The following is a 144,179-nucleotide window of genomic DNA, read 5'->3' as shown; positions in this document are numbered from 1 at the left end:
TAGTGTACTACTACTACTGCTAGTCAAATAAAATACTTTCTTTCTCTCTCTGATCAGATTGATGGATGGAAGAGATAGATCATAGATATATGCTATCCTACCTTCAAAGCAAAGATAGTTAATATGCCACTAGTATATATACTGGTAGAGTAAAGTAATAAATTGGTGAATATATAATGTGTAACCTTCCATCCTTAGATATGAGTTTTTATGTATAAAATTTATATTTTTCATGTAATTCAGGAGTTATAGGAATTGTAAACTTTAAGATTTTGCTTAAGAATATACGAGAGCAAGTATCCGCGTGTTGCGGCGGTGAGATGGTGGGAGTGATAGGTCATAGAGTGTGATAGCCAAATGCCTTAACCGTACGGGCTCCGCCTTCGGATTTAAAAATTTGTCGAAAGTATATCGAATGACATCTCTAATGAAAGAGCATTAAATTTTAATAACACCCATATAATTTTTATAAATTATCGATGTACGGTTTTTGAGATAAAAATTTTTGAATGAATTGGATGAAGAAATGATTTATGCAGGAGAGAGAAAAAATGATTGGTTGAGATTTAAGGAGAGAGAAATGGTGTTAGGTAAATATAGAATTGATATATGGACATTTTGAGAAAGTAAATGTTAAAACTTAAAATGTAAACAGGGGAGATCTGCTTTATAATATAGTATAGATATAGATATAGATATATATCTTTTTTTTTTTGAAAGGAATCAACGGGATAAATGGCTAACACCCCCCACATGGGTGCGTCCATGCTGGTTCGACTCCTCAAGACCCTAGAGGGTTTGCTCATCACATTTATATGCGGCAAGATTTAAACCTAAGATCCCGAGGAGAAAACGACATTTGTGGAAAACCTTTTGACTATTGGGCTAACTCCCCAATGGCTTTACATTAAAGGTACTTTCAGTAAAAAAAAAATAAAATTTGTAGTTACTCTCTTATTATAATTTGATGACCATCACGGCTGGAGAAGGGGTTGAGATTTATTTTGTTTTGCTTTTCCCTTACTTTATAAATAAAACTGGTCTTCAAGTTCGTCCAATTGACGGATAGTCTCAAAATATATATATCAAAGTTAAATATCAAAATAATAAATAACAAAACAGGTAAAAAAAAAACAAAACATGAACAAAACAAATTTAAAATAATAAACCCTTTCATAGTAGAAGACGAAGTCATAATCAAACTATAATTGACAAAAAAAACTAAATTAAATGAAATGAAAAATAACAATAACATAACAAATATCAAATAATAAACAAACACGAACAAAATATCAAAAATAAAGTTAAAGTGATATAGAAAAAACCGTATGTGTTCTTTTGTTGAAAAATTTACTTAACTTGGTTTGTTTATTAAAGATAGAAATTGGAGGAGAAGAATAATAATATGAATGAGGATAATTAATAATAATTTAGCTTGTATATATAAGGGGCAAGGGTGTAATGCCAATCTTGTGGCTAATTAGAAAGTTTTGGCAACTTTCTAGCCAATCATAACATGACACGCGTCGAAGCCAAACTTTGCCAAAAACTAACCAAAACTTGTGAAAGTACATACTATAGTGTCAATTCTTGCCAATCACTAAAAACAAAAAAAAAACGGTCACTTTCATGCTCCCAACGTTCACTTGTATCGGCAATGTGGCTTACCGATTAAACTTGCCAAAAGAAGCCAAGACATGTTCTATAGGTTTGCCGATTTAGCCGACGTTTTTTGCCGATATTTTTTGCCGACTACACTCTTGCCCCTAATAATTTATTGTGAGAGCTTTAAAAAACATTATATATCTTTAAAATCTAAAAATATTTCATATGTTGAAATTTTTTTAATTAATTAAATGATTAAAATCTAAAAATAAATATAAATTAAATATTTAGGGCTAAAAGTGTCAATTATTGATGAAAAATAAAAAAAATGTAAATTAATGAGACTTTTCCTATAAATATTAATATAAAATTTAGATCGTCAGGAGAAAATAACATTTGTGAAAAACCTTTTGACCATTAGGCTAACATCCCGATGGCTTTATATTGAAAACAGTTTCAGTCAAGAAAAATTGTAGTTATTTTCTTATTATAATTTGATGACCATCACGGCTTAAGAAGGGGTAATAAGATTTATTTTGTTTTGCTTTTCACTTCTTTATAAACAAATAAGGTTTGTAGAAAGAAGGTAATGTGAATATTGTTAATTTATGAAGTGTGATAAGTTAAGAATGATCTCTTTGAAAACATATGATGTATAAGAACGATAATACTATGTATATTTTTGATATCAAACTCTAAAAGTAAATGTATCATCTTTCACACCTTTGACACTTAAATTTCAATTTATGAACCTACATCAAGCACATTCAATATTGTTTTAATTTTTTTTTTTTTAACAACCGTGGTGATTGGACTCTTATTATTAAATGAATAACTGTAGTAAATAATTTATAAAACATTATTATCTTTTTATGTTGATTGTGAGATTGTTCGGTAAAAAGAGATTCCTTATAAAAGATAAATAGATTATATAACATTAAGGATTTATTTTATGCTATCCAAAGTTCCAAACAAGAATATGCTGATATAAAACTTGTACATCTTTCTCTTTGTAAAAGGGAATATTATTCTGTGCAAAAGGGGGTTGTGGTATAAAACAACTTGATGAGAATATGGGATACCCGATACCAAGTGAACAAGAGAATAAATTAATAATGTATAGGTGAAAGATGGTTAAGGATATCCATGATATACATGATACCATAGACGATTAGATGACATTTTTGGTGTATATTACTTGTCTTTAAATAATGATAATAGAAGATACATGACATTTATGATTCATATTTGACGTAACAAGTATATTTTTGGCGCCTGGTATTCCGACTAGACTTTTGGTAATTCAACCTCACTCTTTACAGCGATTATCGCTGTAGATAGTGGTGTTTTTTTCATATCCAACTATTTGCAGCGATTACTGACATGGGACCCGCTATTACTTTGCCAAATTTTCCATTACACACAGGGGGCCCACACTATTTGCAGCGACTATCACTGCAAATAGTAGTTGTGGTCGAGATAAAAAAAAATAATGGTGGGGATAAGGGCTGCGATATTTTTCAACTAATTTTATGGTTTGAAACTTTCTGCTATGTGAACTGATTTAATGTTACTTTGTGTAATGTATTTAAAACGTATTGTTGAATGTGGATACATAACATACATGGCCAACACCCAACAGTAATTCATAAAGTTTATATGATATTTGGCAAGAATGTTTTTCTTGATCTCATTTAAGTTGTACTACTACTAACCTAACAGAGAAGTCATAAATTCAATCCCACATGAAACAAAAAAATGTAATTTTTCATAAAATTTTCTCTCACTTATTATGAATTTCTTTCTGTAATATTGAAATCTAACGGATGATTACCACATGTGACATGATAATACTCTAGTGATCGGTTAGTGATCCAAATTATCCAGTTATAAAAATTGTAACCTATAAATTAGGCTTCCATAACTTGGTTCATAAATCATAATAATATCATACTGGCGGGGAACCAAAAACTTGATTGATTTTTAGGCTAACATGTTGGGCTTTATTCATTACTATAATCATAATCATAAATAACAGTCTATAACATAGCTCATAACATGTTATACAAATTAACACCAACATGAGAATTCTTCAACTCCAGTATGGTCCTATTTATAATATAGAATAGAACTATAGCTATATATGTATATTTTTGTTTCAACAAAAGAAAAAACAAAAGGGATAATGATTTTTTAGATTTCAACAGCCGAAGTCAAAACGTTATTCAACAAATACAAAGATCTCTGACTGATAGCTATAAATATCTAGTTATTATTATACATATACTTGATATGGTTAGAACTTAGAAGCTGTAACCACCGTTGAGGGAGACCCGTGATAACTTGACTTGTGAATCAAACCAACATTTTCCATGAGGCCTTAATGAGAAGGTGGTTCGGGTCATATCATGAGAGCCATGACTCGTATCCAACTCAACCTTCTATAAGTATATTCACCCGTCACCACCTACAAAAGAGAAAAACTATGTACAACTCCTGTTTAATACGAAATACTCGTGGGAAGGAACCCATGTACCCATTTTGAGACCTTCCTGTATAACGTTTGTTGTATGAACACAATATGGTGCAGACTGGAAAGCAAAATCAGAGAGAAAGGTCGGAATTATCTGAATTATAAGTGAAAATATCGAGAGGGGCAGAAGTGCAGTCACTATTAGCATCGTCTTGGAAGTTGTGGTTCCCATTGGGCCATACTTGCTGGTTATCAAGGTATATAACCACCACTGTAATATCATCATGAAAGTGGCGCCTTACACCCTTTTCAATTCTCTTTATATCATCGTATCTCATTTCCCTTTTCCTTGCTGCCACCTCTATTGCAGAGCGTATTAATCTTTTTGCTATTCCCTGAAAGAAATGAAAGTGGTTGTGACGAGTTAATATGACTTGATATCATATGAGGCAACTTTTGCCAATTTACTTATGCATGGGTCGACTTGGGTTTATTTTTATCTTTGCTGGTTTAATTTGGTAAATAATACTAGATCAAAAGGGAATGGGAATGGATCAAGTGGGTCAAAACCAGAAAAACTCACAACGTGTTATTTGTACGCATACATCTTAAAATATCTTGTTCAACTAAGAAAATATCATTGAAATCATGAAATATTTTTTAACTATATATGACACATTCATTATTTACAAATGAAAAGCTGTACAACTTGGTCAACAAGTGTTTCAGGTCTACCCAACCCGGCCCCCTTTGGACCCAAAACAGAAACTAGCATTTTGACTTGAACTAACTTTGACCAATGATCCATGCATTTTGTCAATTCAAAGAATAGCTAAAAGAAAATATCACAAAGAAAGAAATAAGTGCACAGAACATTACATTTCTGGGATTTTTATGGACAATTTCAACAACAGCCTCATCACTGAGTTGTTCCCAAAGGCCATCTGAAGCAAAAATTAAGAACAGGTCTTGGGGCCTCAACTTGTGGGTCAATATTGATGGCTCTGCTGACATCACAGCTCTTTTTATTGGTATAGGGGATGCATATTGTTGGAAAAGAGGGTTTCTGTTGTACTCAGGTTTCTTCAAGTAGACATCTCCAATAGATCTTGACACCTGATCATAGGAGAGTTGTAAGAGATACATAAAATTATCTCACATTAAAATAATACATAAAAGTAACATAACATATATACGAGTCACTAGTACCTGAATAATGCCTTTTAACCGCCAAACACCACGAGTATGCACTACGATATGTGAATCGTCAGGATGAAGGGCTTTGACCTCCTTTCTGATCTCCTCATCCCCAACATTATGGTCGGTCGATAATCGCTCAGCCACAACTGTTGAAGAGCTAACTGTTCTACCACTTGATACTTGTCGACCAAGCACAGCTCTCGAGTCTCCAACATTTGCCACAAATAGAGTGCCATTTGAGATCACCCCAACTAGACAGCATGAACCTACCGATACAATGTGGGGTCTATCCAGCCAGGATTCTTTTACTAAATGTAAGAAATCTGTTTCAGTTGCATCAAATGCCCTCTTTATCACATCTTGTGAAAATCCTCCACGTTCAGCAGCAAATTCTGAAATATTAACATCTACGGTCAATTGCTAGTCATTCTGTAGGTCATATACAGTCATATACAGTACAAGAACTCATTTGAAAACTGAAACGCTTTTCATTGGTTTTTGAAATACTTTCATCTTACTTTATAGACTTGATAATTGACATCTGGTGTTTACTAGTTTGCAAATTCTCAAAGCTTCAACTAGTGACACAAATTTCCTTTCTATTAGCACAATATCTTGAAATTCACAGTCTGTCTAAAGCTACTTTTTGCCATGCTTAAACCACCAACATAACCCAGATGATTATGATTTAAAAAATGAAATCTTGGAGTTTAAGTGCCTCTAACCACAAACCAGATAACCCATCAACTAAAGATCACTTTCTACAACACAAGGAAATAATCACTACTTCATCAAGCCTATAAATATCTTGTCACCTAAAACTGTCACACTGATACTCAATCAAGCCAATGTTGGGAGATTCTTGTAAACAGGCCTAGGATTTCAATGGCTGGATGTTACTTCAATTAGTTAGATCACTTTCCACCAAGAACAACTCGACCCTATACAGCCTGGAATATACTAAATTTGTCTTGGGATATTATGAAGTGTCGTGTTCTTGATTTTCGCAGCCAAGTATTGCTAAGAGAGTGACAATTTGTTTTAAATGATCCCTATATAAAGAAACAGGAGCAGTTACATATCTGGAGTTTCACATTTCAGTATGATCATTGAGCAGCTTAGTTGCTAACAGCTTTATCATTGATCAGTCTGACAACCGCTTAGCCTATCCCTTATTAGATAACTGTTGATCAGACTTAGGTTGTTACTATCTTCCTGACTTTCTGATCAGCTAGGCGGGTTACATTAGGACCCCTTTAGTTGGGTCCGAAATTACATTGACTCGTACACTCCGTACCTCCTTATCATCATCGAGGTACAAGATAAATAATCCCTTCACTACACTAAAATTTCTCGCAATTCGTGAACAACCAAGCTTTATATATACACTTCAGTCAGTACCTAAAAAATTTACACTCAACTTTGGAATATAGAAACCTCCCAATAAGCATCTTAAATCCATTTGAAGTAAGATCAACGCCATACAATTCTGATCACAAGATGGCTCGCCTCTAGCAAAGAGACGAAACCAAACATCATAACTAAAAGTTCAAGAAAAAAATTCGTTCGATTCGGTTGGTTAGTTTAGTTGCCTCCTCCTAATCCGACACACATATGTATCTACAACCAACTACATAGTAGACACCAAAACTAGATTGTTTGTCCAAAATTCCCTATCTTGTTATTTGTGGACCCCCTATACTGTAACAACACTGAATCTTAGTGGATCGTTAAATATTTCTTTTCCCTAAATTAAACCAAGAACATAACTTTACAAGTTCAAGTTTAAAATTCAACAAAGATATAAAAAATTAAAGGTAATAACAATAAAAGGGGTTTAAAATAAATATCAAAAATAAGAGTTGACATGGCATACTTTGGAGATAAAGAAAGAGATGATTAGTGATGAATCTAGAAGCTTCAGGACCACCATGACCATCATAAACACCAACAAAAGTAGCAGAAGGTGAAGTAAAGACTTGAGCTTGATCTTCAAGACAAGAATTGGCTTGAACAACAGCAATGGAATATTGACCACCAGACATGTGTGGTTTTAAATCCATGTTCCATAACAGACCATCAGAACTACCGACACCAAAACATCTTTCTAATGGTTTGTAACATGATTCTAACATCATCATCAAGAGTCTTTTCTGTTTCTCTGAGAGTAGGCGTTTTTTGGGTAAATAAAGAAGAGGATTTTGGTGAATGTCGTTTTAGTAGTTGGTTGGATCGTTTTTGTTTTGCAGTGGGAAAGGAGACCAAGAAATTAAAATAAAACCAACAAACAAAGATGAAAAGTGTGAACTTTGTTTTTGGGAGAGAAAGATTGTGCAACTTCTTTCTTACTTGCTAGTTTTTTTTTTTTTTTTTTAATAATATCATTATTTTCCATAAAGAGCTTGACTTATATACACTCAAAACGTTTTTTTTTTAATAGATATTTTATAAAAAATATATTTTTTATTATGCCAAGATGATAGTTTAATAAAACGATTTTAAAAGTATGGTTAACAGTGACATATTAAGAAAGTATTCTTAAGTTGATTTAGATTTAACTTGTAACAACAATTAAGGGGTCGATCTTGGGTTACAAATAGGTTAAAATGCTTTTGCAATTCTCTTTCGTTAGTCGTGCGGAGCCTACTTACGCTATTGAATTGTGCGATTACACTATTGGATAGTGCGATGTGTATGCATATTAAGTGAGAGTGAGGTACACTGTATTCTCGAGTTTTTATTAATAAAAAAAGGAAAAGATTGGATAGAGGAAGAAATGATTGAAAATTACATAAAAAGATGCATTCTCAAGTTGAAAGAAAAGAAAAGAAAGTTGATAGTTAAATGTATTCTTGAGTTAGAAGGGAAGTAAAAGAAAGGATAAAAAGATACAATTTTACATTTAAAACCTTGTAGTAGTTAAAACCTTTGTATAAGTTTGAGGGGTATAATAATAATTTGACCACTTTTTCTTCCAAATCTTGCCAAAAGTGGCAAGAAAGTTTTGGGATCAAAACATCCTATTTTATCCTTTCTTTCCCTTCCCTTTCTTTTAAAACAAAAACTCAAGAATACAAAAACTAAAAGTTTCTTACCCTTTCTTTTCTTATCTCTTCAAAATAAAACTCAAAAATGCACTCGTAGAATGTTAGACTCAAATATGGTCATAATCGATTTGTACCAATTGATGTACATCTGACCACTACCATCTTGTCCCACCGAACACCGTGCTAGCCACCATAGTTAGGCCTAAGGGTTCAACCCATCATATCGGTGAGCCCAAGATAACAAAGTCATCACATCGATCGAAAAAATCTAGTTAGCAAAATGAAGCGGGTTGTAAATGTATATGACAATATGTGATTATGATTAAGGGATTAGTATCCTGAAATGTAACAAACTTTGAACGAATGTCTATAGTGTGAAATAATTAAAGTCGTGTGTATTGTAGTAAACAACTCGAAATTATGTTTATTGTATGTAAGAAAATATACGTAGCAACCATATATATATAACTGACACTTGTTAATTTTTGATTGGTCGGATACATTTTTTTACATACAATAAACATAATTTTGAGTTGTTTACATACTATACACACGACTTTAGTTATTTCCTACCATAGATATTTATCCAAAGTTTGTTACATTCCATGATATTTATCCCTATGATTAAACTCAACTCAACAATCTACCAAAATGTTTTCGCACATATCCAAAGAGATGATGATGCTCACAATTCTATGTATTCAAAGCTAGTTAAGCAAATCAAAATTACTTGCCTTTAGAAATATTAAGTAAAGTTGCTAGGGTGTTGCTTGAATTGAAGGTCTTAATAAAGTTGCATATTACAGTACAAGATTCTCAATCCCAAAACCTACTCTTTTAAGGTTGATCCATTGGATTTCTACTCGCAAGGTCTAGTGATTAATATACAATGATTAAATTTATTTTTAGTTTGCGACAAAAATTTATTTTTAGTTTGCGACAAAAATTTATTTTCTTTAACTAACAATCCGTCGTTTAAAAATCAAAAGCATTGATAATATTGTTTGAATAAATGAATGAAGTTTCATTTATTAGTGTTTTTATTTTTTTTATTCATACGCAGTATAATCCAAAGTATTTTCCTTATAGCTAACATAACTATATCAATACCGGTCGGTGATCGGGTTAAACAAAAAAATTTCTATATAAATAATGTCTATTTTAAATCATTCAAAACAAAAAAAAAATTAATACTAACAGATATAATTTGTGACATATCGACTTTCTTTGTAGTGATTAATGCAAATAATATTTATGTTTATATTAATGGTATAAATATGTTATACAGTAACATTTGATCCAATGTAAAATACAGTCAAGTTCTAAAACTACTGCAATTGTATTCCAATTAATTTTAATGTTTATCAAACTTTTATATTAGGTAGGTTACGGTAGGTTTGACTTTTAGTTTCAAAGGTTAAGATTTATTTTGTTTATTATTTTGAATGGCCAAGAATAAAACTCTATCAACAATATATATATATATATATATATATAATTTGAATCTGAAAACTTATGTAAAGATTATAAAATATTTTTGAATGTTGTTTAAATAGACAAAGTAAATAATAAGTAAACGTTAAATTGAAGCAAGAAATCTAACAAAGATAATGGGAATTAAAAGGCGTGTTACGCGGGACGGAAGAAAAGAATCCATGGAATGGAATTCAACGCAAAAGCGGTTGAGAGGATGTGGGCCTGGGCCGCCTTTGACGTTAACCCATTTGCAAAAACCGCCCTTTTGTCATCTTCTTTGAATCTAACCTCAATTACACACCATGGAATGGTATTAAATATGTGAATTGATTCCAATCAACTTTTAAGGTTGTTGAAAAATATCGAACGTGTCCCTAAATAATACACTCGTTACTGTTTCACTCACTTTAAAAATCGAAAACTTTTGTGTTGATAGATGAAGAATTATATATAAAGAAAATGTTAAGAAATAAAGGGATATTTCTGTTAGGGTTACGAATTTGGTCTTACTTAAAATATAATATAATACGAAGTATTATGTGTAGACGTAAGTGTTTAGCAAGTTGTAGAATTATGTGAAAAAATTACATAGTACGAGTAATGTGACTATCAAACCAAAGTTTGTGAGTTTTGATATAGGACGATAGAGTTCTAAGGACTTTCTAAGCTTATACTCTAGATATCTAGATTATCGAAAGAAAAAGATGGATATGGAAAAGGTGAAGTTGTAAGAAACCCCTTAAATGACATGACATCTATTGATCATCCATGAAAACAAAAAAAGTTTAAATATATTTAGACTTCGAAAGACATGGGTTTGGTATTCGACATTACAACGAGCAATAATACCGAGTAATTGACGTAATTTAAGTTTACTAGCACGGCGCAATGCGGCGGTATTCGTGACGGCGACGATGTGGTGGTGGGGACAACTGTTGGTGGTGGTAGGGGCGGCGTCGAGTAGTGTAAATAATTGATGTAAAAATAATTGATAAAGGGTTAATATAATCATTAAAGTATTTTATACATTTTATTTCATATAACTTTCAACATGTGACTATTCTTTTTATAATATAGTATAGATAGGTACAAAGACAATAATCGTGTTGTCCATGTTCGTTGGTTTACAAATCAATTAACTAAACAAACGTAGATCTTGTCATATTAATCAAACGAACATAAAAAACTTCCACGTCAAATTATTTTACGAATTATAAGCGAATGTTTTGTTCGTCTACAAATAACAAGAAGCTACTATATGGCAAGTTGGCGTTTTTAATATAATTAGAAGAAATCTACTAAAATGAAAGGGTGGCATATGTAATTTTGGCTTAAAGTCATCCCAGGTCGTTTTTGTAAACCATATCGTATCTTCGTCAATTGAATTGACTTGTTGGGAATTCCTCTCCTTGACCTTATTATAGATTCTCGACAAAGTAACGGCAACGGCAACGGCAAAGTTTAGATATAGTTTTTTAGTCGGCAAAAAATACATATAAAAGAAAAGGAAACCATCTATTGGGGTTACTATAATTTCCCACTTGCCTTTTTCTTTTTTTTTTTCATGTATTTATTTTGTTCGTATGATTCATCACCTTATTACCCTAGCGACTAGCGAGAATGAAATATTTTATAAATTACAATTAGGACATCTCCAATAATACATTGATGAAAGACTTATTTCATCCAAATAATATACAAAACCTATTTGAAGGTTGGAACGTCATAAAAATATCTAAAATCAATCTATCAAAAAATACCGATCTAAATGTGTTTATTAATACCGGATTATAACCATCTTAAAATATGACATGTCATAATTTGATAATTAGCAAGATTATCAACTTATAATGACTTGTGAAATGAATAAAATATTACGATGGTTTGATTGGAATATGATATAAAAAGTAAGCGGCCAAAGAGGAATTGTTGATAATTATTAAGATATCATATTTTCTTCAATTTACAAATATTGATAATGCATTCGTTGTTTAAGGATAAAGAGGAATTAATATTAGATTAATTCTAATTAAAATACCTTTTTAAATACAAACTTTGAGTTAATATTTATTATAATAATTTATATGGCATGAAAAAGTAGCAAATTTTTGAAAAAATAACAACTAAGCAAAAATTCTGATTGTCATTTAAATAAAAGTGTCACATAGAATTTTTCATATCCTCTTTCAGTTATATATAAAGATTACTAATTACTTATGTATGTTATTTTATCAAATGATAAATCAAATTGTATGTAAGACCAAGTAAATACATACGTAATAAAAGATATCATGATTTGACACTTTAAAAAAATTGATTGCATTATTTATCTATAAACTTTATAATAAGACTAAAAGGGTTCCTAATCATATACTTATATGGTGTATGTAAAATCTGAAAAAGAACATAAAATAGATTTTAGGGGGAAAAAAACAAAAGAAGAAGAAGGTATAAATACAAACAGAGAAAAATTAATATAGAAGCAAATGTTAAAATTAAAATGTGTGTGAAATTGATAAAGTAAAATATCTAATTAGACATTGATATTTTACAAAAATAGATTAAAATAAGAAAAAATATAAATCGTTAATATGATATAGTTTAATAATATTATTAAAATTAATTATGTTCCATCGTACAATGATAATTGAATACAAATATAAAAAGAGATGAATTACAAAAATTGACAAATACATTATCGATGTTTTAATATTCATTGAATATCTGCCGTAGTTTGTAAAAAACAAACAAATATTAACTTAAATCAAGTTATTTGTGAATAATGTTATAAGTTAATGATTATGAGTTATAATATTGTATTTGTCTTTTTAATTTGCTATTTAAAATTGATAAAAACATTAATGATGGTGTGGCGAAGAAAATGTCACATGAACACTAAAAGGTATAGATTTAATTGTCATTATATTTGAAAAATATATAAAAAATACCATTGAATGACACATAAGCTAAAAACGGACTTGACAACAAAATAAAGTAATTACATTAGCCTTAATCTATCTTCCGTTAGTTATATAGAGAAAATGAAAAATAAATAATACTCGTAAGGGAATAGTGACGTCAACCTACTTAAATATTTCATATCATTCCTCATTTCAAATGTCCCGCAATGATATTTACACTGTTGATGAAAGTGACGGAATTAGGTTACAATCATGTCGCCAGCAACCAACTCGTTTTTCTAATTTTCAAACCTTTTAAGTAAAAGTGGGAACAAAATATGTGTTGCAAGTCAAACTCTAAAGTTTTTCTAAAATAGATATGACTATTCCATTGTGACCGATTCACCATCAGCACTTTTTTACTTACCCTTTTCAATTTATGTAATAGTTAACATGTTACTGATTTTCAAATTATAGTTTTAAGCTAAGCGATATAAGATATTGAGATGACTTAACGACCAATACGTTGAATTATAAGGATGGATATCTCTCTTTCTCTCTTTATATATATATATATATATATATATATATATATATAGGGGACAATCAAATAAGAACAGTTTTAAAATAAGAACGGTGAGAATAACTTAAAATCATCATTTTGATGCATTAAAAGTTCATAAAATTGACATAGTGCGTAACTAATTATCATTATTTAAGTGTTTAACAACACATTGATTCATCAAAATCGAAAAAATCATGTTTTTTGTTGGATGCATCATTTTGATGAATATGCATCCAAGATGGATGCACAAAACAAAAAATATGATTATTTCGATTTTGACGGATGAATGTGTTGTTAAACATTTAAATAATTATAATTAGTTATGCAATATGTTAGTTTTATGGACTTTTAATGCATCAAAATGATGTTTTTAAGGTATTCTCACCGTTCTTATTTTAAGAGTGTTCTCACCGGAGTGTTACCCATATATAGGGGACAATCAAATAAGAACAGTTTTAAAATAAGAACAGCGTGAACACTTAAAAACATCATTTTGATGCATTAAAAGTCCATAAAGCTAACATAATGCATAATTATTATTTAAGTATATAACAATACATTGGCCTGTCAAAATCAAGAAAATCATGTTTTTTTTTGTGCATCCATCTTGGATGCATATTCTTCAAAATGATGCATCCACCAAAAAACGTGATTTTTTCGATTTTGATGGGTCAATGTGTTGTTAAAAACTTAGATAATGATAATTAGTTATGCACTATGTTAGTTTTATGGACTTTTAATGCATCAAAATGATGTTTTTTAAGTGTTCTCACCGTTCTTATTTTAAGACTGTTCTCACCGGAGTGTTATCTTCTATATATATATATATATATATATATATATATATATAGGGTAGAGATCCTGAAAGAAGGTGTCTTAAGGAGAGAATGGAGAGAAGGTCCTATAGGCCAATTAGAACGCGACATGTGTCAAAATGAAAAAAAATGCGCGGTGGCATTTTTGTAAATAAATCAAACTTTTGTCAGCCTGGTTTTGGGTCAGCTTGGGTCCGGGTCAGCTTGGGTTATGATCAGCTTGGTAGGTCAGCTTGGTTTGGTCAGCTTGGGTTCTGGGTTAGGTTGGGTGGTCAGCTTGGTCTGGGTCAGCTTGGGTTCTGATCAGCTTGGTTGGTCAGCATGATCAGTTTGGTCAGATTTGAGTCACGGTCAGGTTGGGTCAGCTTGGGGTCAGGTTGGGTCAGCTTGGGTCAGTTTGGGTTGGGTTGGGTCAGCTTGGGGTATGAGTCAGGTTGGGTTGAGTCAGCTTGACACAATCTACACAGATATAGATTATGGGTTTTGGGTCAGCTTGGGGTTGGGTTAGGTCAGCTTGGGGTCTGGGTCAAGTTGGGTCAGGTTGGGTGAGCTTGGTTAGCTTGGGTTGGGTCAACTTGACACAATCTACACAAATGTAGATTAATCTACACAAATGTAGATTATAAGTTTTGGGTCAGGTTGGGGTCAGGTTGGGTTGGGTTAGCTTGGGGTCTGGGTCAGGTTGGGTCAGGTTGGTTAGCGTGGGTTGGGTCAGCTTGACACAAAACTACACATAATCTACACAAATGTAGATCCCAAGCTGACCTAGATTCCAGACTGACCAACTTGACCCATAACCCAGGCTAACCAATCTGACCCAACCAAGCTGACCAACCAAGCTGACAGACTAAGTTGGTCATAACTCAAGCTGACCCAGACCCAAGCTGACCCAAAACCAGACTGACAAAAGTTTGATTTATTTACAAAAATGTCACCGCGTTCTTTTTTTTTAAAATCCACATGTCGCGTTCTGATTGGTTCATTAGACCTTCTCTCCCTTCTCTCCTTAAGACACCTTATTTGATCTCTCTCATATATATATATATAGGGGTGGGTTATTTGTAGTACATGTACTTTTTATAGTACATGTGTAACTTAACTTACACACTTCTTCTTCCTTCCTCCTTCCATCTCCGACCACCACCATGATCATCTCCGACCACCACCATGATACTCTGGCGACGACGACCATCTCCGGCGAGAGTTACACATGTGTAACTACAACTTACACATGTGTAAGATTTGTCTTTGAACATTACTTAAAGAAAATACGTGAAATAGTAATAAGGAAAGAGTAGTCTAGGCAGAAGGGTTAATCATCTGAGAAGTAGCATGAGCTAAGTTTTAATTTACAAATGACTAAAGATATATCAAATAGTATGTCGATTTTTTATTTCATGAGCCATTATTAGTCCACATATAATGTACGGGGTTGGGTATATTTATTGATTAATTAGTAAAATATTTTTGAAACACCAATAGGCGTTAAATGAAAGAAGAAAAAAAGAGTTGAATGTTATATTTTACTTTGATGTGAAAACCTAACAAAGTCTTTACTATTATCGTTATTTATTATTTTATTATTATATCTATAAATAGTTTAATCATTTGAGAGGCATCATGGATTATATTTAAGAACAAATTATTTGAGAAGTAGCATAGGTGAGTTTAATTTATAAAGGACTAAAGATATATATAATATAGCATATTAGTATGTAGGTTTTTTTTTGTCGTGAGCCATTTATCAAGGATTAATAACTTATGGAAAATGTTAAATGACTTAAGGCTTCACTTATCGTGTAGAAAAAACAATTTGTACATTTTCCTATCAAAGGTCTACCCTTTAAATTTTATGATAAATATATAACTATTTAATGCATTTTAACAAAAATCTTTAAGGTTTCGTATAGCAAAACTCATGACTTGTTACTTAAAATTTATTAGTCCATATAATGTATGGGGTATATTTAATGATTAATTAGTAAAATAATTTTGGAACACCAATAGGCGTCAAATAAGGAAAAATAATTAAATACTATATTTTACTTTGATGTGAAAACGTAACAAAACCCTTATTATTGTTATTTTCTATTTTATTATTGTATCAACAAGTAATAATAATCTTTATTTTTTTTCTTTATCGTGTTATATATTTTTTATTATAATAATAATATTATTATACTTTATTAAAAACGGGACGAAAGTCTGCGCGATGTCGTGGAAACAATGGTAGCGATAGTGGTGGTAGCGGTGTGGTATTGCCAGCGACGAGTGATGGTGGCGGTGTGGCTATTAATATAAAGGTAATTGATATAAAAACGGTAGTGTAGTTTTTTCAATAGTTGAGTGATAAACTTAGTAAATTATTTAATTAAGGGCATTTTAGATATATAAGTTGATTATGAGAAAAAACTTTTGAAAAAGTAGGGGTATTATGATTTTTTTAAAGGTTTAAAAGTTTACAGGGAACAAAAGGTTGTTTGCTTTATTAAGTACCATGTAAAATGTTATTTTCAAGAAAGTTTTAACCCGTTAATAATTACTTTTATGTTTTTATGTACTTTATGTTTAATTCCAATCATTTTTACAACTTTTTCTTCGCACCAAGTTTAATATCTTCTGTCTTATTAACGTTATTTCTAAAATCTATGTGAAAAACTATATCTCTGTATGTAATTATTCACCTCAAGTTATACGATTGTTAACATTTATTATTGCATATCATTTACGATGAATTATGTAGAAATAAAAATAGATCGGTGCAACGCACGAGTTTCACCTAGTGTGTGTGTATATATATATATTGCGGTGTGAATTAAAAAAAAAACAACAACTCGTGTTTAGGAAAACAAATTATTTTCATATTAGTTTGATGCGTAGTATCTATTAATTTTTTATGAGAGGTAATGTATGCACAACATGTTTCATCCATACGCACAAAGTTAACATGTCGCTTAAATGTGCATGATACACTATGATGAATTAGAATAGCGATAAGTAAACGACTATGGCAATTATATCATTGATCTAAAGAGATTTTAGGATCACTTGACCACTAATCCGAAAACTTAAGGTCAATGATAGGATAGGATAGGATGTATGAGTATTTCTAAAGACTTATCACTTAACAAGTTTCAAATTTGATATGATTAGACATAAATTGAATATTTAATTTAGAGTTTGCTTGTCATTTTCGACTAACCTGAAACTGATGAATCACATCTTATTGGGGAACAAAAGTGGTATGGGTATGCCTCCTACCTTATTGTTAGGACTAAAGTTAACATATGACCATGACTTAAAAATGACTAGACCATCCCATATAAGGTGAACTTGTTTCAGGGACATCCATGTATAATGTTGTATTACATTCATATGTTCATATATCCTAATTATCCGTTTTTTTCTATTGATAGCATTCGAAAGTTGTGATGTTTATAAGCACTTCATCTGTTTTAGCTTTTGAAAGCCCACTATAATTGTAGAACTGGAGGAAAATGTTCAAGCTCTACGGAGAAGATAAGAAACCAAATTAAACTTGTCCAAAAAAATTTTATGTTCTAATACTAAATTTGTGGAAAAAATAAAAGATTGATAACTGGCAGCCCATATCAACTGTCTAGCCATAATGTGACGACATAACTGGCTTACTCAACAATAGTGGCATAGTGATGTCCGGGATCAAACCCAAAATCTTGTGTTATTTATGGCATAGATGACGTCATCTATTACCAACTGAGCTAAACAATATGAACAATATATTGTTGAATGATTAAGACAATTGAATAAATAGCATTTTGAATCAATCCTAATTACCATTTGATTTCTGTCGTCTCGTTTTAGTTAACATTACTGAAAAGTGGTTCGAAACATTTAGAAACTGTCACTAATATATCTTTTCTACACAATATTGTTTAGGTATTGTATGAGTAAAAGTTTTTTATTGCCACTATTATTTTGCCAATACACATTTCAATTGGACGACTTAAAACAACTGGGTGACAAGCCATCCTTTTAAAAATGTATCCGGAAATTGATGGTTGATAATAGATTATCATGTGAATAAACATCTCTAAATGCTTTATTTTTGCCCACATATTTATTGTTGTAGATGTAAACTCGGATTATGGGTACTCTTTTTCATAAAAGGTATACCAACAAAACTTATATATTTTATTCACATTTTTTAAAGGTGTCATTAAAACTCATATATGATGACATTTTTCGTTGAACTATTTTCACTGAACTATAATAGTTTGCTATTCAAAAAATACAACGTTTTATCAGTCCAAAGTTAGAAATTCAACTAGGATGGTCCAAACACGGATGAACCAAAATTTAAGTTGTCAATAACATGGCAATCATGTTAATTGTGTGGTAAAGCAAGGTAGGATTATGATCTTTTTAATTTTGAGGGAAGAAGGTCATTACTCGTTAGCCTTTAATTTCCAATGTAATTGAGCTTCAAAGGATCTTAATCCATCAAAGTGACAATGAAAAACGCTAGTTGGTTATGTATATTTATGTTATAGTTTCTCAACCTCAAGAATTGTGGTCTTTTTTTAACACATTGATAGTCGAATTTTCAGCTAGTCTAGCTTCAAATGACGTGATCATTTCATGCAAGATTTATAGTCGGTTGCAAGGTCATGTCCATCGTCCAATATTCACCAAGCCGTTTTAATTAAATTCACCCCGTTCCCCTTAGTGTGCAAGCTAATAGACTACCCACTCTTACCCTTGGTTATTTTTTTGGGTGGGTGAAGGGGTTTAGGGTTTATATTCTATGAACTTCTCTTACCACTAAGTTTTGACTTTTGACACTTGTGATATGTATCAATATATAGGTTGCAGATTCAAACTAGCTAATTTGTAAATGTGTGAATCTGTTTAGTTGCCTATATTAAAAAAAAACATTGGTTATATAAAAACCAGAGAAGTGACTAAATTATGTAAAAGCCATCAGAATTTGATGTGATCATCATGATCGTTTGGACATTGAAGTAACATTGGTATGCCATGCTAGTAAATGATAAAAACAAACCATGGTTTTGCAATGTCAAAAGGATAATACATAAATACATGGTCTTTCATAAGGTTAATTAATGTAAAAATCTAATGTCATATGTCCAAGGGTTTAGTTTATTGGAACATAAACACGCTAGACGCTAATGATCAATTTGACCAACATAACAATATATCATGCTTTTAATTAGGGAACCTCAGATGAAAAACAAGACAATATAAGTCTTATTTATGTGGCCATTTAAACACAAACAAGGTATCAACGTCGTCAAATAACATGTGCCTTGTTACTGCGTCCGCATCCTGCTATTCTCTGCAGCCCTCACTTGCATGAAATAAGGATGAGCCTATTGCAAAAAGATTAGCCACAATGTCAAAATGCTAGTATTATTTTTAAGCCTAAAACACTAAATGATTTTTGTAAGTCACTAATCAGATGCTTTGAAAACCAGTGAATAGGAGAGTTATGAACAATCTTTACAGCATATGAATTATTGGCCTGTTCTTTTAAGAATCAGATTGAATTAGAGGATGCAATTTACTAACAGGCAGGTTAAGTTAAATATGAAACCTAAAAAGTATAAAGGTCAAACAGTCAAAAAGAAGAGGCTAAAAAGATTTAATAGAAAGGAATTCAAACAGGTCAAGAATTTGAAACCAATGAGGTGAAAGCCGAAGGAATTCAAACAGGTCAAGAATTTGAAACCAATGAGGTGAAAGCCTAGTGGTACCCCCATCATACCACATGGACCCACAGATGAAGGCTAGAGGTCACAGGTTAGCAAGTGGATAAAGTATAAACTACCCCCCGGTTAAGGATTTGAAATTGCAAAAATAAGTGGATACAAATGCATAAACCTCCAAAATCATTTCAGTGAAAGAAGTTACATAATTATCGTAAAATTTTCCAGAATCATATTCAGCAAAACTACTATCTATAAATTAAACAAAAACGGATAAAGGAAGTATTGTGAAGTAACCCAGCCCAATTTAACCCCGCACTTGAGATTACTTTGCACCTCTCACTTGAACAGCCTCACAACCAAATCAGTGGTAGTAGTAACTAGTAAGGCTTCTCAAGAAAGAGGATTTGGGCATGTGTTTTCATATATAGTAGAAATTCAATCGCCTTAACTGGTTAGGCATGACTGGGCCTTTAACTTCCTAATATTCGCAATGATAAAATGTAGCTAAAGTAGATAAATGTTACCATTGCTTCTTTTGCTGTGACTCTATCCTGATGATCATAGCGAAGAAGTTTATCGAGAAAGTCAATGGCCTGTATGTCACATGCAATAAACGTAAGTGTTTTCAAGTAACACACCCATGATCTATATATAAATTTGAAATTATACAAAATTCTTATAATACAATTGGCAAAACTTGAATTTTAAAAAATTATATAATACAAAATGAGTATATTAACATTATAATTGTAATTCTATTCATGGACATTAAGTAGAAAAACTGAAAGTATAAAGTACATTAAAGAAAGTCAAGCAAAAATTTTTAAAAATGAAAATCCAGTTAAATTCACTATAGGTCGCTAAAGATCTGGAAATTCATCAACAAAATTATAACATAAGTAATTGAAAATCTTTAAATAAAAAATATATTAGATAAATGCATAGAATTAATTCTTTATTATCTTTGATAAACTTATCCTGATAGTGTTTTGCAAAAATGGTTTAACAATTACCGTAATAGGCTAACACCAAAATAATAAATAAAACCAATGGGGTGAAACCCCAGTGGTACCGCCACATCCAACAAATGAAGGCTGCGGGTTACAGCTTTAAATCTTGCCAAAGGCAAGAGGGAAACTATATCTTGTGATCCATGTGTGAGGATGGTGAGTCACCGAATGAGTTCTATTCGGTGTGAGCTCTGGGTACCAAGACGGTAGACCAGGGGGTTCCCACCCACTTACTGTTTTTTTAGATAATAAAAAAATAAATAGAAAAAATATATGTTCCAAAAATTGCATATGGTTTTCATTATATTATTATTATAAATAATAGCAATATTGATTTATATTTTTTTATTCACATTGAAAAAAGTTGCTACTCATATTAAAGAGTTGCATTGAGTTCATGTAATCATGTCCTTCAGAAGACAACAGAATGTTCTAAGCTATTACCTCTGGAGATACTAAATGCTGATTATCTGCATTCATAAATTTGGACCATGGTTTCCTACTATGCCTGCATAGAAAGACAATATAATATATTTCAGTAACTAATACTGCGTTTCCAAAATAAATGGGCCCTTTTTGGCGAAGTTTCCACCTAAGATGTTAGCCATTACAAATACTGATGGCAGTGGATTTGGTAAATTATTCCTTCAATTTTTCCTATCAAAGGATGTTTTAGATATTTGCCTAAATAGCTAGAGACTTCTTTTAGGGAAAACATTTCTTCCATCATTTCATAAGCTTTCAGACAGAAGGAGCATTTTATATCAACTAACAATATGAGATCTAATACTACCTCTCAAGGACTTCACTTTAATTAGATATACGGTATATACCTTCCAACAAGAGCTTCAAGCTGAGGCTCAAGCTCTAGCTGATATTTGTTCAAATATGCATTCAACTCGTCGGTCCCAAGTACCTGTAAGATTTTGGATCAGCAAATAAATCTAACATTAAAATCACTCAAAGAGAACCAAAGCCTATGCAGGACATTTTAAATACTAATCATCCAGCTCATCTATTTTATGAACAATGATAGCCGAAGTTTAATAAAGCAGCATACACAGAGATGTTCCAAGATGATATTCAGACTACATTATCTTTCTGGTGCATGATAAGGCCACTAGTGACCCTTCTTAGATATCCTAACTATAACTTATTTCACAGAAGTCCAGAAACAACATTACCCTGGCAATTTTGACAAGTTGATCCTGATTGTCATGGCCATAAAAGAAGGGTTCCTTCCGGAATATCTGCACCAGACATATGTGATGGGTGAGTATTATGATATGTCAGATAAACAAAGCATAAAACTCGAAATATAAACGAAAAATATTGAGATGAAACACTCACCATTCCAGCAAACATGCAACCAAGGCTCCACATGTCCAAAGAATAGTCATAGTCTTGCAGATCAACCAGAAGCTCAGGGCCTTTGAAGTATCTATGAAACAGAAAACAAAAATCTTATTTCCATACTACTCACAGAGTCACAGCTCAAATATATAATGTAAAACATATTGGAAGTTGCGGATTGAGGCATATTCAGGCAAAATCCAAACATATTGGAAATTGCAGATAAAACGTAGAAGTAAACCAAAAGCTAGGGCCCCAGCTTATGATTTGATCTATAAATTGGTCACTTCCATATAAGTAAAGTTTTAAACAAGATATCAGTAGGATAAAAGATAATAACTATTTAATATCTCATTCTGGGAACAGAATTGATACCTCGAAGCTACACGAACATTATATTCTTTTCCAGGGTGGTAAAATTCCGCAAGGCCCCAATCTATGAGTCGCAATTTCCTCAACTCATGGTCTATCATAACATTATGTGGCTTCACATCCCTGTGCATGATTCCTTGTGAGTGACAATAATCCAGCGCCTGCAAACCATACAAGACAAGTACCACCTTCAGGAACTCTACATATTATAGATATATTGTTTCGCATGCAAATTTGGTTAAAACAAACAAGATCAAAACCAGGGACTTCAAAACATAAAATGATTAACTTACAATCTAGAAGAGACGCTAAGATAACTTCTAAAATTACTTTTTAAAAGCCATATTTACCGATGATCACAGACCATAGTTAACAAAATGACTATCTTGAAATAGGTACTTTAAAAACATAAACTTGTCACCATAACTTGAAACAGGTTTTGTTCATTGCCAAGGAAATATTGAATTCTGTTTTCTTCTTTTTGGGACAATCTAGAAATAAACTGCAGGCAATAACAATTGACAAAAAGCCAGCAGAAAATTCTTGCTTTACAAGAAAGCATACAGTCCATTAGCAAAATAACTGGTATATATGTGCATCTCTTCATAGACAGTTTAGAACTAGTGCCAAAGAGATAGAACAACCCAGCAAGAAAATCACCAGATGAACATTGAAACCAATATAGATGGTATATATGTGCATCTCTGATAGATAGTTTAAAACTAGTGCCAAAGAGATAGAACAACCCAGCAAGAAAATCACCAGATAAAACATTAAAACTAATATAGATGACAAGGGCTGCCGAGGTTAAATCAATTGGTTCGGCCCTTGGTTTAATAGCAATGTGCATCACCTCCACTAGGCGTGCATTGTTCACAAGATATTTGCAAAATTACTTCCACACAATATTTTCTACCTTGCCATTGCTTTAGACATCAAAATACTTCACTTAAAAGCCAATTTTACAAGATGTGGTGAAATCCATTATAACCCACTAAGAACCAATTAATACAAGCCTACAAGACTGAAAATACAAGTGCATTCCTTTTTCATCTAATTCATTTTCCAATTAAAAGCCCATTTTACAAGAGGTGGTGAAAGGCCTGAAGTACACCACACTTTATGCCAATACCCCATAGCACTTTATGGGATTGCAACGCCTTGACTAGTCAGATGTGATCAGACCAACACCTCATACGGTTTGGTGGCAAGCTTAAATTTGGTCCAACACATGAAAGATGAAACTAACCAAGGTCTACCAAATCAAGTGCATCGATATGAAAATAGCTAACCCTAAAGCCTCGACCAGCAAAAACACTGAGACTTTAAGAAACCTAGGATATATTTTCCACCAAGTTGAGGTTCCAAATAACTCTAGATAAAAAGAATCACCAGAAAATACACCATAAAATTAAAGAACCTATTTACCTTGAGAAGCTCATATATGTAGTAACGTATATCATAGTCAGTCAATGTTGGATAAAGGATCTTGAAGTCTGTACTGTTCACATACTCAAATATCAAGCTAGGAGTTTTTGAGTGCTGATCCCTGACAATATCTAAAAGTTTAATGACATTTGGACCTCCACAAAGATTCTGAAGAATCTTTATCTCTCTTTTTATCTACACAAAAACCATAGGAATATATAAGATTTTTCCATCATAAATAAGAACTTTCTTCGTGTACCTTATGGTAATATGAAATGAACCCTTACTTTCTTCTTCTTAACAGGCTTCAGAATCTTGATGACACACTTCTCATTGCTGTTCACATTTATACCTTCGAAAACTTCACTGTATTTCCCCCTTCCAACCTTCCGAACAACTTCGTAATCATCCTGGTCACTGAAAATGACGTAAAACTAAGCGTCATAACCTACAGAATATCCATAACCTACAGATGTAATGTTCAGAACCTAAAAGGTAAGTCTCTCCATTAACATTTAATTCAAAAATAGTGGGTTTGAACTAACAGATGTGCTGCTTAGTGATTTTTAAAAAGAAGGTTTTCGACAAGTACATATTTAAAAAAGGTATATTTGTAACATTTTAACCTGCAATGGAATATCCCAATAGAAATTCTCTCACATTCAACCATTTAAAGTAAACTGTTATATCTTATTTCTTTACTACACAATTATCGAATAACATAAAGTAACTGCTCTTCATTGTAGAACTAATTGTTTCAGAAGAACATAATACATTATTTTGAAATACTTCTATGAGCATGCTTGCACTCTACGAAATTTCATGTGGCACAGAATAACACCCAAAATGAAGAGCAAGAAATACTAGCCAAATATAAAATCAAAAAACTTATGTTCACTAGATCAATTACTGACTGGATAAAAAACTTCAATCACTTTTTTTCATTCCAAAACTCTCGGTTCCATAACACCGATCCAAGTTCATGATATATAAAATCCACATTCTTTCTTGCTCTTTTCTTAATCTATTTTAAACTTATTCTACACTAACAATTCTAACACAAGAGATATATAATCTTTTGAGATACAAGCACAATTGTGATACCAAGTTATGTGACTTATGTCAGAGACAAGTGACACTGGAACATCTATACTTTTATTAAAAATCCGATTGGTTCGACTTAGACCTATCTTTCACTTAATTAATTATTTGAATGAAAATCCATATGTAACTATAAGGGGGGAAAGATCAACCAATTCAGCTACTCCTTAAGCAATTCAAGGGAAAAAAATCATTATTAAAATTTAACCAATGCATCAAATTGGCTCTGAAACTTACGTCCTACTATTCCTGAGTATATTACAATGAAAAAAACTAACAAAGGTACCCACACTAGAGAATAGACATAAGTATTTAGAATTGGCTAACTCCTAGTTCGTAGAAACGACAACTACACACCTACACCACATATTTGTTTACTCTTAGCTAAGATTCCTATATCCGAGTACCATATAAAACTCAAAATATATGCAACTCCATACTCTGTAGGTAAACTTAGAAGGCTCTTTCAGTAATGCTTAATTCAACATCCACGTCACATCCTTTTCCTTACGAATACGAGATAAACATAAACGTTTTTCTCTACCTATAATTGGTGAGCTCCTAGACGAGTATAAATATCCAAAAGTTCCTCCCCAGATTAAAACTACATAACTATATTCTATTTCAAATACGTAGCTTCATTGTGTTACATATTCATAGCCTATCCAATTCCGAAATCAATAAGCTAGACCTTTCCTACCTCTTAAACACAAAAAATACTAGCTTTTAATAATGTTCTTGTATATTCCCCTTACACAAATGCACATAAATATTGTAAACAAGTATATATACACTAGTATACACAAGTGAACCTGCAACCACTTAATCAAATCAACTACAAATATATACATATACGTACATATATTAATATATATATATATATATATATATATATATATAAAATTGGATATGAAAAGAAAAGCAATAAACTTTATGAAATAATGGAAAAAAAGAAACTAGGGCTTAAAAAATTGAGCAAAAATATTACCCCCACTGAACAGTAAGTGCTTCATAATCCCAGTATTCTCTAGGGCGAACAACGTTGACGTCAGCATAGACACGTGATTTCGACATGTTTCTTATTACAGTTTTTGAACCGTTGATGATGCAGTATTCGATCTGTTGGAAGGCTAAATCGGCGACGGTGGTCGGGAAGAGTGGTGGACGGTGGTTAGCCGCGACGGATACGGCGATTCCCGGGAGGGGAAGGTGTGATAAAAAGAGAGTTAACAAGAAGGAGAGGGAGAAAAGGGGTGAGTCCAGTGCGCATGTGGTGTGATTATTATTGTGGTGAAATCGTCAAATCGCACCATCAGTTAAACAAGGCTGGTTGGTTGGTTGATCTAGTGGCCACATGACATGACCCATACATACATACCATACAATAAAGGTATCTCTTTAAAATGAACTACTTATGATCACTCACCTTTTAACACTATTTATCACTTTTAGACACATCAAGACACACCCGTTCTTATAACTCCATTTCTACACTATTCATCTATTATTATATTATTTCATTTTTATTTTTATTTTTCACAAAACTAATTAAACACATTTTATTATAATTAAAACACATTACATTATTTAAAAATAAAAGATACTACAATAATAAAAAAGACAGTACTGGGAAAAAACATGAAATAGATAATAGTGATACGATTACTCTTCATCGTCATCGTCATCGTCTTTGATTGACATTTTTTCTAATCCACGGTAAGTCGTTTCATTGGGCCACTATTTGTCGTGTTGTGGGCAATTGACTTCCCATGTTGATTTGTCTTCTCCGTAGTTATCGTGGTACGATTTGGCCCAAGTGCATTGGTCGGTCAACGTGTGACCGGCCTTAAAAACATTATTGATCACCCTCTTGACCCTTTTGCTCTCATCCTGCAGAAAATAAGAATATGACTCTTAGTGTTTCGAGACCCTCCGACCTGGTGCTTCTATTTCCTGGACGTGTTAGTCGCATTGGTGTCTCTTCTTCCGTAGGAAACCCAGAACCCCAGAGAGTTCATTTTGAAGGATGGTGTCCTCTTTGACATCGGCCATGATTCGTGTTTTCATCTCATCTTCGGTGAGACGAGGGCGGTGAACGTTCTTCTTTGATGATGATGAAGCCATTTGGAATAGTGAGTGAGTTAGCAGATGAAACAAGTTTGTAGATTAAACACAAGTGGAATGGTGATGAAACTGGTAAATGCTTTGGGTTGGTATTTATAGATTGATAATGTAGCTAGCCGTTAAGGGACTGTAAATGTAAATTTTTTTGAATTTTTGGCCGTTTGAGGGACTGTAATTGTAAATATTTTGAAGTGAACGTTGGAGGGACTGTAATTGTAAATATTTTGAATTCTGAACGTTGGAGGAGCGTCTTTGACTTCAGTTATAAATACGACCTCCTTACCAGATATTTCATTTCAATACTCAAACTTTTATACATCTGCAATGGCTTCTTCATCAAATGCCTCTTACCAAAAACGACCAATGACTGTCGATCAAGTGAATGACAGTATTATGGCTGATATCCTCGATCACCAAATGTTCAAAGACCAACTTGTTGAAATTGGTCTAAAACTTCAAGCGAAAAAGAAATGGTGTCAAGATCAAATCAATTATATATAAACGGGGTATTGTACTGAGCTTGAGTGTCAATACTTTACTTATTTGCAGGGGAAGTTTGACAAGATTCAAGAAACTGTGGAAGAAATTGCTTGTGCGGTCATCACCTTGAATGAGTTAAAAAAAAAGGGTAAGTTGGTGGCCACCCTCTGGAGCCATGTACCTATTGGTACTCAGCGCGTTTACCGCATATACGCATGCCCGGTGAAAACCCCTGAAGACTTGGTTGGGAACGAGATTCGAACCCAGGACGTGCGCCCCCAAGCCTCCATTGTTAGGGGTACGGTACCACTGGGCATTTAACCCATTGGTATCACCTTGAATGAGTTCATCAACACTGCCAAAGCAGTTTATGCCCAAAAGAAATAAGTAGCCTCTTTTAATATTATGTTGTACGTTTTTCTGTCGTAAGTTTGTAATGTTTTTAAAATTATAAATAAACTTATGTTCTTAAAGTAGACTTATTTTATTAAAATACTTAAAAACATTACAATTGTAAAAGACAACACACAATTCAAATTGCTAAAACACACTTAAAAAAAAACTAAAGCTTACTTAATCAAAGTAGAAAGTCTACTTCATAATCCAGAACAACAAAAAAGGAACAAAGATAAGCTGCCAGAAGCAGTGTTCGTATCTAAAGCCCCTGCAATGCTTCTCCCGATATATCTGATGCGCCGTTGCATAATATTGCTCGTCATCATTGTCAGCCATCTCCTGTGCATTCAACTGCGAGCAAATTGCCTCAAACTGTTTGCATTCCTTCCGAATCCTGGTCCAGTGACCTTGTAGTTGAGCCTTGCTTCATGGTCCTCTAGTGGTCTCCGTGTTGAACATTTCAGTAATGTCGTCCCAAAAGGATACGCCGAGATTATTCATTTCACACCTACCCGTAACCGGACTCCTCATCACCCAACACCTCGACAAACAAAGATCTTCTGATTGAGTCTACACACTTCTAGACATTGTGAATGGAATGGTTTATGAAAAATGGTAAATGGTTTATGGAAGATGAAAAGGAGTAGAAAAAAATAAGTTGTGATTTGAAATGTTATGTAAAGTTGGGAATAAATAGAGGTTTGAAAAAAAAAAGTAGTCGTTAGTTTTAAATTAGAATAAATTAATGTTTTTCTTTTAATTTCGGACCCCACCTAGAGCCTCTTTCTCGCGTCTGAAATCGGAAGTAAACTCCCAGACGCCGCCGGTGCTACTAGCGTCTAGGTCGAAACCTGCGTCGAACGCACGCCGGAAGCGTGGCTGACGCCCTATAAGGAGCAACATGATATGCTTGGAAATTTCCAAATTATTCTTTGGAAGTTTGAAAAGGAAACCTCGTGTTTTATATAAAATCTAAAATACAACTAATACTGTACCCAAACGATGTGATTGTGGTGGCTGTGACGAAGGTCTAGTGGTTTCGGCGACTAGTGGAGATGGTGACGACTATTGGTGGTGGTAGCAGTGGCGGTGTCGAGTGATGTATTTTGATGTAAATGTAGCATACGTAAAGGTGGTGATGGAAATATTTTAGAAAATTATAAATAAGTGGTATAGTTTTGTTTTATTACACTATAAACCGTTTAAAATTTTGAACTATAATAATAATAATAATAATAATAATAATAATAATAATAATAATAATGACTATTCCCCTTTTACCTTATCATTTAAGATTTATATTATTTGTATATTAACTTATAAGGTTGAATAAGTGGTTAAGATCATCGTTTCTGAAGATAGAGCTTAAGGGTTTTATCCTCATGCTTTACAAGGTTGGAGTTTCTTTTATATCTTAAACAAAACCTGGAAGCAACCTCTATATACCTCGTGGTAAGGGTAAGGTTGTCTACATCTTAACCTCCCCATATACGGTCGAGGTATTGAGACCATAAACGCGTGAAAAATAGCATTGGGTGTTTACTTTACTTATTTTATTGTTTATATCTCTACTCCCTAATAAAGCAAACCCCCCCTATTGAATATTTCTGTCTTTGAAATACCTTATTTGCCCTTGGACTCTTTTGTTTTTTTTTCTTTACGTAACTACCAAAAATCCCTAATAAATCAGACCGCCTTCCCCACTACTGCCGCCGCATTGCACGGGTACCATGCTCGTAATAATTTACATATTTAGCTCCACTTTTAAATGCGTCTGTGCTAAACAAATTGCGTTGGCCGCTAGCCATCGTCATCTTTTGATGCATATTGCGAATAAAATTTACGAATTTTATGTAAACTACAATAAATCATCCACCAGATGCAATGATGCATTACGCGTGTGCATTTTTAGTTTTTTTCCCACTCTTTTCGTTGTTCTCCAAGTTTTATAGGGCAGTGTATTCTCTTGTGGTTCAATTTCATGTAAGGTCAATTTTAGGTAGACATACCCACTGAATAGCGTCACTAAGGTTCATATTGAATTTTCCGGATTTAGCATTTCGAGGTGTAAGTAACTTTTACACTTTTCTTACTGCGTAAATAAGTAAATGTAACTTTCATTTGGTTCATTATATGTAATTAACCCGCTAAATTGAATAATTAATATAAAAGTGTATACGTGGTACACCATTTGAGTTGTTACGTAGAAGTTATTGATTGGTCAACATAAAAAATTTACATTAATCTTTCAATTTAGATGGTTAATTATATAGAATGTACCAAATGAAAGTTACATTCGTACAATAAGAAAAATGTAAAAGTTAGTTACCCTATACTTAATCCAAGTTTTCCGTGAAGTTTTAAATGTTGAGTGGTGAAGAATTTACAGAGACAAACAATCATCGGGGCTTTGATCTAACTCAAACTGATTATCAACACCCAATCAACAAACTCTTAACCACCATATGTGCAAACACTTGTGCAGGCATGAAAGTGATAGGAAACAACTTGAACTCGATCTCATGTGAACAAACTAACCCGTGTGTCATATCAGAGCAACCAAGGAAACAGAGCCAGCAATCATAATGCTTACACATACAAGAACCAACTGAAAACCTTACACGGTTGAGACTTGAGTGCCTATCACAACATAGATATGTGATGAACCGTAGAAACACCAATGATGAGATCCAAAACAGATTGCTTATACCTTTTTAACCTTACACTTGCACCCAACATATCTATCAAACAAAGTCATAATGACATACATGAACTATCATCTTTTGATCTACTTAGATTACACAAGTAATCATATTACATTCTTCATCAAATATTTTCCAAACTCTGCTTTTTGCCCTTGCTACGGACCTCAACAACACCTTTTCTTTTCTAATCATACAACTCTATATAATTATTGTCAAACAAAAGAAAGAGATGGTTACATTAATCTACATGCAACAACCCAATATCAAATGCAAGATCTGGTTCATCATATCGATCCAACAGTCATACGGCTTTGGGTTGAGTTTGTTCGAAGTCAAAAACCTCAAACATGAGTCGTCTAACATCCGGTTTGCCATAGACAGTGTATGAAAGTCCGTGAATGGCTTGCTGTACAGAGGTGGTGGCAGGGTTCCTGAGCCTGCGATTGTGCTCATAGGAATCTATTACTTCCTCGCTGTAAATTATGAAACGGTGGAGGTGTTTTTCTCTCAGGTACTTGCCACAAAACTTGTTCAAAAGAATACGTCGGTGTTTCTCCTGCAACCATTTTCCCGGAGCATCTATATGCTTTATAAGCAGCCTCTCTGCCATTACAAGATCCTGCAAAGTTGATTTGCACATGAATGGGGTCATATACTTTTTCATCAAGCAACATACAATGTTTGCCAAAACATCATGGATTAATGCAGGAGAATTACTAATATTCTGTTAGGAGTTCTGTAATAGCCATTTATTTGAGTAGCACTATATTTAGCGGTTAACTTATTACTACCATTACACAGATTTTAAAGCTAATATGGTGCTCAATATTACATCTCAAGGTTTAAAGTTGCTGCAAGAAGGCTTACCTGGATCTTTTGGCCAACGTATTCAAGTCGTTCAAAGCAAAACCGAGGATGCTCAAACTTGTGCTTTGATGGGTGTAAGAATGCAAGCTGCATTTCAAATAAGCATCCCGGGTTACTAATATGAGTGCGTATATTTGTATCAAAAAATGTTTAATACTAAGAAATACAAAAAAGATAAGTTCACCTGTAACCCAAGGCCAAGTTCTATGTTTCTGGCATTGGTAATTTCTGGGATTCTATCTTTCATTGGCAAGGGATATCCTAATGTCTTCATAACTTGAGGTCGAGAGTCATAATCCCATATATTTCCTCGAAACCTATGCATCCCTGGTGGTACGCAAGCACGGAAAAGCCTTGGGTGAGCAAAAAGGGCATCTTCAGGAGGCTGCAAAATGTACATAAGAGAGATATGAGTTGGCAATTCAGGTTCAAATTCATAAATACAAAAAAAAAAAAAAAAACTGTAACAGATTTAATTCCCTCTATTCCAGTATATAGACATGCTCTGACTTCCCAATTTAGATCCCATAGGTTTATTCTTATTACAAACCCTCACCAACACCAACACAGGCAGCAACAACATTTTCTTGAATATGGAGGTGGCAAAAGATGGGTGGGTTTGGTAATAGGTCAAAAGCGGATAGTTTTCAAATGCATTATTTCTAGTGGTACAATCGGATCTTTTTGAATATAATGATATAAGAGGTCATATGCATATAGACTCTGGGCTACTTTCTTCTAGATAAATATTTTGATTGAACTCGTTTGAGATAGTATAAAACCCAACTGACCCAAAGTTAAGAAAATTCGTTGAAATTTCTACATCCAGTAGTTGCCATTAAGCTTTTAGTAACCACTAGTAATTTTGTTCTTTTCTAAGTTTACAGACATCGGGTAGCCATTTGAAGGTGAAACTAATACACTTAGCAGAATAAATCAAAAGGTGAATGCCTTTCTCTTAACCAAAGAAATATGAAACAATCTCATAAAAACAAGAAGGCTGACTAAAAGAAGGTACGCATAAATAGACCTTTGAGATCGAACCAATTACTGTATATATATTCACATAATATGTAACTTTGTACGAGTTACAGGGGTATATTTTATTATAAGTTCTAACACCATAAAAATAGTAATTAACCTGTTAAAGAATTCATATCTTCATGTGAAGGTGGAAAGCCGTCCATTTTAAAAAAAGAAAAAAAAAAAAAAAGAGATCTTCCCTTAGCATATAGTATGAAATCAACATATTTCACTCAACCTCATAAGAACCAGCATTCTACCTCCCTCAGTCTCTCCCAAATATGTAATAACCTTACCTTTAACAAAGTTTTCATGAAGTTACAAATACAAATGGTAATACTTAAGGAAAATCTTGCTGCAATCTTTATTGTGAATCCAAAAAAAAATTACCCATTTGAAGTTACATATCATTAGACAAATATGAAAACATATATATATATATATAGGGGTGGGTTATTTTATATATATATATAGGGGTGAGATATTTTGAGACCACCTCTTATTTTAGGACCAACTAGGACCATTGATTTTTGTACACCATCATCATCTACTACGATATACAAGACTTTTTTGTAAAAACACTAAGACTTACCGGCGACGGGCCCACCAGAAAATCATGTGTAAGTTAACTTACACACTTACACATGATTTTTCTGTGGGCCCGTCGCTGGAAAGTCTTAGTGTTTTTACAAAAAAGTCTTGTATATCGTAGTAGATGATGATGGTGGTGTGTAAGTTACGAAAATCAATGGTCTTTTTTTGGACTTTTTTTAGTTGGTCTCAAATTATCTTTCCCATATATATATATATATATATATCTTTTTCTTTAAACTAGGGGAGTAAATGCCTCATTCATTGAAGATTATAGGTGGCAAGTTCAACCCATTTGGTAGCAAATGGATCAATTCAGGTTCTGTTAATCTCTGCGGGTAAGATAAATTGAAACTAGCTAGATAAGAAATGGAGACTACTTGGCCTTGTAATCAGATTTTTACAACATCGAACACAGCCTGATCCATGATTGAACCCCATAACGGCCTAACCTGCCCATTTGCTATCCAGGCTAAATATAGTATAGCAATGAAGTTTATTAGAGCTTGCCTTGTAAGTAGCAACCTCTTGCCAACCGAGTTTTTTTCCTTCAAATTCAGCAGAGACATAGTCAACATCTTCAAGTTGTCTTCTTAATTTAGGCTGGCACTCTTCATCTTCAGGGTCCATCCCAAATACTTCAAAAAGTACACGGTAAACTTCCGGCATACCAAAACACAAGTAAATCGCTCCAAACAAAGCCCAAACAACGGACCTGCACATAAAAAGTGTAATATTTTCCTTTAGATACAAAACTAGAGCTAGCTTTAGGGCAAATATAGAACAGCATAATGTGATGTTCCAATTATCTCTGTCCTAAGGAAAATACAACTTCTAATCAATTCGGCCGCCATTTTATGATGTCATGATCTTTTTCAAATGGGGCCTTAATTTTTCCAAAAGCATTACTGTTAATTGTAAAAGTTTGCTTATATTCGAAACAAGATTAAATCAGTCATTGACTTAGATTTGATATGATCAAGATCTCAAGTCTTAGACACAAATTTTTTAGATTGAGGATGAAAATCCCAGATTTCATCTCAAAAGGGCCAGAGTCAAACATTTTAACTCGGGTAATATTCAAAGCTAGGTTTTACAAAGGTTGTCGATAATACACGCAAAGTATGATAATACATACAACTTCTTAGACATTGTTACTCATAACTAGATTTCATCTTCCAAGCTATCTTATAAGGTAGTGGATTTCAATACATTAGGCCAAATCTTAAAATTGGTTCATAGCTAGACACGCCAAAATTAGAAACTTCTTATACATAGAGCCCATCATATGTCTACGAAAGTATATTGATTTATAATGCATTTTCCAATCATTGTGTATCTTTATATATCATTTGCTTAAATGCATTTAGTGTCTTTCTGTTATGTATCATTTTCCTAACTTAAAGTCTTAATGGTCACATATAGCTTCATAACCATGGAAGATAAAATTATATATATGATGGAGATTTTATGAAAGTACTTACTTCACCGGCGGTTCTCGTTCTTTTCTAACAAGCCTATCCATATCATCATACTGAAAAATCAAGTTATGCAAGCTAGCAGCTTTAACCCATTTTGGCAAAAACTTTTTTCCAATCAAAGCATACACTCTTTCCCTCATCGGCCCGGGAGACTCCCTCGGATACCTCTGCAAGAAAAACTCAGCCATAGCCAATTCAAGCACATACTGACCCAAAAAACCTAACCTCGAATGCCCAGACCGCACATGTCTCGCATTCGTTCTCTCACAATGTGGATGCCCAAATGCCAAATACAACAATGTATCAAATTGTTTAGCTGGGTTATCATCCCCGTAACTTTCGGACGATTCTAACGGATACCCGAGTGCCTGTTTTGCTTCAAGTAAATACTCATCTATCCAAATTTTATCAGCATTGTTTAATTTCATTGATGGCAAACAAGAACTTAATAAAGGAAACTGCTTTAATGATAATTGTGGGCTGTTAAGAAATCTTTGGGCCAATTTAGCATCATCTAAAGGTGGTTTTAATATAAATCTTTTTGGGGGTATTCTTTTATTTGGGGAAATGAATTTTTGTCTTTGAGATAATTCTTTAAGTAATCTTTGTGGGCTATTTTGGGGAAGTTTTTCTTGCTCTTGGGAATCAATTGCAGAGAGTATTTTAGGGTTTAATGAAAAGGGCTTTCTAAAGTTTGGATTTTGAAACTGGGTTTTGATTGGGAAAGGTGAAAGTGAAGATGAGAAAGAAAAGTGGTCATGGGTTTTGTGAAAGATTGGTGAATTTGTGGGTTTTAATGGTGAAGAAAGCTCCATCTGGGTCAGGGTCAGGGTCAGGGTCAGGTTTAGATATTGGGCAATCAAGAGTGTTGAGATATTGAATAGTGAAGGTGGGGAAACATGGAGGTTTTCTTGGGGTTTTGCGGGTGGATAAGGTTTAGTGTGTTTGTGTGTGTGCCGGGAAGATGGTGACTTGGTTAGTACTGACTACCGAATATGATGATTAAAAGATCATTTGGGCTGGGTTATTGTTGAAGGGGCGGGCTATTCTTTAAGATGATGATAATGGTTTGAAGATATTTGGGCTGAGCTCATTAATCATATTCATATGAACATGTTTGTTTTAGGCTAAAAGAAGTAAGAACCTAAGATGACATGTAATTTCTTTCATTTACTTTTAAAGGATTTGATATTGAGAGTTATCAATATGTTATTACAAACTAAGTTTTGTATTCAAACATTTCATATTAATATTAAAGTCTCATTTTTGAACTTCCTTCGATAAAAATATTGGGGTGATAAGGAAAAATATTCGATAATCCATTGGTAAGGTCTTTGATTTTGGGAAGATCTACCTGGGTTCGAGTCTCACTTCTCAGGGTTTTTCGAGAGTCCTGGTTTTCAGGCATACGTGTAATTTAGGAGTAGAAGTAGAATAGAATGCCATTAAAAAAAAATCCATTCAAATTTATCAATATATATATAAGAAAAATGCTATAGATTCTCTTGTATATAATTTTCTTTTTCTTCCAAGTGATAATGATAAGTTTGGAAGAAAATGTTGAAATGGTCTCCATGACAAGCATGGACCAAGTTTCCCTGTCACCTTTTTATTACATTCCAAATCTCATATCACCTTTTTTGAGCCATTAGTGTGGCCAAGAATCATCATCATCAACAACAGAGTTTAGTTAACCATAATCTCGATTTCGACGCCTTCACAGGCTTAGTTAACCAGGTTAAGGATGATGTGATTGTAAGTTCATTTATTTCACTGTCTAAAAGATGAGCATTATGTGGTTGATAAAATGCACCTTACTAAGAAACTGCCAAACTTCCAATCTTTAGCCAAAGTCTCCCACAGGCCAAAACCATAAAATCCACCACCACACACTCACAAATACCACTATCCTAATCTTGAAAAACTTGATAAGACTCATTCATCCCTATATGTCACATTATTTGGCTAAATTTTGATGCCCGCTGTCGGTATTTTACAATATACATTGGTCATTTCAAATCAAAAACATAAGCGAATGGACCACACGCTAATGTACATAATTTTGAAAAGTTGAGAATGATTGTTTCTTCTTTCTATATTTATGCTATATGTAGTAAAGTGTAGGACATGATTAATCTTGAGATTGCAAAAGTATCACCATGTTGGAAGTTCATCAAGAAAAACTTGAGCTGCCCACAACACTTGAACTTGCTACTACGAAAAAAGAGCTTAATTCTGATGCCATGAAGAGAATTAGTGATTGGTTTGCATTCACTCTTATTCGCCTTTTTACTGATTTACTAGTTTGCTCATGTTTAATGAGTATGCTAATCATGATAACTAAAAAGTATTGTAAGTTTCTAGTAACGAACATATATAAATGTAGGGAAACTGCACTTTTTTTTTGAACAGCACGGGAACTGCACTTAAACGACTTAAGTACTATGGTTTTCTTTTGTATCATATATTTATATCCCTGAAGTATTTTCCTAATTTTTGAAAGACATAATCTAAGATCGTTAGGTTGACATATCTTATATATTTTCCTAATTTGGCAGGATTGTCTCACAAGAGGTTCCAAGTGATGTTACAGTTTGTGTAGGAAGTGCTTCGTTTTCAATACACAAGGTACACTTTCTTTTCTATACTTTAGCTATGTGCTATAAATCATATTTTGAGATAAATTCCCAACTTTTTGTTAATCTTGAAGAGTTTTATCTTGTTACAAAGATTTTAACTTGATTTCAGCTTTTGGAATAACAATCTACTTATGGTTAAAGATATAAAACGCCGATAAAACGTTAACATTCTTGTTTTGTTAGTCCAGTTTATATAGTCCTAAACTTGATTCTTCACTGCTGCAGTTTCCTTTAGTCTCAAAGTGTGGGTACATAAAGAAACTATTGTTAGACTCCGAATATGCGGATCTCTCTGTAGTATCAATCCCTGAAATCCCAGGAGGGCCTGCAGGGTTTGAACTTGCTGCAAAGTTTTGTTATGACACAGATGTGGAGTTATGTACAGAAAACATTGCAATGGCTAGATGTGTGGCAGAATATCTTGAAATGACAGAAGAATATGCAAGTGGAAATCTTGTATCAATAACCGAGGCGTATTTAGATGATATGGGGCTTAGGAACTTATCTTGTGCAATTTCCATCCTGCAATCATCAGTAAATCTCTTACCAATATCTGAAAAGGTAAAACTGATTGATCGATGTGTAGACATTATAGCGTTCATGGTCACCGAAAAAAGTCAAGTTTCTGTTGTCGACTGGTGGGCTGAAGACTTGATTGCTCTTAGAATTGATATCTTCCAAAGGGTTCTCCTTGCATTGGTTTCTAGGGGTTTCAAGCAATTTGCACTTGGTCCAGTTCTAATGCTATATGCACAAAAATCTCTTCGCGGTTTGGTAAGATTCTTGCTCACATCAGAGGTGGTAGAACGGCTGAGTCACGTTGGGTTGACCCACAAACATTTGTTACATGTTTCCTTGAACTCGACAAATAGTTGTTAAAATATAGATTTACAAGAAAAGACTTTGCAACCGGGTCACTTGTAACCAATTTGACCCATTCAACCCCTAATATAGTTTGTTCACACACTATAATGTTTTTTTCCATGATTTTCAATCATGCTGCTCAAAAATAGTCGGTCTGCAGTCTCCGGACAAGTTTTCTGCAGTTAAAATCTGAAGTTCATATTACTACTATAAGTCACACTTTTCAAATGGTTTAGACCATTCACTTTGGATGGTTGCAGCTGAAAACTGTAGTGATTCATGTAACATTTCTTTGTTAGTATATATAGTTAACATCCAATATTCGGTATATTCCTATTAAACAAGCAGGAAATCTTTGGAAAATCCAAGAAAAATCTTGATCCAGGACAAGAACATGAGAAGAGGGTTGTTTTAGAAACAATAGTTGGCCTCTTACCAAGGGAAAGGAATGCAATATCAATAAGCTTTCTCTCAATGTTGCTTCGAGCTGCCAAATGCTTAGACACAACTGTGGCATGCAGGATAGATTTAGAGAAAAGAATGGCCTCACAACTCTCGCAGGCGGTTTTAGACGATATATTGATTCCTTCCTTTTGCTTTGATGGTGATACATTGTTTGATGTTGATACAGTGCAACAAATCATGTCAAATTACATTGAAGATAATTCTATGGAGTCGTGTGGTGAAGACAGTGTTTCTCCTATGGAGAGAGACAAGGAGAATATTGGGATGCTAATGGAAAGCTTTCTTGCTAAAATAGCTTCAGACCGAAATTTAATGGTTTCAAGATTTATAAGTTTTGCTGAATGTATTCCTGCGGATTTACGTGTGACAGATGATGGAATGTACAGAGCCATTGATATTTACTTGAAGGTATGGTAATTGGTATCTATTCGGTATTTAATTGACATTATGATAGGCTATTGCATTTCATGGTTGTGGTTTATATAACTCAAAGATAATGAAGATATGGGTATGGGTTTTGATGCACTGCAAGAGACTAAAGAATGATCCTACGTAAATTGGCTTACCCCCCTTAGTCAGTGTTGACTATGATTGGCAAAATGGGTGGGTCAAGCAGGTAGAGTTATGGATAAAAAGGGGCAGTTTTTTGGTGTGGGTAAATACTCTGTTGCTCAAGAATACAGATCTTAGTAAACAATTAGTGCAAAATGTGATTAAGAAAACTATACTACTTCAATATAAACTTAGTTTTTTGAATAAAATGATTAACAAAAATACTAAATTTTATGTTACTTTCGACCAGATTGTCCCGTCCATTCCATTTGGCCCGTTTCTTGTTAAGATAATATTTTTTGGTTTTATACGTTAACGTAGAGATGAAACAGACCGAATTAACCTTTTGATAGAAAATGGTCACGGGTGATGGAAATACACGCCTTCCCTGGTAACCTTTATACCATACTATTGTATACAAAACTTAGCATATAAATTTTGATCTAACAATGCCATATAGTGTTATATCATCCAAACAGATTGTGTGTTTTAAAAATCTAAGATTGCACATTGACCAAATCTTACATTCAAATTTTTTAGGCACATTCAACTATAAGTGACATGGATCGAAAGAAAGTCTGCAGTTTAATGGACTGTCAAAAGCTATCCCGTGAAGCCCGTGCCCATGCATCCCAGAACGAAAGACTTCCCGTTCAAACTGTGGTTCAGGTTCTTTACTACGAACAGAAACGGTTACAAGAAAGTGAGTCCCCTAACCATATGATCTCAAATGGCACCCCAAAATCTCAAAACTCATTATCAGATGAAATCACAAGTTTAAGAAAGGAAAATCAGGAGCTCAAATTCGAGCTTCTGAAGATGAAAACACGGTTAAAAGAGATCGAGACATCTACTACAGCTAATAAGCCTGCACGGGTCAACAATGCAAGCAGAACAACCACTTCTGCTACTAAGCCACCATTGCCTGGTAAACCACCATTGCCTAAAAAATCATTGATAAGCACGGTGACGAAAAAACTTGGGAAAATCACACCATTTCTTCATGCTGATGGATTTTTGCCTTCAAGTACAAGAGGCAGGAACAAACCCGATAAAGATAGAAGGCATTCAGTATCTTGATATGCAGGTTTTGATGGTTTTGGTATTAGCAAGTAATCAATGCATAAATTCCTATTCGTAAATACTTATTGTCATGTTGCAAAATACATTTTTACATGATATAGATATATGCATATATAGCTATAGTATATGTATATATATATATGGTATATATGGGATTTGAACTACTGCTAATATATATGAATAAAATGATGTTGGTACTTGGTAGTATATATACAGAGTCCATTATACAGTATATGTTTTTGAAACTGTTCGTAGTGTTAAAATGGTGTTCAAAATAAACAACGATAAGTCCTAATCAATTTCTCATATAATATATACATTTACCACATAACTTGATACATTTAACACACTGTACATATTTCATGGCATACTGTACAACTGTACAAGTCGATAAAACATTATCTTAGTAATGCTCATGAATTATAGGTGTGTTAAATACTACTTAAATTCATGATCACTCATATATGGAGCAATAATAATAGTAATGCAACTGTCCTAATAATATACCGATAACAATAATACTCCTCCCTCACTACTGAACTTACAAAACATTTATTTATGTTCATATATATCTCTTTTATTTCTGTTGAACTTTCCACTCTGATTCTAAGAAAAGATCTAACAAACTATGCACACACATTATTTAATGAACATGAATGGACAAACTTGTGGGTCCAGATAGAATATAATGCATGAACATGTCTCTTTAAACATGGGTGTTGACCTGCTAACTTAATTAGATAGGTTGAATGGATTTATGTCCGATCTAAATCTACTTGGTCCATGGATCTTAATTAGAGCGTTTGTTTGAAATGGTTTGTATGGTGCTGCCTTGCACGCTGGGTGGCTTCTTGCTTGGCATTGTCCACTTCCGCTCATGGCGTGATGGACGGATAGTGTGGGCTCTAGTTGGATAGTCAGATGTGGTGTTGATGTGACAGTTATTTTTTTGTCTGATTGACTGGTTACAAATGGTTTTATGTTCAAATCTAACACTCATATATATCTTTCATATCATATCAAACACTGGCAATAATGAAAAAAATGTAACACAAACAAGTGATAACTAACTAGGAGAAGCACACACACACACACACAAAAAAACCCAAGTTTCACACAAAAAATTAACTAACTAGCTAGGAACTAATTAAGTTCTAATCTGTTTATGATCACACCTTTTATTATCGATCAGATTAAAACTCTACGCAACCAATGGGGCTGGTTCAATGATCTATCAAAATTTTCTCTCGTTTTGTGACTCAAACCCGTTGAAGATGTTGAAAAACTTGGCATAGAATCCAAATTTAGGTGTCTAGTTAACGCGGATTTGTTCTTCCTACGGGTATAACTGCTTGTGGGGCCTAACGTGAGCTCGATATCACACTCATTTTCGATCTCTGTGCTTCCAATTCCATCAATGTGGTACTCATTATTATTACTTGCAAGATTATCTTGTTTTTGAGGCTTGTTGAAGTCGTTTTGATACTCGAAGCATACATATGGATTATTTCTCAAACTCTGAGTTTCTTGATTCTGCAGCATGCTTATTTGCAAGTTCTTCATCAATATCCTTTGGGTTTGATATAGCCTATGAAGTTCATATACCTTAGAAATCAAATAGTTAATTAATTACATTTGGTTGATCATATACGTACATATAATTGTCAAAAAAAAAAAAAAAAGACTCAATAATTTTGCTCTGAGATGTTTTCTTCAAAAAAATATATATAGTACCTGTTGTTTGAATGTTTCTTCATGCTTTAACATGGCCATCTTCATGCATTCCATATCATGAGGTAGAATCATTTTCTCCGTTGATTTTGAAGAGATAAATTAAGCACCAATATATTATTTATCCGATCCAAATAAATATATCAATGCATGATTCTAAATATGTTCATCCAATAAATAATGCTCCAAGCTAGACATGTACTATTAACAATTCCTGCAAATATTGGATGTTACTTAGAGACATATGGATGTTACTTAGATCGATGTTCAATTCATTGCAATTATATTTGCAACATTAAAGTATGTATGTAACCTTTTTGTTGAAACAAATCATGCCCCGATCGAAAATTAATATCTACAAATTAGTTAAAAAACTATGAAACTTTGTGCTAAGTGTATATAGTTAATTAGATCATGACATGATGAGTTTGAAAGTTATTCTTGAAATGTCCAACAAGTCATCAAGCATGAATGATTGAGAAAAAGAGAATACGAAATATTGAGCAATATATATATGAAGAAAATATAAATATAAACAAGCTAGCTAGGCATATCTCTAAAACTAGCAAGTTATATAACATTAATTTGCATATCAAATTAACAAAAGAATGCAGGAACATATAGGGACTTCCCAAACAAATAAAGCAAGACATAATTAATCATGTTATGATCATGCATATATATATATATATCATATGTTGATACAAATTGAACTAATTAGTATATATAACAAATTAAAACGTAGCCAGCCCAGAAAATCTAGCTAGCTAGAAATACTTGGTTAATTTGATCAAACAAATTAAAATGCACCATATAATTAAGTATTGCTTTTGTTGTTGCGCCATAATATGAAAAAGATAAACATTAAGCACAAAAGGAAGATTTTTTAATTAAGCGCAAAATATATATACACGAATGAAAACCTTTTACGTACAAATATCAAAAGATGAGAAAAGAATGAAGAAGATCGACTGTTTATAGATGAACAATTAAGTACTGTTGATATATCTATATATATGCAAACTCTAATTAAGGAATCCACAAAAAAAAAGGCTATATATATTTTTTAACTTTGAGTTTCTGAGATCAAAAGTATGAGTTTGTTTGTTTCTTGTTTAAGTATGAGTAGTAGGAAGATAAGCTTTTTTTTTTTCTTTCTAACCTGTTATAGAAGTCTTCTTTTGTGAAGTCAAGTGGAGATATGATCATGAAGATAGAAAAAGCATACAGCTGAAACTCGTGTATATATATGTGTGTTTTATACGTACACAATAGAATCTATCAATGTCTCACACTATAAATTAATTTAAGGGCATTTTTATCTTATAAAAAAAAAATTTCTTTTAGGGTTTTGTGTGGTGGTTAACCATATTTCCATATATACGTATTTACATTAACAAGTACATGTATATTATAATTGAGAAATTTTAAAATGTCTTGGGCAGAGCGGATCAAAAATCCCGTTTAATTTCTTATGTTGTAATTTATTTTTTGTTTTACTCAGTCGATTGCTTTTAACCGATTAATTTCATTGATAAAATAGTCGTTCTCCTATCCTATGTAGTATGTATATTTATGGATAAATACCAAAAGATAATAATAACTAGTAAGTAGTAGTTGCAACCACTTAATTATACACACACCAAGAATATATAGGTTCCTATTTTAGTCAAAAGTTCGATTAACCACTTGATTTATAGGTGTTTTTTTAAACATAAGTCGATCAAGAGTAAATATAGCAGGAGAAAAGTCTCATTTATATGTATAGAGACGAACATATGTCGACTTGAGGTTTTTTTTTTTATTATTAAAAACCAAACCAAAAAATCAATTAAGAAAATATAAAACATCTGGTATGTATACGACATTAATATCATGCATGTTCGAAAACTAATGATGGAATTGTCACTCGTCTTGCTCTCTACTATACTGCTGGTTTCATGGTTCGTTTGATTTATAAGGTTGATTTTAAGGATATTACATCGATATATTGAGTTGATTTTCTTTTTTAATTTTTCTTTTTTAGGTTTTCATTGATTTTTTTTTATCACACCTAAAGTAGATGAAAATTTATGAAAGATATAAGAATATAAGTGACACTTTTGTATAGGACGCATTTCTTATATATTAATCCTTTTGACATTTTTATATGCATCAATGTTTTCAAATAAAAATGAATCGAAACAGGGAAAAACAAAGATAACTATTCCTTTTAAAATCACAATCAATTTGACATGTGAATTTTATTATAAATGTTTTCTAATATTATATTTGTTAAATAATATATGGGAGCAATGGAGTAGATTTGAGATTCTGTAAATAGTTTTGTATAGTCTTAACTTTGATTAACCATTGGATTGATAGCCCAGTGGCCAGCCGCCCCCTGCGAAGCTGGGTCCCACCATGTTTATCCCTTACTAATATGGGGTGCAGGTTCGAATCTCGCAGCCTGCAGGCATGAGGATTTTTCCGTTATGATAGTATTTGGTGGAGGGGCCAAGCCAGGATACGAGTTGTGCGGCCCTCACGTATCGAAACCAATGCGGTTCCAGGGATCGGAGTGTTCCTTCCAATCTACACCTAACACACCAACTTTGATTGTGAAATTAGTTTACCCCTTACCAATATGGGGTGCAGATTCGAATCTCGCAGCATGCATGAGGATTTTTCCGTTATGATAGTATTTGGTGGAGGGACCGAACCAGGATACGAGTTGTACGACCCTCACGTATCGGAACCAATATAGTTCCAAAGATCGGGGTGTTCCTTCCAATCTACACCTTTACCCGTTACCAACTTTGATTGCGAAATTGTTAGTAGAAGTAACTTTTCAAGAAATATATATCAAATTTATAAAATGACCCTTAAAAAAAGAATGTAAGATGACAATATATATACTGTATTTTAATAAACCACAGATATCTAGGAATTCTGAAGTTGTTTTTTGGTGGCATACCGAAGACATCTTTGTTCTTTTCTGGCCAATCATGTTGAAGTTTTGTGCAAGAAATTCCCCCACATACTTCCATCATTACATTATTTTTTTTTTTTCTGTAAAATAAGTAAATAACCACTTGATATGTGGTGCTATGTGGAGACACCTTTTCATAGTTTAGCTCTTAAAGTATACATTAAAAAGCTTTCTAGCTAATTAGTATCACAAATCCACAATCACACTTTCATGCGACACAAATCAATAGTACAATTGTACAAATATATGAATTTTAATACTAGCACAATAGTTTGCTTATTATCGTTAATTTTAAACTATACTTGTATTTCATATTTAATGAATGAGTCTGTCATTGTTTTATGTAATATTATATTTCCTTTTTAATGGCATATTATTACAACCCTATTTCTATATTATACTCATGTCTAAAATGAGATTCAAAACTCTTAAAATCATTTTATATAACATCTCAATAGATGTAGAAAGTGATAGTGGGACTCGAACTCACGTGTAGTGGTGGAATCAGAATTTTAAGTGACCTATTGCACAAATTTTGAATCATTAATCTTGTATCGGCGTATAGTAATAATAACTACTAAGATTGTTACGATTTTTGACTATTTTTAACGGATTTTTAATGTTTTTTACACTTTTGATAATTTTCATTACTCATTTAGTTGCACACATATTCTTATAAGTTTTATTGATATGATAATCTTTCAAAAGCTTATAGTTAGTTATATTGATTGGTATCTCATATTTATTTGACCCGTAGTACTAATAGAAAACATATAATTTTTCAAAAGAATTACACAATGTGAGTTTAATAGACCTGTACCCGAGCTACCCCTAACTTATATGTAGTGTCGACCCTGCTCACGTGGATCATCTTAAGGTGACCTTACAAATGGGTCACTAACCACATTGGTTATGTGATGTGTGTGTGTATTTTTATTTTTTTTTTTATTTTTGAAAAGTATTGGTTAGGTAACATTTTTTTTTTGAAAAGTATTGACTAAGTAACATAGTATTAAATTTTTAACTATTTGTATAGATCAAAATAATGACAGTATGATAGTGTTAAAATATGATCGGGAGATATCACTGATTATACAATAACATACTCCAATTGTCCGTCAATAATCTCAATTAACCGTTAAAAAAATTGCCCTGACAATTGCGCTTAAAATGAAAAGGGCAATAAACGTATACAAGTTCATTCTTTGATATTTAATCATATCAAATTTCCAAAAGACCTGTTAATTATAAACGAGCATAGTGTCCGTGCGTTACGGCGGCTATAAGGTGATGACAATATAAAAGGGAGGCTGTGGTGGAGATTGAGGGAGGCGGTGGAGAAGGAGGGCGGCGGCGGAAGGTGATAGATGTCGATGAAAGTGTGTAATGATTAAAGAGAATGGGGGAAAGAGGGTATATAAGGGTTTTATGTTTAAGTAGGGGTATTTTGGGAAGAAAAAAAAGTGCTGAATTTTAAGAAATTCAATACTCTTTATAAGAAAGTATTTAATTATAAATATGTGTATAAAGTTTTTAAAAATATATATATAAATATATATATAAATCTACGACAGTTATTAATATACTTATCATAATCATACATTATTGATTCATATTGGAGTACAATTTACTATAAATTTCTTTTTACCATATATAAATTGTAACATCCCAAAATTAAAGGTAAATAAATTAACTCTTTTTTATATATAGTTTTAACGTTAAAACAATTTCCTAGTATTTTATTTTTAGACATGAGATTAATTTAATTGGAACTTTAGTGGCGGGTAAAATTTACCCACAAAAGAGAAGAGGGGTGTGGCATCTCAGGAGAGTGTCAGCCACCCTTTCCCTCTCTTACACATCCTTCCACTTCTTCTTCTTCTTCCTTCTCATACTTCTTCATTCTTCTCATCTCCAACAAATTCATCATTCAATCTAAATCAAAGAATCTCTCAATACTAATAAGCATAATAATTCTCCATTATCATCTAAAAAATTGAAAGTGAGGGTTTGAGTGTGGTGGTGGTGGCTGAATTTTGAAAAGGGGGGGAAGAAATTGTGACTTAAATCCTTAGTTTCATTCTTCTATTCCTTGAGGTAATAAAACTCCTAACCTAGTTTTGAGAAATAATTAAGGTTCTTGAGATATCCAAATTTAGAGATTTTGCTAGAGATTGAATTGTATATAGTTTTTCCCCAAATTCTTGTATAACCTAGTTTGTTATTGAGTTGCAAGATGAGTTTAACTAAGAATATATGTGTTGGTTTGTAAATTTGATTTTTTTTAAGAATGATGATTTTCACTAGTTGAATAATATGATGATGAAAAAAAAAGAATGGAATTATCAAATGAACCTTTAAAGGAGGAAAGCAACTCAATGACAAGATGTGATGGTTATGTGTTAGGAATGCTAATGAAATTTTTAGCCAAGGGAGTGAATGTTACCTTATGTGCATATTGTGTTGATATGATAGGTTGAAAGCTTGATTTATTGCATTTGAGATTATTTTGAGTTGTTGATTGTGTCACGAAGGAGGTGAGTACTCTTGCATATCCTTGTATATATGTCGGGTCGATTACCATATGATGGTGGATTCCGTGTATGGTAATCAATTTGGCGTTAAGCCTAAGTAGGGACTCTATTTGATTACGGGCCTAAGTAGTAGTCATAACCCATGTAGGGCAGTGTTTATGTTTATATTTGATTGAGATTGTAATGATTTGCTTATATGGACCCATGAAATGCGTTAAATACAAAGGTGAACATGTAGATATGGCATGACAGTGCCATAAGCTACATGTGATAGTCTTTTGTACATTGGCCCTCCTTCGTATATATGATGATATGCAAGTTTATTCACTAAACATTCGATTATATTTTAGATGTTTACCCTTTTCATAGGTGGTTTCGGAAGAAGGAGCTAAGTTCTTGTTGAATTATAGTTGAATAGAAGGAAGTTGCATCTAGAAGTTTTGAAGGCATTGTCGTTCATAGAAGAATGGTGCTTTTGTGTAAACACTTAGTCATCTCACCTCTTACATGGCTCATGATCCATTTGGTCACTTTGGTAAAGTTTGGCTTAGTACATTTATGCAACAATATGTTTTGTAAAGGTCTTTTGGCTTAGTACATGACTTACTTGACTTTAAAGGACAACATGGGTAAATGACCCATTCGGCTGTGTAAATAGTTGTATGGTCAAATGGATACTTGAATTATGCTTGTAATTGTGTTAAATACTTGTTTGAATCAGTTTAGTTGTAAATTGAAGCATGGAAATGAGTCTGTAAGATTGCAAGTAACAATTTAGAATTTTTTTTCTAGTTTACCAGTTAGTGCTGCCCACCACAATCTGGTGAGACTCACTAACTGATGGATTAAGGACATGGGGGTTCTAGTGCTGCCCACCACATACGAGGTGAGGCTCACTAGTTGTAATTCTGATCAGAAGTTATTTTTAGTGTTGCCCACCACATATGAGGTGAGGCCCACTAATTATTTGTATCGGCTAGTTTTAGCTATATATATGGGCATGTTTTGGCCGATCCTTGTGAACTTTGGGAGCGAGTACTTTGTGACCGTTTATTTTTGTTCTCGTGCCACTCGCCGAAAACCCTAAAAAATAATTTGGGGGTTTTCGACTTTGAGGCTTGATCTACGTTTTTCTTGGCTTCTATTGCCAGAATACGTGCTGATAAAACTTGCCGATGCTCCTAACGTGATATATCACTCTTTCCGGTGAGATCTGAAACCCCTTTTTGGGGTTTCCGGTCGTTGCCGGCAAAAAACGTTTACTTTTTACGGCCAAAACTTTGTTTGGCTTGTGTAAGGGTGTAGTTGGCTATGTTTACTACTTGTTGATTCAATTTTCCGGCGATCCCTTTTATGGGGTTTCCGGTTTAATCGATATGGTTCCTATTGCTTTGGTTGGTTCGGTTTTCTGGCGAGCCCTTTCTTGGGTTCCCAGTGAACTGCTGGTGCTCCTGCATGTTGCATCGGTTTTCCGGCGAGCCCTTTCTTGAGTTTTCCGATGAGACTGCTGCTACTGTTGCTACGGAGGTTGTGGCTATCCGGCGAGCCCTTTCTTGGGTTTATGGTTAACTGCTGCTGCTACTACTTACGGCGGTTTGTTTTCCGGCGAACCTGTTCTTGGGTTTCCGGTTATACTGTTGCTGTTTATACGTATATTTATGTATATTTATCTTTTTATATTGTCGTTAATTGCTTGTTTGTAATTAGTTTGGTAGTGTTAACTTAGCGGTAGCGCTGTCGGATTTTTCCTTGGTAGCGTTGCCGGATTTTGTTCCATTAAAGAAATAGGTAGCCGGAAAAAGTAGTTCATAGCCGATGATGATATCGTTGAACAGTTTTTTAGCTTGCCGATCAAATGGGCAATGATGATACAAATGTTCATAAAAATGGGACTCGGATGATTCGATGCGTATCTTGGCGGAGTAAACCTTCGGGTTAGCAGCCATGGTGTCCCCGACTTCCGAAATTCCCGACCCCCAAATTCTGAGCCCAATTTTATTTTTATACAAAAAAACGGTCATTTTTTTAGTTTTTCCGACAAGTTCGATTTAATTCCGTTTACCTTTGCTTTGTGATGAAATTGACAAGTTTTGGCTAGTTTTGGTTGCTATACCACCTCTTTTGGCTAGTTTTGGCAACGCCACGTGTTGATTTCTTATTCGTCGAAACTTGCCAAAACTTATCAATTTGCCAAAAAATTGGCACTACACCTTTGCCCCTAATAATCGGAAAAGTTTTATACCATGGATGAGGGTCCCTGCAGAGAGGACAATGGACAGGCATCGAAACAACAGCTTAGCCTGCCATATTCTCACATGCATCCAAGATTTGTTTATCCTTCAGAATTTTAACATTTGTTGCCTTGCACTTTCAAGATACCCAATATTTCTTTCCAATAAAAGTATAAAAATTAACTTTTCTTTATTTTTGTTATAAAGGATATACTCATCAGTCATCACTCCGTATGTTAGTTGTACGTATAAAGTCGTGGAAAAATTTTCTTTCCAAGATATCATTCTAAATTGGCTTCAGTTACGTTAACCAGCTAGAAAATCATATAAGCAAATTAGACTAACACACGGTTTGGGTCCCTTTTACATTTTCCAATTTAGGAGTACGTATTAATAAGAATATCATTCTTATAGACGTATAGTTCAATTCGTATGGTACATAAAGCTATCAAAATTTATGAAAATTCTATTTTAAATTTATTTAGAGACGATAACCCTCGTATGTTTTACTTTTTAAGATAGACCTGCTATTCTGCCACCTTAATTACTATTGTTTAGTTTAAAAAGTGACACTTATGCTTTTAAGGCTCATGCAAAAACACATGAAAATTTTGACAAGATGCATCTTTTCTTTAAGTAAGCAGGAAAAATATTAGTATATCCCATTGAAAGTCCCACCATGAAATTTATTTTAATTAAATTTATGACACACACATATATATAGTCTAGCCAGCTACTTATATATATATATATATATATATATATATATATATATATGGAAAATGATAAATTCCCCTAATCAATCCTCCTAAAAATACTCCTAATATATCCATTTGTTAACACATGTAATCCACTAATTCTCTTTCCTAATTTCACCCGCTGATTTACCACATGTCACGATCCTATTAATTAGGAGGATTTTTAGGGTAAAAAATTAGAAAGATTGATCATTACCCTATATAATATATATATATATATATATAGGGGATGAGAATATAAGGCTGTCGGGTATCTAAGCTTAGGTGTGGAACACTCAAATATTGTTTTTTTAATCCATAAAAATCAGGGGACCCATGTATTTATTCATTAAACAAGAAATAACAAAATATTAGTATGTGAGGGGTTCTACACCTAAACTTAGGTGCCGAACAACCTTATATTCCCTTTTCCCATATATATATATATATATACACACACACACACACACAAATGAGATACCCGTGCAATGGGGCGACAGTGGCGGTGAAGGGTGGTGGTGGCTGCGGTGGCGGTAACAAAGTGGTTATTAATGTAACGACAATGGATGTAAAAGAATATTGTGTAGTTAATTTTAAAGGTTAAATGATGTATGTTGTAAACAAATTTCATTAAAAGTATTATAGTAATATTTAAATTTGTGAAAAAGGGAGAGAAATAGTTTGGATATATAGGGTTGAAAAATATTTTAAGAATATTTTTGGTAGATGTAAGTTGAAAATTAAGGATAATTTGGGTATTTTAAAGGTAGAAAGTTAAAAATGGCGGAGGGGAAGTTTGTTTTAAAAAGAAGTATATATATATATATATCTAATACTATCTTATAAAGCATTTTGCCCTTTTTTTTTAGAAAAAATGATTTGAACAACCCAAAATATCCTTATTTCTTATTTATTAATTTAAACATCCTTACCTAATATACCTATAATAACTTTGAATCTTAACCACTTATTTTTTCTCTCTCCTCCATAAATCATTTTATTCATCTAATTCATTCAAATCTTTTATCTCAAAAACCGTATATTGATAAATTATAAAATGTGTATGGGTGTTCTTAAAATTTCTTGCTCTTTCATTAGAGATGTCATTCGAGATACTTTCGACGAATTTTTAAATTCGATGGCGGAGCCCGTACGGCTAAAGCATTTCGCTATTACACTCCATGACTTATCACCTCCTATAACCTATCACTCCGCCATCTCACCTCCGCAACACGCGGACACTATCTCTCGTATATATATATATATATATATGGAACATGATTAATCGTCTTAGAATTAACCTAAAAATCCTTTTAAAAACTTTAAAACATGACAAGTGTTAAATCTAATTGTCTTTCCTAATCTCACCCCCTGATTTTGCCACATGTCTTAATGTAATAGTTAGTTGAATTTTTAGGCTATTGTTTTATAAGGTTTGATCATTTCCTTATATATATATATATACTAGCTAAGCAATCCGGGATTTCAATAAAACTTTTGTTAATAATTTCTTGATTCGTTCGTGTAATCCAAATAGACCTAATATTGAGTAAATCGGTTGCCGATGACACCTCTAAGAGATTAACCATCTTTTCTAATAATTTTAAAAGAAAGTTATATGAAAATGTTATAAACACTTTTGAAGGATAAACATTCAAATCTAGCAAGTTAAATGAGAAAGATAAACCTTATAGCAAGTGAGTCTTAGAAATATTAAATCAAATTAAAATTACACAAAACCCAAATGAAAATTTTAATGTTTAGAATAAGTAAACAAACGCAGGAAAAAATAAACTACTTCGAATAGAACATTTATAGCCAATTAAAAACAACATAACTTTTTTTTTATATGAGAAAGATAAACCTTATAGCAAGTGAGTCTTAGAATTATTAAATCAAATTAAAATTACACAAAACTCAAATGAAAATTTTAATGTTTAAAATAAGTAAACAAACCCAAAAATAAAAATAAACTACTTCGAATAGAACATTTATAGCCAATTAAAAACAACATAATTTTTTTTCTTATTATTTATAACAATGAACCGAGTTTGTATATGAATGAAATCTATTATAAATATAAATGAAGGTAACATGAAACAAATATTAAAAAAACCTTACCAATTTTTAATCAATAGATTTCTATGAATAAAAAAATTATAGATACATTTGAAATATGAAAAGATAAGTAGAATATTAAAAAAGAAAAAAAGAAAAAGAAAAAGAAAAAGAAAAATTAAAACACATGATGTCATAATTTTTTAAAAGGTAACTTAAAAATAGGATGTTAGCTTGCCACGTAAGTTTTTTTCTAAAAATATCTTCTAAAAACAATTTTGTTTTATTAATATAAGAGATATACTAGTCATATGTCTGTAGGATCTGGCAGTGTAGTTAAGACGATAGTGGTGGCGGCGACGGGTGACGGTAACAGTGTGGTTATTAATTTAAAAGGTAATTAATATAAAAAAGACCGTAATGTATTTATTGAAGATTTAAAGATAAATATTGTAAATAAAGTTTATTAAGAGTATTATAAATATTTCAAATAGAATGTGAAGATTTTTAAAAAAGTGAATAAAAATAAAGGACATTTTGAGTTTATCGATAATTTAGTTAAAATATAGAGAAGAAACTAGATATGAGTGAATAAAAATAAAGGACATTTTGAGTTTATCAATAATCTAGGTAAAATATAGAGAAGAAACTGGATATGACCTCACTAGCTAGCTAGTAGTGGTTTAAGTTGCACATGTAGACTTAGGAAGAAAGGCATTTTTGGAATATAAGAGCATTAGGTATAGTCCAGGTATGCAGAACTATCCAGAACGCTAACTCAATGCCACATCAGATTTTATCACTTCATTACTTTTAAGCTGTTATGGTTGCAGAACCATCCAGAACGCAGAACACTATTTTTTTTCTTTTATTTACTTATATAAGTTATCCAAACTAGTTTTATTATTATTAGTTTGTATATTTATCTGGTAATATATTAATAAAAATTAGAATAAGATAAGCCGTCAAAAAAAACATATACTTCACTTTTTTAAACCAAAACATACTTTTGTAAAAGAATATATTAAAAGTTCTCAATTACATATACATCTAAATTTGCTGTCAAAAGATCTCTATGCCACCTAGTAAATAACTATATACTTCAACAGTTCAACCTTTAAAGTCATATTTAGTAACTTAGCTTTAAATATATTAGATGACCCACATTCATATACAAAAGCAAAGAGTGGAATGGATGTCGTGTATCGGCAAATATATCAAGAATTTTGATGAATTCTTGATGAATGGGTCTGCAAAGAACATGGAGGAATGGATCAAGAACGACGCCGATGTCCAAGTAAGCATCCGGGGTTCGGCGTTGGGGTTCCATACCCAATGCTCTAAGGTCAAGACTCAAGAGAAGATACCCACTTGTTCCATGTTTTATGGTAAGATCTTGCTAATATAAGTAGGGATTGAGTATTTTAAAACATGTATTAAAATAAAATAAATAATATAAGATCTTGACTTTTATATCATGATTAAATTGATGCACAAAAATTTACGTAGCAATTGATGCACGATGATTTTCATTGAAAATGAACCTATTGTTTTATTTTTTTTACTTTAATATTTTACTTAAAACCTATATAAGTATATAATAAATATATAATTAACATGAAATGATAATAACTTATGATAAATCTGCAAAACATTTTTATCATATATGATAATTATTGTTTCGATAGTTTTATCTAATGGAGTTTTGTATTTGTTGCATATGACACAAATTTATAGTTTATTTTATATCGATATATACATGCGATTATATATATAGAGTAAGGTTATTATGAGAACAAAATATTTGTTGAAAACTATGTTATCTTTTTTACACGAGGGTAGTTTTGTTATTTTGATATATGTAATTCTAATTAAATAGTAAAATCCTACAAATATCTCTTTTAATCACATGTATGACCACTCAACATCATAAAATCAAGGAAAAAAGTCGGATGGATCAAAATTGATAAAATCATATCATTCATTTACTTGCTCATTAGTGGTATTTGTTGTCTTCGTATATTTTTCTTACTTTTAATTTTAATTATATTAAATTATTTATCATTTTATTATTTTATCACATCAAATTAGATGTTCCCTTTATATTACATTTTTAATACATTTTATTTTCATTTTAACTATTCATTCATTTTACATTTGCACATATTTTCTATGAATTTGTAATTATCAGATGTTTCGTCTTCACATATAAATTGGTGATTTTATCATGTATACATGCGACGACTTTATTACATTTTTGAGGTACACATGTCCACATAAAAATTAATAGTGTCGTCACATGTGTACATGATTATATCATAACAGTTCATATGTGTACGAATTGGAAGCTTTAAAATGAGTTAAAACTTGTACGATTTTATATATTTTGTACATAGTTGGACACGTTATAATTATTGGTAAATAAATCCTTATACAAAATTAATGATTCATTGTTGCAATATATGTAAATGTTAAGAAAAAAATTAATGCAAACTTCTTTAATGAAAAAGCTCGTATTTTTCCATCTATTGCACGTATTACCTTACAATTTGCTAAACAAATAAACAAATAATCCAAATTTCATAATTTATAATTTGTTTTGAGGTTTAAAGAAAAAAAAAGTCCACCCGTAACTTTGAAATTTAAAATTCCATGATTCAGGCAAACGGTTTTGTTCCGTAATTTTTTTAAATAAATTCTTATTCCTCTTATGCCCTTTTATCAAATATAGATTAGTTTTTGTTTAAAATAATTACATAAATGCTATTGGTTAATCTCAACCTTTGATCTAATTAATCAAAAGTTCTTAACATTAAATTGGTTTTCTTTTTATATTTTTTACTCTATATATATATATATATTCTGTTTCAATTTAAATTTCTTATTTTAACTTTCAAAGTCACATTTTAATAACTTTTTTTTTTATCGTTTTATGACATTTTGATGAAATTATATATATCAATGTAACATACATTTAAAGCTCGACAATAACAACCGAATTCCAGCAAATAGGGTATGAGGATGTGAGATGTCGACAACCTTTACTTTACCCGGAGGTACAAAGACTTTTTCTATAAAGATCTCCGACCAAGTGAAGGTATCGCATGTACATTTAAAACTCAATTTATTTCTGTTAAAAAAAAAAACTCAATTCTTACATATATATATTATACAAAAGAAAATATCTATGATTAAAATTATAAAAGAAATATTTAAAAAGTGAACTTTGAACTATTAAATTGAGATGTATGAAGTCACTAATATACCGACTATGCAATAGCTACCATGCTTGTGTCTTAGACCATTCTCATCGGCAATCGTTTGCTAAAGTTGGTCACCACTTATAATTGTAAACCTAGCTAATCAACCCGGATAATTATCCAGGTATACTAAACAAATATATATAATGTAAGTCCAAACTATTACTAGATGGGTGCTGAAGACACCTCTATGTCAATGGTGAATGTACTTTGCAACACAATCACTTAATCTGGACGTGACCAGTTTAGAGTGGTTGTGTACCAAGTAATCTGGAGGTTTACTTATTAAGGTGACAATGTAAATAAGTAAATACAATGCAATAGATATAAGTGATAAGTATTTATATTGATGAGACAATATGTATTTTTCAAATGTATTTTATTTATTGATTGTTAAATAAAATACAAGGTTGTTGCGGAACCAAGATAATACAAAGATGTAAATATCCTAACAACCTATGAAATACAATTGATCTATACTTGGAAATTCTCCTAACAATCGAAACACTTAAAGTTGTGAAATGTTCATTTTTGCGATTGAGAGAATATTGCACAAGTTCACCAATATTGCAAAATGTATGTGTTTGCAAAGTTGTTGAAATGCTTGGGCAAGGACCTCTATTTATAGTCGAAGTATGAGCATTGGGATCTCAATTTCGAAGTACAAATATGGTTGACAGCACACAAAAGTATTAGTAAATAATCCTTTGTGTGTGCTAAATAAAGTAAGACAAAAGGTTACTTTATTCAACCACTTTACATCTTTGCACTTTTATCCACAGACAAGATTATTGTCCGGTTAAAAGGATGTAGTGTAAAAGGTCTTCCTCGTGATCAGTGTAAAGCTTTGTAAAGGCATTTACACTGAAGGATCTCCAGTTGATTGATCTGGTGAAATGTCAACTGGGCTTCGCTGCCATTGCCATTTCCTTTCTTCCACTTGTTGTCTTCGACTTCAACTGGAAGGTCTTCAGATTTAAGTCTTTAGATCTCAACTGGAGGAAGTCATCAGTTGCTTAAACTGTACAATGCAACTTGACTTCTAATATTTCGGACAATTCTTCATGCTCTCCAGATGCAGCTGGAGAGCTCCAGTTTATAGCCTAAACTGGACCTAACATATAAAATATTCGATCTAAATCAATTACAATTTTCATGCGACACCTCTTCATACTCGTGCAAATCTATCCAAGAAATACATAGTCACTCCTCTTAAATCATTAAACCGTGGAAACAAAATATATTCCTAAGACTATCTCCAATGGGTATGTTTTTTGGCGTCCTTGGGTGCCCTTGGATATCCTTTGCGGTTGAAGCTTGTCCAAAACTAAAGATTTTTTGATGCATGCCCTTACCCTTAGGTGCCCTTATATTTTTTAATTTTTTTTAGTAGAGTTAAAGGATATGTAAGGATGTTTGTATGGTTGGAGATAAAGTTATAAGATTTTAAGGATTTATAAGGATGTGTAAGGATTTGTAAGGATATCATGTGGCAGCTTAAGGGCGTCCTTAGCATTAGAGATAGCCTAACTACTAACTTGCTTACGTTGGCACCAAGATAGCATGTGTCCCCAAAGAATATCCGAAAGGGGCAATGCAGGAAGAGATGGCTGGCTGCTTCTTCGTGAGAGTTGCAGAGGTTGGAGGTTGATGTTGAGATTGAGATTTGTGTCTTCATAATCTGGTCTTTTGTTGCGATCCGGATCTAGTCAGCCCTATAACCGAAGATATTAACTTTTAGGGGTGCCAAGTTGTTCCATGGAAAGGTCCAGTACTTAGGCCCGTACGTTGATTTTTGCAGCAATATTCTGACGGATTTAGCAGAGAAGTTGTGAGATGGATCTGGTTTCCATTGTCATGAGTTACTGCGATTTGAGAGTGTGAGGCTCGATAGCTAAAAGAGCAAGTTCAGAAGCTCTTGCACCTCGGTTGCACTTCTATAGGTTGATTTAAGTTGTTTTAGTTTCAATTAGGTCGAGTACATGAAACTATAATAAAAAAGGGGGGAATGGGTCAAACAGGCTGAAACATTAAGGCATTACACCTATAATGACCTGGAGTATCAAAGAATATAAGTGGATGTTATGACCCAATTGCTTATAAATAAGTCAGTTTGGGTTGCATTTTTATTTCAAATGTGTAACAGGATGAAACCAGCGCAAAGTCTTTTTAATGCATATAATCTCTAAAAGTGGTTTTTTCAAAAGATTAGTTAATGGACTGAAAACTTTTATAAAATTAAAAAAAAAAAGGACAAGAGACGTATGCAGTAAACCAAACTCGACCACTTCTAAAAACTGACCAATTTTTACCCGAAGTGATATGGACCCGTAACTTACCACCCGACCAGCCCATCTTGCCACCTCTGATGGAATGTCAAATAACTTCAAGGAGCACTTGAAACTACCTTCAAGTGTCTCTACTTTTACAACACATGAAAGCTCTCGTGCATTTCAGTTGTGAAAATTTCCAGCCCAACCTTTTCATTCCTGATTCAAATGAAATTCTAGTCCTGGTTGAAGGCTCGTATAAGATTGTAGCCATTATATAACATTTCAAAAGCTGGTTTAACGTGACTTCCCAATCGCTTCAATTTCACATGCCAGCTCAAATATAGCACACAAAATCTCCCTATTCAACTATTGAGCTCGTCTTCAGAGGGAACACATTCTAGATGAAACCGTCAAATACAAAAGTAAGTGAAATTATTCAACTAATGGTTTTGAGCGAACACACATTCTTAGATGAAATTATTACCAAAGATCACACAATTTTAAAGCTCGACAATAACAACTGAATCCCAGCAAATAGGGTATGAGGATGTGAGATGTCGACAACCTTTACTCTACCCGGAGGTACAAAGACTTTTTCTATAAAGATCTCCAACCAAGTGAAGGTATCGCATGTACATTTAAAACTCAATTTATTTCTGTTAAAAAAAAATTCAATTCATACATATATATATATATTATACAAAAGAAAATATCTATGATTAAAATTATAAAAGAAAGATTTAAAAAGTGAAATTTGAACTATTAAATTGAGGTGTATGAAGTCACTAATATACCGACTATGCAATAGCTACCATGCTTGTGTCTTAGACCATTCTCATCGGCAGTCGTTTGCTAAAGTTGGTCACCACTTATAATATTAAAATATGACAAAACTTCAAAAAGCTCACCGAATAGTTCGGCTAGTCAAACACTAGTCGGATGATATTCTAATATATTTTTATCAACTTGTCAAATAAAAAGTAGTGTAGTACTATATGTTTTTTTAAACTTTGCAATATAAATTTACAATTTAATTTATATGTAAATATTTATTGGGGAACAGATTAAGAAGTTGCACGTTCCACTCACATTTTATATATGCATTTTTTTTTTATACTTTACATTTATAATTTAAGTTACATGTAATATAATATATAAAATTTATTATTATTTTATTTATATAAAATATAAACTAGCATTTCTAGTTTTTTTTACTAAACTTTAAATAATAAAAACATTATTAAATATTAAAAAAAAAATTCGTTGGGTTGTTAATTGGAGTATAAAAGTTGAGTTTAGTTTGGTTAGATAAGTATAACAGAGAGGAAATACTTATTTATTGAATAGTATTGTTGAGTTGGGTTGTGAATTAAGATGGTCTTACAATTATGTAGTAAATGGTGAGGAGAACTCTATTTATAATTAGTTCATTCATTGTATGATGTACTACGTACTCTTTTATCTTTTATGATGATAATAATGTGTAAGACTTTTCAAAAGATTAAAAGTAGTTTTGAAGTTAAAATGCCAGCAACAGCAAGTAGTAGTTGTACTTACATGCTAAAATACAAATAAATACGTACAAGGTAAGTATGAAAACAAATGTGATAGAATGTGATGTACGAGTATTTAAGTAGAAAATTATTATGTGAATCAGGGGACATAGAAAGCACGCTTTGCCGGTTAAACAATATATAGGATGGCAGGCGGGTGGGTTTGAGGGGTTTGGGACTCGAGTCCCTGTGGGGTTCTACTGAAAAAGGCCTGAGCCACGCCGCTCGGACCATGTTGGTCCCACCCTCGATCAGGTTTAATTCTCTTCTTCCAAAGTTTTTATTTGACCAGTCTTCAGTACTTATTTTTTTATTTTTTTATTTTTTTTAATAAATCCGATCCAAACCCTTTAAAGTTAACTGCCCTTTCTTTTTCTCTAGCTCTCAAGTTTAAAAGTTTCAGTGTCGTTGTTCAAAAAGAAATAAATTTCAATTTTAATTTCATTTTCATACTAAAGGCTTTATTTATGTATTTATTAAGTTAGACGGTTAGAAATCAAAAATAACTTGTGAAAAAAGGTTTTGATTAACATCACGAAATAAATCAAGGCCCATACATGATATGGAGACTAGAATTGAACATACGCAATACATTATTTTAAAAGAATATCAAGAAATAGAATATTGATCATTTATAGCATCATCATAAAAAAAAAAAAAGATTTATCCATAATTGTCATTTTGCTCTTGACTCATCCATCCATGTGCATTTCATCATTTTATTCTTCAATGTCACTTTTCAAAACAATAAAAACAAAATGGAGATCACTATCCACTTGGTAATAATTAACTTATAAATTTAAAACTTATATATTGCTTTATTATTCAGTTTTAAGTTCGTTGGATCAAGATATAGGGTTTTTTTTTTTTTTTTTTTTTTTTCCGTTTTTGTGGTGACCCGTAAAGGGTTTACGGAAATCATGCGATATTCTCCTTTTTCCTTTTCATTTCCTGAAATCAATTATGCAGTTTATATTCATTATCTTAAAATTAGTGCTTGTTGTTAATAGTGCTATTTACAATTTATGCTCATAAACGTGCCTAAAATACTAGTATTTATTTCAAATATCGAGTCAAATGTTCTATTTCATCCATATTTGGTATGGCGTTATCAAAGTACTTCAATAAAGTTATGACATCAAGAACGTCTCATCTTATCCGTTATTCCGTTTAGTAGAAAATCTTTGATTTATGTATTAGTAAAAACGGTTCGGTAGAGACACATTTTAACATTTTAATGACCTAAAAAAAGATGTTCGGATGGATTGGAACTACTATGTGTCTAAGTATAATATATGCTAAAGTGTTGTCGAGTAAAGCCCTTTGAAACATGGGAGTTTAGCCTATATACGGATTAAATGATTGTTAACTTTGTTATGAAAATCTTTGCATATGACGTGTACAAGTTCCGACCAAAAGGACTGGGAAGGTATATCTGATGAAATATCATATATTAGAGTCTTAAGAGTTTGTGACTTCATCTTTCACATTATTCTTGAGTATGAACTATGAAGTATCGGACTCACCATATATTATGTTAGAGCATCAGGGGAGGGAAAGAAAAACATTGGCTCGGGGATCATTCCACGGTCATCAAAATTGTATAAGACGTGGTAGCTAATAATATGTTCTTCATTTTACAATGAGCAACTATCATTAAGGTTCCTTAAACTTAGTTTGAGTTTCATATTGCTAATCTATATCTATACTACTATACAAAGCAAACTCCTCTTCCCCTTTAAGTAATTAAGAACTTGAAATGACCATATTACCCTTCTTATTTATTCACTAATTTAAACATTTTTACCTATATACCTATAATACCCTTAATAAAATAAACTACAACATAGATTCTCCAATCCTTAAATAACCATATTAACCCTTACCGCCGCACATCATCGCCACAATTGCCGCAGCCACACCTTTGTCGTTACCACCATCACCGCTGCATCGCGCGGGCACCCCGTCTCGTTTTAATAAACAAAACAACTAATTAAGAATTATGGGCGAAGAAAGAAAATATAATTCAAACCCAATAACCCATATGTCCTGTTTGTTGGGCTAAAATGGACTCTTAAATAGCAGTTATAGGGGACCATTAAATAGCAAATAAAAACCTCTTCAGTTTTAAGTCTTTAACAAATCAAATGCCCCTTAAATCTTTTGGGCTAAAACCAGGACAAATAGACTAATTAAAAATTTTCAAGCCAAATTAATTGAGAACATAATTATGTTACCAATAAAGTTGCATAAAGAACGACTACACCAAAATCATGTTCATGACAAGGTATGCAGAATATGGAAAGTCATAGACCCCATGGGTGTATATGGCCTCTAAAATCTCGACCAAATCAGTAACCATGGTTTTGAAATATATAAACCAAACCGAACTATGCATGTTTTGTCCCTGCCAAACCGTTTATAACCAGTCCGCTTTGGCAACCTTTGTTTTATGTTTTGTCTTCTTTTCTTTTTGTCAAACTTCGTAGATATATAAACAATAATTGAAAGTATACCATTATTAGTATTTGAAACGAAAGTCAACATAAGAATAAGAAGGTTGCACGGCTCATTGGTCTGGTTTAGTTGAAAGATTTCAGGGAATCTGGACATTCACTATGGCCCGCTAAAGCATCCATGGCTAGATCTTTGACTCACATTATTCCAGTTTTGCCAAGAGAGCAACCTCATTTTCGCATTTAATTGGTCACGACTGATATTCGACTAGGTTTCTAATTTTTCAAGGGGCCAACTGTCTTAAGTGGCCAGCTTCACCCGCTTTGGTCAGTTTGGCCCAATTGATGCACTCCTAGGAAAAATCTACATAATATTGATGATTATATCCATCTCTATGATAACTATTCGATAACTAATCTTGAACTAAGATATTAGGAGAAAAAATACCTTATCTAATGCCTCAGTTTGTATCCTTCTAATCAGTTCTAATTTCTAACACTATAAGCGTTGGCGAAAGACTTGATTATAGTTGATGGAACTGATTAAATGGTCAATATCTAATTGATAAGAAGCTGACAAGTTAACCATAATAGATCAATATCGAAAGACTAGCTTGAAACCGGAAGTCCCAGGTTCAAGGTTGGCATCTTTAAAAAAAACTATAACAATGATAATAGGTCCATCAACCAAGCAACGATCCACACTTGCTTCATATTTACTTTAGTAGCACTCACACTCAAAGGTTTTGCTAAAGATGGTTATATAGACAAACAATTGGTGTATTATCTTATTTTGAAGCCACATCGTAACCAGGACTTCGTGTACATTGACTATCAAATCAAATATAGATTCAGCAGAGTATGCGATCATAGAATTCATTCTTAAGATATGTTTCATAAAATTGATAAACAGAGAAATGTCTATGCTTTCATGTAGCCCAGTTCTTGAAAAGTTGGCTCTTGTTATGTCTAAGCATGCAGAACTACTATTCATTTATGATCTTTCTAAAGATTGCTTAATACAGCATAAGGGTTTCTCAAGCATGCCTGAAAATCTGCAACTACTGCACTAAAATGATAAATTATCTTCAAACAAGCAAAACTACTTCCTTCCTCTGTTGAGCCTCTGCAAGTGATAATTGAGGGTTCCCCATGGTTTTCTTTTCTTACCAGTCTGCAAAACAACAATTAAGGATTAAGAGTGCCATCACAGAAGATAACAAATAGCAAAAGAAAGAGCCTTAAATTGTCTTTCCAGGTTCAACTTCTCAAAGATAATAAAGCGTTCAGATATTGATATATGGATAATTGGATATTGCAATTTTTTAAGGTGTTCCATGGCGAATGTTACATTCTTACACGGTCCTTGAGGGAAATGGCAAGACCAGATAGTTCATACGTCACTGATCTAACATAACGACTTATCAAGGAGGCTCTGTTTCACTTCCCTCCAAAGATCTTCATTCTTGTGGGTTTCTAAACGGTTGAAGTTACTAACTCAAGATTGGGCGTCTTGTATTTCCAGCTGTTGTTTTGTATTCATCTTGTTCAGTTTAGTGGAGGGCCTACACGTTGGAGACATCTCACCTCTATTCTGTATGTATTTGGGTTCCCTATTTGGGATTTTCTAGTGCTAAAATCCTTTTCATTCCCTAAAAAGGTTTTCACTAAATTATTGCTCTAAGTATTCTCACCTTGACCCATAGGAAATGAACTATCTTTCCTGAATATAACTAGAGGTGCCAATTCGACCAACTTACTTAAAAATGGGACAATTGAGGTGATGCTTTATCTATAACGAGTCAAATGGGTAGAAAAGCAATGGGCCAAATGGGTAAAAAGTTGCCCCAAGCGTATCTTAAATAATGAAACTTGCTAAATCGATTAATTCAAAAAGTAAAATTGTTATTCTAATAAAGTAGTTTTTCTTAGTCACATTTGCATCGATTATTAACAAATTTCAGAATAGATTTGGAGAAAATGATACAACTTTACCCAAAACTTTTTGATCCATTACTAGAATCACCCATGGTGTCAACTGTTAAATCTAAGAATGACCCACAATTAATGCCTTGATGATGTATGAACCATAGAGTTTATATAAGTTAATTACCTGACTCCCCAAGCAGGTATCTAGTTGCTGGCGTTGACGAGCACACTTTTCATCATTGTTATGATTAAGGGATAAACAGCCAAGAAACTGAACCATATCCTTCATACAAGGTTTTGAAAGACCACCAAACTTCTTTGCGTTTATAGTTAGCTCACCAACTTTTTTGCCCATGGTTCACAAGTACTATACCTACAACACAGACCAATAATAAGACTGTAGGTATTCGAATATCATAGAATCCAAATACATAAGTTGGACAAATAGTCTAAAAGCAAAGCTCAGAACCTAGGCAAATAGGTCGGTAAGCATAGGTAATGTATTGAGACCGTAGGTCTCAAGGTTGCAACTTAGTACCCATAAAGAATAGCATCGGTTGTTTTCTTAATTAGTCAAATACCACAAAGAGAAATATAGAGGGTGTATTTGTATCAAATGTCCAATGATGCAGAGTTTGCATATTGCACAGAGTCGAGAAGAGTGAAAAAATATGATAATGGCCATATACAAAATCTTATGGCACAACAAAGCACGCACGAACAAGTTAGCAAGGCAACGGTTTCCCCTGTCATTGTAGAATGGAACAAAAAGCCAGCACTTTATAACTCATCCTGTATGTATGGTATATTGTTAATATGACAAAGTACAACACGGACTACATAAAATCATGGTCAATGGAGTAGCTTAAGAAAACTATAACTTATCTACACTTCTCAACAATAAAATTATATAGGCTAATTGCAAATACCTAGCTAATGTTATTTCTGGTGGTATACATCAGGGAGTAATATAACCCTTTTTCCTTCTTCTCAAATAACCATCACGTGACCACAAAAAAAGAAAAATATATTCCTCTACAAGAATAAAAATTGTGAATTTCCTCGAATTATCTAAGATCTTATATTCAATGGGGCTGAGCCGCTGAGCCCCATAAATATAATGTTTCTAATCTTGAAAAGATAAAGCAGCAAGATTTTAATGTCATTCTCATACATTTAGCGATCGATAAATTGGAGGTAAATCAACTACTGTATATAAATATCATGTTTCTGTCTTCACATATCTCACTTGCGATTTATGTCAAACTATTGATGATTTCAAGCAACCTCCTTGATGCAAATCCTAGCATATATATCATAATGCAGACACACACAGAGTGACATACAGACGTATATATCAACTAAACTAACCAGAGCCGAAAACTAGGAAGACGAAACTGTGTATGTATATGCATAGGATTTTAAAGTGCTTAAATGAATAAATCAATAGATAACTTTAATTTTACCGTATATCTAATAAATCATCCTTAATATCAACATCGCGGAGACAAGCTAATCTAAGATGATCCCCACACCGGCTAAAATTAGTTTACTTTATCTCATTTTGGTATTGCACTTTCATTTTAACACGAGAGATGTATAACGTTTTCCGGTTCTTTAGTACGGGCTAACGGAAAATATATAAATAAGATCAAACTAGGGAATTTTTTCAACCTAACTTTTTCATAACTAAACAATTTTCTATAAATTCAACTACTATAAAAACCCTAGTACTCTTATTATAACCGAATTTGATATAAACGAAATATATATATAAAAAAACAAAACTATAATGAAATAATGTGACATTGATATTTTTATACATTTACGAGTAAATAATTTGAATCGAAATGATTATAAATCGAAAAATAAAAATGATAAAAAAAAAGTAGTAGTTAATAGGAATTACTTGCAACTGCTGTAAAACAGCTAGTGGAGTGTGTCGGAAAATGACGCGGCGGCGGTAGTGAGGTAAAGACGCAGAGGCAGATGTATCAAATGGAGAAGAAAACCTTTGTGAGTAAAAATAAAAATCAAATTAAATGTTTCAAACTGGGACCTTCAACTTTAGAGAAAATGCAAAGACTAGTACTTCGCAGAGTCTAGTCATTCGTAGTCGTAGGCTTCGTAAAACTATGTTGAAAAGTGAAAATTACTATCTATATCCCATTTTAATTTTCCTATTTTAACTGTCTTCTTCCTATTTTAACTGTCTTCTAGCTTTGACCGTAAATATTTTATTTTGTTATATCAATGAAAGTTATATTATATAACACCAACAAAAATATTTACGGTCAAAGTTAAAAGAAAAATACTCATAAAATTAAATAAAAAATACTCATAAAGTCAAACTAGGACACTTAATGAGACAGAGGAAGTATAGATAAGCCTTTTCTTACTAAAAATTTATTGTATTAGGATGGATGTACACGAGGTGTTTAGTGCATATTTTGTGGACAATGTGATGGAAGTTTTCAATTTAGTTTTTGTAGTATGTTTGTGGAATGAGTGATTGTCTCTTGATATATTTTGGTTAGTGTTGAGGCTTTATGAAAGAAAGTTTTTTTAAAATAAACCTCGAAGGGCTTTGATTCATCAATATAATAGCTATGGTAATATGCAATGCAAGGTTTCATGAGTCATTTTAATATAGATTTTTGTAATAAATTTGACTTTAATAAGTTTGTTTTCTTAAGTTCATTTTTAAGATAGAAAAGAAAAAATAAAATTTAAAATAAAGTTTTAGTTATTTTTCTTTAAATAATTGTCTCACCATATTTTGGGTGATTTGAAAGGAAAGAATTTTTACTTTCAATCTTTTCTAGGTAGAGATCCCCTCAATCTTGACCCTTGAATTAAAATCAAGGGTTAAGATACAAGATTGGTTATCAAATCTTAACCATTGATTTTTAATCAAGGGTTGAGATTTTTCTAACTGACCTCTCAAGTTAAAACTAACTTGAGGTAATCCCCACCCTTCTTTTTTCTCTTTTTTATGAAACAATCTTGAGTACATAGTGTAAGGGTGCATTTGATTTGCAGAAATTTTTTGCAATGAATAGAATATACCAAAGGAATTAGAATATGAAAAAAAAATACAATTTTATGGAATGTTTTTACTTTTTATCTATTAAGATTCAAGTGACAGAAAGATTGAATTTTTTGTCCCGAATGTAAATTGTATCAATGAATGTTTACATTTTAACGGACTAAAATTCTTTCTTCTTTAAGCAACTTCAGTTTCGATTTTATCAGATTCTATTAAAAATCGCCTAGTGTATCTCGACCATCATTTTTGGTATCTCGACCATATCGCTCCAAAATAGTGTGCCCCCTGTCTGTAATGGTAAATCTGGTAGAGTAAAAACGGCCCTCCTGTCATTAATAGTCTGGTCGGGTTACCAAAAATATGATCGGGATACCAGGCACCTTAAAAATCTGTAGATCAAATATGACCTCTAAGTAATAGTTATGTAAGTCTGACTGTCTGAGTAAAAGTTAAAACATGTATCAATGTATGCATTTCATTTAATTGACTCTATAAAAAATGACAAGATTTTGTAAAGTGAAACCCAAAACCATCATTTTTTAAGGTGCATGGCCCGTCTTGGACCGGCCCATTATGTGAGCACTACTTAAATGGTTAATGTCATTTATAAGCTATAAATTTATAATCTTGGAATTAGATATTTAAATTTTCAACATCAAAAATAAAAACTTATACAGGAGTAACTCGCAAGAGAAAATGCTCTGATCGTGTATTGTCAATGACAGAATTAAAAGGAAAAAAAACCTTTAGCCCACACGCCACAACTATATATTATTGAAATGAAATAATCGATCAATTCATCTATAAACCCTTATAAAGGGTATTGGTTAAAGAAAATAAGCAACTTTTTTATTCCCATAATACCCTTCTTACTTTTATTGTTTTTTACACCTCCTCAAGTATCTACCGAAAGTACCATTATCAAAAATTTAAACCCACAAAACACACAACATCCTTCTCCTTCGCATTCTTCGATCACCACCACCGCCTTCATTTTATATTGTCCTCATCTTCTAGCCGCTGCAACGCGCGGGTACTATGCTCGTTATCCATTACAATTATTGTTTTCGAACAAAAATATATATTCAAAGTTAAATTCAGAAATACAAATATCTAACACCACTAACAAAAGGAAAATTCTAAAGTACACCACGACGATATCTTTAATATGATTATTGCTATTACTATTTTCGAAAATATTATTCAAATTCAGAAAAATGCTATAAAATACAAATATCTTGCACAACAAACAGCGAACAATTTAACAACACAGAAATCGAAGGATCATGCGGTAAAGATCTCTCTGCTAAATGCTAATAAAATCTTTTGCTAGAAATTGATGTATGATTATTAAACCTTTTTACACTTTTCAGTTTTTTTCGTTTGGGTGCAGGTTTTTATGGAAGCAGTATCTCTATTTCCCAGATAGAGGCACATCTCACCCCCAAATCCCGATTACAGGGATTGGATTTTGTGGTTGTTCTATAGTATATATAGGAAAAATGAACATCAAAGATCCCCAAAGTCATGCGTCCAAATGAAAACGTGCTGCCCACTTTCGGTGTCTCAATCCATAATCCCTTAATTGATACATCAAAGTATTATAAACTTTTGAATACATATAAACGAACAATAATGATTGGGAGGTGGCGGTTCCTAGACTAAGAAAATACTGTACATCACATATGACCATAACTTGAATGCATTTGGTAGGAGAAAATCATAAAAAATAAAAATATAATAAAGAAAGGAAATATTATGAAAGAAAATGAGTATTTAAAAAGAAAATACTTATATTGTTTGGTAACAAAAGAAAATAAACCTAAATAAAATATATAAAAATAAACAAATTAATATGAAAAAACAAGTTTTAACAAAAATTAATTATAATATCATGATATAAATAATTAAAATTAATAGTCAAATACATGAGAAATAAAAAGAAAAAAGAAAAAAAGGTAACTTGATTCTATTCTCACCATTCATCACCATTTTGGAAAGAATCATGAAAATGGATATGATTCTTTATTTCCAGAAATCATTTCCATTCACTTGGGGGGTGTTTGGTAGGAGGGAATTATAAAGAATAGAAATACTGAGAAAGAGAATGAGTATTTGAAAAGAGAATAGATTCCGTTGTTTGGTACCCACAGAGAATGAATATATTTAAAAAATAAAATTTTAAATAATAATACATTTATTACATATAACATCTTCAAAAAAAAAAAAAAATTTTTTTTTTCCATTTTCACCCATTCTCCACAATTTTTAGAGAATTGAGAAAATGAAATTGATTCCCCTTTCTCCATTCTCATTCCCTTTCTTCGTCGCAAACAAACAAGGAAAGTCTTTCACATTTCCTTTCTCCCCTTTCCATTCCATCACACCAAAAACCCCTTATGTAACCAAACAAGGGACGTAATTCTCATTCCATTTTTATCATTTTCATTCCATCCTACCAAACAACCCATAGTTTCATGTATGAATTATTTATAAGTGTTTGATTTCCTGGTTGAGTATTACTAGATTTTTTGTAGTAAGAGGTTCTTAACCGACAATTCAAACCGGCACACAATCGGTTAAAGAAATTGCTAGTGCCGTCTTTTGTGGGTTTTGAGCCCCAATATTTCTACGGTGTATGGGGAGGTTAAGATGTGAGAGGTGATATTCGTACCACAAATGTTGATATATTTACTACACATGTGTTATACTGACTTGTACTGGATGTTATAAAAGTTTTACAACTTGGTGAATAAATCTAAATTTATGGTTCGAATATCACCTTCCTTAAGATGTAGGCAGACTTTACCTCTACCTAAGTAAAGAGACTACTTTCATTTTTCTACCTTAATGGCAGAAAAGACTCTTCAACCTTTGCATGGAATGAGGATCAAACTCATAATCTCTGTCTGCATAAGTCAAGGTTTTTACCACTTATCCATACATGATTCATTATGGGACATACATGATTTATTAATCCTGAGAGTGTTCAAACTTGAACTCAAGACCTTTTGTTATATGTGTCAAAAATGTAATCCTTCGTTACTAATTATACGTCGTTGGAGGTTCTGTATTTGATAAACTTTTATTAAGTTGTTAAACATGTAAATTTCGTTCATACAATATAAGATATAAAAATTGAAGAATAACTAATTACTGTATTAAATACTATCGGTTGTTAAACCAATAATAATAATGTGGTATTGACATAGTTACCATTTAATCAAGTAGACCAATTAAAGATGAAGTGAACTATTTTTTGATACGAATTTCACATCAAGTAAAAGCTAATGTATCCCAAAATGACTAAACCTGACCCTTTTATTTCTCCAATCATATAGTCCATAAATTGATATATAAATATTCATATAACTTTAGAAACTGAATTATTAAACTTTGAATCTAAAGTTTAGTTAGTGGCAAAAGCTTGAATTCTGAGAGATCTGACCAAGTAAGGTTAACCCTGTCGTGACTTCGAACGAATTAATAGAGGGTTTTCCTCCTACTAGTATTGGGTGACGAAGCTCTTTAGCGTGAGCCCACTAAGACAACATAGTCTAGACCCTCGTTGTGATATTCGATTCGCATATGTCAAAAAATTTTGCCCAAAGTTGTGTCGTATTTATTTATGAAATTTCTGTTTTTGGATATTGGTTTTTCTTAATCCGATCATTCCTCTTACATATTAATGAATTGCGATAAAATACAATGGCTTAACACTAGTAACCATTTATATGCGAAACTACATGAGATTGTGCTCTCTTTTTTATGAAATATACAACTATATAGTTCCACAGAGAGTCCTCACATATTTATAAACTGTTCATTGTAATACTAGAACTCACAACCTATAACTTAATGACTTAGCACATAGTATAAGTTTTAGTTCAACTTGGAAACAAGAAAAGTAAAACCGGCAAAGGGAGGGCCGGCGTTGACTGTATAATGAGATGGACATATGTGTGTCTGATTCCAAAACGACATGATCTCAAACAACAAACGAAGTTTCTCATATTTATATATTTTATATAATTTAATTTAAATATATAAGAGCCAATGATCATTTGAGTGCTAGCCCACAACTTTGATACGTCTCCTTTTCTTTCTTTCATTTTTCGAGATAGTCAAACATTTATCTTAAAGTTGTAAATCATTTGTTCGCAACAGGGGATTTAGCTTACGTTGTTTTAAAAGGGTCTACGCTAAAACCCTCACCCTCAATACCTATTAAGAAGAAGATAGTCAACATTTATCTATCGAGTAGATTGTCATCAAACACTATTACGGAGTATTTATATGCGCAGACACATAAAATTGAATATCATTAATTATTCATTAGAAACTATTCGTCATCGTCACTGGTAAATGCTATATTATTGAAGTGAAGAACATAGATTGCTAGTATAATGAAATGAACACAAGATGCAACCACAACTCTATTTAAAGTGATACAAATTGAAGTCAACTAGACCCTAGAAACAGTAGTAATCATTGAATTATGCCCTTGACGATGTTGTATACAAAGAAATCGCGAACAAATGAACATGTCCTAAAACAAACTTTACATACAATTAACCTCGTCAAGTCATAATCCTGTGTGATAAAAAAAAAATGTTGATACCCTCCAAATTTACAAAATACCATCGACTCCAAACAACGTACAATCATCCATTGTTTATATCAATCTTCTTCTTTGATACATTTCTAACATTTCAATCAACAACTTGAACATTTTTAAATATACAAAATATGTAGATATAACATGTTTTCATTGGACTTCAGCTGATTAAAAATACACTTGACAATCTAACTATTGACATTTTTAAAACACCAAATTTGACTATATATATATTTTGTTACCAATATACGATAGATATAAGAAAAGGCAAACAAGATGCTAAACGAAAATTCTTCCTATAAAAACAAAATATTACAAAGCCAAACAGCTGGCTTAGTGAATGTAGACAACTTCCATTTGCCTTAGCCTCAACTTCTGCCATGTATATTTAAGAAAGGTCACTACTATTATTATCTTAAAGCACATACACTTAACTTTGATCATGGGTCGGGTCATGATTATTCAAGTACTAGCTCTCTGCTCGCTTCTTGTCTTTCCAAATTTAGCTGTTGCTCAACTCAAACAGAATTACTACGCAAACGTATGCCCAAATGTAGAAACAATTGTACGTAAGGCAGTAACAACCAAATTTCGCCAAACCTTTGTCACTGTCCCAGGAACTCTTCGGTTGTTCTTTCATGATTGCTTTGTTCAGGTTCATTGTTTTTGTCTGATGTTGATTTAGAATGGCTAAATAGCGCTTGAAGGTTATTGATTACAATGTGTTGTTTTGTTGGTTAAAAATGTAGGGGTGTGATGCTTCGGTTATGGTAGCATCCAGTGGATCAAACACTGCAGAAAAAGACCACCCGGATAACTTGTCATTGGCTGGAGATGGATTTGATACAGTTATAAAAGCGAAAGCTGCAGTTGATGCTGTTGCAAGTTGTAGAAATAAGGTGTCTTGTGCTGATATTCTCACCATGGCTACACGAGATGTCATTGTGCTGGTATTAACAACGTTTACTTTATGGATTAGATTGACATGCAATGATTAGAAGCATATAAATATATATATATATATGATTGATGGTGTTTGCAGGCAGGTGGGCCATCATACCCAGTGGAGCTGGGGAGATTGGATGGACTGAGTTCGACGTCAGCTAGTGTAGGTGGGAAGCTGCCCAAACCAAACATGAATTTGGACCAGCTCAATGCCATGTTTGCTGCCAATGGCTTAACTCAAGCTGATATGATTGCCCTCTCAGGTAAGCAGTTCCTGCAAAAATGAAAAGACTTGAGCTCAAATGGTACACAGACTACAGATGTCAATTCGCACCAATTTACTAATTAATGGGTTGACTCAACTACTCAAGTTACCTTTTATCTTCAAAGGGTACAAGTAAAACCAGAAAAATGGAAACATGCCATTTTAAACAGGTGATCAGTTTTGACACATTAATTATCTTTAAAACATTATAATAGATGAGGAAAGTAATAGGACCAACCCAAGCAGAGCTGTTTTGACTCGTTATCCTTCTTTCCCAACCCACCCATTTTGCCAAGCTTATGTTTTTACCCTGGGGAAAAAAATTATATTGCTGGAATTCAACTTACTTAAAATATATATATGTTTTCTTGAGAGGTTCTAAGTTAATTATCACGTCCAGGTGCACACACCCTTGGGTTCTCCCATTGCGACCAGTTTGCGAACAGGATATACAATTTCAGCAAGCAGAATCCGGTGGATCCAACTCTAGACCCGAGTTACGCTAATCAACTGAAACAACAGTGTCCAAAGAATGTTGACCCAAACATAGCTATAAATTTAGATCCCAGCACACCTAGAATTTTTGACAACGTGTATTACAAGAATCTGCAGCAAGGAAAAGGACTTCTAACTTCTGACCAGGTTCTCTTCACTGACTCAAGATCAAAACAGACGGTCATCTCATGGGCATCCAATGCTCAAGCTTTTAACAATGCATTCATCGCGGCTATGACTAAACTAGGTCGGGTTGGTGTCAAGACGGGCCAAAATGGGAATATCAGGAGAGATTGTGCTGCATTTAATTGAGATTAAATAAAACTCAATGTAACAGAACTAATTGCATAAATACAATGATAAGAGTTAAAACAATACATATGCCTTTTTGACATTTTCCCTTTATTTCTCTCTTTTTTCCCGGAGTTTGTTTCTTCTTTTTTTGCAAAGGCAAGTTTCCACATGCGTTGGTAGTTGGTACATACTAAAAATATGTTCACCATGGGACTATAACCCAAAACCACTTGGTTAATGGGTCACTTCAGATAGGGAAATATCATATAATTATCTCAGAAAACTAAAATTGTCAACACATTTGCCTATATCATCGTAACACGGCAAAACTACCCTACAAAGATAATATGAACAACGACATAACAACAACACGTCAACACCACTTAAAGAGTTTAATGGTTTGCAAGAATTAAGCATACTTGCATGCAAACTTGTAAACTCGGATTTGAACATCCACTTTCTGCATGCTCAAACTACGGGTCATAGTCATATCAGAGCATAGATGAGCCAAGTCCATTACGGGTTCTTCATTAATTGTTTTATATATGTATAAACAATACCTTTACGAGAAGTTCATTATCTTACAAAATACATATATAGTATAGTAATCTAGTGAAAATGCAGATACGGACAGTATAATCAGCAGAAATACGTTGAAACTACATGAATTTCAGTTGATGTAAATGAATGAACCGATAGCTGCATTTGATGTTGTTGTTTTGTGGGTAACCAGGGGTGTGATGCTTTGATTATGATAGCATCTAATGGATTAAACAGGTCAGAGATAGACCACTAAGATAACATGGTATTGTCAGTGGCTAGAGAATAGAGAAGTGGTCATCGAAGCAAAACTTGCGGTTGATGCTATTGCAAGTTGCAGAAACAAGGTTCACGTTCTGATATTATTGCCATAGCTGCCCGAGATGTCGTTGTGCTGGTAATAACAATAATACTTTCACGAATTTATGGTTGTATTGTATAAACATTAAAAATAGCTGAGATAGTTAGATTAACATCTAATGAATTAGCAAAAGTTGATGATTGGTGTTTGTGGGGCCATAGTACCCAGTGGAAGTACCAGCAGCTAGTGTTGATGTGAAGCTGCCAAACCGAACATGAATTTGGATCATCCTAATGCCATCTTTGCTGCTAATGCCTTAACCCAACCTTATATGATTATGATCGCCCTCTCAGGTACGAAGTTCCTAAGAAAAAGAGCTCAAAGAGAGGAGGTGCGCTTTCGACCAGTTTAGTTCTCAATGTGTTGGTTCAAATTCCATTTAATCTCTACTGTCAAATGCGCAGAAGTAAAAGCCGGAAAAAAAGCCAAGATTAGCAAGCTCCATAAATCTTTACTATACTAAAAAATTATACAACCAGTATTTTTAAAACATTATGACACATGAAGAATAGTATTTTGGGCCAATCCAACCCGATTCGGTTTGATTCGTTATCCAGGAGTCCAGGACCACACACCCTTGGATTCTCCCACTATGACCAGTTCATTAACGGGCTATAAAACTTCAGCAAGCATAATCGTGTGGATCCAACTATAAACTCAAGCTATGCATCTTATTTGAAACAAGTGTGTTCACGCCTTCACGGGACATTCCCTTCGTGGAAAATGTGGATTCCGGCTCATCATTAACGTTTGACAACATGTACTGCAAGAATCTGCTGCAAGGAAAAGGATTTCTAACTTATGACTAGGTGCCCTTTGCTTACTTGAGATCAAAACAGAACATGATCTCATGGACATCCAACCCCCAAGCTTTCAATAATGCATTCATCATGGCTATGACTAAACTAGGTCGAGACGGGGTCAAGACCAACAAATAGGAATATCAAGCGAGATTGTACAACATTTAACTGAGATTTAACTCAAATTAGTAGCACCGAAATAGTTAGATTAATAAATGAGAAGAGTTATAAGTAAACTCACAAAGCTAATATTTACAGATGATGTGTAATGTGTTTCTGTTTGCTTGGTTATAATATATGTTTTTTTTTTTTTATATCCCTCTTTTTGACTGGAGTATTAACCTTGATAATAGCACATGATAATCTTAAGAAGCTAAAGAACTTGTTAACCAACTTGCCCATATCACCGTTAAGAAAAAAAAACTCGCCCATATCGTTCTAACATCAAAAACCATACAGCAAAGAGATAAAACGGAAAACTGACATAGCTACAACCTTAGTTAATGAATAAAAAATTCAATAGTTTGCAGCAATTAAGCATATTCACATGTGAACTTGTAAAAGCTCATAACAAGGCAACAAGACATACTCACATGTAAACTTGTATACTATAAACACAAAATGCATATTAAAGAAAGTTATTATAAGGGGAAGGATTTTGAGACTAATGAATCTTGCCTGTTGAACTTCATGCGTTATGCCTGTGCAAGCCCCTGGTATGAACCCTTTTCTCAATTCACACTTCACAGTCTTGAAAAGCTGCAATCTGTAAAATCTTGCCAATAATGAAACGAATATTTATTGGTTTTTCAATTCTCCTGTGATTACAAGGCAAAACCATTGGAAGCCTTTCTATCTTAACAATATCCATATTAAAGTAAGAAGACGAGAAACATAGCAATTAAGTTTAACAAGAGTAGTATTACTAAGAGTCTAAGATTGCTTTACCATTTGTATTCATGCTAGAATTAAACAGCGAAAGAGATAATTGCCCCAAAGGTACATATTTCTCACTATTCGAGTGTTGATCAATATAAACTAACAAATTGACTATTATTTATTAATAGCTTTCTCAACTCAAGAATACAATGTTTAACAATATCTAGTAAACAAGAAAGTTGAGTAAGCTATTGATAATAATTAGAGTAAGGCCACTAAAGTATTTGAAGTGGCCAGAACTTTTACTATGTATGCATAATATTAGACTTCAATGGACAGCGGCCATGTCCCAGATAATCAGCCCTGAGATGTATATACAACCTAATTACTTTTAACCCAAAACTTCTGTTGTTTCCTACTCTTCTTCCACACACAATTTGCAGATTGTCTTTAGAATTCAACTACGTGTTACTGTGACATTAACTAATGAGAATCACAAAAAATCTGTTCACTGTCCAAGAGCATACAAAGAGATCTTCTCGAGTTGCGTGGGCCAATCTTCTCCAAGAATTATGGGGTTGGTCTCTATTGCCACCCAGAAATCTGTAATTGATGTAGTGAATCTGCTTCCTTGTGAGTGTAAAGATCTTGAGCCAGCTAATTCTAGACTTGGTTTTATTACCCTTTTCAAATACGACTCCAAACCATCACTCAGTATACTGACACAATCTGGAGAGACATCCAATCCCTCCGTTTTCAACCTCTCCTTCAACCTATTCTCCAAAGAACTTGGAGGTAGAACTTGACCAGTGTAATGACATGTGTTGGTATAATTAGTAAAACCAGAACCACTATGTACAAATTTTCGTTTTTCTTTCAAATGTATATTAACCCCAAATGGAGCAGTAACTGGTATTCTTCTACACGTAACAGTATTCAACGCACTTTCCTCAACTTCTTTCCCAACTTCCACATGTTCAACTTTCTTTGTCCCCAAATCCTGACCCGTATGAGTCTTCTCATTAACTCCAAGAGAACTATGTCTATCCTTAAACTTCCTCTCTCGAAGATTTGGAGTCCTTCCTTTTCTGGGTGACTGAGGAAACACATCTCTGCATAAAGCCTGAAGCCCATTTCTTGGATCAACCCCATTAGAATCTTTCAAAGCCAACAAACCGTCACGTTTCACTTGCTTTGGAGGCGGCGTTTTGGAAACAACCGCATTTTTCAAAATCGCCTTAAGAAGCTGATTATGATGATAAACATTCTCTCTACCAATCAAACTAAGGCATACTTTATCAAATTCCAATTTGCCAACCTTAAGACTCAAAAACCTAGTCAACAGATTAAAATACTTTTCGGCCTTTTGTGAACCAAGCTTCTTTTCCATCTGTAGCTTCAGCTCAAAAGTATCTATTCTAGAAGAATGCCGAACCGCTGGCATTTTTCGTTTTTTTTTTTTTAATATCTTACTATCATCACTTTGACTTCAGTCTAGCAAAAGTCAACTGTACTAAAAGAGAATCTAACATACAAAATTCTGCAAAAAAATAAATATTAAAAAAAAAAAATCAAAATCAAATCAAACAAGAATTATAATACATATATACAATACATACATATATATACATACACACACAAATTCATCTATATCACCACAATATATATCATGTGTATATAACTATATATATATATACACAAACATATATATAATATAAAATAATATAAAACATGATAATTAATTGCAAGCAATAAAGCTACTGATAGAATGGCATTATATAGATTAATAAATAATATAATAATAATGGGGGAATAAAACAGAGCTTAATAATGAATTAAAATTAATAATAAATGAAGAATTAAGATGAAAAAATGACCTGAATAAGGAAGTTTGACTTTTAGGGAGTTGAATTAGAAGAGGGGATCATTGTGAGTAGTAGATGAGAAAGACGTGATTGATCGAATGATATATATTTTAGGGCTTTACATAAGTGAGTGTGTGTGTGTGTTTGGAAGGTTCTAAAAGGAGAATAGTAAACAAAGACACGTGTGGGTTTATTACAAGTTGTGAAGTTTGTGATTGGGGGCTGGCTGAGATGGGTATGGGTTTGGTTAAAAACATAAGTATATTTGTACCTATCAAACCTGGTCAGAAGGACTAGCAGGGTTTCACTTGCACACTTGTTTTGGTTTTTTTCTTTTGTCATCTATTTTAGCATCTTCAATATTGTGAAATTTATCCAGTTAGCAAGTACCAACAATGTCATGTTAGATCATATCATGGAATGAAGTTACATGGCGAGAGGCTAGGCAGCCTGTATGTATGAGGTCGTCTTTCGTCATTGGGTTACCGTGATAACCAAACTTTATTCATTGGCTGTAAAAAAAAATGTTATATCATATTCGACTTTTTGTAAATAATGGTAAAATTACCTTTTCAACTTTTGTAAACTTACGCAAATTCATGAAACTTTTGTCTTTAATCAATTTCTATAGCAAGTTCGTGTGATTGAACTTTTCATTTTCTTTCCTTATAAACTTGTTATGAATTTCCTACTCTAATGTATGTACAAATTTTACTATTTGAGCTAAGATATTTGTTGAAGATGTTTTTATATTTGTAATTGGTTATATGGTTAAAAAAGAAAAATTAATGTGTACAATATTTTTGAGTTGTAATCTTTGGGTGAGGATTCCTTAAAGTTACTATTAATTTGAGGGTAAAGTTAAAAAGATCCCAACCTTTGATTTAACATTAAAGGTCAAAATTCAATAATCAATTTTGAATCAATTTTTAACAATATTATAATTTTATTTTTAACTATAAAGTAACTTTTAAATCTTTATTTATTTTCTTTTCTTATGATTTGCATCTCAAACCATTTATCAAAATTCATACTATATATTCACTTTATGTATTACCAATTCATTATTTTATTTTATTTTTGCAATAAATAAATAATATTATAATATAACTTAATTTTTGAAAGATGAATAGTGATCCCATTTACTTTTATATTTATATAAATAGAAAATTCTTTTGCAAGCTCCACTAAAATAGCATTATCTTAACCTTTCTATAATTTATAGAAGACGACATTGAATGCAACTAACTATTGCTTGCATATAAAAGAGAACTAACTAATACAAAAAACATACCATCCAATCCAGAATACATAACTAGTCATCAGGCATCCACTTCTTGATAAGGTTTTAAACATTTTACACAATGTCTTATTTTTGTTGTATATATAATATTAGAATTAGAATAATAGTGTCCATATATACTAGTAGATTTTAGGCATTCATAAAAGTAGGTAAACAATTTAAGATAAAGATTATATATATTTGATGAGGTCAATAATACTCTCGATACTTTAACATGTCAATGATATTACATGTTTTCAACATGAAAAATGATATGCCTAGAAATCCAGAATAATAGTCCATATATATACTAGTAGATTTTAGGCATTCATAAAAGTAGGTAAACAATTTAAATTAAAGATTATATATATTTGATGACGTCAAAAATACTCTCATCTATACTATATAATAAAGAAAATAACCCTTATGTTGAAAGTTACATAGGAAAAATGACTAAAATACCCTTAATGGGTATATAACACTATCAACCATTTTTCTTTTAAAATATCCACATTAACCCTTTAAATCAATTACTTTTACATCAATTATCTAACATCACTCGACGCCGTCACTACCACCAACGACCGTTCCCCACTATCACACCGTCATCACCACGAAAACGGTGGGTAACGTGCTAGTTACTTTAACAAATGCCAATGATATGTATTACATGTTTTCAACATGAAAAATGAATGCGTATAAAGTATAAATTGCCAGGAAATACATAATTGAGTTTCGTTAATATGTAGCCCATAGGACGGTTCAATGGGCCTGAAGACTCCTTAACGTCTAGTTTCTAATTTAAGCCTTACCATATGTCCATATTGAATTATTGACCCAAATGAAATTATTTTTCTTACATATATATTTTTTATTAACTTCCCTAAATCTAAAAGTATACACTTGTAAGATTTAGTCTATTATTAAAATAGGATACTGATGCAGTTAGAAATGCAATTAAATGGCTCAAGAACAAAAGATCAATCAAAGACCGAAATTATTGACAAAACGTCAATTTTCTTATAAACTCAATAATAATCAACCCTAGTTTACAATAACCAGGACCCCTATGTATATTAAGTTATTAACCCTAACATAATTAAACTAGAAAACAAATTAACCTATAATTATCTAATAAAATAAAGAGATAACTTATAAAAACAAAATATAACAATATAATTTATGAAAATAAAAAATAACTTAAATTCAACCCAATACGAGTCTTCTGCATCTGATACACTTGTAAGATATACGAGTAGTTTATTGGTGATGAAAAAAAGGAGATATCAGTTTGTATCTTTAGAAAATAACGTGCATGTTAGATTAAAGATTTATATCTCTTAATTTGATGTCTATGGCTAAAGTCTATTGCGTATGCTCTATATGTATATATCATCTCAGTTTTATAATGATTTGTTTTCCATTTAATATAAGAGAAAGGGAATAAAGAAATAAAGAGGTGTGCACCAAGAAGCTTGGAAACTGTCGTATTTGGCTTTATCCCAATAATAATAACACAAATTATATAGAAGTACATTTTTATTTAGTTGAAAGTGAACGTGGGTGTATTCCTAGTCACTCTTTCTCTTTATTCCTCCATTATTATCAACGTCATTGAATATTTTAACAATATATGGCCCATTCGACTCTATAGTCCACGTCAAACCTATGTGTCATTGTATTTTATCCATAGCAAAATTGCCAACCCAAAGATTCCTTCTCCGTATATATAAAGTTGGCAAAATTGGTTAATTGGTAAAAGGAAAAAAAACACGAATGCAAATGTAGACTGTGTAGTACGTATATATTTTCCCAGTATTTCTTGTTCAAGTTATTTGGCTAGATAAATTTTTGATTTTGAGATAGATAAATTTTTGATTTTAAGATAGGAAAATGATTAATCTTTTGAAAAAACTTTTAAAAAATTCTCTTAAAACCATCAAAACGGGTGAACTTCATTAACTTTCGTCCCTGATCACATCTCTAGATTTTGACACATGTCATGATTTATAGTTAGGAGTAATTTTAGAAAAATTAGTTTGGCTAGCTTATATATCATTTTCTTTAAATATATTTATCTTAACAAGGATATTTATCTGAGTGTTTGAATCATTTCATTGGCTATTTAAAGATGCTAATCTAGAGAGTTATTAAACTTGATATTTTTTTATGAGAACATCATAGCAGGCTGCACGTTGGTAATAGTTAGACTATATGTTTTAAATTTTAAAGACATCAGATTAAAATAGATATCGAACATAACCCAAAGTAAATGTGTTTTTAACTAATTTGATGTGAAGAGAATTCAATGAAATAATTATTTTCTTAACCTGATAGATGGCTAAGCAAGGTTGTTTAGTGAATAAGAATAATATATTTTGTTGTATGCTATGTTGATATATTAAATATAATGAAAGTAAGTACCCGCGTGTTGCGGCGGTGAGATGGTTGGAAGATAGGTCATAAAGTGTGATAGTCAAAGGCATTAACCGTACGGGTGCTGCCCTCTTAATCTAATGAAATAACATTAAATTTTAAGAACACCCATATAATTTTTATAATTTATCGATGTACGGTTTGTGAGATAAAAGAGTTTGAATGAATTGGAAGAGTAAATGATTTATGGATGAGAGAGAAAAAAGATGATTGGTTGAGATTTGAGGAGAGAGAAAAGATGTTTGGTAAAATAGCATTGATAGAAAGGGCATTTTGGGAAAGTAAATATTGAAAATTAAAATTTTAGATTAAGAGATCTGCTTTATAATATAGTATAAATATAGATATAGATAAAACATTGTACTATTTTTATTAATGTGTCGTCGTTTATGATAATGTGACTATTAATTTAGGTTTTGTGCTTGAGAAAAGTTTCTCACGACAGATATTTTTATTTATTTATTTATTTTTGAACAACAGTGGTTGTTGGATTAAATGGCATTGTCTTTTTATCGTCCGCTAAAGATCGATTATGTCACATTTTCAAATAAAGACATAGGAATGGTGGACAAAACCAATTAGACATTGGCCAGTTATGTGAAATTGTGAAGGCAGACTCTCGGAAAATATATACGAGTACTATTTATTATGAAATAATGATATAATCTATCAATAGCTTATACATTTTTAATACCAGTTGTCTAAAGTTAAAAAAAGATCAAGTGGGTGGGTGAAAGACATACCCAAGCCATACAAATCTTGGATTTAAAACAAGTTCTATGGTGTGTGGAACCCATGGACCATATTCCAAATGCGGCGAGTGGTTCCCATTCCTTCACTTGCATTTTTAAATATAAAATAATAAATTCTTTTAACCAAATAGCCTAATAATTCTCCTAATATATTAAAAAGATGACATATGGTATCCACTAATTTTCTTACTTAATCTTGCCTCTTGATTTTTTTATGTGTCATGATCTTATAGTTAGGAGGATTATTAGGTTATTTGGTTAGAATGATTGATCATTTCCTTTTGTAAATTATTCCATTACATCATGATACATATTGTATCTTTAACTTATACCAATTTCTTTTTCTTACTATAAAAACTTATTTATTTCTATTTCATCCAAAAACTCTTAAAAGAAAAAATGTTGTACATTATTGTCTCATAACTCAAATTAATCTGTTGGTACTTTTCAATTGTTGATAGCCGAACACGTCCCCAAATGATATAATTAATAGTATGTATAAAAATATAAAAAAATAAATAAAACGAAAAAATAATGATCTGTCAAGTACAAAAGTTTTAACCACGAAACGTGGTCTATGTTGATGCGGAACAATCGACTATAGATGTGCACATGCCAAACAGTAATATATATGTTCCCACTGTTCGTAAGCAAATATTCTTATGTTTTATGTGTGATGAGTATTGATATTGGTACCGGCATTTTTTTTATATATTTATCAAAAGGTGTCGTAATTTATGTATACAGTAGTACGAGTATTGTATAATTATTTATTGCATAATACTGGTGAGTATTTTAATTAGTTTCGTATCAATATCGCTACCTTTTATGTTTAATTTGTTACTGTACATGTTAAGTAAATATCCGTCAGGGGCAATTAAATTTTCGTCCGAGAAAATCATCGGGACCATCTATTTTATTAGAAGTGTTTGATATTTTATTCTAGTCATATATGAATGTATCAATATAATCTGTTGACATGTGACTTATTTGTAACTTATGAGTGATTTTTTCTTAGATGGTCTCTTTACTACTCACTCGCAATCCATGTACTCAAACAGTCAAATTGCACAATCTATACACCATCCAAGCCCGCCAATAATCGTACCATTTGTTTTGATGTTTTTACTACAAACACTGTATTACTGACTTGTACAGTCTGATATATATATATATACCTTTTGGTAGATTAATTGAAAAAATGGTACTAATATCATATCTCGACAAAGATATTATCACTATGCATCATGCCAACTACTCATCGGCGACCATTTATCACCCACTTACCCCATCTGCGACACATCTAACCACCCGTGACCATGTAACCAGAACACGAAATGATCGCCATCAAACATGTATTTAAAATTATATTAATTTCAAAATGGAATAGTGATATGCTTATGTTCCACATCAAAACTCAAAGTTTGAATTTGAGGTTGTAATGGCAAGTCCATGCATGCTAAATTGTTAAGTAATTGTTTATCATATGGAAAAAGTAACATGGTTGGCAATGTACTTGTTTACAGACTTGTAATATACAATGTATTTGCGCTACTTAAGTGAAGTATTGGTACTAGAAAATTCTTGGAGTACTGCATTTTCTTCGAAACATAAGTACATGCATAACTACTCGAGTTTACTCAAAATAGATCACTAATTCTGATTTCTTAACACAAACATACCAAAGTTGATCCGAATATAAAAGACCTTGAAGTTGTTGTGGAAAAGTCTCGTGCATCTGGCTTTAAACTTGTAGTAGATATAAACCTGGCTCTTACAACCCACGAATAGCCGTATTCTCTCTGGCCCTAACCTAATATCCGACTAAAAGAGAGAAAAAAGTTAGAAGTATAAATGATTTTAATTTTTCTAAAGCTATTTAAGCATGTATTTTATATAATATTTTTTTTTTGGATAGTTCTCATTAACTTATATTCTTAAATTTTTAAACTATTTGCTTAGTCAAATGTCTAATATTAAATCATTAATAATGGATGCAGGATGTATTGAAATAATGAATTTAAATCCCAACGTTTTTAATTATATGCTTATTTTCTTCGTGTTTATTGTGTCCATTATTTACGTTCTTCCATGTTCGTTCATAAACACAAACATGAAATTAGCGAACATAATCTAATTTTATTAACGACCCATCATGAACATAAGTTTTTGTTAGCTTATCAATTTGAAAACCATTCGTTAAACTAAACGAATGAATATGAATAATACCTCGTTTTAATTTAAAAAGATGGCCTAGCTTTCCTTTCAACCCAGCCTAGGATTGGTTAGGAGAATTTATCATTTTTTTTTGTACTTGTATGCCAAATTGAGTTACATACTGAGCAATACACAAATCAACTTAGGCCGCGTTTGTTTCACAGAATTTGATGTAATCTGATGGAATTGGAATTGAATTTCATTCCTTAGTTTGTTTGGTTGTTCAAAGAAGGGGGAATCTCATTCCTTGGAAATGTAAACATTTCATCATTTGATGGAATTTCCATTCCATGAGGATGGAGGGAGAAATTTCATTCCTTCCGTTACTTGAATTCTCAAAATATCAAAAACATTCCATCAAATTTTATTCCTTTAGATTCCAATTCCTTCGAAAAATTTCATTCCTTCCAAAAACATTATGTGAACCAAACGCGCTCTTAGAGATCATCAACTCTACACACGACATTTGTTTAGTGGTATGTAATCAATAATCATAAAAGGTGATGACCATTTTCACAATCTTGGTTAGAAATCCAAGGCCCAAGCTACCCTTTTCATTTAACACAATACTCACTTTAGACCATCCACATTCACATCATAAATTACTTTTTACATGATGATGCATATCTTTATATGAATGAATTATAGGGTGCAAAGTTTGTCTTGAGAAATAGCATATAGGAGGATACTTTGATTGTGACCCATAAACTACCCTCTTTTTACTGTGGTTAAACATATACTCGTACAATAGAATTTTTTTGTAAACTTTGGGTGGAAATAAAAACCAAAGAAATCCTCCACCGTCATGGTTTTGCACAAATTTTATGCTAGTCGACTTGTCATTTTACAAGAATTCTATGCTCTAGTCTTTATGCTAGTCGAGTCATCAAATTGCTAGTCCGTAGTCCTTTTTCACGAGTTCTATAATAGTTACTTAGTACAACACAAATCACATTTGATTATAGATTCTAAACAATAAAAAGAAAATCAGTAACCAAAATTTATTTCCGGTACAAAACTCCTAATAAAAAAAACAAACCGAAAATCAGTAGTAACATCACCGGCGCACTTTCATTTTCCCCTCCTTTACATAACAGCCCAAAATATCACCCGGAGTGAAATCCGGTGCCGGTGGTTTACAAAATTTCACCGGAATCTAATAAATCCGGCCTAACATATTACATATATGTTTCCTTCATACATATATATATATATATAATTAATATATCAAAATTGATAGCCAAACAAAACCTCACATCACTTAAACAAATTCAGCAGATGCACTTCTCTTCCTTCACCATAATCACACTCACCAAATCCACCATCCAAAGTCACCGACGACTCATCGGAATTCAACGACGGACTTCCATGCCGCCGTTTCTCCGGCACGCCTTTACTCGCCGGAAGAAACTGATTCAGATCGAGATCCTGAGACTCTCGCCGGCGTTTTTGCACCTTCTGATGTGTGATCGGATCTGATGAGCCTCCTAGTATCGGCATCGCCGGAAATCCGTCGATTTGGTCGGAAATCGGCCGTAATGTACCGCCGCGAAGAACAGTTTCCACCGCCGCCTGACACACGTGCCAGTTTCCGGTCCATAATAGTCCAACTGCACCGTTGACTGGATTCACTGTCCGGCCGGCTGCTTCAAATAGTAGTGATTGAAATAAAGCTGTAGATACATACATAAATATCATAAGATTATTATTTTATTTTATATACATATAAAAAAATGTATATAAACATTACATATAAATATTAATTAAATTAATTTGTTATAATTGTCATTCAATTAATTTGTTTATGTGTTGTATAAATTCAAGAAACTAAGTTAAATTATCTATAGTTGCCTAGTGGTTTATATCTGACTTGTCTTAATTAACAACCTCAACAAAAAAATCTAAAAAAAAAAAAAAAGTGATAGAGAGAAGAGAGTGAATTACATGGACGTTGATTATCGGGAACGGCGGAGATGAAAGACATGAGACCGGCGCGGCCAAAGAATTTGGCAACGAAAACAGTAGCGTGGCCTTGAGATTCAGGAGTATCGATCCATTGCAAACAAGGGCGGAGAATACAAGTATCACTACACCCTTTTCGAAGGACTCTACATCCATTGCAACTCATATTTTCCCAAACCCACCTTTCTTACAAAATATATAAAAAAAGTATATTTATATTTATATAAGTATATATTTCTCTTTTTTTTTGGATGAGAGTATTTGGATTAGAAGTGGAGAAATGAAACCGTAGAGAAGGAAAAAGAGAGAGAGAAATATGAGGAAAATTGAGGGGAGAAAGGGGGATTAAATGGTGTGAGTAGGGTTGGGTTAAAGCGGTTAACTATGGTTAGGATAAGAGTTAAAAGATAGATAGTGGGGAGTGGTTGTGGATTCCAAAGTATTGGGCGAGAGCGGCTGCGTGTTTTCGCGGTTTTTACCTGGTCTTTTCTTGCTTTATTTTTTTTGTTATTGGATAGCGGATAATATTTGTTGATGATGCTCTTTCACTTTCATATCACCATATGCTCTCCAATCAAATTGCTTTGTACTCGTATTTCATTTTTTTTATTCTAATTCTAATATCTGGAATATATTCTCATGTCCGGCATATATACTAACATCAGTGATACATTCATAATTTAAAATACTTGCAACATATTTTTTTTTTAATATTAATCTTGTATTCAGGTAAAGTTACAATACTTACTATTTTTCAACGAAGTTTAGCCATTTATACAGAATGAGTGAGAAACACAATAATGTTGAACATCTTACAACTTAAGTGTAAATTCATACTAAGAGGTGCCCTTACTTTAAGTTTATTGGATATATGATTTATTTTATATTATGGTCCATCTCATAATATTAAATATGGATTATGTGTGATATAGGAATGTACAAATGAGTCGAAAATCCGTGACCTATTTTTTTATCTGCCCGAACTGATCCGCCTAAGAGGATAACGGGACAAGTCACGGTTTTCTTTTTTGTGTACTTCTGGGTTTCGACCTGGAACGAGCCTGTCGGTTTTTTGACCCTTACACATCCCTAGTGTGACATACTTAATGGAAGATCAATTTTACATTACGTATACTTAATACAGTGTAATTTATTTTTCTGTAAGTTTTTTAAAAAATTTCTTTTAATGTCATAATTATATGCTAAGTATAATTCCTTAATTATAAGTCTTTAGTCTCACGCTTTAATAATTTTACCAAATATAACAAACAAATAATTAAAAAATATTAAAATCATTTCCCAATATATATTGTTTGGGGAATCGAATATGCATTTGACGTATTGCAAAGTTTATAGACGCAGTCACACACACATATCATATAGATGATTGATATATTACAAAAATGTCCCTACTAATTTTCAAAGTAACTTCATCGAAAAATGATGCATCCAAGCTAATCCCGTATTCTTTTTCATATAATCCATATACTTGTGTAAAACATTATTCATATGTTGATACATAATTACATATAGTGTATGAAGCAATATATCTCGTGTAAAGATCATTTCTAGGTTTATCTTTACACGTAGTCGACTAACTTCTATTATATGGATCTTGTGCCACTTCATTGGTTTATGGTTTTCTATAAAGCTTAAAAGAGTAAAAAATTTACTTTTTACAAATATTTTGTTGATGTTTAATTCGTTCAATTAGACCTTTACAGTTCATGCATCTAATTAAAACTTAATTTGAAAACCAATGAAGTGTATGAAGCAATAATAAAAACTTAATTGATCTTCCATAAGATACACCTAAGGTCTCCATAACTATGTGGATTAATAATAAAAGCTATATATTGTTTATTATGTTACGTTATTTATGTGCATAACTAAGAACAAAAATAAGTATTTTTACAACAAAATATTCTGTTATCGAATAGGTTAAAAACGAATTGGCCTACCAAGAAAGGGGTGCATAAAGTCGTATCAAAAATATAGTGTATTTGTATAATAACATGTCAAGTTGCAGATAAAAAACATAAAAGTTGCATATGTCACTTAGATGTTGAGTCATTAAAGTCAAAGAAAATGCATGGATCCCATTTAAGGACTCCACCACCTCCAGCGAGCCAGGCACATATATGAATATTTTATAATCTCATTCAAGAATAATAATAACATCTTAATTAATATATGACTATATGAGAATTTATAAAATTTGTTTAAGTTATTAAATATTTAACGTATACTTTAGCAGGGCCGGCTCTGAGGGTGTGCAAGGGGTGCCATTGAGCCGGTCCACAAGCAAAAGTTTGAAAAAAAAATATCTATAGATAAAGTAGCAGCTTTAATGGAGGATTTTGGAGGTTACCCTGTAGTTTCAAAACAAAGAAGACGATTCATGTTTTACTTCTTCTATCACCAGTTGTATTTTTGTACAGATAACCCCTTGTACTTTTACGTAGTTACAACTTAAACCTCTAACAATATCTATTTTTTTTGTTTAGTATCTATTTTTGTTAACACACGAATAAACTATCTGAAAGTTTATGTCATGAAACTGTTTTTTAAGTTCTTTATAATTCTATTGTATATCACTTTCTTTTTAAAGTCTGATGTGTGAGTTTACAAATGTCGTACTTCGTTTGAATGACGCAAATACTAATTATCGTAGTATAATGGGTTTTTTTTAATTTTTCACTTACTCTATTATTTTAAGGGCCTAATATTTATTCTTGAGCTAGACCCCGATTGTTTTTACATTCTCGGAAACGACACTGTACTTTAGTGTATATCATAAATCATTGGTCAATTAATCATGACAATATGATGTCTTGTTAGCAAACAAAGACATTTCCAATATACATTTTTATGACAAAGAAACCATATTATGAGTTTGTTTATAGGAAGTAATTAGAATTTCAATGACCAAATAGTGGAGAATGATTAATCTTTTTAAAAAATTTCTTAAAATCATGAAAATGCATATTTTTTAATTGTTAAAAAGATTTTCAAGGGATGAACTAAGATGATATATCAACATTTCTATAAAAAAAAAAAAAACTTTGACAAGAACTTTTCTATGCTTTTAAGTCCTGATAATTAACATTTCGCAACCATTGGAATGCCCAGAGATTTATTTTAAATCCACTATGTGAGTCCCAAAGGTGAATTTTTCCTTTAGGTATTGGGTTCGAGTTTGAGATTTCTCATCTCAAGATATTATTCATGGGGAGGAGTTGGAGGTCCAACAATTGCTAATTAAAATTGGATATGTTTGGTAAAAATAACTGGTAGGTGGTAGCGGTTAGCTGTTATTTTAATTTTTCACTTACTCTATTATTTTAAGGGCCTAATATTTATTCTTGAGCTAGACCCCGATTGTTTTTACATTCTCAGAAACGGCACTGTACTTTAGTGTATATCATAAATCATTGGTCAATTAATCATGACAATATGATGTCTTGTTAGCAAACAAAGACATTTCCAATATACATTTTTATGACAAAGAAACCATATTATGAGTTTGTTTATAGGAAGCAATTAGAATTTCAATGACCAAATAGTGGAGAATGATTAATCTTTTTAAAAAATTTCTTAAAATCATGAAAATGCGTATTTTTTAATTGTTAAAAAGATTTTAAAGGGATGAACTAAGATGATATATCAACATTGCTATAAAAAAAAAAAAAAACTTTGACAATAACTTTTCTATGCTTTTAAGTCCTGATAATTAACATTTTGCAACCATTGGAATGCCTAGAGATTTATTTTAAATCCACTATGTGAGCCTCAAAGGTGAATTTTTCCTTTAGGTATTGGGTTCAAGTTTGAGATTTCTCATCTCAAGATAATATTCATGGGGAGGAGTTGGAGGTCCAACAATTGCTAATTAAAATTGGATATGTTTGGTAAAAATAACTGGTAGCTGGTAGCGGTTAGCTGTTAGCTGTAGTTGAAAGCTGATAGCTGCTACCTAGTAGCTGTAGCTGAAAGCTTTTTAGATATATATATTTAAGTGGTTTGCAAAGTAGCTGAAGCTTTTAATAAAATGTATAAAATGACAAAAATAGACATAATTAAAAAAGGTTACGTAATACTAAACAATAATGTGGTATCATGTAGGGGTTTCATGTTCGAAACCTGCCACATGCAAATGAGAGAGCCTTAGCAACACTATACCCATCTAACACATTGGTAGAAAACCCTTTAAGGCGTTGTCAGGATTCGAATTAGCGTGAGCACATTCGCTTAAGGTGTTACGCATTTATCCGTTGCTTTTTATATAAAAAAAAATACTAAATAGAATGACATATGTTATTCATTTTATTTTATGTTTGTTCATTCAAAACCAAAACTATATATATTTTATTTAAGTTTTATTCCTTAATAATATGTTCATCAAATTACATTACAAGTGGTATGATATACAATTTTTTATACCATATCATACGGAATTACGAGAATTATTCCATATGCATATAAGTTGATAATAATGATAGAGACAAAGGTTTAGAAAATTTCGCTTAGAACCTCGTTCACTAAAAATCCATCTCGAACGTACTTTGCTAATTAAATCATGGGGTTATTTAAGTAAATATAAATCCCAAAGCTAGCAGCGTTTCACAAACGTTACTCATACAAACTTTTGAAATAGGAGTTTTTCATTGGACCTAAAAGCTTGAAACTCTTTAATTTAACTAAACGAAACTTTTTATTAAGTATCAGCTTTTACTTAAAAGCTTAAAGCTTGAAGCTCTTAAAAACTCTTTGTCAAACATACCCATTGTCCCCAACACACTAATTAACTTTAAAAAAAAATGTAATAATAACATTTCGCATTAGCTTCTTAGTTTGAAATTTGTCATCAATTCAAATAAAATATCTCTTGTTCGATCATTTGGATGTATGTTTTCTTTGTTTAAATTCATAATAGAGTTTAGTTTGATTTTTGATAAGAAACAATAACGGTGTCGAAAATGGCTAAGTTATCACACACACGTGTAGGAACGACGAGAAGATATATCATATCCTTGCCTCTAATGGGTCGTAATTCGATCGAGTAGAGTCACAGGGTTTGTGAGTACCCACACGTACATCAAGCTTTCGATGGGTACGTTGGATGAAGACTCAATTTTCTTCATGTTATGACTTCGACGGCTACTCGTATTATTAATTTATTTTAGCTCGTTGTACGTTTAAATTTTGAAATATAGATAAACTTCGATCAATTCATTATATATAACGTATGGCCGTATGGGCTAACAATATGTTAACATACATGAAACAAATGTGAACATCTAAACCTTGTAATTGATATATTTACACTAAGTTTATTAGATTGAGATTTTTTAAAGTTATATATTAGCTTTAATATAATGATCAAGATCGATGTCTTTAAAAACTTTATTGATTAAATTAAAAGCAACTTTAAAAGATTATACTAACCAATCAATCCGGATATTTTTTAAAAAGCCTTTAAAACCAAAAAATATGTTAAAGTTAATTATATGTATTATATGTAATATTTGTTATTAATTCATCATAACTTGCTATGAAAATAGTTAATAAACCAACATATATAATAATTATAAAATAAGAATAAATACTGAATTAAAAAAATACATATTCATTATTAGCTACTTTCCTTTAAAAACATTACAAAATTTATGACATTATAATTAAAGAGTAAAACATTTAGGTAAATATTTAAGCTTGCCACATTAGATTTTTTTCAAAAATATTTTTGAAATACAATTCTTTTTTATTTATTATAAATATAAAGATAAAGATTAAGATTATTGATGCTAATAATCAAAGATTTACCTATATCGTCGTATATATACAAGCGTATAAACATGAACTGTTCAAATTGCACAAGAATGCTCTGTTTAATAAAAAGAAAATGAAGATCATCAATTTAATAATTTTGGCGTTCTGCTTGACGATTTGAAAAATAAAGAACGATTGCAGGTTCTCAAATAAGTCACCTCCACTTCGGTCGTGATCCAAGAAATCAAGTCACTTAGTTTCTTCTGGATGACCAATCGATCGTTTTAGCCCAACATTGATTGGTTTCTATTGCAAATTTTCATTTTCTGATTTCTATTTCTAATTTGTAGTTGTACTTTTTATATGACTCTCATTGTACTTCTAGCTTCTTTTTAACTTCATGATAAATAAAAGTTTGAATGTTTAAAAAAGAAATAACTAAAGAGAAATTATTTATATTCGCCAAGTTGGCATCCTTGTCCATCCTTTGTCAATCGGCATGGGCTAAATTCCATGTCACCACAACACCAATTTTTTCATTGGTTCCGTCAGCACCCCCAGGCTTCCCATGTGTTTCTATTGGTGACTATTATCATTGAAACTAAACAAAGTTATTCTTTATGAAAGTAAAGCTTGAATGGCCATATCTACTACTCGTATTATACACGAATCGAATCAAGTTCCAACCTGTTTAGATAAAGCTCTAAGTTTGATCATAATCAGCTGCTGGTGTATTTGGAAAGCAATAAACGAGTTGAAATTTGAGAACATTAGAGTGAACACCATGAAAATCATTTAAAATATTAGATCACTCAGTTTTTTTTGGTTTAGAAGTAGAACAAAATATAGAGGTATTTCTTGGAATAATTGGTGTAACTTTGTACTCATGTAAATTGTTGTATATTATCCGCCGGTGTTGTGTCGGAGTGAGTGTGAATAAAATATTTACTTTTCAAAAAAAAAAGATAAAGCTCAAGTTCGACTAGTTTCAACTCTTGAAAGTGTATTTTTCAAATATTTAATTAACTTACAATAACTTGTTTTAAATAATTCCAATTATATGATCGAGTATAAATATATATCAAATTTTGAGTTATAGCACATGCATATATAAAATATAATAATAATATTATATTACTATCGGTCTATCAATATTTTATTGACTTTATAATTTTAAAGTGCACGTATTTACACATATCAAGGGTTTAAGTCTTGAAAAAGCCCAAAGTACTTTTATGGATGTAGATAATTACATATATGCATATTATACTTTCAAAAAAATTAAAGATTTAAAGAAAGTGACGTTAATTCACTACTAGAAAACTGGGTATCACCGACGAAATTTTCAACGAATTTTTTTGGTTCGAAATTTTACTTGGATTTACCGACGAATTTCAAACAAAAAAAACATGAATTGAAAATTGTCTCATTTGTAACAAATTTCCTACGAATTTACAACAAACTAATTTTTGTCGGAAATTCGACACTAAAAATATAGAAAAAGATTTGTCGGAAATATGTATATTCCAGAAATTAAAAATAGAAAAAGATTTGTCGGAAATATGTTGAAACCAAAATAAATTTTATAACGAATTTTCGGCAAAATGTGTTTTTTTTAAAAGAAAACAATTAAAATCTAGTATGTGATATAAGTTTCAATGGAAATTCGTGGAAAAATATAATTATTTCCAACCAATTTATGACGAAAAATTTGTGTTTATAAAAAGGTAAAATAATTTCTAAGGTATTCGTCGGAAACATTGACAGCTTCCTACGAATTTCCTACAAAAACTATAAAAAGTTAACTTATCTCACATAGTTTTAAGCAATTACATTACTATATGCTTACTAGATGATAAAAATGGTAATACAAATAATCATATGTGTGTACATATTTTTATTCTTGTACATGTACGTTGATATGTTTGTGTATAATTTGAGTATCTATAGGTATAGTTATGCATATGTTATTGATGCAATATTTTATATCCATCAAATGAATATGTGCAAATGTTATTATAACTATTATTATTATTATATTATATAGATAGAGAGATATATGTGATCATTAATGTATCCATGAATGTTATAGGTCCGTATGAATGTTAGAATTCAATGAAAGTGTGTATATCAACTTAATATATGTAAATGTAACTATTTTTACATGTATTGTGGTGTTTATATATATAATTTAATCATTATTGTGATGATATATACATATATGGTTCCATATGTATATAAAAGCATTTAAAACAAGAAAATTTTCATTTTATATAAATATTTCGTTGGAAGTTCGTAGGAAAATATAATTATTTCTGATAAATTTCCGACAAAAAATTTCATTTCTCAAAAATTAAAAGCATGTCCTTAGAAAATCGTTGAAAATAAAGATTATTTCCTACGGATTTTTGACCAATATAAAATATATATAACATATTAAAACATTATAAAGTTGATGATTCCCACCAAGAATTTGATCGTCGGGTCGTGCTACTTTCATACGAGTGTAATAAAAATAAATATATTGATTGTGATCAATGTTGTGATTATAAAAGATTCTACTAGCTTTTTGATAGTAAAAGATATACATTACAAAATTCACAATTATTATTATTTATAACTATATATCGATTATAGCAAATATTTTAGCATTAAGTTAAATATGATATAGTGAATTTTTTTTTTTTTTCATCTTTGGATTTTAAAAGATTTTATTTCCCTTTTAATTATTAAATAAACATTCAATTTTTCACTCAGTTTTGATAAATTATTCGTCTCTTGAAATTTAACATTTTAAATTTATGTTTCATGCATTAAATTGAACTTATTAAATTGAACTTATGTTCATGGCTTACTTATGAAGTATATTTTATATACTATATTATTTAATTTAATTTGTTGTTATATAGTTGTAAGATTTAGATATTATTAAAAAAAAAGTCTAACGCTTAACATTAAAATATATTAAATATGATATAACTAACTTTAATAAATGAAGTTTACATTTGAATACGTTGTTGTTATAATGTTTTAGTCTTACATTTCAATTTTGGAATATTTATTTATTTTTAACAAATTATTACGGCAATAATTATCCACCATACAACATATGAGTTTAATCCTATCAATTTTATAATTAAAGATGATTAAAAATGTTTTGTTAATCTATACTAATATTCTACTATTTCTATTTTTACCTTCAAAAACAAAAACTCCACAAGTTATATCAATAACAATTAATGAGTGTAATTAATTTACTTCACTGTTTACTAGCATGGTGCCCGCGCAAATGCGACGGCGGTGACGATAATGTGGTGGTGACGGGTGACAGTGAGTGGATGGCGGTGACGACAAATAGTGTAGGCTATTAGGTTAGTGTAGTTATTTTAAGACTTGAGGGACTGGTGGTGTAATTTATTTCATTAAAAGTATCTTAGATATATTAGTAGAGATAATTAAATTAGTAAATAAAATAAAGAAGATGGGTAAGAAAAGAGTAAGGGTATTATAGTCATATTACATAGAGTAGTTTCAACATTTCCATAAATAAAGGGGGCTATTTTTTTTATATATAAGTATGGATATGTCATCCAACGAAAAAGTATTAACTTATTACGAGTAGTATTGAAAATAATTTAAACTATAATTATCCATGTGTATTTATAAATCTCGAAAACGTAAAATGTATCCAAGATAAACCATTCCTCAACTTTAATCTACTAACCAATGAATATGATCCTTTATTCATCACATCGATCACCATCGCACGGCTCTAACTTGACAAAAAGCCATATCCCCACTAATCCTACGGTGAATAAAACATCTTAGAAAACACAAACTTTCACACCCTTAGATATTTTTATGGAAAATGATAAATCATTCTAAATATTAGCATAAAAATCCTTTTAAAACTTTAAAAAGGTGACATGTGGTATCTACTAATTTTCTTTTATAATTTGGCCCCCCGACTTTTCCACATATTATCATCAAATAATTAAGAGGATTTTTAGTCTATTTTATTAAAAAAATTAATCATTTCTATATTTGTATATATGAACCTCTCTCACCTACAATCTAGTGCAAACACATGCTTACCAGAGAAAATAATTGAAACAACATATTTACTTCTACATTACAACTACATCCACGACATCATTGTCTATTTATGAGGAAACACAACATATGTTAACGATATTTTTAGATAACGTGATTCTCGATGTCGCGATTTACAGGAAGCACGCTAGAAGGAAGACAAAAATACATCGCTAAATAACCAACTTTTGAACATTTTGTTAGTTATTTTAGATGTATATAGTGAGGAATTTCCGACGAAATAAATCGTCGGAAAATAAAATATTCGTCGGAAAGCTTGGTCGGTAATTGTTTTCGAGGTCGGGTTTTCCGACGAACCATTTTGGTCGGAAATTGCTCGGTAAAGCCGTTTCCCTGTGAATTTCTTACGAATTTTTTCGTCCCTAAAAGTCAGTTTTTTAGTAGTGATTATTAACTAGGTCGCATGAGGTTCCTATAATGTCATTTTTTAAATATCGACCTACTCTGACCCTCTATATGTATGTCGTTTGGTATTTCTTTTCCCCTATTAATTATTTCTTATTTAGGTTATTATTTTATTTGTTGATATACTTCGGTTTTGTAATGCCCTCAAACTATAGCATATGTTATTGAACATATTCATTAAGGTATGAGGTTTTACACAAAGGTTGTGAGTTTAACTCCTTAAAGTGGTACAACTTGTGAGGATTTTTCCGTGGATGCTACTCAGGGATAGACTGGGCATGTTCAAGACATTTACATCTACCTCGTAGTAATTTCCGTGGTTAAGGCAACGTATGTTAGACCTCTCGCTGTCGAATCGTGACACGAAGTTTTCAGCGAAATTCACATTTCAAAAAAAAAAAGACATTTTCGTCAATTAAGTTTTTCCAATTTGTTTGTAATACCATTAATCATATCATTCAAAAAATTTACTTTCCTTACTTAAAGAAGCTTCAACTAAAAAGGTGAGATCAAATCATATACGATCTAATAAAGGGTTTTAGCTAAGGATAAATGTAGAAAGATGCATGATCAACACAGCGTGCTCTGTAATAGTGAATGTCACATCTTAGTGTATTTAAATTTATCTAGAAAAAACTCATTATACAATATCGATTGTCATGTTGTATTTGTAGTTGTTAAATATTGTCGCATCAAAATCCATTTCACTGTTGAAATGCAAATATGCAATACATATGATACTCTAATTTTGTGCATTATTCTTTCAACTTTAAATGATCAAATACCTAATGCTAGTAATCGCTAAAAAGTAAGCCGTATTAACCACTGGGTTAAACCCCAGTGGCCAGGGGTGTTTCATTAAACCTGTTATGCGAGGCCCCGGGGGAGTTTACTACAAGGTCTCGAGTTTGAGCCTTGGTAGGTTCTCCTCGACGGTATTTTCCATTCAAGGAGGTGGTATGGTGAGAAAAACTATTTAAGATCCGCTTAGTGCGGGACTCTTTCGTTGTGCGATTAACACACATCATACGCGTCTAAAATTCACTTGTTAAAAAAAAAAAAACCGTGTTGTAAGTAAAAATAAGGTTATTATTTCAATTAATGTTTGCATATAAAGATATCTCATAGCTGTGACTATATGAGGTCACAAATCATTTCCTTCACCACCAATACAGAAAGTAAAAAAGTAAAGTAACTCCCAATGTCGTTTTTCATGGGTTTTGGGTCTCAATACCGTCTTCGACGGTGTATGGAGGAGGTTGATACGTAGACAACCTTACCCCTACTAAAGGTAGAGAGGCTGCTTCCAGGTTCTACCATAGGTAGAAAAGGACCTCCAGCCTTACTGGGCATGAGGATTGAACCCATGACCTCTGTTTCTAGAGGCATGAGCTCCAACCACTTATCCAACCCAGTTGGTTTTTTCCTTGACCACCAATACATTTTCCTTAAACAATATCTTGGCATAGATCACCACATGTAAATTAAAAAAATATTTATATATGTGTATGTATAATAGTTTTTTTATTAGGGTAATGTTCAATCCTCTTAAATTATTAGTTTAAAATTTCTCCTAATTAATAAGATTGTGACATGTGAAAAATCAGGGGGTAAAATTAGGAAAGAGAATTAGTGAATTCCATGTGTTAACAAGTGGATATATTAGGAGGATTTTTAGGAGGATTGGTTGGGAAGATTTATCAAATTTTTTTATTAATAATAATACGAAGAAGAAGAATTAATAACGTGAGGTAGAAAGAAAAAGGACTATGAGACAAATACAAAGAATCGTGGTAGAGATCTAGCAAATATCCTGGAGATTCCGATTTATGGGTAGGGATTTTTATGCTCCCCTCCCTAATTTCCAATCCCCTACCCTACCATGGACTATATATTACGAGTAGCTTCCAACCATTTTTGATAGCTATTTTTCATAAAATCTTACATATAAAGATTTTGGGACACTTGTTTTTAGCTCATTTGTTATTAACGTTTTGCTTTATCCTTTAGTAAATAGTGGTTGTAGCTCTTCATCAGTTCATCAACTCCATTTTTGTCTTTTTGTTACAATTTACAAGCAGTGGCTGATGTCGAAAATTTTAACGGTGGGGTCAAAAAAATTTTCTTTTACCATCGCTATGTTCCACGGATTATATTATGGTAATGAAATACACTTAATCGGGTCGGGTCAAACAAAAATAACATTAATAATCTAAGTTTTCCATTCAAATTACTAATACATAGTTTCTAACCAACAAAAAACTGCAAAGACTTATGACCAAGAGAAAAGACGTTGGATTGTGGATTGTGGGAGAAATATCTTGTTACGTGGATTGTGGATTGTTGGCTAAAACATAGAATTATGAATGGACTAAGTGATTTGTGGGTTGTAAAAACTAAAAAGGTAAATTTAATTTTTCCCTGGAGCCTAAAACTCAAAAAAGGAAGGAAGACCTTGTTACGTGGATTGTGAATTGTAGGCTAAAACATAGAATTTTGAATGGACTAAGTTAATTGTGGGTTATAAAAACCAAAAAAAGTAAATTTTGTTGGACTATTAAATTTATTAAACGTATCAAAAATAATCTTTGGGGCCGACTTGATAGATATAAATTATTTTGGACGAAATACGAGCATATTAGTACTACTAAATGAAAAAACGGCAATGATCTAAGCCCCACGGGCTCATAAAGAGAACCGCCTCTGTTTACAAGTAAAACTGTCCTTTTTTTGTTGTTACAAAAGAGCTAGTGGGCGATTACAATGTTTTCTTTTGTCACAATCAACTATAGGAGAACCACAATAATATAGCTAAATTATTTGGACCAACTATTCATAGATTGTGAAGTTATAGTAATTTCAAACACAACTTTTAAAACTATGATACCCTCGTGGCAGATGAACATGCGAATCATGGTAGAAGTTTTTCAAGAGAGAACATAAGTGAGCTCTTCATTTTTTCGGCTAATCTTTTCATTTAATTATCAGAAAACGTATAACAAGACTTATCATATTTAACATGAGAAATGAACATAATAAGAACTTGATCCGAGTTTTTATCATTCTATTTAGCGAACTACTTATTTTTGACAAATGATAGTACACCATGTCAAGCTCATGATATATACTTAATTAATTAATAGACTACGTGAAGAAATCAATATTAGATTTGTTGTTCTTATCATTGAAACTCGCATAACATTCAACTGATTAATTGTGTGTCTGATGCAAGATTAACGATTGTATGTAAGTATACATTTTTTCTTTGGCAAAAAACAAAAAACCTATTGCATATATACATTATATTATAATATTAATAGGAAGTGAATCATGCACGTAGGCGATCTGCTATTCGTTCACAGTACACCCTTATCTATTATTTAAATTTTGCCATATCGCATTCCGTTTGGATTTTCAACTAATATATTGCAACTTTTTTGTGTCCATGTTTTGTTGACTATTCAGATTTTTATCATATCACACCATTTTCAGATTTTTCAACTAAACGTTAATTATTGGTTTTCTACACAATTTTTTCTTTGGGATTCTAACAAATATACACTTCTCTCCTTTTACAACTAATATATTGAAACCAAAGTTTTTAGCTAACATATAAAGTGACATATCATCAGTAACAAAAAAAATATAACACAACAACAACAACAGGACCCAATCCCTGCGCGGGGTATGGGGGAGGTAAGCTGTAGACAGTCTTACCTCTACACAAAGGTAGAGAGACTGCTTCCATAGGGACCTCCGACCACAAAGAAGTGCAAGGCGGAAAATGAGAAATGTTCAAAAAATCATACCTGTCTGCCGAGAATCTGAAAAGAAGAAATACCTATCTGCTGGGTCCGACTACTATGCGGGTCGAACGTTTATCAATCATGCGTCCTACCGATATCTTAATTGGAGAATCACTTTGATCACAAGGCAAGATTTGAAACCCGCAAAATAAATTCAAGAAAAAGAACTTGAAGAATGTTCAATGAATCTTGAGATGGGTCTAATGGCCAAGGAACGTATATGTATATAAATATATCAGTAACAAAAAAAATAATCACAATATTTAAAATCTCGTAACGTTCAGAATGAAGCTAATGTAATTTTGACTTTTAATAAATATAAACCTATTAGTGACTTATACTTTTTATTTAACTTGTTGAAGGCTCAACAAAATATAGCAAAATACACTAAAATAAGTAACTGTTATAACACGAAAACTAATCCCCGCAGACCACATTTTGCTAGTTTATACTTTTAGGTATTGCTTATCGTAATCTCATTAAAGGAGACGTCTCGCCTGTATCCCGTGTTTTTCCCAGATTTTGCCATATCGGATTCCGTTAAGGTTATTTTTTGTTCGGTTTTTCTTGGTTTCCTACATAGTTTTTTTTGCTTTTGTGTTTTCTTTCTATTGGTCCACCTATACCCCGCGTATTTTTAGATTTTGCTATATCGGATCACGTTAAGGTTATTTTTCTTTACGTTTTTGTTGGTTTATTACATAGTTTTTTTGCTTTTGTGTTTTATTTCTATTGGTTCATCGTATACCCCCATCACTATTTAGATTTTGTCATTTTGGATCCCGTTTGGGTTTTTTCTTGGTGTTCATGGTAGTTTTTTGGCTTTTGTGTTCTGAATTAATATATTGGAAACTTTTACACAATATCTAATTTTTCCTTTGTTATTTCTATTTTCGTTAAGGTTATTTATCTTTTGGTTTCTCTTGGTTTTTTGATACATTTTTTTTGCTTATATAATCTCTTTTATTGGTTCATCATATATCCCGCATCACTATTTAGATTCTGACATTACGGATCCCATTTTGAGTTTTTTCTTTTGTTTTTTTTGGCATGGTTATCAATAGTCACCATGTTTATTAAAACTTGACACGTCGCATCGGTTATAAAGTGTCACATCGCACGTTTCCTATAGTTTGGATTTTGCCACATTGCATCCTGTTCGGATTTTGTCACGTTTTTTTCTTTTTTAGTTTTGTTTTTACTTTTCGGATTTTTTTATTACGGGTTACTTCTTTTGTTTTTTTCACACTTTTTAATTGTCATTCAACCTTATTGTGATACACCCCGTACTACTACTTGCATTTTGTTATATCGCATCCACCTGATATCTGAATTAATATATTAATATTTTTGTCATATCACATTCCGTTCAGGTTTCTAATACGGGTTACGTTTTGTTTTCTTGCGTACTTTTAAACAAACATATTAATGACAAAATTATTTTTATTAAACTGTCGAAAATTCACGACATATATACTAAAATAACGAACCGTTTCAACAAAGGAGTTGAAACCGTGCAAAAATTTTCTAGTTACCTATGCAGTGAAAACCAATATGCTTTTTAGAATATCTTATGTCTAAGGTACAACCTTTTCATTTATGTCAGTTTTATTACGTGTCATACAACTCTATCAACTTAAGAATTCTCCAGATTCCTTCACCGACTTGCTTCAATAATTTTGTACACATAACACCAAACATCTAAATTGTATCCTCTTCTCTTGCACTTCGAGGTAATTGCTTTATCATTGTTCTTGTGATCTTCCATGGGTTTAGACTACATTAATATTCTGGGCTTTTTTCATCATCATTATTAAATATGTAAGAGTAATCTGCTTATATTTCAGGTGGATAAATGAGATTTTTAGTCCCTGTCAATTTGTTAAACTTTGGCCTTGCATATTATTTGTTTTCTCTGTTAGTTTGAGACAAAGTATCTGCGTGTTGCGCGGCGGTGAGACGGTAAGAGTGATAGGTCATAGGAGGTGATAGGTCATAGAGTGTCATAGCTAAATGCCTTAGCCGTACGGGCTCCGCCCTCGGATTTGAAAATTTATCAAAAGTATATCGAATGACATCTCTAATGAAAGAACATGAAATTTTAAGAACACCACATATAATTTTAATAATTTATCGATGTACGTTTTTTGAGATAAATTTTTTTGAATAAATTAGAAGAATAAAATGATTTATGAAGGAGAGAGAAAAATAAATGGTTGAGATTTAAGAAGAGAAAAAAAAATGAGTGGTTAAAATTTCTTATAAGAGTATTCTGAAAAAGTATCAGGGTATATTTGGGTTTTCATTTATTTAAAGTTGAAGTTGAAAAAATGAAATGAACAAATGCTTTAAGAGAAATGGTTGAGTGAGGATTTGTGTTGTAAGACTATAATTAATATTTAATAAATTAATGATGGACGATATATTACTCTTAATTTGTTAAAACATATGTCATATGAATCATCCAACAAACAAAATAAGGAAATACTTCTATCCTTTGGAAACATATTCAGGGGTGTATGAAAATGAACTTCAGGTTTATTTACTATTATTAAGTAGTAAATACTATTTTTATACATTACGAGTATTAGATAGATGGTCCATCTCCATCAAGTCTCGTTGTTTTTCCACAATACAATGAATTGATAGGTGGTGACATGGGAGATAATGGCAGACAGTAGTTTTCCTAAGTGAAAATGAAGGCTAAAAAAAATATCAACTCCTATATGTTTTTTTTTCTTCTTTTCTCTCAAGTAAGTTTTGGTCAAAAAAACATTGCATAACCATATTAGAGGCTTTATCATCAGATGGCTCAACATGGTCCAAGACTAGTGGTGCCAATAGATGTGACCAAGAAACCAAGGCAACAGAAGCTCCCCCTTCACAACCGATGGCACCCTGAAATACCACCGGTTGCTGAGGTTACTGTCGGGGAGCTTTTTCGGGTTGAGATGGTCGATTTTTCTGGAGGTGGTATTACTAAAGAATATACTGCTGAAGACATCAAGTATGCTGAGCAGTCTGTTGTAAGTCTATTTCCATATGTAATTTTGGATTTTGTACTATTCTTTCAAGTTTTGAGTTCAATTCATGTGCAGCATGGAAGGAAAGAATAAAGATGCATTATATAAGTTTGGTCTTTATCTATATATCAAAATCTATAACAAAAAATGGGCGGTTAAAATGGCTTGGATAAAGGGTCGGGTCAGGTAGGACCAGCGCCGACCCGCAAACACCTTTTTGTCTTCATGAAATCATTCATAAAATCATGCTATAAATAACATTATTAAAACTATGCTATTTAAATGATACTAATCATTTAGTTTATCTAACTACACGATTGAGATTAAAGCATTTTGCATACATGCATTTTGGTTATCTTCGGCCTCAACCTGTTCCCATTTTAACTATTCTTTTGCATGTTACCATTTGACATTGACCTGTTTAAAATATGACCCAAATCGACCCATTTATACATATATGGGTCAAGTTTGACACCTCATAATATTAATATTAGGCCCAAGTTATAAGAACCCAAACACATAAAAAGGGTTGAAGACCAACAAATCTAATGCATACAATTTAGCCCAAATGATAAGAATCTTATTGCATATGAATACAACACTTATACTCAGCCAAGATACTTATATTCTATAAGATTCCTACATCCATCTTTCTTAATCTTTCTGTCACAAACACACTAACAGTTCACAGATGGCTCCCTCAACACCAAAACTGGTAGTACCTATAGACCTTAAAAAGAAGCCAGGGGAACAACAACTCCCCTTACATAACCGTTGGCACCCCGAGATACCATCCGTTGCAACGGTTAAAACTGGCCAACTTTTCAGGATAGAGATGGTTGACTGGACTGGTGGTGCTATCAAAGATGAGAATTCTGCTAGTGATGTTAAGTATCTTGACCTTTCAACTGTAAGTGCTAGAGAACTTGTTGAAAAGTTTTAGATAATAAGTCAACTAATGAAAACTATGTGAATAACACTTGTCTAGTATCAAAAGTTTATAGCCATAGGTGAATATGAATATATGATGCATATGTTGTTGTTTGGTTTTATGAAATGAAAATAGTACGAAAGAAAGCTAATGACTTTGTGTGAAAACTGAATCTTAGGTGCATTATCTGAGTGGGCCGATTAGAGTTATTGATGAGGAGGGAATAGCAGCTAAACCGGGCGATCTTCTTGTAGTTGAAATATGCAACTTGGGTCCTCTACCTGGCGACGAATGGGGTTTTACAGCAATCTTTGATAGAGAAAATGGTGGTGGTTTTCTCACTGATCATTTCCCTTGTGCCACCAAAGCAATTTGGTATTTTGAAGGAATATATGCTTACTCTCCCCATATACCAGGTGAGCTAGTCATTTTTTTTTTTAATTAAGAATAGATAAATTGCAAAAATTACTAGAAGAAAATGATTGATGTATAATTATTTAGGTGTACGGTTTCCTGGTATAACACACCCGGGAATAATTGGAACCGCACCTTCAATGGAACTCCTTAACATATGGAATGAAAGGGAAAGAGAACTTGAAGAAAATGGATTAAAATCATTGAAGTTATGTGAAGTTTTGCATTCGAGGCCATTAGCAAACTTGCCATCAACAAAAGGCTGCGTTCTTGGCAAGGTAAACTAGTAATATACTAGTCTAAAAATTGTAACACAAAATGTTCTGATGTGTTTTATAGTTAATCTTTCAACAAAAACTGCTAAATGCTATTTGATTATAATTATTCTTGATAGAATTTTTAATGTCCACCCATTCACTTATAAATGGGCTGTTTTGGGTTGTGTTTTATCAAACGAGTCAAATAAGTTGCCCAAAGTCTACCTATAATGCGTACAAACTCCAGAATCATTCAATTACTTTAATTTAGTGTTGTAAAATTGATTTTGTGAGTATATTAATTAACTAAATTTTGAAGCTTGAGAAAACGAGTTTGCTGGTTAACCTAACTCGTGACATGTTTCAACCTGGACACGTTTTGACCCGTTACCCAACCTTCTTGACCTCCAATTTTCCACCTCTAGTTACATATATAAAAAAACTTGTACTAAAACAGGTCTTAATGTTGTAGATTCCTGAAGGGACTAAAGAATGGGAGAAGATTGCTAATGAGGCTGCGAGGACCATTCCAGGAAGGGAAAATGGAGGGAACTGTGACATCAAGAATTTAAGTAGGGGTTCCAAGATATACCTTCCGGTATTTGTGGAAGGCGCTAACTTTAGTACAGGGGATATGCATTTCTCACAAGGTGATGGTGAAGTTTCGTTTTGTGGGGCGATTGAGATGAGTGGCTTCCTTGAACTCAAGTACGACTTTCCATCTTCTCAGAGTCTTTTCTTGAACTTTGCATGAAAAATAGTTTAGTAACAAATACATTGATAATGTTATACTTTACAAATGTTATTAGGTGTGAAATCATACGAGGGGGAATGAAAGAATATCTTACTCCAATGGGACCTACTCCTCTTCACGTTAATCCTATATTTGAGATAGGCCCAGTAGAGCCACGATTCTCGGAATGGCTGGTGTTTGAGGGAATCAGTGTTGATGAGAGTGGAAGACAACATTACCTTGACGCTAGTGTTGCTTACAAGCGTGCAGTTCTAAATGCAATCGACTACTTGTCCAAATTTGGATACACTAAGGAACAGGTCGAAAAGTTATGTTTAAAATCAATGAAAAATGTTTTATTGAGGTGTGATGAACTTCTGACATTTTAAAAGCTCATGGTGACTCTTAGGTCTATCTTTTACTGTCGTGCTGCCCCTGCGAAGGTAGGATTTCAGGCATAGTTGACGCTCCTAATGCCGTCGCCACACTTGCAATTCCAACTTCTATATTTGATCAGGTACTTGCCAGAATATAATATTAGTAATGCAAATGCATAGCAACAATTCTTGCATTCCAATATTTGTGCGTATTTTACCTTTTGAAACGGCAAATAGTAGAATCCTTGCTCAAAACAAAAGCCATAAGTGAAATCATACATTGAATTTATTGTAAAAGATCTGCCCTCAATTCTTTATTATTCTCGACTGAAAAATAAAATAAATTTGTTACAGGATATTCGTCCAAAGCGTAACAAGGTGCCCATAGGACCGCGGGTTGTAAGAAATCCAGATATTCCAAGATGCAGTTATGATGGAAATTTACCCATCACAAAGAACCCCGGTGCAACAGGAAGTTAGTAGTATCGAAGGATCTGAATACATGACATATTCTCTTATGGTGTCAATTATAATAAATAAATAGATGGCCACTTATACTGTCTTTTATTCCACAAGAGATATCTTAAAGTATTCACGTTCTGTTGTGATCTAGTTTCGTAAGGAAAGTGTTCAATTACAAGATCAACAAGAAAAAGGAGACATGATCAACTTCTTTTTGTTTATAACGATGCCAGCGCGTTGTGGCGACTGGGTGATGATTGCGACGACGAATTGACTACATAATTGTGAAAGCAAAGCATATTTTCTAAGTGACAAAGCAAACGGATTCCAATAATAATGTGTGAAAAATAAAATATTTCATATTAAAAATGCATAAACTAACTGATTAAATTTTCGTTATAGAGAGACACTGTTTAAATTTTAATAATTTACATTAGTGCACTTTTGTCAAATAATAATGTTATGTAATATTAAATGAGTTGAGGTATAGCTACACATGGTACTTAAATAAAGATTATTTACCTAAAAAAATACAAGTAAGCAAAAGTCATATTTACTTTGTAAGCTAAATGCCATCATCACTTAGGTAGGGTGATAGAGGCTGTGGCCTTTTGGGAAGAAGACCAAGGTATCCTTCAAACTTTGATAATGATATCTATTTGGTATATTTAAATAGTTGAGTAGTAATTTAGAATTTGTTATTAAAAACCAAAATTTGTAAGCTAAATGAAGATGCTATAAAAAAAAAAGGATTGAGATTCTCTAAAGTTCAAAGTAACTTCATAGGTGAAGTTGAGAGATTGTTGACCTTTAGATTAAATTCAAGGGTCAAGATTATCAACTTCATCTATGAAGTTACTTTGAACTTTAGAGTCATCCTTAGTTATCATCTCTTATTCTCTTAGGTATATATATAATGGTCTTAATACACAATCAAAAACCAAAAAACCCGAGGGCCCGTTATAATGTTTGAGACGTAGGCTGCCTAAATTTAGAAGATCACCCAAACCTTGTTTCCAACTTTCCAATAATGCTTTATAGGTTTTAGGTAAAATAAAACAAGTATTAAGGTAAAACAAATAAAACAATAGAATTCTCTTCACTGAAAATCATCGTGCATCATGAAAATCATCGTGCATCAATTTAATCATGATCTAAAGGTCGAAATCTTGTCTTATTTATTTTACTTTAATACTTGTTTTACAATAACCAACTCTATGCTTTATATATATTTTACACCCACGCACCTAGCTAAACCGTACAGGTACGTATAACAACTTAACTAAATCTCGATTGTCCCGTGGTCATCATCTTCCTTCTTCCACGTAAGGTATAATTAATAACTTGGTGTCCAAGTTTACTCTTCTTTATTAGTAATAATTTTTTATTCTTATTCCATTAAAAATCAACTTTCAGTTCAACAATTTGGATGCAAAAAAGAAAATAAAGGAAAAAAAAAGGGTAAGGAAACCTACATATTTATTGTTACTAGACTATTAATATAACTATAATTAGGTTAGGAGTAGGGTTCTTAAGTGAAACTTGGACACCAAGTTATTAAACTCGATCGGTTGACTAGTCAATGATAATTGTTTGATTATCTTTACTTGATTCTATGGTGTTGCATATTAAATACTGTAACAAAGAATTAAGAAGCAGCGTTCGATTAGTTTCTAATAAGGTGTTTAGTTTCTTATTTATATATCTTTTTTTTTTGAAAGGTGAATTTCGGCTAGAGAACTTCGTGTCGGTCTAACATACGTTTTCTTATTTATATTTATATTCGAATAGCAACTACTATATTGATTAAGGGTTGTTGGTTTTTCGAATTAATAAGGTTTCGATCAACAGCTATATATAATAATAATAATGTTCAGTTCAACTTCTTCAATACAACCTCTGGCCGAGGATCCTTTTAAGGAGACATATATATCAAGATCCTTCCACGAGTGGGAATTCTATCCGTAAACGATTTCTTGAATTTTATGTGGCCACAAAAACCTTCCGAGTTCTTCTCTTAATTGTGCCTAATGATGATGATCCTAGTGTTCTACTGACTATTGCCGGCATGCTTCAGTTCAAGCCTATATATTTTTCTTGGAAAGGTATATATTTAATTGACACGCTTTATTTCTTCTCCATCACCATACTAAGATTCATCAACTAGCTAGTAGTTTATTGTTTACATCGTCAAAAAATATATGTGTTCAGGTGCCAAGACAAGTACCACGTGTTCAAAGGTGTATACGAAACAATGATATTGAGAATGTTGGAAATACGTCTCGACACCAAACATTCTTTGAGATGCTCAGGAATTTTAGCTTTGGTGATTACTTTAAGAAAGAAGCCATCAAGTGGGCTTGGGAACTCTCAACCTTAGAGTATGCATTTTTGTTCTCAATACTTTCATGCATTCACGCCTAATATGTTGGAAATTCGTCTAAAATTCTCCATATCTTGTTTACATCTGTGTTTTTCTTTCAGATATGGATTGTCTACAGAAAATTTATGGGTTAGTGTTTACGAAAATGACGAAGAAACATATGCAATATGGCATGATGAGGTGATAAATCTAGCTCTTTCTTTGGTTTTCGGTTGTTTCTTACTGAACTAGTGATTATATATGCTTGTTCGTTTGCCTATATATTTATGTTACTGTTGTCCCATTTGCTTCAGATAGGTGTGTCTGCAGATCGTATAAAGAAGATGGGTGAAGAAGACAACTTCTGGAAAAGTGGCAAGACGGGTCCATGTGGTCCGTGTTCAGAGATCTATTACGATTTCCATCCAGACAGGGGAAACTCAAATGTCGTAAGTCTTAATCTCGTGTGTATGGTACGTTCTTTTGTGTTATATTTACCCTATTTATATTCTGTATCTTACTGGTTGCTTATAAATATTATACATAGGATTTGAATGATGATAGGTTTTTAGAGTTCTACAATCTTGTGTTCATGGAATTCAACAAAAAAGCTGATGGTTTATTAGAACCTTTAGAACAGAAGAATATAGATACGGGCCTGGGCCTAGAACGTTTGGCTCGCATCTTACAAAAGGTACTAAAAAGAAGACTTTCTTTTCAGGTTCTCAAATGATGAGTAGAATTTGGGGATCCAGTTGATGATTTCTGTTTTGTAACATTTCTACAGGTTCCCAACAATTACGAAACTGATTTGATTTTCCCAATTATTGAAACGGTGTCAGAATTGGCAAATGTCTCGTATGCCCGTGCAGATGATTCTAAGAAAACCAAACTAAAAGTATGCTTCAAGATTCTCTGATATATCTATATATACACTAGTAGTATTTCTTAAAAAATTAAGATTGTTTGGTAAATATTGTACTAACTTTCTGCAGGTTATTGCTGATCACATGAGGGCGGTCGTTTACCTAATATCAGATGGGGTTATGCCAGGAAATAGAGGTAGAGATTACACCCTGCGAAGGCTCATTAGGAGGGCAGTATGTATGGGATGGTTACTTGGTATAAAACAAAACGAAAAGGGTAAACTCAAAGAGGCATTTTTGACAAAAGTTGCTGAAAAAGTGATAGCGCTAAAGTACCGAAATTGACTCTGAGGTCAAAAAAAGAACATCCGATATTCTTGGAAGGCTGAAAAAAGAAGAGTTGCGTTTTTTTAAGACATTAGAAAGTGGAGAAAAGCATTTTGAAGAAAAATTGGGTAATGCTTTAGCAAATGCAAATATAAACAAGACTGAACCCTGTTTGTCAGGTGAAGATGCCTTTCTTTTATTCGACAGATATGGATTTCCGGTTGAAATAACTAAGGAACTAGCAGGTGAACATGGTGTTTCTGTGGACATGTGTGGTTTTGAAAGAGAAATGGAAAATCAAAGACAGCAAAGTCAGCAATCACGACCTGCCCGCCCAAAAGTATATTTGTAACAAGTTGATTAATCTTTAATATGCATGTTTATATATTCTTCATAGAGGCTTATAGTAAGTTTGGGTTTGTTTTGAAATATTGTAGTTCAAATAAAGGTTTCTCTTCCAACTTGAACACGACTGTAAAAACATTAGATGTTTATGACTCAATCTTAGCTTAGGTTATTTGAAAGTGTGATCTACTTGGCTGTTATTGGTTATGTTCAAGCAGAAGGGCAGAAGTGTGTATATATATATTCAAAAATAATTAAAGGGTTAGAAATCTTGAACTTATGACTGCAGATTGAAAAGATGGAAGTCTTGAGGGACTAAATACAAGGCTGATACAAGATTAGAAAAAGTGAACACATTCATTAATTTAAGAAAATTGGTCTCAATATTTTCTGTCAGAGTCTCTATGTCTTGATTCTGTACTGACCAACTTCAAAGCAGCCGAACAATTATTAAGTCCCACCTACCAATTTTTTACTTCTTCTCCCTCACATTCATTCACCATCACCTATCACACATTTTCATCTTAAAAATATCTACCACATTCTTTCATCTTAAAATTACTTATCACATTCTTTTCTTGTGGTCTCACTATCATCCACATTAATCCACTCTTTCTTAATTCAACCGATGGTAAAACTAGTTGTTTTATTGAGACATAAAAACAACATGATTTTGGACATTTTCTTTTTGTAAATACTTACATGCGATATCTAATTTCTATGTTTATTTTTACCATCCAACATTTATTTCAAATTCACAGCAAATATATCTCCCACATCAATTTCTTGTTATGAGTTGGTTAATTTGAAGTTTTGTTTTGGATCTGAATATGCTAATCTCTAGCAAGTGAAATATGACTTTTGATATTGGATCTTTTCTAAAAAATGTCCAAGACGTGTTTTTAAGTTTCAGGATTGTTAAGGTAACTTACATATTCATATCTTATTTTAATTTTACTGGAATTGAATACAAAATTTATTTATCAATATGTTTTGCACTCAATAAACGGTATTTGACTGCAAGGGTACCATGTAAGGATACTGTCATTTGGTAGTATCGAGAAAGAAGTGCTTGAAGTCAATCCGAGTGAAAAGAAGTATTATAAAGGTATGTAGCAGATTTAGTTATTTCATTGGTTGAAACTGTATATCTCTCTTTACTTGTTCGACTCATGAAGATATTAAAAAAATAAAATTAATTGTAATTAGTAAGCTCCAAGTTTTGGAATAAAAAGCAATGGAATGGATTTAGTAAACTTCAAATTAATTATACTCCACTTAGTGAGCTCCATGTTAATTGTATTTACCAACTTCACATTGTTTTGATGGAAGAATGTGAACCATCTTTTGTGTCACTTAATTTGTAATCGTCATTTACCTTATGCAGACATTTATTTGAGTTTCTACTTAGAAGGTGGTAACAATGTTCATTACAACGTGGCATTTTTAAACACAGGTATGCAAAACTTCAAAATCTTTTAATACAAAAAAACATGGTTATTGATATTTAAGAATTTCTCACCGAAATGCCTATTGTGGATCATGTTGAGTCATCCCCATCAGATCATCGTTCAAGCTTGGGGTGTTTCCATTCATATAAAAACAATATAAGGTTGCGCGTTTCCAATATACATGATGAAGACAAGCAGTTACTAGAAAAATTTGCAAAACACGAAATTATGTTAGAAGCAAGAATCTTCTATAGGAAAGATGAAATGTTATTAGAAAACGTGAACACATTCACTCATAGAATAAAACTAGTCATTTAGTCTCAATATTTTTCTCTCAATTCTCTGTGTATTGATCATTCTGGTCACGTCTGTCTATTCATATTATATTTCTTTTTGTATAATAATCTAAACACATTGTTTTGTTTAGATTAAGTGTAAAAATTGGTATTCATACACATTGAAGTTAAATAAAGTAATTGGGCCGACTTGAATTGTTTTAATTCTTAATGTTATATAATGTGAATCATAAATCTTTGACAAACTCTATCATCGATCGTTTGACATGTTGGAAAATGATAATTGGTATGATTGTTTGTGGTTATGCCGCATGTTTGACATTCTCATTTTCATTTATTGTAACAGATACAAGAATACGGGTCGGGTTATAATTGTGGTTTCTATGGGGATAAATGATGTTATGTGATGTTGAGTCCCCCAAAACTTAATTGGTTAATTAGTTAGATGCTTTAATGATATTGCAGGAGGATACAATTATCATCAAACCCCTATTTCTAACAGAGCCGGTTTGATGTTATGAAATTTGATCACTCGAGTGGTAAGAATTAGGGAAATGACTAAAAAAGTAGATATACCTTATGTGAAAATGATCTCATATTCTCATGTTCTTTTCAACATCACAGTTGATATACAACTATGTAAATACTACAGAGGAAGTTCAATCTCTACCAGAGCCAATCTCTAGCGGAGCCAGGGAAGAACCTGGAAAATTTCCAGGTGAAGTTGCAATGTTGCATCATTAAGTTGGCCCACAATATACATGTACCGGGCCGTAACTGAAAAACAAACCAAATTCATGCCACTTTTTTATTTCTCGATATCACTAGTATGAAAAATAATTTTATATATAGGAGCTTTTTTCAAAGTGTGATATTCTTTAGATTATAGTTCTCAGGTAGATGATATTTGATGCCCTCGAGTGTAATATATTAATTTAAATTAAAAGTTGGATATCAATTTTGACAAATTAGATGGCAAATGACTTAAGTTTATTGGGTCATTCAATTTGATATGTGATCAAAAAGTTATGTTTCGAAGATTCATGCATATCTTCTAAACATAATATTTAATAAAATCATTTATATAGTCTTAGCAACACAAGAGAGCTCAGTAGCTCCATTTGAACGCACAAAGAAGCGCAAGGGCAAAGGTTTGCGATGAACGCAATTAAAAACCCGCCCTTTTAGAAGGCTAGCGCACTCCGACTTATACCTCTCTTAGAGTTTGTTCAAATGGGTGAGCCGGTGTATCTCAAGGTTGTAAGACTCCAATTTTATTAAAAAATCTCTATTTCGATATTGCTTAGTCAAGTTTATATTTTCTCAAAACAATTTTACATCACAATTTATATCACAATAAATATGTAAAATCATAAACTATAACTTTTAAGCATGCAACGAGTTATGGTAGGCCACCTAAACATGTCACTATGGTTTATTCATGTCTAATTCGGCTCCCCCTTCAATGAAGAGGACCACATACATCAAGTCACCTTGATTGCGTAAGCCTTAAACATATACAACACAAACAATTATCATATAATCACATAGTTGCTCACTGGAAATTTCAGTAGCTTCACGACCTGTTTAGACCTGTTTCTGGTCCGATTCAGATTTCGACCAGAACTACAAAGTTTTAGCCCTATGTGTTGAGCATCTACAGTTCAAAGCACGACCTGTAACTCATTACGGATTAAAAGATATGAATTTTTTAGTAAACTGTCGCAAAACAGAAAGTTTATACGAAAAATTCACATTGTCACACAATTAATTATACAATTATCTAGCATAATTAACCCTAATAATCAAGATTTCATATCAATATATCTAATTAAGAATCATGAATGATTTGCATGAAAAATTCATGATTTTTACTTCTTTTTAACAATTAAAATTAAAGGTACAACACATAATTACATACAATTTATCATATAAACAAAACTTGGAAAATCTCGAACCATATATATATATATATATATATATTAAATAAAACTTTTTTCATATTTAAATAATGTAATTAAATTACAAAATTAATTTAAATATATACATAAATATATATAGCCGAAAAATTCAATAATCAAGAACCCTAACCCCCCTTCAAGTTTTGATCTTTTGGTAATCAAAAAACATACATAGTAGGCTCGTGATACCACTGTTGGGTTATATAACTATTTATCACAACAAATCACAAAGCACGCAACGGAAGACAAGATCTATGCAGTTTAATTAATTAACCAAAGTATAGAATTTGTACCTTATAATGGAGAGATTGAAAATAAGAACAAGGTTTAAATTAACCTCTCTACGATTGCACACTCAACGTTGGAACGTATGTATGCCAGTACTTGATCACGAACCGAACAACCCTTTGTTTCTAGCTATAATATTCGACCCAAACAAAAACCAAAAACCCTTTTTTTTCTTGTGGAGATCGAACAAACCAAGAGGGAGGGAGAGAGAAGAGATTTTTAGGGTTTTAGAAAACCTAATTAATTGTGTGTGAAAAACAATTAATCTAGGCCTCTATTTATTGTGTTTAGGAAACTTAATGACCAAGTCTTGAGGGTTTTGAGGCCCTAGTCGACCGTCCCCTACCCCTAGAACATTCTAGAGGGGTTTCCTAATTGTTTTCTAATTCCAACTCTTCTCCGTTAAGTCCGTTAGTTAAGTACCGTTAACTTTTAACTCTTTTAACGAACCTCCGTTAGTTTTTCGTGATCAAATTAATTAATAAATTACACTTAATATATTAATCAATTTATAGTTACATTTACGTTGAGGTGTGACCCCGTAGGCTTAAATACTTTTCGGACATACGTTCATTTTACGTGATCATATTATAACAGTACCAAATAGTCCATGTCCCAGTTTCAAACCCACTGTATAATGATCTTTCAAATACCCAGTTTTCGTTTTCTAAGACTTTATCAACTAAAAGAAGTTTATGGGTTTATATGATTTGAATTTGAAAAGACCGGGTTCAAGCTTAATTTGATGCATGCGTCCACAAAGCGACACTTGTGAGGGTTTGGCCGAACCCGGTATTTCAAAAACCGGGTTCAAGCTTTGATGCATGCGTCCACTATTCCAGTCAAGATTCGTCTGTGTGCTGTCAGATTAGCCTGAAACCGGTAATGTAATTACCGGGTTCAATCTCCTTTTTTTGAGAAATACCATTTTCGAGCCAAAAAAACGAAACCGGTATTTGAAATACCGGTTTACTTGGTTGTTCAATTTTTTTTTTTGCGAAAACTTGTTTGACAAGAAAAACTACTGTTTCAAATATTTTTTCCCTATAACAAACCTTAATTAGTTTAAAAGTTGACTAGTACTTGTTAAGCTTGAAAACCTCAACAAATCGCACAAGTACACAACTAAGTTAAACCAAAAAACTTAACACCAGACTTGAGCTGCTTTTATTCGACCAATGTGAACACAATAATTGATGATCGACCACAATAAACAATTCCTACTAGTTGGTCTAGCTTTTATTCGATCGAAAAAAAAAAAAAAAAAACCAACAAAAACATGTTGTTTTTGTTCGACTAAGAAGATACTTGTAATTAACCAAGACAAGATATTTGCTTTCACAATGGGCTGTATCAATCGGCTTCCCCCTCCTTTATTTATAGACTTCCTAGTTACTTCTAGTCCAATCTTATTTCCTAATTAGAGTTTACCGGTTTTGAGCTTAAAACTTAGACTCCAAGTATTCTTCAAAAACCTTATAATTTACAATGTTTCGTAAAACACTACATGCATAATAATTTTGATTACATTTTGAGTTTTAACGTTAAAAAAGATATATAGCTTTTGACTTTCTTCACTCATTTGTATCATAATGAGTTGCACACGAGTAAGCCTTTATAGGTTTATGGCGTTGAATTGTGGTTGCTTCTTTGATGAGCCTATGATAAGCAGTTAAGCACTCGTAGGGGCATATATAATGAGTTCATGACCACTCTTAACATTTATTTAGTAACTAAATGAGTCTCCAATCCATGTACTCAAAACTTTTTTTTTTTTATCTTAATATCGACGGTAGATTTGTCATTTTGTCCATTCTCAATAGTTCTTACGTCCAAAATTTTATCTTCTATCTTTTTATATTAAAACATAAAGCTTTCCGAGCCAAGACTTCGAATGTGACTTAAGATACCGTTGGTTATTGTCACAATATTTACTCGAAACTTATCAATCCCAATTTCAAACATTATTATTGAATAAACCCTTATCGATTTTTTAAACCAAATCTTGATATATATTAACTTTCAAAAAAAATTTGTTCTACTTTCTTGCACAACTTAAACTTTACTATGCTACTAGATTTTAGACCCGTATCCAACACTAGATACAAGGTTTACGATATTATCAATATTAAAATCTTCATACATTTAATTCATAAAATCTTATAATTTTGAAGACATATGATTATCAGTGTTATACTTTGCAAGTAGTAATACAATAATCACATGTTCGTCACTGTCATTGTTAGCTAAGACATATTGATGAAATTGTTTGTCGTAGTCATTTTAGAATGCACGTGTTACAATAATAACTCTATTATAGGATTTTTTTTTAAAACCAATTGTACTCATAATGTGATTTTGTTATAAAAGATGATTAAAAACTAAAATATAAACATACTTGTGATGTTGTACTTGACATTCAAGATTTCAAATATATGTATTTGATCATGATGCGGGTCCATAACACGAATAGGTTTATTTTCAATCACTTGTCCTATGATAATTAGATAATAGTTATGATTGTTTTCATATTCTTTGATAACAATTATAACTCTTGATTTGAGTGACAATTACAACTTTAAGAAATTAAATAAAAATACTTTTTAATTTCTTTTTAAAAGAGTCTTCTCAAGTTGATGGCTGATATGTCGTATTTTATACCCATTTCCCCGGGCCGTTTGGATGAAGTTTGGTGAAAGTCAACAAAAGTCAAACTTGAATCAAGTCAAGCTGAGCAGCAGCTTATAAGCTGCCACGCAACTGTGAAACAGAAGATTGTGTCCCAGGTGAAGTCAAGGAAAGTCAAATAGTCAACGGCGGTCGAAGGAAGCTGTGCCGCAGCTTATAAGCTGCCACGCAGCTTAAGGTCGAATCTGGGAAAAAATTTAGGAAACATATAAATAGCTTGTTTATTCATTCCAGAACCCTAACTTAGTTACTCCAGCCGATTTTTGCATCATTCAAGGAGGTTTTTCATCAGTTTATTCATCTTTGAAGATCAATATTACGATTGGATTATTCTCATCATTCCGTATTAGATTTTTAGTCATTCTTGGAAGGATTTCTACATTCGGTACATTATGTTTTCATATACTATTGTTTGTTTTCATCTTTTCATTATGAGAGGCTAAATCTCTTTTCACCCGCTTAGGTAGTAAACATGTCATAGGGTCGTTTTGAATGTTACTTGCAATAGTTGGACAAGATTTTCATGTTTAATCGAAGATTCATATTTATTTGAGTTTAAATATTGTTTTTATCTTTTATATTGATTGATTGATAATTGTAATTAGAAGTTTGGAAGAAATCTATGTCATTGTCAATTGATTTATGAAAAGGTTGATCGGTCCATAATTAACCTAAAGTCGTTGGAGTTCGGAAGAAACTAACGATAAAGATTTTTAAACAATTAAATTCATTTTGAATGTGTAAACACTTATGATAGAGGAATCTGATTAGGTGAATAAGCAGTTCGGAAGAAAGCTTTTATAGGTTAAATCGTGAAAATAAACTCAGGAACTTAATGCTTAATTGTTTTGGATAGAAATTAAACGCGAAAGCGATAATTATATTTTGAGCAATTAAAGTGTCAACTATAACGGAAGTTCGTCTTGTCTATCTTTTGAGTTGTTCAACAAATGCAAGTAATGTTTAGACCCGATGATTGGCATGTGAGCTGATCCGAGTGAGTGTCCTTTTTAATTATTGTTTGAAATTCAACAACAAAATATTCTCTTGCGATTAATCCTACGGGATTACTGACTTTTCAAACTAACTACTTGCAACGTGGCAACTCGGCCACAAAACCCCCATTTTTACTTGAATCATTTAACGTTTTACAAATGCTTGTTTAAGTCCTTGCGAACGATCTCGGCTTACCAGTTTTCACTATACTGCATGCGATCAGGTACACTGCCTGTGAGTGTGTAGTAATCAGTATTTTCGGTAAATCGCGTTTATAAATTTAAAGCTAGATTTCGCACATCAATGGCTATAAATAAATATAAATTAAGTATTTAAGGCTAAAAAATGTAATTTATCGATGGAAACAAAATAGTGTAAATTAATGAGACTTTTTTACCAATTAATATTAATATAATAATATAACTGGATAATAATTATTAGGATTTTTAATTTATAGGTAATCTAAATGATGACATACACGATAGTTAATTTGATAAAATTGAACAATTTGGTTAGTTAATAACTCATTAGTTTAAATTTAATTAAAGAAAAGATAAAATGTTAAATATGCAAATTTAAATGTAAAAAATATAAATAAAATTTAATTAAAAAAATATAAATTTAAAACATTGAAGGCATGTATAGTATTTTACTTGATTTAGACCCGTATCAAATATAATTAATAATATATGACAGATAAAATAAAATATATGTAATCCAAGAAATTATAAAATTTATCTTTCATATTTGTGATTGCTCAATTATAATGGTAAAACAAATAATAATAATAATAATAGAAAATAAATATGATAAAGAATAGAGTATCATATCGTAACAAAAATATTAGATGTCGTTAATAACAATATTTAATATTATATTTGTGATTGCTCAATTATAATGGTATAACAGAAATTAATAAAAAATAAATATTAATTAATATGATTAAAAAAATGGAGTATTCCTTATCTTAAGTAAAATATTAGATGTCGTTGATAAAAATATTTACTATTATGGAATTTGAAACTAATTAGGATTCACATTAGACACTAACCTATTAAAAAAAAAACAAAGATTGACATTCGAATATTTACATAATTAGGCTATAATATTTAATTTTTTTAACTAATTAATAGACTATAACATCATCAAAGGCTAACTTAAGTAAATAGAGCCAATTAAGGTCAGTCCAACTGGTCAGAGGCATTTTCGGTTTTACCCAAGGTTTTGAGTTCGATCCTTAGGGATGACAAAACCTTGAGATTTTTCCCTCTGAATACTTGTAATGGCTCATGGTCAACATCTCGTTGTCTAGGATACATGCAAGGCTTCACCATTATACTGTGAGGTTTTCCCGATGTCGTATGCCGACTGAATATTCGAAAAAAATTTAAGTAAATAGAAATTTATTTGTTGATCAATAAGCTATTAGGTCAATTGTTTTTTAATATATATAAAGATAAAGATTAAGATTAAGATATATGATAGTTCATATTGTTGGATATATATTAGTTATTATTTAATTGGATAGATATTAGTCATTATTTTATCGGATATATATTAGTTATTATTATTTATTTATTATATTAAAATTATTAGGTAAAAAGTGTAAATTTGTGATGGAAAACAAAAAAAAGTGTAAATTAAAGTCAAAATTGGAAACAAAAGTCAACATTAAGAAATCAAGAACTGTGATTGGTTAATAAGTTATTAAAGCAACTGTGCTTTAGTATAATAAAAGAAAATTAATATTATTCTTATCTCTATCTACCCAATTAATGTTTTAAATGATATCTTTTCAATTTTGGGCAAGTCAATATCCAATTCAATACCTTATTACACCTTAAAAGTGAGTTAAGCTAATAATAATTTATTTATTTTTTAAAATTTGATTTATACTTATTAGTAACAATCTTAATCTTAATATATACTATAAGACAGTTGAACTAATGACTAATTAACCAATTAAATCGTTCGATTTTATCAAATTAACTATCGCTTATGTCATCATGTAGATAAACTATAAATTAAAAATATAATAATCATTATCCAAATATATTATTTTATTAGTATTTATATTAATTTGTAAAAAAAGTCTCATTAATTTAAACCTTTTTTGTTTTCCATCAATAATTTACACTTTTTAGCCCTGAATACTTAATTTATATTTAATTTTAGCCATAATCTTGAGGGAATATTTTAAAATTTACAATCATTTAAATTATTAAAAAAACGTCAACATAATCTATCAAATAAAAAAGGTACATAATTTTTTTTTATATATATTAGCTTTGTGTATTAATGTTTAAAGTTACAATTGTCACTCAAATCAAAAGTCCTAATTGTTATCAAATAATATGAAAACAATCATAATTGTTATCTAATTATCATATAACAGATTATTGGATCGTGTTATAGACCCGCATCATGATCAAATATATATACTTGAATGTCGACTACAGGATCACAAGTATGTTTACATTTTAAAATTATCTTTCATAATAATATCACATTATGAGTAAAACTGGTTTCAAAAAATTATATGATAGGGAAATTATTATAATATGTTTCTTGTGGAATGATTACGACAAATAATTCCATCAATATGTCTCAATTAATAATGAAAGTGACGAACGTGTGATTATGGTACTAATACTTGCAAAGTATAACACTTGGAAACCATATATTTTCCAAATTATAAGCTTTTATGACTTAAATGTATGAAAATCTAATATTGATAATATCGTAAACCACGTGTTTAGTGTTGGACACGGTCGTTTAAACCTAAATATTTCATGCTTTAAAAATGTATATTTTGATAACCTAAAATAACATTATAGAAGATCGAACACTATATTTCTATATTTTAATCCGACAAATATTTTAAAACTATATCACTCAGCTTGATTAGCTGGTTTATAATCTAACAAAATCCAAATTTAAAACAAATAAATCCAATTCAAAATACAATGGAAAGTCAAAAGAAGATATAAATTATAAAACAAAAAATAAAGAGAAAAGAAAAAGGGGAGCATGGATACCTTTTACCGATCTGGAATGTCTTTGTTCCATTTTAGATTACAATAATAATAACAAATAATATAGCCCTTGTTCCTTCGTTTGATGGCCGTAAGGCCTCCTCCTTCCTCTACTTTACAATTCATATTCTCTCATTCTTTCAAATTCCCCAAATTTCCGTCAACCCTAATTCCCTTACGTCACATCTCTTCCGCCGCCGCCGTACCACCACACCACCACCGTAAACAAAAACAAAAACACAAATACCCTCTTCATCAAAACCTCCGTCAACCACAGCCACCTACCTCACCACCACTCCGCAGCCTCCGGCAGTCTGTTTCCTTACAAGAAACCCTGGCTCAAAAGATCGGTAAAGCTGTTCGCCGCCCCGGCGCTCCTTCCAAAGCTAGGGTTTATGCCGATGTTAATGTTATTCGCCCTAAGGAATATTGGGATTATGAATCGTTGACTGTTCAATGGGGGTCAGCCTTCTTTTATTCTCACTTTTTTTTTAAGAATCTATATCTATAGATTCTATACATATATATATATATTATTGATTTTTGATTTCATTGATGGATTAACAGGGAACAGGATAACTATGAGGTGGTGAGGAAAGTTGGGAGAGGAAAATACAGTGAGGTTTTTGAAGGATTTCATTGTACAACTGATGATAAGTGTATTATTAAAATACTTAAGCCTGTTAAGAAGAAAAAGGTTTGTACTTTGTATTACTCTCTCTCTCTATATATTGTTTTATCTATTGATTGTGTTTTGACTTACTGCATGGTTAGTTTACACTAGGTTTGTATTAGGCTGTTGTAATGAAATGAGGTGAAAATGTTTTCAGTTTTTTTTGACCTAACATTGGAATTATTTGAGAGACTGATTGTTATAATGAATACTTTGTCACTAGAATGTTTGTAGTCGTTTCGGTTTTTCGTTAAAGTGAGTTTTTCAGGGTTTACAACTTGTAATGGCAAACCGAATGTGAATAGACTTACTTGTACATTGTGTTAACTGTTAAAAGCTAAAAGCTTTTTTATGTTCCCATTCAGATGTAAGCCATGTCACAACACTAACAAAAACCCATTTGGCAGACCTTTTGTTTGAAGCCTTGCTGCCAGAATTTCTTTGTAGTTCTAAGAAATTACTATGATTATCGTGCATATAAGTTTATTTGGTCAGTTAATTCAGTTGGTCAATTGCACATGGATTCTTTTTAAGATGTCCCTTTTACTTTTTCTCTCTATTCGTTACGCAGTGCTAAACAAACATACATTATGACATTATGTTACGTCATTTGCTTGATGAATCGTATATTGTTTGATACAGATCAAGAGAGAGATCAAAATTTTACAAAACCTTTGTGGCGGGCCAAATATTGTGAAGTTGCTGGATATTGTGAGAGATCAGCAATCGAAGACACCAAGTCTAATATTTGAGTATGTTAACAACACCGATTTTAAAGTGCTCTATCCAACACTTTCAGATGTTGATATTCGCTATTATATATATGAACTTTTAAAGGTAATGATCTCAAGAACCTTGCTACTTTGCTAGTTATATATTAACTGGGATGCATATTATCTCTGATTTTGTACTTGTGATAATTGTATTATGCCTCACGTTGCACCTGCCTTAAGCATGTAATTGTTGGCTGCTTGCTTGCTTTAAAAATTGGCAGCATTAGAATCTGATAATGCTGTGATCTAGATATGCATCCAGATGGTATTCTTTTATAGTGTGATGTTGTAGCATTTTTTTCTTTGAAAGTTTAAAGTGAATTTGCCCAATAAGTGAGTTACTTAGTCCTCATTCCCATCCTCTTGCATCCAATGAATCAATGATTAAGTATTTTAGTGACAGCATACATGGCTAGTTGCTCCTCATGGCTCATTTTTTGCACCCAAAGAATTAATGACATTATACATGGCAAGTTGGCCACCATGGTAAATTGGTAATAATGAGGTAAAAGGAAGTTTTTAGCTTATCTTGTTTTGGCAATTTTGGATGAACACCTGCCTCTATGAATATGGGTAGTCGAAGGTTGACTTGTTAGCAGAATAGCAATATTATGATTAGTGGATTTAGTATATGTTTCTGGACAATGGTATGTTTGGCATGATGAGTTGATGACAAGACCCAAGTTATTTATGAAGCAAATTGATACGGGATTGTATATTCTCATATTAGGGATTTCCGTTAGACTCTTTAACTCAACGATTTTGCTATTCTCTCCATAGTCACATAAAACGCGGTACGCTTCGGTACGGGTACGCGGTTTGGGTACGTAATTCGCTAGGTGTGACGAATTCGGTACGGAGGGGGTAGGATCATTTCGGTACGAGGCAGTACGAAGTGGTACAATGTACCATGTATTTGTTACGATGTACCATAAACATAAGTAAACAAAACTTATAAATTTTATAAGATAAAGATTAAATAACATGATAAAATCCAACAAAATAACAAAACAACCATGAAGTTTCTATTCTACTCGTTTCCTTCATCCTTTGTCATTGAAGATAATTGATAGTGGATGGAGAAATTGTAGTAGAAGATTAGAAGTTGGTGTCTTGGTGATATAAAACTCTGTAAAGGTTAGTATATATAGAAGAAACATATACATGTAAATTTAATTTTGTAATTAATATTAATTAAATAAGTTATTTTGTTTACAAGATAGTATTAATTACAAAATATTTTGGAAACTTAGAAGATACACTCTTTTTGTCGCTCAAATAAGTCCTGGAATCTTACTTTGGTAGTTGGGATGTCAAAACGGTACTGGTACGCGTACCAGTACATTTGAGTCGTTTATATTTTCGATTTGGTTTGACGAACCAATGGGAATGGATCGTGTTTATTTTACTTTTTGGTTCGTCGTACCACCCGATTTGGTTCATCGTACCACTAGTGATCGGAACGCTAGCGATTTCCGTTTCGTTACGCTTCGTACCAATACGAGATACGCGGGTCTATGAGCGTTTTTATGTGACTATGATCCTCTCATGCCAAATACTAGAGGATTTGTATAGACATTATTTAAAAAACTTTATTGGAATTCATTTATTTTTCAAAGTTATTTCCATTTTTTTTTTCCAAAGCAGGCTTAAGTTTGTATTATAGTTTTGGTTTTAAATGTAGGCATATATAATCTGTTCATATTACCTAGTCTAATTTGGAGACACAACATGAATTTGAAGTATGAAAAAAGTCAAGCTAAGATAGCTTTTGATATCTACATGCTCTCTTTTTCTTTTTGGGTGATTGGATAGGCAAAGCAAACAAGTTTAGTACTTATTATCTTGAGTTAAAGATGGTTGGTTGTTATAAATATGTTTTGTCTTGCTAAGTTTTTCTAATATAAAAAACTGTTCATCGTAGTAATCATTTAATTGTTTGTGGTTCTTCATAACATTCTGTTTCTGTGAGTTAAAATGCATGAACTTGAATGCTTGACTATTACACGTTACAATTTTGGAGCACTAGTAACTAGAATCTGTCATGGACTTATCACTGATTTACTCAGCGTTTGATGTATTACTTTTTATTGTCTTGTCCCTCGAGTCATCTAATGCTCTTGAGTTTAGTTTTTCGCTAGGCCTTTAATTTTCTGCTTTTTTTTATTTCAATGTCTATACAAGGCTCAGTTTCTTTTTTTACCCCCTTCCCGAAATAAGTGTCCACTAGACAATGATGCACACCACTTTTGGAATGTGTAATATTCACACATTTAAATATATAGTCAAATGTCTATTTACCTTCATAGGCACACACTTTTAAGCGTGCATCTTTGTAAAATCTTAGGTTGGAGTAAATGGTTACCCCAATGAGTAATCTTTGTAAAAAGTTGTAAGTAGGATAGGAAACTTTGTGTTTTATTCCGGAAGTGGATTTTATTTTTGCATCTTTGTTAAATACAAACTTCGATATGTTTCTGATGTAACATGTTGATTGTGATTAGGCTTTAGATTATTGCCACTCTCAAGGAATAATGCATCGAGATGTGAAACCTCACAATGTGATGATTGATCATGAAAAACGCAAGCTTCGTCTTATAGATTGGGGTCTTGCAGAGTTTTATCATCCTGGGAAAGAATATAATGTCCGTGTAGCATCGAGGTGTGTTCATTTTCTTTGGTTTTTCAAATTGTATTTTCTGTTGCTGTATGAAGTCGAGGGTTGAAATGATTTTCGTTAAATGTCTCATTTTTTTAGTTCCTTTCTTAGTTGATTAATTCATATTTTTTTTTACAACTTTTGACTTATAAATATATTTATCTCGAAATATATCATGCTTTGTATTTGCTTGCTAGGATTGCTTGTTGGCGTATATTCTGTGTACTCATTTTGATTATCTGAATGCAGATATTTTAAAGGTCCGGAACTCCTTGTTGATTTGCAAGATTATGATTACTCATTAGACTTGTGGAGCCTTGGTTGCATGTTTGCTGGAATGGTAATTATATGTTCTCAATCTTTATCTTTCCTATAATGGTCTATCTTTCTTGCATTCTTAATGAATTTTTTAATTCATTGCATACGATATAGCTCTGTATGTACCCCAACCCCAACGTTATAAATGTTAATGTGAAATGGTTGTGTTTTACAGATATTCCGCAAGGAACCATTTTTCTATGGACATGATAATTATGATCAGCTGGTCAAAATTGCCAAGGTATGTGTACTCTTTCAGATGATATGTGCTTTAAGCGTTACATAGTGTGGATCTTCAGAAAAGTGAGAGAAACGTGCGGAGAATGTTAGTACTTAATATGAATCTGGCGTATTTTATATTTTTATTCGTTATTATATATAGGTGTTGGGGACAGACGAGTTAAATACTTATCTTCAGAGATATCGCCTGGAGCTAGACCCACATCTTGCTTGTCTTGTTGGGAGGTTGGTAACATATGTTCATCTTTGCTAAAAGCTTATAGTGTCATTTCTTGATGGTTTTATTTTTTGATATTGGTACAGACATAGCAGGAAACAATGGACAAAGTTCATTAATTCTGATAATCAACATTTAGCTGTTCCTGAGGTAAAAATACACTTTGTGAATGACATACTGTTTTAGCTATTATAGTATCATCTGTTCTGTGCTTGTGGTTAACAAGTGTAGTTGTTTGTTGAGTAGGCAATTGACTTCCTTGACAAGTTGCTTCGGTATGATCATCAAGAAAGGCCCACTGCTAAAGAAGCAATGGTAATTATCTCTTTTTCCTTTTTCACTTTTCTAAACCATGTAACTATTTGGCTATTAAAAAAATGGACGGTACATTTGTGTATAAAAATAAGCATTGAGGAAGTTCATTAATCAATGGACCGTTGTTATGTTTCTTTAGGTATATTGTATATATATACTTATTATTCTTCTATTAAACGCTAATAGTACATAAATTGGGAAGTATAGCAAATGGGATTTTAATATGGAGAACAATCTGGTTAGTTATATATGTGAATACAAAAAAAAAGTGAGATTGTTGTGTTTGGTAACTGCAGGCCCATCCATATTTTTACCCCATAAGAAACGCAGAAAGCAGCAGGACCCGTGCGTAATGAGGAAGAATCAAAAGATTTGGTCTTTCTATGTTATACCTCACTATTGTTGATTATACTATTTTTTTCAATCTTGTACGTTGTTCTTTATGCATTTACTTTTATGTAAAAACATGTTCGTGTGTTTGGCTGTAAAATTGTATTTTTATTTCCCCCCAAAAGTCAAGTCTAAAGATGATTGGTTCATGTTTTAGAGCTGTTTTATTACTATCAGGATTGCGATTGCTAAGTAATCATTTTCATTTAAGATTTCAGCAATCTATTTCTTTTAAATTTTTATTGGTATTTTGTTGAGTGCTTTCTTCAGTTTATTGCTTGTATTATTTTTTGAAACCATGAAAAAAGTTTATGATAGGAAGTTAAGTTTATTTTCTCTTTTTTGTGGTGTCTATCTGGATTCATGCAAAGTGGTGCTTATAAACTAGACAAATGTTTTTTTTTTTTTTTTTTTTGAATGATGGCCGGCACTAGAATCGCAACAGCTGAGTTGAGCTAGACAAATACTTTTGCTTGCTCAATGATCTTTAATAATGCAAGCTCAATGATTATGGCAACTTGCCACTGGGACAGTGGAAACCGGAAACTTCAAGCGATTCTAGACTGATTTATCTCTAGTTTCCAGTGTCCACATCGGAGCTTGAATAAATCGAGTTTTAGCTGATTATATGCCTGTGTTCAAGTTTGAATACGCCACAATCACATCATGAGAGTTGAGGTTGGGTTTTGAACTCGAGTTTGTATTATTGAAACTTGTGTGTGTTTGTGTGTGTGAGTTATTTTAGGATTAAGATCAGATAAAAGCTTGTCTTTTTGAATGATATTATTAATTTTGTACTTTTGTTCATTGCTTCTGGCATCGTCTATAAAAACATTATATTGACAGAAGTTTTTAATTCTATCATATCGTCTAGTTTGAGCTCAAGCTTGGCTCAGCTGCACTAGCAGACTCGTTTGTAACATTGTCACTTCTAAAGGTAGTTCGTTATGAGCGTGTGTTCTTCAGCTTTCCTTGGTGGAATTTTACGTGAACTGTGAACTATCTTGTTAGTTTTATTTTTTTATAATAAGAAAAATAGCATGGTCCAGATATCTTAATCGAATACTCGTTACGTTTATAAGAGCACAATAGTTTAAATTCTGGACCTACATCTATTAGATGATCATTCATCATAATATAACATGATCTACTTTCTGTAACACTGATTAGTGAAAGATCGACAACAAGTCAATTATTCATTAAATCCATCATCACAGTCTAAGCTTAGAATCCATGAATAATATAGATTTAAGTATATAATGTATAACTACAACCTCTCTTTCATATATCACATAATGAATTATACATCAATAGATGTAGGGAACTGATACTCATACCATCATTTTTTGATGCATGTACCACAATGTACAAATTGTATAGCTAACTGTAAAAATCAGTAATGCACAGTTGTGGTACAACAATCAAATGAAATGATACGAATAACATTTCCCATAGATGTATAGCGAAATGATTACCCAGTCAATCAGACGAGATAAACAACTTTGAGCATTTTATAGTATTATCTATATTATATTATAAAGCAAATTTACTTTGATTTTCAACATTGAACTTAAAATTTCAATATTGATTTTAAGTTTCAACAATATACACATTAGATTGCATGATGTACCATAAACCATTGCCACGTTACATCAATAACTTCCCGTACTCACCAGCGTCACCACCACCACCACCAATCTCCGCCGCGACCACCGCCGCCACCGCCTATCACCGCCATCACAAGTCACCGTTGCCATTACATCACTGCTACCGCCACCACATCCATCAACGCTGGAACACGCGGGTACCGTTCTCGTATACCTTTAAAAATGAACATTTATCTTTAATCGAATAAATAAAATAATGTTACAAAGTGTTCGTACCAACTTCATCAATTTTTGTTATATAACAATGCGTCACACCCCCACTAGCTCGGTCCTTTTGCGACCTTACATAAACTATGATGCACCGAAACTTCAAACAGGTCGACGTACCCGTTTCGGAAACTCCTTGGGAACCGAAACTCGTACGAAACACGTACGAAACGTTTCCTTGAAGTTTCCATATATACCGAAACGTTTCTATGAAACTTTGATGCCGTATCTAATTAATATTGAGGTTTTAATGAGCTTTTTCTATTCCAAAAATGATTGTCATCTTGCAACTATGCATACCCCCAAACACAAACCCCCTACATTATACAATTGAGATTACCATCAAACCTTTTCTATTCCAAAATTGATTGGTAAAAATTTAATCCGTTATCACAGATCACCATCATGCGTATATTATAAAACTATACATATATAATTATACATAATTTCACAAGTCTCAAGTCTCTCTCTATATAAAATCAATATATTTTTATATTTTTAAAATTTTTCATTGCCGTATCCATATCCTAAATTTTTTAGTTTTGCCGTTCCCCGTTCTCGTATCGTTCTCGTGCCCATTTGCCTTATCCGTTTGTGCTACAAAGTACATAAATATGTAATACGATTACCAAACTCTTTATTTTTTCCCTTCCTATATGGTGTATATCAAATTTTAAAACCTCTAAATTCTGTGTAGCTGATTCTTATTTATTTTTTATTTACGATTGATGTACTTAGTGGTCATGCTTTAAAAAGCACAATGATAATTTTGACAAAGTTAGATACATACAAATATACAATACTAAAATAGAAAAGTTCAAGATGTAAATTGGAGGGAACACCCGATCCTAGTATTGCAAATACCGATTTTACTGGCCGCTCAACACATATCATTGTGAATCACCCCACACATGAACCTAAAGGTTATTGGATTGATCCGTATGGGACTAAGATCGAACACGTGCCTCTTATCAATTTGGATCCCCTAATGCACCATGTGTACAATGGTGACGGTTGACCATTGGGTTATGCCCAACTGGTTTAAAATAAGTAAGTTTAATACATATAATAACAAAATCGTTCATAGCTTTTACTAGATCAACTACATTTGATCATAACTCGCTCCACATTGATCAAATGTTTATTTGTTTTAACAGATCGATCATTTACTTCGATTGAGGGGGAAAGAAAAAAAGAAGAAAGAAGAGTTTAATACCATATAATAAAGATTGTCTATTTTAGCCAATTAGCCCAGGTACAATTTGCTATATCTAAAATAAATAATTTCATTGTTTAAGATCAATCATTAATTTGTTAGAGGAAATGACATCACGTATATAGTTATTATATGAAGGAGTAGTTGATGGTGCCAAAAATGGCATGCACACAGCATCACAAAGATTGGTTCATATTGATTGTTAAATTTTATAGGGTAGATCTCTTCCACCTTCAATTTATTTAATTACTATTTCTTTCGCTTCAAGAAAAACGTCATTATGCTTTTAAAATCTTCCAATTGTTGATACAATAAGATGTGCATCTCATTTTTATAACTTCAATAATTTGGTTTGTTCGATAAGTTCTTTTATTTGATAGAACATTCAAGATGTGTTGACAAATAAATTTTTTACTTAAATAAATATATAATAATAACATATAATGAGAATAGTCTAGTTAGAGTTAGTAGTCAATCAATATGTATGCAACTTCATGACGAGCTTAATTAGTGAACTACACATTCTATTACGATTTAGTTTTGAAATGAAACCATGTGTGACCTTATATGTTGAAATAAGATCAATTAGGGGTGCTAACAAGTGTGATCAAAGCTACGATTTAACTCGAGTGTGATATGGATGGATATTCTCTCGAATAAACTCAAGTTAATTTGTCGATAATAGAGATGACAAACATTAGAAATATATAGAATTTTAAAGCTTATAAGTTATAACGAACCCCATTTGGGCTTCAAGGCCGGATTTAGGGGTGACCGCTCGCATCATTATCCTAGGGACATAAGGTCAAGATTTGTAAAATTAAAATTTTTACTTCCGATAGCAATCCTAAACATACTACATAAGTTATATTCGTGTAATTATTAACATTAACAATAACAATAGAGTATAATATAAACACATTATTGAAAAGTTAACGCAAATAATGTATACTTAACATTTTAAATACTTGTGACCATCCACTAGAGCTTTTTGGTTATTCATTAATAACCAGTTATATAATAAGGTCCTACATAACAACATTCTTTTAGGAATAACTTAGAAGTTTGTAGTTTCAGTGTCACTATAAATATTTTATAAAGAATTATTGACCTATTTTAACAAATGGGCCATCAAAGATGCTATCATATGATCAGAAAAATGGGGTTTAATAGCTCCATTGACGAGAATAGTATCTTTCGGGTCGTATATATTTCTTATCCAGGGAACGAAAGCAGGAACAGAATATGCGTTAATAGTTTATTTTTTATATAATAAATAGATTTTAGACTCGTTTTAACAGTCTTTTCATACGTACTCGTTTGTTATATTGCATTATCTACTTTTAGTCAGGTACGATCGTGAGATGGCACAGTAAACGATCGCTCATGCCAGTAAATAATTATAAATTTAGTGGCATCATTTAGATCCATCAACCCGGATTTGAGTGTTCAATTTAATGGTGATTAATACAATGAAAGTGTCAAATATTTTAGGACCATAAGTCTCTTTTACATCTTTATTTTTTTAATTTGCATCATGTTGTATACTTGTATCACACCAACAAAAAAGAAAAAGTTGAATAACAATTAATTGCAAATATATAAGTAAATAACCATATGGGGACTTTACAAGATTATGACAAGATAATACTGAACAAGTACTCAAAGTCTCAAACTAAAAAGAATCCGAATTTTTGGAAATGCATATACCTAGTCCAATAATTTTGAGAACATAACAACGTTCAATTTTGGATCCGACCCTAGTAGATGTAGCACTTTGGCCCATGCATGTTTTATATGTCTCCACCCCCTTATTATGGACGAAGAAAGAATTCTTTTTTATTTTAACTTGTCCATCGGAAGTTAAAATCAGTTGCATATATTTTATTATAAAAAAATTACTCTATAAGTATATTTTATTCAAAACCTCGATATTTTTGGTGAAGTCAGTCAACTCGATTATCATATGCTATATCTGTCCTTGTCATCTCTCCAGGTGATATTTTAAACATCGCATTAGCTAGGCATTTTAATATATGTAAAAAAAAAACATTAGTTATGATTATGAAAGGTTTTAACCTTTATATTATTGCAATCACTTTCTATCTTTCGTTTTTTAATATAGTATCATAACTTTCTTTCATTATTTCGTTTTTTAATATAGTATCATAACTTTCTTTCATTATTTGGTTATGTACTATGTTGCTATTAAATATGATAGATTTGTCCTGTTTAGATGTATCATGAACGCAAATGCTAGAATTTTTTAGCATAAAATTAATTATCAGATATTATAATAGTTGTAAATCAATACGTACGTGTCAATCTTTTGTGGAAGCATTTAACCCATTGATATTCTAACCAATTATCAAGAAAGACATCACAATTAATAAAACCTTATTACCAGAATAAATTCTTTTACCTAAAAAAAACATCACTATATTGATTTTAGTTACTGATTAAAAAATGTATGATATTTGCTCGTTAATTTCTTAATGATGGCTTTACATCCAGATGCTTTATTAAGCCAAATAATTTAATAAAATATAATGATTAAATTATAGAACCAATAAGCACTTATCTTTTTCATTTACAAACATTTTATCAGTTGGTGGTAATGGACAATAATTTCCGGACACTTAAAAGTAAAAAGAAGACAAATATTACAAGACCATGGATATGGGAGGGATTTGGGGTCGAAGTTTACATGGTGGTCCGGAGCCCAAACCCCGTGTCATTCCATTTCGGTAGTAGCACCCTTATATGTGTGTGTTATAAAAATAAAAAAAAGTTTTCTACGTTTTATCTCGTCCTGCAATGATAACATAAAGTTTTGTGTAATTTTGTCTTTTTGTGACCATATCACATGCTCTAAATATGAGATAAAAGGAGTACAATATTGATATTATTTTTAGGTCTTACCCATCCCCTCGTCGACACTCTCAATTAAGTGCTCATCGATAAGGAAGGGGTTGGCAGCATGCTTATGGAAGAGCTTTTCGTCGGTCCCCATCGCTGGGAGCCTGGGACGAAGAGTGAAGACGATTTTGTTTGATTTTTTTAGTTAAACTAACGGTTGGTATAAAAATAATATTGGGGAAAAGGTAAGATGAGGAATAAGTGTGATTGGTGGTGCCGTGGTGAATGGGGAAAGGTAAGATGAGGAATAAGTGAAGGAGAAGTTCAAGGTTGGGAAAGGTGTTATAAACCTATCATATATATGAAAACTTGTTAGCTGGCCATTATAAGGCTTTGGTCTTTGGTAAAAAAATCGAGGTTCAAAGCTTGACAAGTTAATTTTTGATATATTAAAGTAGGATATGAATAGAATAGAATTTGTTGCAAGAAATAAAAAAAACCTTTTCAACTGACTCATTCATAACATACTACTTTTTCATCATAAATTAATTTTTGGTTCGTCACAAAATAAGTATTCACTTTAAAAAGTAATATAATAACTTTATCTTTGTCTTTAAAAGGTTTGTGTAAATTTTTTTTATCAATGATTACTTCTCTTTTAAAACTGTGTTAATTTTTAACAAGCCACTTATTTTTGGATGACATGATATTTAATATAATTAAATATAGTAAAACAAATTATTAGTTACCTGTATGGTCAATGAAAATATAAAGTATAAGTTAGTGGATAAAAAGATATCGAATTATGGGGGATCAATGTGAGGGGCTCGATAAAGACCTCACGCTTCAATGCATATAGCCTTAAACTCGTGCTGCCGTGAGCACCCTTGTTTCCTTCCACCACTAGCAACTAATTATATATGATGTTTCTAATATCTTTATTTCCACGATAATTACGTCTATACTTTATACTTTATCCTTAAATTCGGTTTCACGAAGATTATTCTACCCTAATTCCAGTTCAAGTATGGGTTTCTTTTAATCAGAATAACAAGGTGTACGTGTGTTCGTTTTTGCTGCAATAGATCATATAAAATCCATATATTTTTAAATCTATTATCATAATCTTATCTTTATATATATATACTAGGTCTTTTACTCGCACGATGTGCGGCTATTTAAAATAACCTATGTTAAAAAAAATGAACATGAACTAATATATAATAATGCATTCAAGAAGTAATGCATAAAATCTGTAGAAGCACATATATAAATCTTATTCCAAAGTCTAATGTTCATAAACTTAACAGAATGTAAAAATGTAGAATAGACTTCAATCGTATCGTCAAGTCTTTAAAAGTCAAAATCAAATATCTAAAATCAAAATTATCATCGTTTTTTCCTTTAAATTTTAATGAATAACCATGTCAAAATCAAAACAAAAAACAAAAAAATAAAGCAGATTAATGCAAAAAATATAAACTTAGCATCTAATCCTCATTCACTTAGATATAGAATTGAAGAAATAAAAAATAGTTGGATGAGAAAAATGATGATAAGAATCATAAATGTCAAAATCAACTCAATATAAACAATAATCGTCTAATCAAATTAATAAAAAAAAAGAAAAAGTTTAGTTGTCCGTAACTAATCAACTAATAAAGTTTTAAAGATAGATGTATAAAACCCATAAACATTAACAGAAGGTTGAAAGAAATTTCGAAGATAAAATCAAAACCAACTTAAAAGAAAATATGATGGTATTGGTGTCGACATAATTGTAATCTACTTACTAAAACTAATGTTGGTTTCAAATTCTTATTTTGTTACATACCAATATATTTAATATTTTTCGTTTCTTAAATAAATAAATATTGTGGAATTTTTTTGAAGATGACACATAGTATAAAGATCTATGTTGCAAATTTTAAAAATAGCTTTAAATTGAAGAGGTTTTAAAAAGCTAGGATTCTTACTGTTTTAATAATTATAGGTTCTGCACCCGCGCGATGTCTAAAAAACTATATAATAACCTTTATACATGAAGAAGCGGTAGCGAGCATATTTCATTACTATTACATAATGTGAACTATATAAATAGTTTAGTAACATGCAAACATATAGATACAACTAAAAGTTTGACAAAAGTATGAACTAAATAAGATAGGAGGACTTGCCTATACTTTAAAGTATCGTTATAGCTGATAAAGGACTTGGTAATATGCTTTTTCCAATAATAATTTGCTCGGTTTTTTTTTTGATGGATTAACAATGACACCAAACATTAAAAAAGAAAAAATTAATTGCATGAAATGGAAGTAACACACTTGTTAACCCATTTCCAATCGCATATTGTATCATATAAACAACAAATATAAAAAATGAAAGGCATATAGATGTACGATCAAATTAAACTGCATAGTACATTTATCAAAATATATAAAACCTTAAAAATATATATTTATGTCAACAGGAAAATATTATCAAACTATGAACTGGTATATATTTGCACTCAATCTCTAACTACAAACTTTACATAACCGAAATCGAATGAACTTGAATCCAACAAACGTCAAAAAAGTTAATAATGCAAAAACAAATGAATACATCTAAAGATTCAACGCAAAAAACATTAAAAACCCTAAGAAAAATAAATAATGAAAAAAATTATACAAACGCCTATCGTGATTGTTGGTTGTTCTATTTTTCAGGGCTTGATGACACAATGGTGGTTTTAATTTTTGTTTAATCTAATTCAAAAGATGTAAAATGAATGTAGATTTACAATTACTTCAATTTGTGTGCATTAAAATTATCCTATGTGGCAATATTATAATATAGTTTGAGTTTTTAGAGGCTTTATAATTATTCGGACTGTTTTACTAATTATATAGATATATATATATATTATAAAACAGTTGAACTAATGACTTATTAACTAATCAGATCACTCAATTTCATCAAATTGACTCTTGTTTATGTCATTATTTAGATTAACTATAAATTAAAAAACTTAATAATCATTATCCAAATATAATATTATATTAGTATTAATTTGTACAAAATGTCTCATTAACTTACACGTTTTTGTTTTCCATCAATAATTTATACTTTTTACCCCTGAATACTTAATTTATATTTATTTTTAGCATCAACTTAAAGAGATTTTTTTACAATTTTTTAAAAAAGATACAAAAGGTATTTATATTTAATTTTTTAAAGTTAACAATTGTCATTCAAATTAAGAGTCCTAATTGTTATTAAATAATATGAAAACAATCCTAATTGTTATCAAATTATCATAGCACAAATACTTATTCGTGTTATGCACATCATGATTAAATACATATACTTGAATGTTAAGTACAAGATCACAAATATGTTTATATTTTATTTTTAATTATCTTTTATAATAATATCAAAATACGAGTACAGTTGTTTCAAAAAAATTCTATAATAGAGAAATTATTGTATCATGTGTCTTGTGGAATGACTACGACCAACAATTCCATCAATATGTCTCAACTAATAATGGCAGTGACGAACCTGTTATTATTGTACTATAACTTGTGAAGTATAACACTTAGAACCGTACATATTAAAATTATGAACTAAATATAAGAAGATCTAGTATTGATAATATCGTAAACCCTGTGTCTAGTGTTGGACACGGGTCTAAATTATGGGTGATGATTAATTCTCCTAAATTATTAACCTAAAAATCTTCCTAATTAATAGGATTGTGACATATGAAAAATCAGGGGGTGAGATTAAGATTGAAAATTAGTGGATTCTATGTGTTAACAAGTGGATGTATCAGAAGTATTGGTTAAGAAGATTTATCATTTTCCCTAAAATATAGTTGAACGTTTATAACAAAGTGTAGGTTATAATATAGTATCATACGATATCAGAAAACAACAATGAGAAACGGAAGAAAGTACGATTAAAGTCCAACTTACAAACTAAATTAAAACTCTTAAATAACAGTTGGTCATTCTCACTAGTGATGGGCAATTGAACTATATGTGCATTAGTTAGAATTAATTATTATTTAATATAAATTATTAATGTTAATGCGGCCAGTAATATGAATGGAAGAATCTATTTTATACAAAAAGTGACGTGTCGACTTCTTTTTATTTTCGTTGGTACCAATTATTGCCAAAGTAGTTTTATATATTTTAAAAGTGAATTAAATACTCATACATATTAATGACCTTGCTTCTTTTAAGAGGCAAAGAGTTACGATATTGAAAAAAAATTATTAAATATACACTGTATACACGCAATACAATGATGGTTATGACAATGATGTAAAAATGTAGTGGTGGCGGCGATTGTTAGTAATGGAGGTCGCGTCGAGTAGTGTATATAATTGATGCAAAAAATAATGGATATATTTTAAAAGATAAAACATTGGTAGTTTAAATTAATCATAAATGCTAAAGGGAATGTCGTAATGCATGTGAAAATATTTTAAAAGATAGTAAGTATTATTTTTTTTATAATATATTATAGATAGTTGATAAAGTAGTTCAAGTTGTTGCATGCGATAGTAAATGAGAAAACTATTTGAATATCTACTAGAAAGGTACCTGCGTATTGCATTGATATTCGTAGCGGCGACGGTGTGGTGGTGGGGGTCGACTGTTGAAGGTAGAGGCAACGTCGAGTGATGTAAATAATTGATGTAAAGAGTTAATGAAGATATTTAAAAAGATATATGATTGATAGTGTAATATATTCTCATTCAAGGTATTTTAGACATTTTTTTCCACATAACTTTCAACATAAAAACTATTCTTTTTATAATATACTACTAGTCCTAATATCCGTACGATGTACGATAACTATATAGATTGTATAATAAACAAATTCGCATTGACACCTACATTATTCATGAGTATGAAATAAATTATGGTTAAAATGAACCGATGATCAAACCTAAAGTATAATAAACACTAATGATAAATATTATATATCTTTAGTTACAATTTTAGATTTATCTTAAATTTTTACAATTACATTAAAATCGAAATTTGCAAACATATATAATATAAAAAACAAGGGAAATGCTAAATACAACCCTAAGGGCTGTATTTAACGTGCATAAAAATACGTGTACCTTCCATATTAAAAGCCCACCCCTGATTTTCATGGTAAAGGTACAAATAATTTATGCACCTTAAATACAGCCCTAGCAAATCCCAAAAAACAAAAAAACTCTTTTTATCTGTCCATGGTATTAGACGGCTCCAAAAAATTGAAAGAAAAAAAAAAGAAGACACAGAAACCTTTGGTCGACGACAAAAGGCTTTCAATTAAAGCCATTTTTCTTTAATTAGTTTACAAATTGAATCAAATTAAAGTTAAAGATCTAACATATATGTAGATAGAAATTAACTATTGTTATTATCATTATCCGATTAGGATTAGATTATAGATGGTATATTAAAATAAGTAATTTATTAGTTTAAAGAATTCTTAAATTTATATTTTTAATTAATATCACACGTGTTGATTTAATAAAGTGCCGCATGTTGATCAATAAAGGCTTTAATTCTGTTTTAGCTTATTGATAGATACAAGTATAGATCAATAGTTGTTTTTCAAGTCGTAGCCTATGAAAATGTCAATTTGACCCTATAGTTTACCTTTCTTTAAGATTGATCCTTCTAGTTTTTTTTTTTCTTTTCTTTTTTATTTTTATAGCGCTTATTCCAGTACCTTTTATTTAGCATCACCGTTTGTCCTTCTCTTTGATAGATTTTAAGCTTCTTTCGTTAGCCCAGTTAATTGGTCTTTGTCCGATCCCCTCTCTCCATACATAACCAGCACAATTCACAAATCGTTCATGTAGCTCGTCATTTTCTCACAAATCATCCCATGATAAAATAGTTTTTAAACTATTTTCCTTTTTATATTTTTAGTTTTTCTTCCCTCACAAATACCATTTTTAACATATTTATTTTTTTAGCCATTGTATTTTATCATCAATATTTATAAATACTTTTTTATCAATAAATTAATATACATATGGAAATTTTGGGATATTTTGAAATATATGTATGAGCTTTCTGTTCTACTTTGGAATTTGGATGTAGAAATTTGTGTTTGTTTTGTTCATTTGTTTAAATAAAATTTTCCGTTTAATGAAAATGAAAACAAATAATAAACTAATGACAACCTTTCAACTTTCGTTGATGAGTTAGACATTCTTGACTTATTATGATGTTATTGTTAGACTACAAACTAACTAAATAAGTCGGATTAGACAATAATAAACTGTACAATATATCGGTCGCTATTCCCATCCATCTGTTAAGTTTTTCCGAACTTCGCTTTAAAGGTTAAACTAAACACAACATTTAGTAAGAGTATTACACATTGTAATCAGTGGTTAAGTAGCAAGGTTAGATCAAGTGGTTAATACCCTTGTTTCTGGAGTCAGATGTCATGGGTTCTATCCTCATTCCTTACAAGGTTGGGGGTTCTTTTCTATCTTAAGATTGAACTTGGAAACAGTCTCTCTACACCATCGTGATAGGGGTAAGACTGTCTACATCTTAACCTCCCCCATATACCGTCGAATCCTCATCCCTTACAAGGCCGGGGGTCATTTTCTATCTTTAGATAGAACTTGGAAGCAGTCTCTCTACACCGTCGTGGTAGGGGTAAGACTGTCTACATCTTAACCTCCCCCATATACCGTCGAGGTATTGGGACCCAAAACCCGTAAAAGACGTCATTGGCGTTACTTACTTACTTACTATTATACATTGTAATCGGTACAAATTAAAATACTCATCTATTATGTTTACAAAGATACACTGTATTTGAAGTGCAAAAGCATATTCGTAAACATTAAGATTTTTCATTCGCACATATACACGTTTCAAAAGAAGGATAGAAAATTATAGCTATAATATGGAATTTTGGATCACAAATTTGCTTTATTAGATTTGTTGTTCTATTCAATCCAATTAAAAATAGTCTTTGAGGTGGATGCTAATAATAATTTCATCATTATATTCATTTTATAATTTTCAAACTTACACTTTTTTTTTTATATATAAACTGTTAAAGAATTTATAAAGGTACTTGAAAAGGATAGCCACAAAATCATGTATATAAAGGCATCCATGATTGAACAATAAACTCACCAGTCACCAATCATCACCCTCTCGTTTTCCCACTAAATTCTTTCTCAAAATTTTGTCACTAAATTGAACTTGGAAATATTAAACGAACACACCATGGTTAGTGACGATACGATTGTAGTCATTATTAGAGAGTACAACCCGAAAACAGACACCCAAAGAGTCGAACAAGTAGAAAGAAGCTGTGAAGTCGGGCCAAGCGGCGAATACTCGCTCCATGCTGATCTTTTAGGTGACCCTATATGTCGAGTTCGCAACTCCCCTGCATATCTCATGCTGGTATGACATATTTTGATATCTTAACAAATGTCATACTTTTTTTGAGAAAAAAAAAAAAAAGGATAAACACACATGCACATTTTGTCTTTAACGAGACTTGAACCCTTGACCTCGTTGGTTGTATAATTTTTTACATGGACACTTTTGGTACCGACACGTTTATGGTTTTTATTTGTTTTTTAAATAAATTCACAGGTAGCAGAGATGGTGGCGACAGTCGACGAGGTCGAGACTAGAGAGGTTGTCGGGATGATACGAGGTTGCATTAAAACCGTAACATGTGGTAGAAAACTATGTAGAAAAACCATGGAAGCCGGTCCTGTTTTTACTAAACTCGCTTACATCTTAGGCCTTCGCGTCGCGCCTTCTCATAGGTAAATTAAACTTATGAATACTTCGTTCTCACTTGTTTTAATTTCTTTGTAGAATGTACTAAACCATTTTTTCTAATAACCTCAATTATGAACACTTGTGCGAAATTTTTATAGGAGGATGAAAATCGGATTAAGCCTCGTTTGTAGAATGGAAGATTGGTTTAGAGAGAACAGAGCTGAATATTCTTATATCGCAACTGACGCTGCCAACAAGCCTTCGGTTAATCTCTTTACAGGAAAATGTGGATACTCTAAGTTTCGTAACCCATCGGTCTTGGTCCACCCTGTATTTGCACACCAAATTCGTATCAACCGACAAGTCTCAATCATTAAACTTTCATTGTCTGATGCCGAGACCATCTATCGGCGTAGATTCTCCACCACCGAGTTCTTTCCTCGTGACATTGACTCGGTACTAAAAAACAATCTCAATTTGGGGACATTTCTAGCATTACCAAAAGATTGCCCGCATTCAATGTCATGGGCCGGGGCAGAGTATTTCCTTTCTGACCCGCCCGAATCATGGGCCATCATGAGTGTTTGGAATTCAAATGATGTGTTTAAGATGGAAGTTAAGGGTGCGTCATGGTTTAAAAAAGGGGTTGTTAAAACTACTCGGGTCGTGGATAGGGTCTTGCCTTTCTTGAACTTGCCTTCATTACCCAAGATTTTTAGCCCGTTTGGGCTACATTTATTATATGGGCTCGGTGGGGAAGGACCGTCATACCTAAAGTTCGCTAAGGCCTTGTTTGGTCACGCTCACAACCTAGCCAAAAAGGGCAAGTGCGGCGTGGTAGCAACCGAAGTGTCCAGTGAGGATCCACTCATGTCCGCGATTCCACATTGGAAGGTGCTCTCATTCGCAGATTTATGGTGCATCAAGAGACTCGACGAAGACTATAGTGACGGGTTTGTTGGGGATTGGAGAAAGTCGCAACCAGATCTATCCTTCTTCCTTGATCCTAGAGAGTTTTGAATGTCTTGATATAAATGTATTATGACAATATCAACAACGATATCCAATCTCATCAATGCACAAGGCATATGGGATAAGAGATATATTAGTGAAATGTAAAATGTATACGGTTTTATCTTTCGAAAATAGAAAGAAAAAAAAAAGTTAAATTTTATAGCTGTTTGGTATAAACAATATAAGATTCAATCTTTTGAACTTAATCAGTCTAGTCACTTGTTCTAGTTGAATTAATATTTGTAATAGATGGATGGGAAAGAAGCAAAAATGCGTTTTGGAATAGGTATATATCCTCAATTGGGACCTAGGTATTTTTCTCTTCTTTTGTAAATAAATGGTATGCTTTTGTAGATCCTATTTCACCCAAACATTGCCAAGATTTTTTTCTCTTTCTAGATTTTGTCTATATTCTTTGTTTGTGATACCTTTTTACATCTGTTTGTCGTTATCAGTATTTATTGGACAAGCGTTTACACACAATTTTGAATGAATGATGATTAATTAAACGATTATGAGGGAACACCTATAAGACAGGTAGAGATCAAAAAGAACATAGGAATTCTATTCCATTGAACTTGAAAATAAGTTACCTAAAGAAAACAATAACCTAAAAGTATGTTTACTAATGCGATTTCTTGCTTAGGTACTTAGTTATGAAGAGCTTTTATAAAAATCTAAAACAAAAATGACAATTTTGAGACAGACATCTTTTTACATTTTATTTCAGCATCATATCCCATGATCATAGTTAGGATTATCCAAACACTATAAAAGTGTAAATATTTCGTGAATTGCATCCACCAATTAAATGTATTATACAGTCGTACGTACGTTCTCTTAAACATGATGTTTAATTACTAACCATTGTGCTCTTGATGGCTGATACTCTTTGGGAATATTAATGTAACCGTTGAAATAAGAACGACAGGAAGATCTCTACTAGTCGGATCATGTGTCGATGAATATTCACTCCAAAAGATAATTAATTGCATGACTTAAAATAAACCTTTTTAGAGTTTTTCTTCTTTTGGTCTTGTTGAACCCTCACCTCACAAATTAAATAAATAAACAGAATAATATTTACATGGTAATGGGAAACTTAAATGAGAATCTTTTGGTACTTTGTGTTTTATTCATTTTAGAGATACATAAGAATAAAATGGATATGATATTTAACTACTATGTGGTTTTACTAAAAAAATATTTCAATTCGACACTCTAACTATTCCATAGTACCCTATTATATTATAATTATAATTTAATTATAATTATAATTATACTCGGAATTAATATCAAAAAGCTCAAAGTAAGTATTTCGTATCTCTCTATATAACTAAAAGAAATAAAATAGCTTATGTGACGCTGTTTTTTGGATGACAATTAGGATTTTTGCTTATTTATCAAACTCTTATAATTTTTGCTTACTTTTGATATTTTAAATTAAATTTAATATTTAGTATTAACATTCTTTTCCCCTAAAATAATGTTGAGCGTATATTAGGTAATAACTATAACTAAATGTCATATAAATAGGTGATACATATCTCATGATTAAATTAAGATTATTCGAATTAGAGTATATCTTTTTGTACCAAAACAATTGTTGACCGGCTTTTTTTAATGGTTTATATTAATTTATTTACAACTAAATAGAATTTACATATATTTACAAGTATATGTATCAATGACTTTTATATACATTTTTTTATCAGTTTTATTGTGTATTGTTATAATTTTTGCTTATTTTAAATTTAATTTAATACTTAATATTAATACCTTTTCTCTTAAAATAATGTTGAATGAATATTAAGCAATAACTAAATGTCAAATAAATAGGTGATAGATATCAACATTAAATTAAGATTTGATTCAGACTATAGATTTTCGTACCATAAAATTTGTTAACGGTTTTAACATGTGCAAACTATCAATCTTTTAGTTATATAGGGAGAAATTTCTTTTTATAAACCTAATTAAAGTAGTCATGCTTTAACATAAGTAACATTTATCTTATTATTTAGAGTCGCAATCTAATAATTTTTATATGAGGTTTGCTAAATACAACCATTAGGGCTGTATTTAAGGTGTATAAATTGTTTGTATATTTACCATGAAAATCAGGGGGTGAA

At 31.9% G+C, this 144,179-nt stretch overlaps 13 protein-coding genes, 1 long non-coding RNA gene and 1 pseudogene across 16 annotated transcripts in view; 7 read left to right on the top strand and 8 right to left on the bottom strand.

The window, feature by feature from the left end:
* LOC122602957 (suppressor of RPS4-RLD 1) overlaps positions 1-8 on the bottom strand; it is a 12,151-nt gene extending 12,143 nt beyond the window's left edge. The window contains exon 1 of the mRNA XM_043775573.1: positions 1-8. This exon is cut by the window's left edge and continues 342 nt beyond it. The gene's annotated coding sequence lies outside the window, so the exon portion shown is untranslated.
* A 3,776-nt stretch (positions 9-3,784) lies between these two features.
* On the bottom strand, positions 3,785-7,634 carry LOC122603667 (probable protein phosphatase 2C 63). Its single transcript, XM_043776435.1, has 4 exons — positions 7,155-7,634; positions 5,288-5,670; positions 4,958-5,194; positions 3,785-4,473 (listed from the first exon to the last, which is right to left on the bottom strand). The coding sequence occupies exons 1-4, from the start codon at positions 7,417-7,419 to the stop codon at positions 4,210-4,212; spliced, it is 1,149 nt and encodes a 382-aa protein (XP_043632370.1). The 5' UTR covers positions 7,420-7,634; the 3' UTR covers positions 3,785-4,209.
* An 11,496-nt stretch (positions 7,635-19,130) lies between these two features.
* LOC122602964 (casein kinase II subunit alpha-2) lies at positions 19,131-26,342 on the bottom strand. Its single transcript, XM_043775580.1, has 10 exons — positions 26,045-26,342; positions 24,243-24,372; positions 23,956-24,150; positions 22,531-22,688; positions 22,153-22,243; positions 21,987-22,052; positions 21,636-21,718; positions 21,247-21,310; positions 20,317-20,385; positions 19,131-19,453 (listed from the first exon to the last, which is right to left on the bottom strand). The coding sequence occupies exons 1-10, from the start codon at positions 26,128-26,130 to the stop codon at positions 19,394-19,396; spliced, it is 1,002 nt and encodes a 333-aa protein (XP_043631515.1). The 5' UTR covers positions 26,131-26,342; the 3' UTR covers positions 19,131-19,393.
* A 4,456-nt stretch (positions 26,343-30,798) lies between these two features.
* Positions 30,799-35,704, bottom strand: LOC122605269 (ribonuclease III domain-containing protein RNC1, chloroplastic). The gene is made up of 5 exons (XM_043778178.1): positions 34,727-35,704; positions 33,753-33,957; positions 31,813-32,013; positions 31,629-31,715; positions 30,799-31,380 (listed from the first exon to the last, which is right to left on the bottom strand). Exons 1-5 carry the CDS (start codon positions 35,536-35,538, stop codon positions 31,063-31,065), a joined length of 1,623 nt encoding a protein of 540 aa, XP_043634113.1. The 5' UTR covers positions 35,539-35,704; the 3' UTR covers positions 30,799-31,062.
* A 1,083-nt stretch (positions 35,705-36,787) lies between these two features.
* Positions 36,788-40,533, top strand: LOC122603303 (BTB/POZ domain-containing protein SR1IP1-like). The gene is made up of 5 exons (XM_043775974.1): positions 36,788-36,986; positions 37,282-37,351; positions 37,588-38,136; positions 38,575-39,099; positions 39,784-40,533. Exons 1-5 carry the CDS (start codon positions 36,883-36,885, stop codon positions 40,321-40,323), a joined length of 1,788 nt encoding a protein of 595 aa, XP_043631909.1. The 5' UTR covers positions 36,788-36,882; the 3' UTR covers positions 40,324-40,533.
* An 829-nt stretch (positions 40,534-41,362) lies between these two features.
* LOC122605310 lies at positions 41,363-43,297 on the bottom strand. Of its 2 annotated transcripts, none has more exons than XM_043778228.1 (3): positions 43,220-43,297; positions 42,061-42,271; positions 41,363-41,931 (listed from the first exon to the last, which is right to left on the bottom strand). In XM_043778228.1, the coding sequence occupies exons 2-3, from the start codon at positions 42,130-42,132 to the stop codon at positions 41,515-41,517; spliced, it is 489 nt and encodes a 162-aa protein (XP_043634163.1). In that variant the 5' UTR covers positions 42,133-42,271; positions 43,220-43,297; the 3' UTR covers positions 41,363-41,514. The 2 variants fall into 2 exon arrangements, with proteins under 2 accessions (XP_043634163.1, XP_043634164.1); XM_043778229.1 differs by having other exon boundaries at positions 41,363-41,914.
* A 19,597-nt stretch (positions 43,298-62,894) lies between these two features.
* On the bottom strand, positions 62,895-66,085 carry LOC122605606. The gene is made up of 3 exons (XM_043778566.1): positions 65,969-66,085; positions 64,244-64,432; positions 62,895-63,304 (listed from the first exon to the last, which is right to left on the bottom strand). The coding sequence occupies exons 2-3, from the start codon at positions 64,412-64,414 to the stop codon at positions 63,233-63,235; spliced, it is 243 nt and encodes an 80-aa protein (XP_043634501.1). The 5' UTR covers positions 64,415-64,432; positions 65,969-66,085; the 3' UTR covers positions 62,895-63,232.
* A 6,040-nt stretch (positions 66,086-72,125) lies between these two features.
* On the top strand, positions 72,126-73,806 carry LOC122605929 (peroxidase 51-like). Its single transcript, XM_043778893.1, has 4 exons — positions 72,126-72,381; positions 72,476-72,676; positions 72,769-72,934; positions 73,337-73,806. The coding sequence occupies exons 1-4, from the start codon at positions 72,169-72,171 to the stop codon at positions 73,741-73,743; spliced, it is 987 nt and encodes a 328-aa protein (XP_043634828.1). The 5' UTR covers positions 72,126-72,168; the 3' UTR covers positions 73,744-73,806.
* A 2,588-nt stretch (positions 73,807-76,394) lies between these two features.
* Positions 76,395-78,276, bottom strand: LOC122605412. The gene is made up of 2 exons (XM_043778360.1): positions 78,183-78,276; positions 76,395-77,845 (listed from the first exon to the last, which is right to left on the bottom strand). Exon 2 carries the CDS (start codon positions 77,747-77,749, stop codon positions 76,814-76,816), a length of 936 nt encoding a protein of 311 aa, XP_043634295.1. The 5' UTR covers positions 77,750-77,845; positions 78,183-78,276; the 3' UTR covers positions 76,395-76,813.
* Positions 78,277-85,833: 7,557 nt separating this feature from the next.
* LOC122603677 (LOB domain-containing protein 39) lies at positions 85,834-87,117 on the bottom strand. The gene is made up of 2 exons (XM_043776449.1): positions 86,802-87,117; positions 85,834-86,530 (listed from the first exon to the last, which is right to left on the bottom strand). Exons 1-2 carry the CDS (start codon positions 86,983-86,985, stop codon positions 86,115-86,117), a joined length of 600 nt encoding a protein of 199 aa, XP_043632384.1. The 5' UTR covers positions 86,986-87,117; the 3' UTR covers positions 85,834-86,114.
* A 16,548-nt stretch (positions 87,118-103,665) lies between these two features.
* LOC122605158 (formamidase-like) lies at positions 103,666-107,255 on the top strand. Of its 2 annotated transcripts, none has more exons than XM_043778048.1 (7): positions 103,666-103,941; positions 105,048-105,285; positions 105,371-105,561; positions 106,013-106,248; positions 106,350-106,593; positions 106,683-106,790; positions 107,005-107,255. In XM_043778048.1, the coding sequence occupies exons 1-7, from the start codon at positions 103,723-103,725 to the stop codon at positions 107,128-107,130; spliced, it is 1,362 nt and encodes a 453-aa protein (XP_043633983.1). In that variant the 5' UTR covers positions 103,666-103,722; the 3' UTR covers positions 107,131-107,255. The 2 variants fall into 2 exon arrangements, with proteins under 2 accessions (XP_043633983.1, XP_043633984.1); XM_043778049.1 differs by lacking the exon at positions 103,666-103,941 and adding an exon at positions 104,591-104,848.
* Positions 107,256-108,925: 1,670 nt separating this feature from the next.
* Positions 108,926-111,134, top strand: LOC122605157 (annotated as a pseudogene).
* A 472-nt stretch (positions 111,135-111,606) lies between these two features.
* On the top strand, positions 111,607-112,963 carry LOC122605872. The gene is made up of 3 exons (XR_006324737.1): positions 111,607-111,935; positions 112,037-112,120; positions 112,400-112,963. It is a non-coding gene; the product is annotated as an uncharacterized LOC122605872 (long non-coding RNA).
* An 8,769-nt stretch (positions 112,964-121,732) lies between these two features.
* LOC122602972 (casein kinase II subunit alpha-like) lies at positions 121,733-127,560 on the top strand. Its single transcript, XM_043775589.1, has 10 exons — positions 121,733-122,189; positions 122,295-122,424; positions 123,043-123,237; positions 125,678-125,835; positions 126,082-126,172; positions 126,326-126,391; positions 126,533-126,615; positions 126,694-126,757; positions 126,854-126,922; positions 127,219-127,560. The coding sequence occupies exons 1-10, from the start codon at positions 121,813-121,815 to the stop codon at positions 127,273-127,275; spliced, it is 1,290 nt and encodes a 429-aa protein (XP_043631524.1). The 5' UTR covers positions 121,733-121,812; the 3' UTR covers positions 127,276-127,560.
* A 12,887-nt stretch (positions 127,561-140,447) lies between these two features.
* Positions 140,448-142,400, top strand: LOC122605880 (probable N-acetyltransferase HLS1). The gene is made up of 3 exons (XM_043778838.1): positions 140,448-140,703; positions 140,899-141,077; positions 141,192-142,400. Exons 1-3 carry the CDS (start codon positions 140,521-140,523, stop codon positions 142,051-142,053), a joined length of 1,224 nt encoding a protein of 407 aa, XP_043634773.1. The 5' UTR covers positions 140,448-140,520; the 3' UTR covers positions 142,054-142,400.
* The last annotated feature ends 1,779 nt before the right edge of the window (positions 142,401-144,179 follow it).

Source organism: Erigeron canadensis, chromosome 6 (genome assembly GCF_010389155.1).
Source record: "Erigeron canadensis isolate Cc75 chromosome 6, C_canadensis_v1, whole genome shotgun sequence".
NCBI lineage: Eukaryota > Viridiplantae > Streptophyta > Magnoliopsida > Asterales > Asteraceae > Erigeron > Erigeron canadensis.
The sequence above is the reverse complement of the archived record's forward strand: the minus strand, read 5'-3'. Positions and strand labels throughout refer to the sequence as shown.

Excerpts from the sequence above, each read along its gene's own strand:
- LOC122605310 (XM_043778228.1), bottom strand. The coding sequence starts at position 42,132 with ATGATTCTACCTCATGATATGGAATGCATGAAGATGGCCATGTTAAAG. Across the intron at positions 41,932-42,060 it reads AAGAAACATTCAAACAACAG|GTATATGAACTTCATAGGCT; the intron begins GTACTATATATA and ends TTGATTTCTAAG.
- LOC122605929 (XM_043778893.1), top strand. The coding sequence starts at position 72,169 with ATGGGTCGGGTCATGATTATTCAAGTACTAGCTCTCTGCTCGCTTCTT. Across the intron at positions 72,382-72,475 it reads TTCATGATTGCTTTGTTCAG|GGGTGTGATGCTTCGGTTAT; the intron begins GTTCATTGTTTT and ends TTAAAAATGTAG. Across the intron at positions 72,935-73,336 it reads TGATATGATTGCCCTCTCAG|GTGCACACACCCTTGGGTTC; the intron begins GTAAGCAGTTCC and ends TATCACGTCCAG.
- LOC122605412 (XM_043778360.1), bottom strand. The coding sequence starts at position 77,749 with ATGCCAGCGGTTCGGCATTCTTCTAGAATAGATACTTTTGAGCTGAAG.
- LOC122605158 (XM_043778048.1), top strand. The coding sequence starts at position 103,723 with ATGGCTCAACATGGTCCAAGACTAGTGGTGCCAATAGATGTGACCAAG. Across the intron at positions 105,286-105,370 it reads TTACTCTCCCCATATACCAG|GTGTACGGTTTCCTGGTATA; the intron begins GTGAGCTAGTCA and ends ATAATTATTTAG. Across the intron at positions 106,249-106,349 it reads AGTGGCTTCCTTGAACTCAA|GTGTGAAATCATACGAGGGG; the intron begins GTACGACTTTCC and ends AAATGTTATTAG.
- LOC122603667 (XM_043776435.1), bottom strand. The coding sequence starts at position 7,419 with ATGATGATGTTAGAATCATGTTACAAACCATTAGAAAGATGTTTTGGT. Across the intron at positions 5,195-5,287 it reads GGTTAAAAGGCATTATTCAG|GTGTCAAGATCTATTGGAGA; the intron begins GTACTAGTGACT and ends TCCTATGATCAG. Across the intron at positions 4,474-4,957 it reads TCCATAAAAATCCCAGAAAT|GGAATAGCAAAAAGATTAAT; the intron begins GTAATGTTCTGT and ends CATTTCTTTCAG.
- LOC122605269 (XM_043778178.1), bottom strand. The coding sequence starts at position 35,538 with ATGGAGCTTTCTTCACCATTAAAACCCACAAATTCACCAATCTTTCAC. Across the intron at positions 31,716-31,812 it reads AACTTGGCCTTGGGTTACAG|CTTGCATTCTTACACCCATC; the intron begins GTGAACTTATCT and ends TTTGAAATGCAG. Across the intron at positions 31,381-31,628 it reads ACGTTGGCCAAAAGATCCAG|GATCTTGTAATGGCAGAGAG; the intron begins GTAAGCCTTCTT and ends TCAACTTTGCAG.
- LOC122603677 (XM_043776449.1), bottom strand. The coding sequence starts at position 86,985 with ATGAGTTGCAATGGATGTAGAGTCCTTCGAAAAGGGTGTAGTGATACT. Across the intron at positions 86,531-86,801 it reads TCCCGATAATCAACGTCCAT|CTTTATTTCAATCACTACTA; the intron begins GTAATTCACTCT and ends ATGTATCTACAG.
- LOC122605880 (XM_043778838.1), top strand. The coding sequence starts at position 140,521 with ATGGTTAGTGACGATACGATTGTAGTCATTATTAGAGAGTACAACCCG. Across the intron at positions 140,704-140,898 it reads CCCCTGCATATCTCATGCTG|GTAGCAGAGATGGTGGCGAC; the intron begins GTATGACATATT and ends ATAAATTCACAG. Across the intron at positions 141,078-141,191 it reads CGCGTCGCGCCTTCTCATAG|GAGGATGAAAATCGGATTAA; the intron begins GTAAATTAAACT and ends AAATTTTTATAG.
- LOC122603303 (XM_043775974.1), top strand. The coding sequence starts at position 36,883 with ATGTTGGAAGTTCATCAAGAAAAACTTGAGCTGCCCACAACACTTGAA. Across the intron at positions 36,987-37,281 it reads ATGAAGAGAATTAGTGATTG|GATTGTCTCACAAGAGGTTC; the intron begins GTTTGCATTCAC and ends CTAATTTGGCAG. Across the intron at positions 37,352-37,587 it reads CTTCGTTTTCAATACACAAG|TTTCCTTTAGTCTCAAAGTG; the intron begins GTACACTTTCTT and ends TCACTGCTGCAG.
- LOC122605606 (XM_043778566.1), bottom strand. The coding sequence starts at position 64,414 with ATGGGCAAAAAAGTTGGTGAGCTAACTATAAACGCAAAGAAGTTTGGT. Across the intron at positions 63,305-64,243 it reads ATACCTGCTTGGGGAGTCAG|ACTGGTAAGAAAAGAAAACC; the intron begins GTAATTAACTTA and ends GTTGTTTTGCAG.
- LOC122602972 (XM_043775589.1), top strand. The coding sequence starts at position 121,813 with ATGGCCGTAAGGCCTCCTCCTTCCTCTACTTTACAATTCATATTCTCT. Across the intron at positions 122,190-122,294 it reads TCGTTGACTGTTCAATGGGG|GGAACAGGATAACTATGAGG; the intron begins GTCAGCCTTCTT and ends ATGGATTAACAG. Across the intron at positions 126,616-126,693 it reads CTTGCTTGTCTTGTTGGGAG|ACATAGCAGGAAACAATGGA; the intron begins GTTGGTAACATA and ends ATATTGGTACAG.
- LOC122602964 (XM_043775580.1), bottom strand. The coding sequence starts at position 26,130 with ATGTCGAAATCACGTGTCTATGCTGACGTCAACGTTGTTCGCCCTAGA. Across the intron at positions 21,311-21,635 it reads CTTGAAGCTCTTGTTGGAAG|GCATAGTAGGAAACCATGGT; the intron begins GTATATACCGTA and ends CTTTCTATGCAG. Across the intron at positions 19,454-20,316 it reads TCACAGCAAAAGAAGCAATG|GCTCATCCTTATTTCATGCA; the intron begins GTAACATTTATC and ends TTTTTGCAATAG.